General features: G+C 40.7%; 3 long non-coding RNA genes across 4 annotated transcripts; 2 read left to right on the top strand and 1 right to left on the bottom strand.

Annotated features, from left to right (window-relative positions):
• The first annotated feature begins 644 nt into the window (after nucleotides 1–644).
• Nucleotides 645–46583, top strand: LOC132767137 (uncharacterized). 2 transcript variants are annotated; one of them, XR_010909339.1, is made up of 3 exons: nucleotides 645–786; nucleotides 36432–36482; nucleotides 41730–46583. It is a non-coding gene; the product is annotated as an uncharacterized lncRNA (long non-coding RNA). The 2 variants fall into 2 exon arrangements; XR_009630605.2 differs by lacking the exon at nucleotides 645–786 and adding an exon at nucleotides 33027–33421.
• Nucleotides 46584–48365: 1782 nt separating this feature from the next.
• LOC137096144 (uncharacterized) lies at nucleotides 48366–113799 on the top strand. The gene is made up of 3 exons (XR_010909340.1): nucleotides 48366–51250; nucleotides 108989–109157; nucleotides 113422–113799. It is a non-coding gene; the product is annotated as an uncharacterized lncRNA (long non-coding RNA).
• LOC137096145 (uncharacterized) lies at nucleotides 81870–93693 on the bottom strand. Its single transcript, XR_010909341.1, has 3 exons — nucleotides 93661–93693; nucleotides 91544–91837; nucleotides 81870–81946 (listed from the first exon to the last, which is right to left on the bottom strand). It is a non-coding gene; the product is annotated as an uncharacterized lncRNA (long non-coding RNA).
• Nucleotides 113800–128146: the final 14347 nt, after the last annotated feature.

Below are 128146 nucleotides of genomic sequence, written 5' to 3' on the forward strand. Positions count from 1 at the left end.
ATTGTGAGAACCTCTTGGGATGCCTGCCATAGATGCAGGCGAAACGTCAGAAAAAAATGCTTCAGAAACATGGCCATACAGCCCGGAAAATGCCATGTTATAAAAGCATTCTCTCCTGACGTTTCGGCTGCATCGATGGCAGGCCTCCTCAGAGGTTCTCACAACCCTGAGGAGGCCTGCCATCGATGCAGGTGAAACGTCAGGAGAGAATGCTTCTGGAACATGGCCATACAGCTCAGAAAACTCACAACAACCTATTTATATTTGTATATATTGAGACCAACTTTGGGCTGAAACTGCTGTCCATTTCTCTCACGTTCATTGAGGAAAATTTCCAAAAATTGCCTGGATTGATCATATCCTGCTTCCCTCCACCCCAGCTATCAAAAAACATATGCTCACGTCCTGCAAATCAATGCTAAGGAGCCTTTTCGAGGCCGGATTTCGAGAACTCCGGAAAGGAAAGTTTATGAAATGCTCGGAAGCTTCGCCTGGCTTCGTCTTCCCTGCATGGCGCCATTTGGCCACTAGAGGTCACTGTCCCATCACAGTCTCCCGGCCCTGAGGCCCCCTTCCTCCCCTCCCTTCCCTCTTAACTCAAATTAGCACAGTATTAATTAACGCTGTAGTCTATCAAGCGACGTTCCTCGGCGCGCTGGAAAGGCCGGGTTTGTGTAGAACAAAGAGAGAGAAAAAAACCCACGCACACTTATTTCCCAATGCCACCAAACAAATCCTCCGGTCCTCCTTCACAAAACGAGAGAGCAACGCCTGAGAGTCACCAAGGTACAGTTCTATCCTTCTTGTTAACTTTGGGAGGGTTTTATTTCAGCTTGTGTATAGAAAGCAGGCGAGGGACTGGAGGGGGTGGGTATGTAAATAGAAGATACTAGTCAGCTTTGACCTTGTATTTTGTCATCCCCACCCCTTACAAAAAGAACTCACAAATTGACCAAGTTGGGGCACATTAAAGTAAGCGAGGTCTGAATTATACCCAAAATCAGGTGTGCTTCAAACATATAAAACACCAGATATGATCTAGCTAGGCCTCAGGTGGGCTTGATTCCCATTTGCTCATCTATGGAAGCCAGCAGGGCCTCCCTCCCTCCACATTTACATTTCGACTCTTGATCGCCTGTTTGTTTTAATCTGCCTATAAACAGAACTGGTCGGATTTAATTAGGGGTTGAAGCCTGTCACCATGTTTCTGCGCTCTCTCTTTTTCAAATGGGGTGGGGGTCGTCTTATACTGAGATGCAGGATTTCATTAAAACAGACGATATATAGCCCCCCCCCCCCCGCCTTTCTAGCAACATCCATTGAAGTCGTAGAATGGAGTAACTTCTCAAAATATGGTGTGACATTTTGAGCGACCAGCTCTGAATTACAGGAAGCTTAATGAAGTGCAAGGAGAGGTAGGGAGATGGGTATATTTAGTTATTTATGGGTGGGGATCCTTTCTTCTTACTGGGTGGAGGAATGACCATTTCTGAAGGGAAGGGGGTCGCCCTTTATCTGTCCTTTAAGACAGGGGTCAGCTGGAGGTCTTCTCCTTTGAAGGGGATGTTCTCTTCTGCTTCTCCCCTTGGCTCCAGATTCTGTCTGGTCTTAGAAGCTAAGCAGGGTCAGCCCTGGTTAGGCTCTGTCTGAGCCTGTTAGAACTCGACCATCACCTGAGGAGGGCCTTCTTTCTGTCCCAACACATTCTCAAGGTCATTTTGGGGAAAGAAGGGGAAAGGAGGCCTTTTTGGTGTCTGCTCCCAGACTCTGGAATCTCCTCCCCAGAGAGACCAGGGTGGCCCTGTCCCTGCTTGTAATATTTAAAATATTAAAACATTAATTTTAACATTAATATTAAAAGTATTGTTGAAGTATTATTAAAATATTATGTGTAAATATTAGTTTTACAAATATTATTATAATATTTTATTTTACAAAAGCATTATTCAAATATGTGATATTTAAAATATTAAAAGTAGATATTAATTTCTTATGTTCCATGATATGAAACATTTTTATGTTAATATTTTAATGCATTTGCACTGTTTTAATGGTTTTGTGTCCTGTGTACTGTTAGCTGCCTTTGAGTCCCTATAGCAGGAGAAAAGCAGGATCAAAATGAAGTAAATAAATAAATTACTGGGTGGGAGGCTGCCAGCGAATGTCCTGTAGGCCATCTTTGGGAGGGAGCAACTGGAAAGGTCACTTCCAGTTGCCTAAGAAACCCTAGGAAATGCATGGTTTAGGAGGTTTGAAGGCATACCAACGTACACACATCTATACCAAGTCAAAAAAGTGGTTCTGCTGTGCAAATGATGACATAGGAAATCCTGGATCCAGTTTGAGGCCCCGATGGTGATGTCTTACACAAACCACAGAGCACAAGGTCTGTCTTTCATGTGCTTTTGTAGGAAACTAGCTTCGACCTGCATTGAGCGGTCAGTGTAAACGGGCCCCTCTTGGCCGTGCTCCACGCGGATGCTCCTGTCCATCCGAAGGGCCTGGCTGGCGTGGCTTTCCCTGGGGCCCTTCTGTTTCCCAGGCAGGCGGCGGGGCGGCTATTAAGGGGGAATCCATCACAGCGCCGAGGCCTCGGCGGGCGGCGGGGCGGGGCGGCGGGGTCAATTGCCGGCCCTCCTCAGTTCATTGACCTTGACCTGCGGCTCGCAAGGAAAGGACCCGGAGGGAGAGCAACAGGACCAGGCCCAGAGGCCGCAGCCGGCAGCGGGAGGGCTCGGAGGAGCCCCTTCGGCCTCCTCCCATCTCTCCTCAAAAAGCCCAAGGTCAAAATGTCAAGCCAGTGGTCTCCCGCGCACGCTTGTGCTCTAATCTGGCTTTCAATACCGGTCTTGTCCGATTTGGGAAGCTAAAGGGAATTAAGCTGGGTGGATTCTGGGAGGGGGAACTAGAAGGCCCCTCCAGGAAGGAGGGAGGGAGGATCTGGAGACGACGAGTAACCCAATGATCTGCCTCTACACCAACCCTGGGCAAACTTGGGCCCTCCGGGTGATTTGGACTTCAACTCCCACATGTCCTAACAGCCTCAGGCCCCTTCCTTTTCCTCCTCACCCCCCTTCCTTTTTTCTTTTCCATTTTCTTTTCCGCTTAAGCGGCTGAGTGGGACTTGTCCTAAGGCTGTTAGGACTTGTGGGAGTTGAAGTCCAAAACACCCGGAGGGCCCAAGTTTGCCCAAGCCTGCGCTACACCGACCCAAATGGTCAGTGTAGATGAGCCCTGGGGAAGGAATCCTGCCTGGCTTCCCTCTACCATGACCATTTCATACACAAAAGTGTGCTAAACCGGTTTGAAAAGCAACAAAAGAATACCCTTAATGATCATCAATACTCTGCTTTGCCCATCACCATCTGGGCTTCAAGCTGGTTCAGGATTTCCTATGTAATCATCTGCACAAGACAATGGAAGGGGAGTAAGTAGTACTTCGCTGCAGCCTCCCCCCCCCCCCCCCCCCCCCATGATAATGACCTGAGGGATCATTGGTGCCTGAGGTCACCACAAACATGGATACTTTCCCCACTTGTTGAGTGCCATCAAATCGTTTCTGACCTATGGCGACCTTATCAGGGTGGCTGTAATGTTCACACCACGCTGGCTCTTAGCGCCCAGGGTTTGGATGACCTACAAGGTCTTACTTAGCTGACTGCCTAGAATGGTAGAATCATAGCGTTGGAAGAGATCACAGGGGCCATCCAGTCCAGCCCCTTACAATGCAGGAAAATATAATCAAAGCACTCTCTACAGATGACCATCCAGCCTCTACTTAAAGACCTCCAGAAAAGGATATTGGGGAGTCTTAGCTGGAGTGATGCAGCAGAAGCATGCTGGACCCATAACCCTTTGTTGCGGATTCTGAGCTGTTCGGCTCAAAAATGACTCTCAGTTGTGGTGATTCCACCATAAATATAGCAAAGTATCTGACCTAAACTTCATAACCAGAAGAAACTTACTTGTGGTGAAACTGGGATTAGCTTCTATTCACAGAATTGCAGAGTCAGAACTTTAGGTTCCAAAATATTTATTGAAGTAAAAGAAATACATTCTTGATAGAAAAGGTCTTGGAACTAACTAGCTTATTAAATGTCATCTTCTAAAGAGGTAAAAGGTAAAAAGTTTTTTTAAGGGTCATGCATGTCTTTTTTGCCTAGAGAGAGGCAAAATGCTTCCTCACTGTAAGGAAGAAAGGCAGAAGAGACAATGGAAGATGTCCACATGGCCAGCTCAGGGCAATAAAGTTACATCTGGTCCCCTGCATATGTCATCAGTCGGGGACCCCTCCCGCCAGCACCAATTGCTGCTGTGGGCCAGTGAAGAGAGAGGGGGCCAGGGGACAGTTCCACCTTGTCTCCTGTGTTATTCTTATAATATAATATAATATAATATAATATATTGTATGTATATATGTGTGTGTGTGATATTATAATGTAACGACTGAACGAATGAACAACAACAAATGCAATATAATACTAATAATAATAATATGATATTATAATTATATATTTATATTACATGTAATATTACTAATAATATTACAATATTGTACTATGTTAATAATATAATATATTGTATGTACATATACCTTGTAAGCCACTCTGAGTCCCCTTGGGGTGAGAAGGGCGGCATATAAATGTCATAAATAAATAAATACATAAAACTTAAAGAGGAAGTTCCCTCACAGAATTCCATTCCTATATCATCAAGGGGTGGGGGGAGTGACTAGCAGGAGGAATGAAGACAAAGCCCTTTTGGGAAACATGCATGGGAAAGTGGGGAAAGTAATCCCCCAGCTTAATCCTGTCTCTAGTCTAGCTACTCATTGAAGTCTGGAAACTTGATGACATAAGAGACTTGTGCAGTCCAGGGATGAGACCCAACAAAGGAGACACCACCACACTCCGAGGCAGAATATTCCACTGTCAGGAAGTTTTCCCCAGTGTTTAAGTGGAATCTCTGTTCTTGCCATTTGAATCCATTGCTCTTCTGGTCTCTAGAGCAGCAGAAAAGAGGCTCACCCCCTCCTCAATAGTCCACCCTTTCAAAGATTGCAAACATGGCTGTCATGTTCCCTCTCAGCCTTCTCTTCTCCAAGCTAAACATGACCGGGGCTGGTTTTCAGATCACCCTTCTCTGGACACTTTCCAGCTTGAACTGTGGTGCCCAGAGCTGGATACAGTATTCCAGGTGAGGTCTGACCAAAGTAGAATAGAGTGGGACTATGGCTTCCCTGGATCTAGACACTACAGCCGTATGAATACAAGCCCTGTTATCTTCTGGCCCTTTCTTTAGGAAGACAAAGCCAGAGGCTTGTGGTATCCTCCTCCATTGCACACGGGATGCGCGAGACTCCTTCGCCAGAAGAGAGGCCTTACCTTCACCTTAGGCATTCAGTGATCTGCGAAAATGGTGTGCTGGCAAGTATGGGAAGGAACTGCCACCCACTCCATTGTTTTTGCCCCCTGCTTTGGGGTTATCAGGCCAGCCAGAAACCACACACACACCCCAGTCCCGCCTTGACCCCCTCAAAGATATTGCACATCGAACATCTTTCTCTGGTGCTGGTTTGAGTCTGGCACCTCCAGAAAGAACTACCCTGTAGTTTGCCCAATGTCAGGATTGGAGCGGATCCACATCCCGATTGAAGATGTTTGTGGTCGTGGTGTGCCTTCAAGTCGCTTGCGATTCACACCCACTTTAAGGTGAGCCCATCATGGGATCCTTGGCAAGATTTATTCACGGAGTGGCCATTGCCTCCCTCTTTACTGAGGGCACATCGACACTGATCACTTACCTCGAAGGGGCTCCCGGATCAGCTCCATATGATCCGTGTAAAGCCGTTTGAGGGAGGAAACTAAATTGGAGTCCTAATTAGTTTGGCACTGCAGTTCTGCAGGCGTCCGTGTCCTTGGCGCTTCTTATCACACTAGAGAAAAAAATCCACTAAAAATCTGGTTCCTGCCTTCTGGAGAATTCTGGGGTTTGTAGTTTAGGGAGAAGGCTTTAACAACATCACTAAACTACAAACCCCAGAATTCTGCAGGAAGTTGTCAGCACTATTTGGCTGAAACCCTGGTAAAACTACAATCCCCACAATGCCATGGAATTAAGTGCATTCATTCTACAGTGTGGATACTCCTCCCATTGTCATCATTATAGGCTCAACATCCCACCTCTCCAAAGGAAAAAAAGGCGAGTTGAATCCTTCACACTGAAGGACTCCTGTCACACTGAAGGCCACGATTTATAAGACCTGGTCCGAAATAGTATTGGGTCACACTGAAGGACTCGTCACACTGAAGGTCACGATTTATAAGGCCTAATCCGAAATAGTGTTGGGGAGTCTGAGTTGTTAGGCTCAAAAACAACCCTCAGTTGGGGTGATTCTACCATAAATATAGCAGAGTACAGAAGTAAACTTCATAACCAGCAGAAACTTACATGTGGTGAGCTTCTATTCTTCAGAATGGCTTAGGATTGCAGAGTCAGAAGGTTCCAAAATATTTATTGAAGTAAAAGAAATACATTCTTGATAGAAAATGTCTTGGAACTAACTAGCTTAATAAAAGGTAAAAGGGTGAAAAGTCCATACAGCTATATTTTGCCTAGACAGAGGCAAAAGGTGCATCCTCCATAGGTAGAAAGAAAAGGCAGAAGAGAGCAATGGTGGAGACCACATGGTCAACCCAGGGCAATAAAACTTACAGAGGAAGTTCCCTCACAGAATTCCATTCCTGTGTCATGGGGGGGCAGGGCGTGGGCTCTTCCACACTGCTGAATAAAATCCCACATTATCTGCTTTGAACTGGAATATATGACAGTGTGGACTCAGATAACCCAGTTCAAAGTAGATATTGTGGAATTTTCTGCCTTGATATTCTTGGTTATATGGCTGTGTGGAAGGCTTCACAGGCTAGCAGGAAGTGGAGAGACAAAGCCCTTTTGGGAAACATGCAAGGTGGGGAAAGGAGTTCCTCAGCTTTGCTCTGTCTCCAGCCTAGCTACTCTTTGAGGACTGGAAACTTGATGACACAAGGAACTTGTGCAGTCTAGGGATGAAACCCAACAAATAAATACACACACAAATAGGTTTTAGAGTGTGTGTAGTGTAGTGCTTTGAGCTCTGGAGAACTGGCTTCACACCCCCTCTTACTACTGAGTGACCTTGTGCAAGTCACACTGTCTTAGCCTCAGAGGAAGGCCAAACCTCTTTGAGTAAATGTTGCCAAGAGAACCCTGTGGAAGTTTCACCTTGAGGTAGTCCATTGCTCAGAACGACTTGTGGGCAAACTTGGGCCCGCCAGGTGTTTTGAACTCCAACTCCATTCCTAACAGCCTTAAGCAGCTGGGGGGGAGGGGGGAGGAAAGGGCCTGAGGTTGTTAGGAATGGTGGGAGTTGGAGTTGAAAACACCTGGAGGGCCCAAGTTTGCCAATGCCTATTATAGGTATGCAATAAACCAGTCAGTCGCCCTGGATTCAATCTCGTTTCCAGGGGCTTGCCATGCCTGTGGAAGTCAGTGATGGGTTTTTAGGGACCTATTTGTAGTGGCCTCTTTCTTGCCTGAATCCCTTCTCAAACATTAGGCAGGGGGTGTAGCCTTCAGGCAATGGGAGCGAGGGAATAACAATGTTTACAGCCTTAAATAGTCAAAGGTACCCAGCTCCACACTATAAAAACATGTTCCCTCTGTATGTTCTTTGAAGAATGGTCCCGGTTTCGAGGAAAACAGAAAACCACAGTTATAAAAGACGTGGAGACTTGGGCGGGAGGAGATGAGGAGCAAGGTCACGTGGAAGTTTTGGGCAAATCAAAACGGAAGAAAGGGGATGGAAAGTTCTATCGGGATCCCTCTGTCCCTAGACATTTTCACTCCGAACATTCATTCTAAAGGGTTGTTGCGAGTTTTCCGAGCTGTATGGCCATGTTCCAGAAGCATTCTCTCCTGACGTTTCGCCTGCATCTATGGCAGGCATCTTCTGAGGTTGTGAGGTCACTCTCAAGTCTCGCCCTCTTGGCGAGGAGTGGGGGCTAGGACAGCAGCCTTGACATAAAAAAAAAAAAAACACCAACACGTCATAAACCATGGTTTTGTTTATTCATAAATTGTTCATCCATTACTCCCGATGCAAAAAAAAAATTCTGAAGGGATAAATGTGGAGAAAACACACCTTCTCAAGAACCTGGTGTTATAACAGGTCTTCCTTATCCGCTGGGGTTTAGTTCCAGGATCCTCGTGATTAACAAATTCAGTGGATTCCCAATTCCCATTGTAGAAAGAATGTCCTTTATCTAACATTGCAAAATCTCAGTTTCTGGATATGTTTTTAAAATTAAGCCGTGGATGGTGGAATCCGTGGATACGGAGGACCGGCTCTACAGGGATGTTTTTGAAAGGTTGCAGAATAAGGCCCCTTCCATACAGCTGGAAAAAAATCCCAAATTTTCTGTTTTGAATTGGAATATGTGACAGCGTGGATTCAGATAACCCAGTTCAAAGCAGATATTGGGGGATTTCTATCTTGATATTCTGGGTTATATGGCTGTGTGGAAGGGCCATAATAGAAATGGAGAAAGAGATACAGATTAACTGATCAACCCTCTCCTCCAGAGGGGGAAAAGGGGGAAAATTCAAAAAGTCTTCCACTCATCCCAATCTCCCAAAGCTGGTAATGCTCAGAAATCTTGTAATTCATATTGATAGGACACAGAGTCCAGCCGACCAGCTTTAAAGCCGCTCCAATTTTCATAGGAAATCAGCCCCATTGAAATCAAGTGGACTTGAAAACACGGCTTTTGCGCTTGATCGAGTCCTGTGTTGCTGCCGCTAAAAGGGGGAACCCTCCCAAGGAAATCCTGAAATATCAATCTATGAAGCTGCTACGGGCACCTTGCAAGGGAACCTTTCACGGAAGGAAGGAAGGAAGGAAGGAAGGAAGGGAAGGGGAGAAGGAGGGAGGGAGGGAAGGGTGAGAGGGAGGGAAGGAGAGAAGGCAGCGGGGAAGGAGGGAAGAAAGGAGAGAAAGAAGGGTGGAAGAAGGGAAGGAGGGAGGGAGGGAAGGAAGGAAGGAAGATGGGAAGGGGAAGGAAGAAGGAAGAGGGGAAGGAGGGAAGGAAGCGAGGAAGGAGGGAAGGAAGGAGAGAAGCAAGTGAGGAAGGAAGGAAGGAAGGAACGAAGGAAGGAAGGGGGGAGAGAGAAGGAAGCAGGTAGGGAGGGAAGGAAAGAGGGAAACAAATGAGGAAGGGAGGAAGGAAGGAAGAAAGGAAGGAAGGAAGGAAGGAAGAATGGAGGGAGGAAAGAGAGAAGGAAGGCGAGGGAGGGGAAGAAGAGAAGGAAGGGGGGAAGAGATAAAGAAGGAGGGGAGGGAGGGAGGAAGAGGGGAAGGGGAGGAGAAGGGAAAGAGAGAAGGAAGGGAGGGAGGAGAGAAGGAAGGGGGAAACAGAGGGAGGGGAAGGAGAGAAGGAAGGGGGAAAGAGAAAAAAGGAGGGGAGGGGGGAGGGAGGAAGAGGGGAAGGGGAAGGAAGGAGAAAAGGAGAAAAGGGAGGGAGGAAAGAAGGAAGGAAGGAACTTGTGTGTCATAGTAGTAGTGTCTTTGACACCTGGAATCTATAGGTAAGGCTCGCTCATTTCAGAGAGGTTACCCAAGATAACTTTCTGGAGTTTATAAAGCCAATTTTAACCTTCTATTTATTCATTGCCCTCATTTTGAAAACACTGCGTCCCTCTCTTGTTTTTTAAACAAAATATTATCCACAGTTTGTTTCATGGCGGACTCCTAAACATATAATTGGAAGCAGCGGGGCACAGAAGTTATGGAAGGGAGGTATTGTCTATGGAGTCCAGTGAGCAAACCACTTCTGAGTATTCCTTGCCTAAGAAAACCCTATGAAATCCATGGGAGAGCATGAAGGCATGTATACACACACACAGGTTCTAAGTAAGCCTGGATCTGCATTGCCATATAATGCAGTTTGACCTGCATTGAACTACATTATATGGCCCTACAATGAACATATAATGCAGTTCAAGCTGTATTATGTGGCAGTGTAGATCCAGCTCCAATTATGTAGTAAAATTAGCAAAACAAGAAACCTTCACTATCACTGAACTGCAATGAAGGTGTTGTCGAATTTCGTGGCCGCAATTACTGGGTTGCTGTGAGTTTTCCGGGCTGTATGGCCGTGTTCCAGAAGCATTCTCTCCTGACGTTTCGCCCACATCTTTGGTAGGCATCCTCAGAGGTTGAGATGTCTGTTGGAAACTAGGCAAGTGAGGTTTATATATCTGTGGAATGTAGTGAAGGTGTTTTTTTAACCCGTTCACCTAGAGGGTGGCTAACTCGTACTCAGTTTCCTCTTTCAGTGTGTCACAAGTCTGGTTAGCCTGGAAGTCGGACAAGTTTATTTAGAAGCGGGTTGAACTGATTTCAATCCGGAAGTATCTCTTCCTTGGCATCCCTGCTTAAATGACGTGAAGATATAGGTAAGTGTAGGTACAGGCCGCATTGTAGTAGGTCTGTTTAGGAGGAGCAATGTTGAGGATTCTCAGGGTGCTGTTGAAGATGGAGTTCAGCAAATGCCTCCAGCAATTCCAGCTATGCTTATGCAAAAGTAAATCCTGTTGAGTTCAATAGGCCTTGGTATGGGGTTAGAGGGAAAACAATCAAAGGCGGAAATCCTATAAAGCTCCACCTTATTTAGACTTTTCTGAGATGAGGGATGGTTGAACTCAATAGATCTTACTTATAAAGATCTTGAGAAGGTAATTTAGGATTGTGCCGGAAACCAGGAATAATGGGAGTCAGAAGTAATGGGATTTAGCCTGCTTGGGTTGCGTGGATGCTTCAAAAAGTTAAATGGCTGATTCTTAACACACACAAAAACCTCTTCTGTCTTCAGTAAACAGACATGTTGCTTGGAGTTATCATGTGAATCAGCTTGTTTTCCTACAGAATCACATCTAAGCTTCTGCCATTCCCTGTCCAATGGGGTGGTGTTTTGTTATTATATTTTCTGGCCACTACAAAAGTTGAGACTGGGAAAAAAACGTTTCAGAATGAGGACACTTGAAAAAAAAAAAGAAGAAGAAGAAGAATGCCATTGCGAAATATATCCTGAATGAAGTACCATGCAATTGATGGTCCACAGTATGAAGTCAGTTAATTTAGTCATTTGGCAATTTTATGGACAATAGAAATAAAAATTACTCTGCTAATTCCCGGGGTTTCAATAATAATAGGCTAAATTTTACATGTTTCAGATTAAGGCACATTATAAAACAATATGCAAAGGATTGTTCTCCAGGAGTTTTTTTTTCTTTTTTAGTCACAGCCTTAACTCTCAGAGTTGATTTTTTTTTGTTTTAATTTACTCAAAATCTGGCCCTTATCATGCAATTTAAATGATGTCCCAGTTTAGTTTGGGCATAAAAACTTTAAATTATGAAGACCATGTTTAAATGATCGTAATGGTAGATAATATATCATTAGATTTTTAAAAAATAATTAAGTACGCTTTGCATAAAGTCCAATCTGTTATAGCATCATAGTGAGCTCTAGCCAAGTCGTGCAGAAGAGGAGAAGCAGAAGGCAACACAACATCTATTGGAAGGAATAGGGTTACTACACAGTAACTTCTCCATTGGATTGTTGTAGGTTTTTCGGGCTGTATGGAAGCATTCTAGAAGCATTCTCTCCTGAAGTTTCGCCTACATCTATTGCAGGCATCCTCAGAGTAGATAAACATTAATAACCTAGCCTTACTCTTCAATGCAAAGTTTTTTTGTTTTACTCTCACTTCTTGTGCACTTCAGCTCTGACCCCTAGAAATAACATTCTCAGCCTCCCAACACTTGGGAAAGCTGGTTTGTTTTGAGTTTTCCGGGCTGTATGGCCATGTCCCAGAAGCATTCTCCCGACGTTTCGTCTGCATCTATGGCAGGCATCCTCAGAGCTTGTGAGATCCTCACAACCTCTGAGGATGGCTGCCATAGATGCAGACGAAACGTCAGGAGAGAATACCTCTAGAACATAGCCATATGGCCCGAAAAAACCTACAACAACCCAGGGATTCCGGCCATGAAAGCCTTCGACAATACAACTTCTCCATTGATCTTGCTTGAGTTGACTCAACACCAAACCAGGTGCTTCTCTCTTCACCCTTGAAGCCTTCTGAAATGAATGGGATTATAAACTTTTACGAGCTAAATTTAATGGAAGTTGTTCTTCAATTGAAAGCTTGTGCGAATATACGCAGAACTGTTTGGTCCAGAAACCTTGACTCTCAGATACTCCTGGAAATCCCAAAAACAGGACTGACCACTTCATCACACTGGAGAATGAATCCACTTTAAATCCGGTTTCTGCCTCCTGCAGAATTCTGTGGTTTGTAGTTTAATGAGGCTGTTAAAGGCTCCTCCCTAAACTACAAACCCCAGAATTCTGCAGGAGGCAGGAACCGGATTTAAAGTGGATTCATTCTCTAGCGCGATTGATAGGCGGAGGGACACAATAGTTATGAAAGTAGCCTGTGTTATTCCTGCAAGATTCAACTGCTTTCCAGACAAGATCGTGGTCAGCAATATCTGGCATTAAGAGCAGCAAGATGGATACCAACCAAGGTGATTTATCTCGAATAAAAAGAGGGCACGTGTTCATTTCGAGATGGGTGTCGGTGCATTTACCTTTCCGTCTTCCCAAGCCTTTCTGTTGGCAGGGTGCAGTTCTTCGCTTCTCAGGAAGTCCCTCTGACTGAATAGGATGTTGCTTCCTAGACAAGGCTGAAATCCTTCCTATAGCACAGAATCAAACATTAACAACCCAGAAAGATCTGATGAGGTGCCCATCGAGATGCTGGGGTGGCCACAGAAAGAGAACAGACCTGTCCCGAACCTGAGTAATGACTCGAAAGGAGGCCCCATGAAAAAGGAATCATTTCCATCCACATCCAGGACTAGAACTGTGGCCCCTTCCACACAACTGACCCCCCCCCCCAATTTTCTGCTTTGATCTGGGATATATGTCAGTGTGGACTCAGATATTCCGGTTCAAAGCAGATATTGTGGGATTTCTTCCTTGATGTTCTGGGTTATATGGCTGTGTGGATGGTCTCTGTGACGCCTCTCTCCAGACTCTACTTTCCCCTCCCCAATTTGCGGTCTAAACCCGATTATTTGGAAGGAGGAGTCCGCTGAAATCCCTCGATTTTTCTTCTCAGATTTAGAATCTGAGTCAATATGCCTCGGATTAGGGCGCTAATCGGATTAAGCGGAAAGGTTGGCTGGAAGGGGTTGTGGTAGATCGTGGGAGGACCCTCTGCGCTTCAATTGTGACTCTGCGCATTTGTATTCCCAAACCGCACGAAATGCACAGGCTCTTTCAGGGTGGCGCTTGTTTGAGGCATCCATTGAATCCCCTTTATCATGGCGGTAGATATAGGCGGGATCTACAGTGCCAGATAATGACATTTGGAACTGCATGATATAGTGAATGTATACCAGGTATGGGCAAACGTGGACCCTCCATGGACTTCAACTCCCACAATGGGTTGCTGTAGGTTTTTCGGGCGATATGGCCATGTTCCAGAAGCATTCTCTCCTGACGTTTCGCCTGCATCTATGGCAGGCATCCCCAGAGCTTGTGAGCCTGTAGGTTGTTAGAAATTATGGGAGTTAAAATCCAAAACACCTGGAGAGCCGAAGTTTGTTCGTGCCTGGTGTAGTCGATAATACATTATATGGCGGTATAGGTTCAGCATTAGCCTTTTGAGGACCTCAGCCTTTAAAATCCTGGGAATATCCTGGTTCAGGTCTTCAATTCATTTCAGATATCTCTAGGCAAACCAGCTGATTGTCGAAGGCTGTCATGGCTGGAATCACTGGGTTGCTGTGAGCTTTCTAGACTGTATGACCATGTTCCAGAAGTATTCTGTCCTGTCGTTTCACCCACATCTATGACAGGCATCCTCAGAGGTTGTGAGATGTGTTGGAAACAAGGCAGCGGGGTTTATGTATCTATGGAATGTCCAGGGTGGGAGAAAAAACTCTTGTCTGCTTGAGGCATGTGTGAATGATGCAATTGATCGCCTTGATTAGCACTGAATAGCCTTACAGCTTCAAGGCGTGGCTGCTTCCTGCCTGGGGGAATCCTTTGTTGGGAGGCGATTAGCTGGCCCCGATTGTTTCTTGTCTGGAATTCCCGGTTTTTTTAGTGTTGTTCTTTCTTTGCTGTCCTGATTTTAGAGTTTTTAAAATACTGGTAGCCACATTTTGTTCATTTTCATGGTTTCTTCCTTTCTGTTGAAATTGTCCACATGCTTGTGGATTTCAATGGCTTCTCTGTGTAGTTGTTAGAATGGACCAGCATTTCAAATAATATACTGTGTCCAAGTTGGTTAATTTTAATCGAGAAAACCATGAAAAATCTGGCTACCATTTAAAAAAAACAAACCTCTAAAATCAGGGCAGTAAATAAAGCACATCACTCAAAAACAGCAGAATTCCATACAAGAAACAATCAGGGCCAGCGAATGACCTCCCAACAAAGGATTCACCCAGGCATTAAGCAGCCAAACTTTGTAGCTAAAAGGCTATTGAATGCTAATCAAGGTGATGAATTGCAACATTCAGTCTTGTGTCAAACAGGCAAGAGTTCTTTCTCCCATCCTGGACATTCCACAGATAAATAAACCCCACTTGCCTAGTTTCCAATAAACTTCACAACCTCTGAAGATGCCTGCCATAGATGTGAGTGAAACGTCGGGAGAGAATGCTTCTCGAACATGGCCACACAGCCCGGAAAACTCACAGCAACCTAACACAACTGGCTTCGCTCGTTTAGACACTAACTGTGGACTGGATACCTCCCAAGCGGGGTTTATTTCAGAGGAAACAGGCATAGGAACAGATTCCCCTGGTTTTGCCTCAGGCCTACCTATCTAGGGGACATCATAGAGAGGTACCTTCTGCAGAATATCCCTTTCAGGGGAAAATCCTGTGCTTGGAGAAACGAAAGTGCCATTGTGTTCAGCAGTGGAACTTTCTGCCCCGGAGTGTGGTGGAAGCTTTTAAACAGAGGCCTTATGACCATCTGCCGGGATGCTTTGAATGCAATTTTCCTGTTTCTTGGCAGGGGGTTGGACTGGATGGCCCATGAGGTCTCTCCCAATGCTATGATTCTATGATTCTATGTGTTCAATGGGACCCATTCCCACGCTGAGTACAACAGAGCCATGGCTGGGTCTTCACTGGCATATAATGCAGTTTGAGCTGCATTATATGGCAGTGTCGAGCTCAAGGGAAAGAGCAGCATTGTTTCCATCTTGTGTTTTAATATAATTACAATAATAATAATAATAATAATAATAATAATAATAATAATAATGCACCCGTCCAAATCAGGATATGACCCCTTGGTTGGCTTTTTCACATTGAAAAATGACTCCTGATTCTCAGTTCTGCCCAAACTGGACTCTTCCCTCCCTAACATGGCCCAATCCTATGCGGGTTTCCTTTCAATGAAGTCCCCTTGAGCTCAATGGATGGATTCCTCAACCAAGGCGCCTGGCAGCCGGGGCACAATCTGGGCGTAAAACTCGCTGCATATAATACGATTTACTTCCCAGGTTTTTTGTTTAATTCCATACCACCAGGCTGCGCCTCTTTCCCTTTGAACTCAACGGAATTTAACATGTGATTAACTTCGTCTGGCTAATATATGCCGAGGCTGCTGGGGGATTATGAGAAAGCGCTATATAAATAATAGATTTAATAGATATAACAAATAATATCATATCGCTATTACTCGAGATCAAAAGCAACGGCTTCCAATTGTGTTTCGGACGGAAGTGCCAATCACACCTTTGTGATAAACGGTCTTTGTTAAATTATTCTGTTTTCCTAAGCCTACCCAGGGGGAAAACATTTTATTTCCCCGCGTTGGGGAAGTCTCTCTCTCCTTTCCTTCTTCGCAGGCTTCTCGGGCTCAGTAATCCCACCCTTTCCACGCAGAACTGTTGGTTTCAGCCAGTTTGACTTCCAAGCCTGGCTATGTTTAGGACTGGAGAGAAAGGCAGCCTGCTGCGAATTAGGTAGATTCATTAATTCATCCCTAGATCAACGAGAGATGACAAGGCGGCGATGCTAAGCACGTTCACGCCAAGCCAAATCCACCACCGAAACTCACCACCAGCTCGCTCTCTCTCCCACTCACACACACACACCACGTTCACGTGTAAATATGTTTAGGATGGGAACGCAAAGCGCATCGTCATCCCTGCCGTCACGAGCGCGTTCACATCTCTTTTTAGGTGCCCCTCCGGCGTGGAAACGCCACAGCTTACATAACTTCCACGCCAGCCACTATCTCGCTCCTGGTTCGCTTCAACATACCATCAATATGAAGCCCCCGGTGGCGCAATGGGTTAAACCCTTGTGCCGGTAGGACTGAAGACCGACAGGTCGGAGATTCGAATCTGGAGAGAGCGCGGATGAGCTCCTTCTGTCAGCTCCAGCTCCCCATGAGGGGACATGAGAGAAGCCTCTCACAAAGATGGTAAAAACATCAAAACATCCAGGCGTCCCCTGGGCAACGTCCTTGCAGACGGCCAATTCTCTCACACCAGGAGCGACTTGCAGGTTCTCAAGTCGCTCCTGACACGAAAAGCAAACAAACAAATCAACAATATATCAGTTTGCATATGAGAGAGGAAGGGAGGGGAGAGAGAGAGAAAGCAAAAAGGATTATCCCGATGCATCGGATCTTGTGTAAACTGCGGCCAGATTGTGGTACATGTCACAATTACACACACAAAAAGACAAGGGGGGTAATTTCTAAGGAGGTTTGAGCCACCCATTCCAAGGGCGAGTGTGCGCTCAGGTATTAGTATTATTATTTTAAATGCTGATTAATCTTCTGCGGAAACGTCGCCGCTCACTTGCAGCTCAGGCAGAAAATCAACCAAAGGCAATTAGCGTGTCTACACTACAGCAGCCGGCAAAAGCGGGTGTGCGCCTGCTTTCCCAAAGGCGCGTGTGAACGGAGAAGGCGAGGGAGGGCGTCCAAAGGCCTTCGTTCTGATCTGACCACCCAATGAACCCTCAGGAGTCACTGGGAAGGAAGCCTTGGTGGACAAGGGTCTCCTCGGATCTCATTTGGAATGGGAGCCATAAGAATGGCTCCAGGATTTCAGTCTTGAGGGAGTGAGGGGGAGATTTAGGCTCTCTCAGTAAGGCTTAGGCTCGCTCTTATTGGGGTGTAAGGTGGGCATGGAGAAAGGCTATGTAGGAAATGTAAGGCCGAGAAAGAAGATGGCAGCCAAGACCAGAAGCGCCTCAACCTCTTTCGAAGCGTCAAAAACGGAAGGGCTTGCGTGAGTCAGTTGCGTGAGTTCAGACCTACCACATATTTCCATGGAGTCTAGGATCGCGATAGAGGCGACGTTATGGTGTAGGAGACCCCCATCCTATCTTAGGGACACAATGGAAGTTGCATTGTGCATATAGACCCCAATCAATGGGAGCAAAGGGGAAGGAATGGGCTCCTTCGTCCTTCATGAGCGCCAGCGCCAAAGGCTTCCCTTTCGGAGGCCTAGTTCACGGAGCCTTTTGGCGGCTTTCCTTTGGCTTCCCCTCAGTTACTTTCGCCCTGACATTCCTGTCCGACGCGAGGGAGGACTGAAACTGGACTTTCCACAGATATATAAACCCAAATTTCCTAGTTTCCAACAGATCTCACAACCTCTGAGGATGCCTGCCATAGATGTGGGCGAAACGTCAGGAGAGAATGCTTCTGGAACATGGCCATACAGCCTGGGAAAGTCACAGCAACCCAGTGAAACCAGAAAGCCTTAGACGCGAACAAACTTCGAGGTTCAGTCGGCTTGAGAGGAAAACGAGGGAGCAAAGGACCGGCTGGACTAAAACGCGCCCTGAAAGGGTGAGTCCAGAGGGAACGAGACTAGTCTAACCACACTTGAGACTATTGTGACCCCACTTTCCCCCCGTTTCTGGCTACAATTAGGTAGTTTAGGTTCTGATCTTTGGACCCGCCGTCAGAATAATGGAAACCGCCCCACAACTCCGGAATGAGAGCGTGTGGACGTCCGAAGGGCTCGACGCTCCCTCGTTTCTGGAGAATGGAGTGTTGCCGCGCCACCAGATGAGCAGCAGGTTCATCTGAGGAGCGTTTGGTCTCTTGCCTCAAATTGGGCAGAAGGACGCTTTGGGCGGGAGGGGGGGGGGTGTGCGCGTGGGATCTGGAGGGAAAGAAGCACCGCCAACGGCGCCGAGGATTGACCTGAGGGGCCACGGGGAAACCTGCTCGGCTTGGCCCCGTCTACATGAACCATTTTACGCAGTTCGAAGCTAGCCAGACAATAGACGCCCACAAAAGCGCGCGAAGGAAAGCCCTTAACGGGCGTCCGTGCTTTGTGGTGCGTGTCATCCCCATCCGGGCCTCAAAAACGGTTCCAGGATTCCCCACTTTCTTCAGTAGCACTTTGAAACTGCATTAAATGCTCAATGTGGATGTCCCCTTTGTCTGCAAAAGAGATTTTCCAGTCCTTTGGGCCTTAAGGGAATGTGCGTGTGTGTTTTACATCTCCCTCACAAAGAAAAGTTTAAAAGGAGCCGTTCTAAAAGAGAGGGGGGATGTATGTATGTATGTATGTATGTGTGTGTGTGTGTGTGTGTATTCAGGGTTTGCATAAAGAGTGAGGCCGAGAAAAGAGACCCCGAGAAGTGAGAAGCGAGAAGCGGATGAGAGAAGGTTGGCAAGCAACCCTAGTTTTGAAGACCCCGATTCTAAAGACGCCTTTGACTCCAAAGCAAGCCTTCATGGCTGGCATAGTGGGTTAACCCTTGTGCCGGCAGGATTGTAGCGGTTTGAATCGGGAGAACGGGTTGAGCTCTCTCTGTCAGCTCCAGCTCCCCATGCGGGGACATAAGAGAAGCCTCCCACAAAGATGGCAAAAACATCAAAACATCCAGGCGTCCCCTGGGCAACGTCCTTGCAGACGGCCAATTCTCTCACTCTAGAAGCGACTTGCAGTTTCTCAAGTCGCTTCTGACACACACACACACACACACACACACACGAAATGGCTTCTTCTCCTTCGTCTGATCCACGAGGCGCTAGTCAACCAAACTGGAGTAGTATTATATGGTCTGTACATATGTGTGTGTGTAGAGCAGTGGCCCACTTTGGGAAGCGTCGGTTCAAACTCAAGGGGTGAAGAGCGAGGCCCGCTCTGGCCTGGAGAGCGCCCAAGCTTTCGCGCGCTTTTCTTTCCCCCCAACTGGGGCCAAACGAGGCGCGTCGAGGCCGGTTTCCCCTCTCCTTCTCAACCCTCCCCCCTTTTCCGCGAGCGTTATTTTATAGGGAAGGAGGGAAGGGGGGGAGGGAAGGAGGAAAGAGGAGGAGGGGTCCGTCACGTCGCAGCAGCAGCAGCAGCCCGCGGAGGGGCAGCCCCAGAGCCGCCTCCCCTCCGCTCCGCTCCCCTGCCTCCTTCGCCCACTCCCATTCCTCCTCCTCCTCCTCCCCCCGACTCCTCTCCCCAAACACCCAACGCGCGCGCACTGGGCTCTCTCTGAGGGAGGAAAACTCTCTCTCTCTCTCTCTGGCGCTGGAGCCGGGGGGATGGGAGGGGAGGAGAGGGAGGGGAGCGGCGGAGAGGAGGCGCCGGGAGGCGAGCAGCCCGAGAGGGAGCCGGGCAAACGGGGACCAGGCTCGGACCTGCCTGAGGTGAGTGAGGAGGGCGAGGAGAGGGGCCCCCGGAGAGGGGCCGGGAAGCGCCGAGGGAAGGGCTCTCTCCTTCTCCCGCCTCTTCCCTCCCGCTGCCTGAACTGACAGTAGACTCTCCGTTAACCGGCACTCAGGGGGGATTGGTAGGTGCCGGATAAAGATCGTTTCTGGTTGCTTGGGAGTAACTGTAAAAAACAGGCCTAATATTAGACTGTATGGACTTGATACTCTGTATGGACTTGATACTCATATCCGTACAGTAATTAGTAAGCAAATGAAGATAGACTTAACCTAATGCAACACCGCTTTACTGTATTATAAAAACAACTTTTTCAACATTTAAAATAGTATTTCTTTAAAATTTTTGGCGGTTGCTTAAGAGTTCGGTTAACTAAGAGTCGACTGTCTTTGCCCCCTCTTATTGTTGTGCTTTCTCCACTACCTCTGGGATTCTTAAACGGGCTGTAATGTCTTACAATGAAGGGGATGATGATGATGATGATGGCAATGGCGATGGTGATGGTCATGATACCACCACCACCACCAAGGTACAGAATTTTTTATTCCTTTTGGTTTGAACCAACCAACGAGCAACAACAAACAGATACAAAAGACAGGCAGCCCCCATTTGGGGCCGTGAGAACCACTTCTGCTCTCAAAGGCAGCACGTGTTTGGTGGCCAAGGGGGAAAAAATCCGGGGCGAAATTCGAGCGCTGTTTTGGTCGGCCAACATTATTTATTTCTTTTCTGCCTTTTTCTCCCGCCTTTTTTCCAATTTCGGGGGACTCAAAGAGGCCAGGCAGGGAAGGGTAAAGGGATATTGACCATGAGAAGGAAGAGGAGGATTGCTGCTCTTTAAAGGAGTGTTTCCTGAGACTTTACGCTGCTTTTGCTTTTTGGAGAGGTTGGCTGATCCACTTAGTAGGAAAGGAAACGCGGTGTCGCCTGTATTCGAACCAGAAAAGGGTCTTGATGTGTGTTGGGAAGTCTTTTTAGCTGCCTTGGAAGGATTCGCGTCTGGAGAAACCCCCATAGCAGATGAGGATCTGCAAGCCGACCCTCAAGCCACATATTGGCCTGTTGACGTTTGCGGGTCCCTAGCATGCTAAACCCGAACGGCTGGACGTCGCCAGTCTGGTTGAGAGGTCTATGAATCCCTTGGGAGAGAGATATTTTCGCCTTATCTACCGAAACGCTCCAGGTAATCATTAATGCACAATCTGTTTACATACTGAATACAGATTCCCTTCTGATTTTTAAGGAAAACCTGCTCAAGGTGACAGGCCAAAGATGTTTCCAACTCAAAAGCAAATCAGAAACTCGACTGCTTTCCCCACCAATGAAATGTGCGTTTAGATGAATGTGGTTGAGTCCGGGCACAGCCCTAAATATTCCAGATCATTGTATCATTGGTTTTATTGTATGGGCAGAATTTAGTTTGGAAAGTGTCTTATTTTCTTCGAGGGACTATGCTTGAAAGTTGCTTGAAAGGGAGGGGGGAGGGGAAGTCTTTTGAAAATGGCTGCAAAGTCGGCCACTCCCATGGAGTTATGCAATAGGCCCTTCTCTCCATGTAACGAGTCTCAGCAGGCAGAGCCCATATATAAGTCTACCCACTTGTCACTTCTTGAGTCATTGTTTTCTGTTTCTTTTCACTGGTTAATACTCAAAAGGGTAGGATAGAAAACGATAAGATCAAAAACAAAGCGGGGCGGGGGGGGGGGGGCTTCAAGGTGACCTGGTAGGGCATAAGGTTAGTTCGATTTGTGGTGCGAATTTCTCGCGGGGCTTCCTTGTTAGAGCTCCATTTCACAAATATAGAGTTTGCTAGGAACGTATTTGCTTATCCTGCAAACCTTTCAGGTGAGAGCTCCTGTGGCGAAGGCTGAATGAATCTTTACACGTGGAAAGTTTAAGGCGAATACCACATACACTTAACCTTGCAGCATGCCTAAAGCGCAATAAATACATAATGGGAGCGATGCTCTGATATTATCCTTGTTTAAAAACCAGGCGCAACCCGAACAGCTTTCTGCAGTTCCTAGAAGGTAGTAGAGAAGGCAGACTTATGTCCTATCCACAGCCCACCTCAAATGAAACCACTTTCCTCCTCACTACGGCTGCCATATGGCCACTGCAAGTCACAGATAAGTTGAGGATCAGGTTGAGCACAACCACAGCCTTTTATTCTCTTCAGCTAATATGCTGCTCAGCAAAAAAAAAAAAAAAAAAAAAAAAAAAAAAAAAAAAAAAAAATCTAAAATACCTAATTTCCACGACATCTCAATTTCAACCATGAACTACACTTCCTCTCATTAAATACATTGTGGACAAGATTTACCAACTGCTGCCATTCATTAGTTTTCCTTTTGCTTTCACTGTGATAGGAATTAAGCCACTGATTAAAAGATAACGTTATTGGCCTCTAATTCCTACTTCCTTACAAGTAAATACAATTTAAATCCTCCTGACAAATGCATTCAGGAGAAGGGTACCCATATGCCAGGCAAAAGGCCATATATTCCGTTCTTTCAGCCTGAGTGTGCCAGAGCCATTAGTTTGTCATTTGGAGAGCCTTTAAGATCCAGATTCACTACCTATATTATCTCCCGTTGGAATGAATCCTTCCTGCTGTAGTTCCAGCAAGCTGCAGTTCTTCTGTCCTTTCATTGGAAATCTAACGCACCAAAATCAATGCGCATACAAGTCAATCTGTTTCGAGATGGCCATAAACCAATAAGACGTGTCTATCTAGCATCCTGCTTTCCCCCAGAGTCTTGCATTTTGGAAAGATGTATGGATGGGCCAGGATGTCAGGTCATTAAATCGTCCCATTCTTCAAAAGTAACGGTAGAAAGGAAACTCGCCCCTGCCATCAGCATACTCACTCATATCACTCTCAAAACATACCTTCTCTATGTAGTGCAGGAGAAAAATCACGTCTAAATACACACCATATAACCCTATGGAAGATGTCAATGGGATCTAGCCCCACTTAAGAATGTATCCCACTGCAGGCTTAGAATAAGAAAGAACTAATCTGCATAAAAAGAAGCAAGCCAAACGGTCTTAATTTTCTCCTATCTCTGTAGAGAGAGAGATGAAAATGACTGATTTCCAAAAGAAAAGGGTATCTACTAGTGTGCATTTGCCCCCCCCCCACCTTCAAAGTCACTCCCTCCTTCCATTCCCCTCATTCCAAATCGCTTAATTAATTGATTTGTAAAATAAAAATAAGAGATGTTGTGGGTTTTCCGGGCTGTATGGCCATGTTCCAGAAGCGACCTTACAACCTCTGAGGATGCCTGCCATAGATGCAGGCGAAACGTCAGGAGAGAATGCTTCTGGAACGTGGGTGGCCATACAGCCCGGAAAACTCACAACAACCCAGTCATTACGGCCATGAATGCCTTCGTCAATACAAAGATAAGAGAGCCATGTTCTCTTCTAACCATAGATACTCAGCTACCTGCTGCAGGTCTCGTGTGTTGTGGTCCTCTTTGTCTGCCTAATTACTTCATTTGGGCTGCTTTTTCCTTGTCTCCAAACACAAGGATTCCCTTTTTTTAAAAAAAATTAAAGCTCAAGCTTTTGTTTCAGAGGGACAGAGTAAGAGAGATCCCACAAGGAAATCTCAACGTGGCTTACCCGGAAAGAGGTATTAATGCTACCTTGGGTGGGCTAATGAAACACTCCCCCTGCCTCCCTCAGTGAACTAGGAAGCCATCATTTAAAAAAAAATCTAGGGGAAAATATCTTTTTAAAGCTGGGGGGAAAGCTGGGGGGACATAGAGCAACGCCTCCCTCGTTCTCAGTTCCGAAAGCAGCAGGGAAGGCTCTACCTGGAGAAAGGGTGGACCAGGTTGCACGAAGAGAAAAGGGCGAGGCAGAAGCGCGCTGCGGGAGTTACTCCAAGCTCTGCCTCCTTGTCTGACGACGGTGTCCCTACTAAGAGAGAGAGAGAGAGAGACCCTCTGTTGGTCAATTAAGGATGTCTAACTGCTCTCTAATTTCGGATTTAACCTAACCCTTTGAGGGTATCGCAGAAAGAAGACATTCCATGGTCTAATCTGGTGTTGTTCTGTCTGTTTCCTTCGAAAAGACCACTTTAATTGTTTGAAAGAGACTTAGTACTTCTTGAGTAGTAGTATTGCCCTCTCTCCCAGCTCTGGAGGTAATTCGTGACTTTTTTAAAAAAAACTCTGGAGGTAAATTGTGACCTACAATTTCGGATTTACCTAACCCTTCGAGAGATTGTCACAGAAAGAAGACGTTCAGTGGTCTAGCCTGGTGTTTGTTGTTCTTCCTGTTTCCTTGAAAGAAAATCCCAGCCCATTTGTTTGAAAGAGACCAAGGCCATTGCTCTCTCCCAGCTTTGGGGAATCATGTGTGGTTTGGTCCATCTCTGCTTTCCTTTCTTGGTTGCTATGGGTATGCTTCAGGATTGAATTCTAGAGCCTGGCTGAAGGAGAAGTGCTGATTCTCCCTCCCCACCTCCTAGTTAGAGACATTGTATTAGGGAGTCTTAAGGCGCTGTTAACTATTGGGAAGCTTCCTTGATTCAGAGAGGGCCCACCTCTTCTGCCTCGGCAGAAACCCCTCCGATTGGCTTGGGCGGCCAGTAGGTGTCGCTGTCCCCACGCTGGCCAGAGCAGAGTGGTCAGGCGCCAGTCGGGGGCGAGGAAGGCTGTGCCAGGCCCCTTCCCTCCAGGGATCCATTAAGGCGGCAAATAGCCTCCTGGTGACAGACAGCATCGACTCACCTTTGGCACTTGACCGTCCTGACAGAATAGGGCGAGAAAGTTGTGTCCTTTTGCAAAGACATTTTCCGGAGGGTTTGTTATTCTGACTGAAACCCAATGTCGGGGAGTTGCCATCCTCTCCCTTCCCTCACCATATCTGGGTGGACCTTCTCCCCTAACCAGGTAGTTGGTAACAAAAACGAGGCCTAATCCGAAACCAAGGAAACAAGAGACCGCTTCAGAAAATAGCTTTAAAAATGCCAAATTATGGGAAGAGGAAAGAAAATATAGAACAATAATACCGCCAAGGGAATAGGATGAGGGAATACGTGGGTTGACGCCTCTCCTGCAAGGCTGAAGCTGCAGTCAGAAACACCAACTGGCTGCTCTACGCATGCGAGCCTAACCTTAAACGTTTTGATGAGCCTCAATGTTCTTGACTCACTGAAAACGCATTTCTAACAAAGAGCTGTGCCTGTTTCTGCCACCCCCTTCCTCCCATCCCCAACCTCTCCGGGAAACTAACGAGTTCTCAATTATCTGAAATCTAGATTCATTTCCAGCGCATTAAAAGAGAAAGAGAAGAAAAACCCTCTCTCCCATCTCCTCTTGCTTTCTGCCTTGAGATGTCATGCAGAAGATTATTAATAAACAGGAGGTTGGGCTGCTGGTTTTTTTTTTTTTAATCTTCGAAGCAGGAGCTCCATCCCTCATGAGGTGTTTTAATCGTGCCTTTTATACAAGGAAGGCTCGGTCTCAACTTATGAATTGGGGGGAAAAAGAGGGAGGGAAAGGAAGCGTGAGGGAAATCTTAAACTCAATTTGAGCTGATTGGCAGAATGCCGTTTGCATTCGGGATGGAGCTCACCTCAGTGAAAGTTGTTGCTCTTATAAATAAACCACCCTGTGGACTGAGAAGAAGGCGTTGTGGTTTTGAAAACGCAGTGCACCCACCCAGATCGATAGAATTCCTCTCGTTTTACTCATCTAAAGTAACTCGGTGGTATTGTTCGATGGCCGGAATCAATGGATTGTTGTGTGTTTTCCGGGCTGTATGGCCATGTTCCAGAAGCATTCTCTCCTGGCGTTTCGTCTCACAACCTCTGACGATGCCTGCCATAGATGCAGGCGAAACGTCAGGAGAGAATGCTTCTGGAACATGGCCATACAGCCCGATAAACTCACAACAACCCAGTCATACAACATCGCACCTTCCTATAATGAAGTTGTGCCTAGAGAGGTGGCATGGTATGTAACGTGCCAGTTTAAAGAAAGAGAGTGGCCTTTAAATATAAAGGCGAAGGATTTGCTTTATTTGTTTTTTTTAATTAGGCCTTGCTAATGGCATGATCTATAATGTGTCAGTTTTAAAGGAAGATGGCTGTCTTTAAATATAAAGGCGAAGGATTTGCTTTGGGTTTTTTGTTTGTTTGTTAGGAGGCCTTGTTAATAATTTCAAATGCGAGAGAGGATGTTGTGTTCTTACCCTTTGTCTAATTGTCCAAAAGTGTTCCTAGTTATAAGATATTTGCATTGCTTTGGGCTGTTACAAACGAGGCGGCCATGGCGTGACTTTTACAGGTGGATATTGCTATGGAGGGGTCTTTTGGGGGCCTGAGATGCAACCCGAGGTGAGAACAAGCAGACCCGAGGTGCATGGTGATAGTGGCAGTGGCTGAGGTGCTATTTGTTGATCTGGTTGTATTGTTCCTAGCCGTCTAAGTTAGCCCCCCTTTAGGAGGCATGTGGCTGAGGCCAGGCAGCTGTCCCTTGATCTATCTCCCCATGGCAGGACAAGCCGAGGTGCTGAGGGGTGGGGTGGATGGGTGGGGGCGAAGGAAAAAGGGGGAGAGAGAGAAAGAGAGAGAAAGAGAGAGAAAGAGAGAGAGAGGGCGGCGAGGGGAGGAGGGAGGGGCTGCCAGACGCAGGAGGGCCGAGGAAGTGGCCTTCACAGCGAGAGCAGCGTGCCCAGGAGTTGGGATCTGTGCGGATTGCTGGGTCCTTTCAAACACCGCCCGCTGGTGCTGTGATTCGCAGGGACTCGGCCTCTTTATGGTAATTTTAGCAGGTCAGGGGGCGGAGGTGTGTGTGTGTGCTTGCTTGCGCGCCCGGGTGTATGTGTGTGCGTGTGCGCGCGTTTGGAGATGGGGAAGGATGGGCTCACCACTGCCAAGCCAGCCGAGCTCGGACAGAGGCAGCGGGCGGCACTCCGCGCCTTTCTTTGCAACGCCAACATCTACCGAGACGTCGACTCGAGGGTAAGCAAGAAACCAGCGACTCAGGAGCGGGAGAAAGGGAGAGAGAGAGAGACAGAAAGAGAGAGAGAGCTGTGGTTAGCCATAGAAGCAAGAGCCTGTACGGACCTCGAGCATTATACAACACCTAGACCGGTGTGCGTTGAGGGAGGGGGCGCCAGGGACAAGGAGAAGGAGGGAGAAGGGTGTAGACGCCCGAAGAGCTGCCTGTGAGGACAGATCTGGTGCCGAACGCCCCCCTCCTCGCCTCCCACGTATGTGTATGTATGCCATGCATGCATGCATGCTCCGTGCGCGGTGCTCCCCTTCCGATCTGCGCCTGGCTGGCGAGCTACAGGCAGCTCAGATGGTTCACGTGGTTTAATTAGTCACTGGAGGAGGTTGGGATTGTCTCAATCAACGAGGTGTCCCCCGTGTGCCATGCAAATGCATGTGCGCGGCCAGCGCGGCCGGTGAGCCACCATTTGAGTGATATTGCATCCATTCATACACACACACACACACACGCATGCAAGCCAGCCAACCCCCACCTCCACACACACACACTCAAACACGCATTTCCTAAATGTATTGTTACTATAAATAGTAAGGGAAGAAGCAATCTAATGGAGGAAGAGTATCTCTTCTCCTTCTCTCTCCCCCCCCCCCCTTCCCGCTTTAATGTTTTACGTGTAGCCATCTGACCACTTTTTATTGGGTGACATATCATATGAGCACTTGGGTATAGGGCACGCCAAACTGGCGACTGAGGTAGGGCTGAACATACTGCCATAAAGACTGCTCAGAGAACTAAAGTGAGCAGGCAGGGAAATAGATGCTGCATAGCACCAAACGAAGCTGGCTCCCTCCAGCCTTTTCCCAAACCTATGCATGAGCGGCTTTCGGGAGAGTTAACTTTTACCCCTGCAGGTAAGTCATTCCTGATGTGGCTAATTACCTCTACGTGTCCTTCGGTTTCTTGAACCTTAGATAGATACTTCTGGGTGGAAACCTACGTGTATTGTTCCTTTTGAGTGTCTCTCCTGCATTATTTCAAGTGTATATAGATACGAAGACAGCGTGAGGACTAAAGGTCTGATTTGTAAACATAGTCGAGCTATTAAAAATAAATGCCCCTAAATAATCTAACCTTTGAAAAGACGTCTAGGCCTCTCTCTCGGCTTTCGAGTAAATAAAAGAAAAACGCTTCCACTTACAAGATCCTGATTTAAACATCGCATATATCAAATGCATTGTTGCTCAGGAAGAGTTATTTGGCTTAAAGCCGAGCAATTTTTTTTAAAAAAACATGGAATGAAATGAAAGGCATTAATAATGTACCAGCGGTTAAGACAGAATGTACAAAATGGTCGAAAATGTCTACCATACCGAAGGCTTCCCTTACCTCCGCCTGGGCTCATTTTAAAAGAGAATATTTAGAAAGGAAATCTCCCTAAAGCCAACGGAGAAATAAATGTGTATATAGGCAGCCTACACAGTGTTGGAAACGGCCCCTTATTATGCAAGCTTTGGTTTTGCTCCGCCCTCTGTTTAATTTCCCCCCCTTGCTTATGATGAGATTAATAACCAAACTTTTGCTTCTCCAATTGCTGCCTTTAATCTATCTGCATCACATGCACATTATATGCACGTATGCATGAGTGTGTGCATATGTATGTGTGTTTGTGTGAAACATACACACACGCACACATGAATGACAAGCAAACATGCATCCTTTCCTTTTAAGGCTCGCCAAATGGCTTCTGGCATCTGAAAACAGAGCTTAGGAACAAAACCAAAGAAATAGGGAACAAGCAAACAGCATATTAACAGCGACATAGGAGAATACAGGATTAGCAAATAATATATATTAAATGATTTATAATACATTAGATATTAGATATTTTATAATATTATATCAATATATATGTATAATATTATATATATATATATATATTAAAATATTATAAATATATATTATAAATATTATATATAATATTTATAATATATTAGGTATTAGATATTTTAAAATATATAATGCTTATAATACATTATAAATATCATACATATCATTATCATATAATACATAATATTACATATATTTTAAAATATCCAATATATAATATATATTATACATACAATATTTATAATATATTAGATATTAGATATTTTAAAATATATGTTTATAATATATTATAAATATATATATCATTACATATATAAAATATTATATATTTTAAATATATATAATATTTTTGAGAAAATAAAATGAACCGAGAGAAAATAAATCTAAAGACAAAGTAAATTTCCAGTAAATTGATTTTTTTTTTTTAAAAAAATGCAAATATACCTTTACATATGCATCAGTATTAAAAATAATGCACGCTGGAGCCAACCGGAGCAGCAGCAGGAGGAGGAGGAGGAAGAGAGGAGAATGGCGCAGCCTTGATTATGCATAAAGAGGGAGAGAGAGGGCGAAAGGGGGGGGGGAGGCGTCTGGCTGGAGCTGCCTCCGCGCAACCTGCCCTTCTTCCCGCGCCTCTCCGCAGGCCGAGCGCCCTCAGTCAGCGGCCGGAGCTGATCGGCAGGAATCTCTTCCCCCATGCTTAGCAGATCTTGCTCATTTGGGCTTTCGCTGGGGTTTCCCCCCTTGTTTCCCCCCCCCTCTCTTTGGTATATTTTAAAGGTTTGGTTTGATTCTGCTCTCCGCCCTCCCCCCTCCCTCCTCTTTTTTGTCCCCTTAATTAAAATCTTCTCTGAAAGAGAAGCGATCGCTCCGGGAATCTACAGTCTCTTCTTCAAGCAAGCTGGATTTGCATATTTTTTTAATGCCCTAATTTCCTTGATGTATGTAAATGTAGCCGGACGTACAGTAAGACTCGAGCTGACGTCAATGGACGTGACCTCGCTGCTAAACCTTGAACGTGAAGCTGCTGGGATGAGGGAAAGCGGAGGAGCGAGGGAGAGAGGGAGAGAGAAAGGAGGGAGGGAGGAAAGAAAAGAAGGAAGGAAGGAGGAGGAGAACAAGGAGCAGCTCCGAAGCTGGAGCCTTCTTCGGGAGGGGGGGGGGGGGGCAAAGAAAGCCGGCGGAGACAGCCAAGGAAGGGGGGGGGATGCCAGACGAAGCTACTAACAGCCAAGGAATTGTATTTGAGAAAGAAAGACAGACCGACAGACGCCGGACTCCAGCCCAGTGAAGGCAACAAACACCCCAAGGAGCCGCATACGCCTCTGAACCAGCCTGACCAGCTCTTTGATACAATACTTGCATAATAACACCCCTCCCCAATATGTATGTGATTGCCCTTGTTTTGTTCTTGCCGAGGGAAGGAAGTGCATGCATATCTTGCATGTATGTCTGTGTACATGCACACTCTTCCTTCTCTTGGCAAGAACAAAACAAGGGCAATATCTATCTACACATACATATTGGGGAGGGGTGTTACTATGCAACAAGGGCAACATTTGAGGAAAGGAACTTCCCCAGCATCTTCTTTTTCTCTCTCCCCCCCCCCCCCCACCTCTCTAAAGTGGGGGTGCCATGAAATAGGGCTCGGCGTCCTTTTCAGAAGGAAGAAGGAGGCCATGCATGTTGCCCACAAAACGCCAGCAGTATCCATGTGCCACCGACAGAGGAGAGAGCTGCTAGAGCGCAGGAAATGCCGATGGCCAGAGCCTACAAAGAGGAGAGGAAAGGGGGGGGGGGGGGGAGGGGGAGAGGGGGTAGGCGAGCAGAAGAGGCATCGGGGTGCAGGATGTCTGCGTGTCAGAAGGCAAGGCAAGGGAAAGAGGGCCTCGGGGAAGCAGCGGGGGCTGCATGCAGGCATGCACTAGGGTGCCATCGCCCTTGATTCAATCTCCAGCTTGGCCATCTCAACCTGGTCCTTACAGAGTTTCCTATGGAGTCAGGCCTGAAAGACAGCTTCTTTCGACTTTGTGCCGGTTAAGAGCCAGTGTAAATTTAGAGATAACCTAAGGCCTTTCCACACAGCCCTATATCCAGAATATCAAGGCATAAAATCCCACATTATCTGTGTGGACTCAGATATTCCAGTTCAAAGCAGATATTGTGGAATGTTCTGCCTTGATATTCTGGGATAGAGGGCTGTGTGGAAGGGCCCTTATTTGTACTGAATTGAGACGTCCACGGAAAGAAAAGACCTAAAGAGGTGGAGCAGAACGAGGAAGGAAAGAAGAGGATTTTTGTAGGAAGGGAATAGTCCTTCTCTTCAGTTACCATCTCTTCTTCCCCTCATTTTGTACAAACTTATTTCCTAACGCCTGACCTGAGAGCCCTCGAGGTATAGTTGGGTTTTGAAGGGCTTGACAGTACCCTTGGAGCCCACCCAAGCTATGAAGGGAATGAAAGGAATCTCCTTTGAGGATCACGTTGATTCCACTTCCCATCTTACCCTTTCACCACCCTTTCCCTGTGGCCCACGAGAATGGCACCTGTTTTGCCCCCGTCTCTTGCAAAGTGGGTGCAAACCTACTCCGGATATAAACGAGTCATTTCCTTCTTCCTTCCTTTTCCCTCCCTCTTAACCCAGCAACCGTTGCCAAACCTTGGGGCACCTTCCAAGTGAGAAGCTACTGGGAGTGTGTACCAGTTCTTGAGAGGAGAAGGACAAGGGACTTGGTCTTCTGCTTGTTATAGACAGGTGTGATGTGGTCTGTGCTTGAGAGTGTCCACACGTGCATATACAACATAGCGCCTTTGTCATCAACCGCTTTCTTAGTTTTCTGGCCGGGGAAGAAAACTGGCAGCCAGGATGGTTCTATTGGTTAGATGGCAATGGCAGCCACTGGCGAAATTGGCGGGAAAGTTGCTGCTCCTGCAGAGAGGCCTGTGCCCCCAAAGGGCGGCGTGCCTCCTCCCCTCTTTCCCTCATTATCGGCTTCCCTCCTCCCCCTCCCTCTGTGGCCCATATTTCTTTATGAGATGCTCATTTGAATCCCCCTTCCTCCTCCTCCTCAGGCTCCTCCCCTCCAGCCTCCCATCTCCCGCAGACACGCAACTCCCACCACAGGATCCGTGGACCTCTCAGGACACACCTACAGCCCACGCTCAGCTTCCCCCAGAGCACAGCCACGCTGGGGGGAAGTGTCCTCCCTCGCCAAGCCGAATGCCTTTCTTCCAAGGCCCTCAGTCCTCCTTGGAGCCCCCACCCCCTCGTGACACTGTCCCCACAATTTCATCTTCCTCTGTGGACCCACAGAACTCCACAAGGGACCATTACGTAGCGAGTAGGCTACTCTTCTCGCAATATCCTGTGTGTTCTCGTGTACTTCTGCCTTGTGCCAGAGCAGGAACAGGCGGGTATGTCCTATTCATTGCAAAACGCTTCGAGGTTGCTGGCACTGTACACGTGTACACTACCCATGGAATCTTCCTCGCGTTAAACACCCCGCGCTCTCTTCTGCAAAGCAAGCCTCGTTATAGCTCCTTCCTTCTTCCAGTTTTCTGAGAATTACTCGCCCTGCAAAACCCCTCCTGGGTCGAAAACGTCCCGCGCCATTTACTTTAACTTAAAAGCACGAAGCGAACACGCATCGAAGTGGAAGGAACAGAAAAGGCAAGGCAAGCCGTCAAGGAGAGCCCTGCCTTGCTGCTCAAAAGCAGTTCACGAGTTTACAAGCTTCCCCTCCCCCCCCCCCCCCCAAAAAAAGAAGAAGAAGCAAGGAACTCATTAAGAAGGGGAGGAGGAGGAGGATAAGCAGCCACAGTACAGAACCAGCAAACTTGGTTGTCTGAAAACAGATAAGAACAAAATAATAGAGGGAGATTTAGAAGCGTCCTTGTTCTTTGCAAGCAAACGTTTCTAAACAGCAAGAAAAAAAAACCCAAAGTAAGAGGCAGCCTCTTGAAGGATAGTCAGTCACTTTAGAAAAGAAGGAAGGAAGGAAAAAAGAAAGAAAGAAAAGGGAATCCATACAAAACGTCTCTTCTTGGAAGCATAGGGAAAATGTAGCCCCGTTTTGGCTAGACATTTCTAATTTGTTCCGTCTGTCAGAAGAGGACCGGGAGAGGGTTTGGTGCAAATTCATTATCTCTGGCAACGCATAACGTATATCAGGAACTGAAAAAGACCGTGGCAATGGGCGAACAATAGGGCTTCAGTTTGCGAGCAACAAAAGCGTTGGGGAAACTGGTTGACTTTCAGAGCACGTCCTCCTTCCCAGAGAGGGCTGGGCTAGACCTCGGCCGGCCCCCCTCTCCCTCCCTCCTTCCCTCCCCCTGCCCTCCCCGCCTCCCTCCCTCCCTCCTCCCGCCCCCCAAAAAACTTGCCGAGAGACTCACAGCGAAGACTTCACTTTCTAGCCGGGAGCTCTGCGCGCCCTGCATTTGGCCAGACCAGTGTGCGCGCCTTCGAAACGTCCTCTCGCTTTGCTTTTCTTTTAATTTTTTGTTGGAGGCAAGGATTCATTTTAGAATCAGTCCTGCGAGGACTCATCCATGGAACTAAAACGCCAGCCACTTCTCAAGAGAGAGCACGGCATGGATGATCCGAAGCATGGGAGACTTTGAGACTGCTTTTAAAAAAGCAGTGTTTTTAAAAGGACTTTTTTCCCCTCCCCACTAAGTTTGGTTTCCAGCCGAAGATCAGCTCTCTCTCTAGAGTCTTTTTCTCCCCTTCTCCCTTTCCCTCTCGCCCATCGCTCGCTCGCTCCTCGGAATGAGAAAGAAGTGGGAAAAGTAAGTATGTCTGTGGACTTTTTGGGATCAATACTTTTGTAAACCAGAGTAGAAAAGGAAGGCGGAGGCCGAGAAAGGATGGACTTGGTGAGAACTTTGTGCTAGTGCTGTTCTCGCAAGACGCGTTTCCCTCTGAACGTGAACTCCATCAGTGTCTGTGTCAGGTTCAGGGCAGGAGAGATTGAGAAGGGGGGGGGGGGGGGAGGAAGAAGGAGAAAGAGAAAATGCTTCCCACTGAACAGGTTGCATTGTTAGAACCTCCACTTTCTTCCAACGGAGGATGGAAAGGAAGGCCTCATTCAGAGGCGTGGGGCGCTTTATGAATTAACTCGAAATATTCTGATTGTTAGCAAAAGAGTTTGGATCTGTGTTGGGAAACTTGATGGCCGTGTAAAAGCTGCCTCGGGATTAATTGACATGCAGAGGGGCAGCAAAAGGAGGGAATCGTAGGACCCTTCCGCACAGCCATGTAACTCAGAATATCAAGGCAGAAAATCTCACAATATCTGCTTTGAACTGGGTTATCTGAGGCCACACTGCCATATATCCCAGTTCAAAGCAGAAAATGTGGGATTTTATTCGGCTGTGTGGAAGGCGTAAAGTTTGAGAAGAAAGTAACCGGCAACTAATAATAACAACACCTCCAAGAGTGCCCCGTGTATGCCTGTCTTTCCAAGAAGGGTGAGAGGGAGTTTCTTGTAATATTTTTCATATTGGCCTCGGGAATGTGATACCTGCTCTTGTATTAAAGGATGTATTTCTTGGTAGACGTTTTTAAGGCTGGAAAGGAGATTTGCTGCGGTTCCCACGGATTTCAATTGGAGACAGCAGCCCTTTCTGTCACTTCCAATGGGCAGTTCGACTGATGAAAACATGTGCAATTGTTCTTCGGTTTTAAAAATATTTCCTTTGCTGGGCTGGTTGAGACTCAGGGCCCTTCCAAACAGCCATATAACCCAGAATATCAAGGCGGAAATTCGGCAACTAATAATAACAACACTTCAAAGAGTGCCAGATATATGCCTGTCTTTCCAAGAAGGGTGGGGAGGGAGTTTCTCGCAATACCCAATTCTGATTTGAACTGGGTATTTATTTATTTATTTATTTATTTATAGTATAAGACGTGAACCAAGGGTACAGATGTATTGTATTTTAAAAACACAAAGTTGAAAAACTTGGCATTCTATTAAATGTCCTTTGACCAGTAGCTGGCCACTTGCAGTGCCTCTGGTGTTGCTGTAAGGAGGTCCTCCATTGTGCATGATGCAGGGCTCAAACTGTATTGTAATAGGTGGTTTGTCGTTTGATTTTCTCCAGATAACTTCAGATAACGAGTCTACACTGCCATATATCCCAGTTCGAAGCTGATAATGTGTGGTTTTATTCAGTTGTGTTTATTTTAAAGTGAAGTGCAGAGGAAGGTGCCTTTGCCACCTTGGTGCAGGTCGACCTGTTTACCTTGCCATTGTTTGCAGGGGTTGCTTTTGCAAACCGCTTGGAAGGTGTAGCATCCCATCATCTCCTGCTGAAAATAGTGGGCGGTGTTTCCCATTGAGCTTCTTCGTTCTGAAATGGGACTTTCAGGTTTCTGTTTCGAGGATGCTTGCGAGGCTCCTTCGAAAGCCCTGACACATAGGACAGTTTCGAAGAGCTCTGTGTGAACGTGAGTTAAGCCGATTGAACATTGGGATTTACCTCATGTTTTTAGTCGTTGTTAGATTTGGGTCAAACCCATCCCCCGTCCCTCCCTCCCTCCCTCCCCAACTGCGTTGTAAATCGGCCTAACCTGCCCTCTCCAAGGTGCTCAGTTTAACGTGGGGTTTGTCAAGGTCTCTGGGCCTTTCAGAAACCGAAGACTACTACCGCACAGGTTGCTGTGGAAGCCAAGCCACAAGGCCTGTGTAATTTCCCTCCACGTTGTCTCCTCCCACCTCGAATACTACTCATTATAAACGCACCCAGGTTGTGAGTTGCAGCAGGAAGCAAAGGCCAGGGTGATGCATTTATGCCAAGGGATTCATTTTTTTTTTCAAAAGCCACACAAGGTGGGAGTGATGGAGAAGGGTGAAATTAGAATCACTGTAGATCAATGAAATTAGAATATAGATAGATAGATAGAGTGAGAGAGAGAGAAACTATATATTATATTGTTATACAATATAATATAATATAAATATTATATAATATATAATATATGTGTTATATGGTTACTATATATTACATTGTATATATATGTATGTATATATATATCCTGTATATTGTTACAATTTAGTATTAAACCATGGGTATAGCAGGAGATAGTATTAAAAGTGCTACTGGTGGGGAGCTTCTGTTATAGTAAATCGGAGACAAAACTTGTCTTTTCAAAGACAAGGAGCGACTGAAGAGGGGAAGAGCTTTTTGCATATTTTCCAAGTGGAGGCTAGGTGGAGACTTCGACCTTCATTAAGGAGCCAGCAGGCCAATCTCCACGCCTCGGCCTTGCCAGCCTCCCAGCCAGCAACTCAGCCCAGTCTTGCAATACTCTCCGTTTGAAAATTCACTCTCCTCTTGCTCCCCTTCTGGGCATTATGCCTCGAGTTTACTCTCGAGGACTCTATTGACATTCCAAGAGAAACTGTTAACTCTTGAGATGACAGATGACCCACCTCCCGAATTTTTTGAATGCTGCAAGGTATTGGATCATTTTTTTTTTTTGGTCTAATTTTAGTTATCTAGCCATGAAACACAATTTATCGGAAACTTATGCAGGACTCCATGGAAATGAATGAGGGCAATGCTCATTCATTCCATTCATTTCCACTGAGAATTCACAGTTGAATTTCCTGGAGATGGAACCTCTAGGATTCAATTCACAACTATTTGTTGGTGCCAGTGCTATTGTTGTTGTTTTCTTATGAGTTTCTCTTGCTATTTGCTGCTTTAACATATGTATTTTCTCCCTCCAACAATGTGAATGGTTATTATTTTAATAATCACTCCCCTTCTCCTTTTGTGGTCTATTTTTCAGAGCCAGAAATCCAGAGGTCATCATTTGATGTGACAACCACAAACAAAAAAGGTAATTTTATATAAATATAACAGATAGAACCTAATATAGAAATTCGACCGCAGTTAACAGCTACGGAAACAAACCTAGCCCTATACTTATCTTTTGGAAGCGTTTTCAAAATGGCTATCTCTAGGAATATTGTATAATGTTTTCAGTCCTTTTCATGCCATGATCTGTCACAGGGGTGCTGAAAGAGGGACCTGTGCATTGTGTTGTCGAAGGCTTTCATGGCCGGTATCACTGGGTTGCTGTGAGTTTTCTGGGCCGTGTGGCCATGTTCCAGAAGCATTCTCTCCTGACGTTTCACCCACACCGATGGCAGACATTTCCACAACCCCCGAGGATGCCTGCCATAGATGTGAGTGAAACGTCAGAAGTCATGCCCGGAATCATTGGTTTGTTGTGAGTTTTCCGGGCTGTATGGCCATGTTCCAGAAGCATTCGCTCCTGACATTTCATCCACATCTATGGCAGACATTCCCACAACCTCTAAGGATGCCTGCCACAGATGTGGGTGAAATGTCAGGACAGAATGCTTCTGGAACATGGCCATACTGCCCGGAAAACTCACAGCAACCGACCTGTTTATTGCTTGTAGAAAAAAACAAAACAAAAACAAAAACAGAAGGCCAGAAGGCACAGAAAAAGCATGGCATTTTTATTTAAAAGACCTTCCCCCCAAAAAACAACCAAACAGAACAACTCTTTCTAGACTATTGAAATACATTTGCACAAGGATTGCCTTGGTTCTAGGACTAGATTGTGGTTTATGATACAGAAACCCCAGATTAGGGAAAGAAGAGGGAGAGATAACTGTAATATACTTCCCATGAGTTTGGGCAGGCTTCCTACCTAAATATAACCCTTGAACACTATTAGTGTTTAGGAAGCTGGAACAGCCCCCCCCCCCCCCCAAAGGTATAGCTAACAAGATTTAAACACCTTTCACACAGTTGAATGAAATTTCATATCTGCTTTGAACTGGAATGTATGGCAGTGTGGACTGGGATAACCCAGTTCAAAGCAGATATTGTGGGATTTTATTCCTTGATATTCTAGATAATATAGCTGTGTGGAAGGGCCCGAAGTTCCCCTGTGTTCCGAGGTAAACAGGGCTTGTTTATGTCAAAGCAATCCTTTGTAGAATGCCTGCCTTTACATCACAACCATCTGGAGGCACATAAAGAGATTTTAAAAACAAACATGGCAATCACATCCACATCTAGGGGCCATTAGTGGATGTTTATTAGAGGGTGGAAAAAGGCATGCATAGGATTCAGGATGTTTCAACAGTACATATTGCTTTAAGAAAGGGATTCTATTATTCTCAGTGAAAGAAGGTCAGTCTATATGTAGCAGGCATCGGCAAATTTAGGCCTTCCGGGTGTTTGGGACTTCAACTCCCACAATTCCTTACAGCCTCAGTCCTCTAAGCGGCTGAGGAGGAATAAAAAGGGGCCTGAGGCTGTTAGGAATTATGGGAGTTGAAGTCCCAAACACATGAAAGGCCGAACTCGGCAAATACCTGGATCCTATCATCTATATATGTAAGTATGTATCTTCCTATCTAGGTTACGTTTACTAGTAGGATCTACCTTGAGGAGGGAAAAACACCCACCAACATCAAGGTAGTGTGAGGAGCAATTGTTCTTGGGAAGCTGTACCTACATTATGAAAGGCCTTACAGCACATTGTTTTTATTTAACTAAATGCCAAAGCACAAATGGGGAAGCACAAGGGACGTGTTAGACTGAGGAAGCAATGATGTTTAGGGAGATGCCTTGTGCTTCCTACTCTAATACCTCGACTGAAAGCATTCCTAAGTAAAAAAACAAAACAAAAAATACCCCTCTGGAATCAATTGGCTGTCTTCTGTGGGCATTTGAATGGGATCATGCCCATGGTCCGTGGGCAGGTGTGGTGCTTCCAGAGCCCTGCAAAACCAAGGGAGAAGCTGAGGTAGAATCAGCAAGGTCATAAACGTGACACTAGTTGTTTTCACGTCACGAGGCTTAGAGGATATCGATCCATAGAATGGCACAGGTGTCCCCAGCCGTTGCTTGAACTGCAGTGTGAGGGAAGTTATCTCTCCAAGAGGTTTGATTTGCAAAACAGAGAAGATTTGGCCTTGAAGATCCAATCCACTTGCAGGATGCACCAGGCAGATAGTCTCCAAAGCCCTATTGATGTCAATAGAACAGAAAAGCAACCAACTCAAGAGCCATAATTATTTTGAATAAGTGCAAATATATGTACACATGTGTTTGTATGCCAATATGTATGCTCTTTTATATAGGACTATGGTAATCTAGAGATGTACATATCTAGCCACATGTTCTCTGAATGTTCTTGTCCCTGATTTTAATGCATCAGCTCACAAGCCTGGTCTGTGTAATACATGCCCCATCACTCGCACTGCTGCCTCTAGCTATTGCAAAAATAGCCAGAGTTGGGAGGGGGAAGCTTTGTTTCTCAGGATCTGGCAATTCAGAGCAGCTCATTAGAGTCCTATATGCTATCAACATGGTCATATGTCCTTATACATATTGTTGCTCGGCTCACCAAAGCCACTGTAGTTGTGCTGCCTTAGATGACCAAAAACAAACAAACAAGCAAGCAAGCAAACAGCAGCCTCTCTGCTCATAGGAATTTTCTCCATTTTGTTTGGCATATGGAAAAATACAGGCATGGCCATAGCATGTAGTGTTATATAACATGGCACTGATGTCATAAGTCAGGTTCAGCTCAGACGATGGCATTTTATGATGAGCATAATTAACAATATTAAAAGGGCATTCAATTAAAATCAGCTATGGTGTGATTACATTGTCAGTTGTGAAGGTATTATTTGGAACATTTATAGGTAAGGTCAAAGTAGATAGCATTTTAATCCATTCATGGAAAGCATTGTCTTGTCAGTCTTTCTTTTTACAGTTCTTTCAGCTATATGCCTGCCAATGTCAATTTTTTTGCCAGCAATTAAATTGGGAGCTATTTTTCTACCCTATACATGCCTCTCTCCCTATATTTCAGCCTTGATTGGGAATATCTTGCAATCTTGTGAGGACTGTAGGCAGATGCCTTTTTTCCCATGTATGCATCATGTAAACACTTGAAGATGGTGGTGATGACTGGTTGTGATACATAGCTCAATGGTAGATAGATACCTATGTACTAATGCAGCCAATATTTGTCCACCTGCAAGGGGAAAATGCTAAGCTATGCAGATATAAAGCAGGGCAGGAAATGTGCCTGTTTAGATCCACTCTGCAATATGGGCTCTAAACCACATTGCCTTATTGGACTGTATGTGTGGTGTGCTTTGTTTTATTTCACTCCTAAAAGGAGTGGCAACAGCAGGGCTTCTGATGCCTTTACGAGGGTAGGGATAGGCTCTCCTGGATTTTAAAATATGCCTCTTTTATTAACTGCACCTTGAACGAGCCCGTGAAGTGCATTTATTAATTTGAATAGTAAACACCTCGGATCTCTACCATAAGATTCATTAGCGCCCATATAATCAAGAGAGGCCTTAATGTTTGCACTTTACACTGGGGAAAAATACTACTCCCAAACACGCTGCTAAATAATTCACAGGGTAATGTCCCTCCCTCCCCCCCCCTTTTTTTCTTTCTTTTTGGAGGCTAAGGGGAAAGGAAAAAGCGAGGGCTGAGGCTGCAGAGAAAGAAGGGGCTTGAACCATCGAGGAGGCAACCCTTCCTTGACCAGCTTCTTGAGCTGGGAGGCATGGCTCGCTTTTAGCCTCGGCAGGAAGTTTGACAACCAACCCAGTGGGCACCTGGGCTTTATCTAAACACCCAGAGAAGCAATGAATGGGCTCACGGGCGCTCGGGGCCTCCTCTCTCCGTAGGCAGGCAGGCAGGCAGGCAGGCAGGGAAAGAAAGAAAGAAAGAAAGAAAGAAAGAAAGAGAGCCGCATGTTTCCCCGCGTTTGTATTATAAGGGTAAGGGGAGAGTAAGAAGAGACAAGTGGATAGGGCTAAAGAGATAGAGGAGAAAGGTAGGAAACAGCTAGAAAAAGAAAGTGTTTTGCAGCTTTCCCAGTGAACAAAACTGCGTTGCACCATCGCTATGGTGGAAGCGAGCACTGGCACAGAAAGTGGGGAAGGTGAGGGGGGGGGGGGGGCTTATAATCTTCACCAGTTGGCAGGAGGGAGAACAGTGAAGACATTTAGGAAGGGAGGGAGGGAGGAAGGAAGGAAGGAAGGAAGGAAGGAGGAAGGAAGGAAGGAAGGTGGAAGGAAGGAAGAGTGAAGGAAGGAAGGAAGGAAAGAAGGAAAGAAGAGGGAAGGAAGGAAAGAAGAGGAGAAGGAAGGAGGAAGAAAGAGGGAAGGAAGGAAGGGGAGAGGAAAGAAGGAGGAAGGAAAAAAGGAAAGAAGGAAGGAAGGAAGGAAGGAAGGAAGGGGGAAGGAAGAAAGGAGGTGGTGGTGATGGAGGAGGGAGCGAATTATCAATGCAATTACACCTCAAGCAAGCCTCGTCGCTGCGTAATAATACCCAGGCAGCCTTGGGTCTCCTTGGCCTTCCCAGTCCCAGGAAGCAAGGCCCTGCTCGATGCAAGAGCGAGGATGGGGAGCGCCTCTTTCCAGCACACATCCCCGACCATAAGCGCCCCCCCCCCCTCTTGCCGAGGCTGCTGTCAGGAGAGAAACGCAGGCAAAGACGCCTTGCCTCGCCTCCCCCCCGCCACCGCATACACACACACTCACCAACCAGCCCCCCCCCCATCCAAAACGCTTTTATCTGCCCTTAGAGAGAGATTCCTTCCATTCTTTTGGATAGCAGAGCGATCTGCGTTCGCAAGGTAAAAGGCCGCGGGTGGAGATATAGAGATATAGATAGCTAGGTCTACCGATTCAGCCCTTGCTCCCCGCCCCCCCTCCTTCCCCTTCTTCTTCTTCTTCCTCCTCCTCCCGGGAGCGCTGGAGAAGGCGAGGGTGCCTTTGGTGGCGGGGAGAGGCCAGCCAGACAGTTCGCCCGCCCGCCCTGGGTCCCCAGCTGCTTGGCCTGGCTTGGCTGCCGCCGAGGGCGCGGAGGGGCCAGACTGCCCCTCGCTCATGCATATCAATAGAAACGAGGTGCACTTGAGCTCGCTCGTGACATCATCATTACCTTGGCTCCCCCCCCCCCCCCCCCCCGCGGTCTGGCACCTCTGACCTTGCCCGGCTGCTCCTCCACATTTTTGGGTTGTTGTTTTGGGTGTCTTTTTTTATAGTCCGTTTTCTCTTTCTTTCAGACTGGGGGCGGCAGCAGCAGCAGCAGCAGCGTTAACAGCAGCAGCAGCAAGCCAAGCCAGCCTAGACCTGCAGCTCGGGAAAGCCTGCGATTCGAAGAAGGCACACCGAGGAGAGGACCTGCCAGGCTGCTTCCTCCCTTCTCCAGCGCTAGCAACCCACCCCCAAATCCGCAAGATAGATGCTGCCACCATTTGGTTAAAATAAGAATTATTATTAATTATTTTTTTTAAAAAAATGCGCTCTGATGTCTAGTCCAAAAGGATGAGAAGGGAAGAGCTGGATCTTCGCATCTCCAGGGCTGGCTAGCGAGGCCACCACTTTCCTGTGAGTTCCTCTGGAATGGGATTCCCCTCCCTCTTTCCCTCTCCTCCTCCTCCTCCTCTTCTTCTTCTTCGCTGTTGGCTTTACATCTTAGAGGTGAAAGACTCTTTCCTTCAGCACGACGCATTTCCCAATGCAAAAGAGAGGCCTGTGGAAGGATGGATGGATGCTTCACAGCTTGATACACCTCAATAGCTGGTTTTATTTCCTGATATGAACAGATGAACAATTGGTCCATTGCTGCTAGACATCCCTTGCTTGAAAGGAGAGAGGGGCAAAGAGAGAGAGAGAGAGAGAGAGAGGGAAAAGTTCGGAGTAAAACTTTGAAGGCAACCGATCTGCTTGGGATGTGTTTCAGAAGCACACACCAATACCGTGGCGTTGCAAGGATGCCCCTTTTAAGACCCGCCTGGTGCCCTCGAAGGAAAAAGTACCTTTGCAGAAGCAACCTGGATTCTAGCAAGGAGGGGGCCCGAAGAAGTCACCCCCCAACCCATCCGATTTCACACGAAGGAAGCGAGTTGTTATCTTTGGTTATCTAGCTGTATGAGTGTGTTGGTCTTCATAAAGCTAGATAACCGAAAGTAAAAACTCCTTCAAGATCTTCAGTGCTGCACAAAGAAGAGAGAGAGAAAGAGAGGCTCCCAGCAAAGGACAATACCGAGCCAGACGGGGCAGGAATGCGCCCTCCATGAATGGCCCCTTCCTGCAGCTCAAGGAAAGAGAGAGAGAGAGAGAGAGAAAGGAGGAAACTGAATGACATACGGGTGCCAAATATGTGGGTATGCATATATAAGCGTGCATATATAGATAACCAGGCACAGGATGATGATGATGATGAAGAATAAGCCCTGCGCGGCAAAGAGAGGATGTGGTGCTCATGGTAAACAAATGCATGTGCAAGTTTTATTGCTGTTCTGCCGGGAGGGGGTGGGAAGTGAATGCTTTGCCTTGTGATGTTGTTGCTCAGAGCAATCTACACACAGCTGTTCAGAAGTAAGTTCTTGTGAGTTCAGGGAGACTTACTCCTAAGGAGCTGTGTCCTGGATGGAAGCCTTGGATGGACATTTTAGACACTGCTTACATTCCCCTCTGCCCTTTGGAAGCTTGAATTGAACCATTTAAGGTGTGTCTCTCTGTGTGTGTATCTTTCGGCAACAGAATGTGATGAACTCTTGTCTGGGAAGGGCCTTTCAAAGTATTGTCATGGCCGGAATCGCTGGATTGTTGTGAGTTTTCTGGGTTGTATGGCTATGTTCCAGAAGCATTCTCTCCTGACGTTTCGCCTGCATCCCCAAAGGCTGTGAGACTCCACAACCTCTGAGGATACTGTTCCAGAAGCATTCTCTCATGACGTTTCGCCTGCATCTATGGCAGGCATCCTCAGAGGCCCCACAACCTCTGAGGATACTGTTCCAGAAGCATTCTCTCCTGACGTTTCTCTTGCATCTATGGCAGGCATCCCCAGAGGTTATGAGGTTTGTTGGAAACAAGGAAAATGCTTCCAACAAACCTCAAAACTCTGAGGATTTCCTAGTTTCCAACAGACCTCACAACTCTGAGGATGCCTGTCATAGATGCAGGCAAAACGTCAGGAGAGAATGCTTCTGGAACATGGCCATACACCCCTGAAAATTCACAACAAAGCAGCCTTTCCAAGTGTTGGGAGGCTGAGAATGTTATTTCCAGGGGTCAGAGGTAAAGTGCACAAGAAGTGAGAGTAAAACAAAACAAAACAAAACAAACTTTGCATTGAAGAGTAAGGCTAGGTTATTGTTTATCTACTGAAGGTTTGGTGAATTTTCATAACATGGGGACGGGGAGGGGGAGGTGATGAGTGATGGAAAAAAAAGTGGAGAGAGAGAGAGAGAGAGAGAAGGGGGGAGGAAAGGAAACCCGTTTTCTATTCAAAATGCAAGCATAGATGCTTCTCTGTTCCGAGAGGGTTTCCTTGAGGAAGCTACTGAAGCAGAAAGACGTGATGGAGACGAGCGGGCCTCCCCCCTCCCTTGTCAAAATGTTAGAAAAGCAGCCTGTGTCTTCTTCGGCGGGGCTAGCATTGGAAATGAAAGTGACATTTCCTTCCAAACCCACGTGCGCGCCTCCTCGCTCCTTGTGTTTTCAGGATGATCAGATCTATCCAGGAAACTGCTCTGGCATCCCAAACAGAAATAATTAGGACGTATAGAGAGGGAGACCTGGCCGGGGAGAGAAAGGGAGAGGGGAAGGGGAGGGGAGGGGTGGGCCCGTCGGAGGGGTCTGGTCTTGCCTAATTGATTCCGTTAAACGGAATGCCTGAGATGTGAACGGCTGGACGCTCCCATTCCCACGCTCGGGGCAAGTGGCGATGCGATGGCCCGGCAGCCTATGACAGACAGCCCTGTTGGGGGTTGCCCTCGGAGAAGGGGAAGGGGGGCAGCCTCAAGTGCGCCACACCAGGCTCATCTCCATCCCTTAAGAAAGTGCAGGCATTTCCCACCCACAGCCATCTGCAGGCTTCCAAGTGGGCATCCCAACTGTTCCTGGAGCTGCAGACTGTCTGCTTCTGTTCATTCTGTCACCACCGTTCCAGCAACTCATAATCATGATAATAATAAAAAAAGGTTTCTTTACTGCTGGGGACAGCCCAGCTCACAAAAGAGAAAAAGGCAAAGAACTGGCTATGCCTGTCTGAGACAAATGGCTCAGGCCTGGCATACATAACAGACATGCACACAATGTTTATAGAGAAGCTGCCATTGTCATTGTTCAGGTTGGGTAGTGTACTTTGTGGGCCCTTCCACACAGCCCTATATCCCAGAATATCAAGGCAGAAAATCCCACATTATCTGCTTTGAATTGGGTTATCTGACTCCACACTCAGATAATGTGGGATTTTCTGCCTTGACATTCTGGAATATAGGGTTGTGTGGAAGGGCCCTGAGTGTGGATTCAGATAACCCAGTTCAAAGCAGATATTGTGGAATTTTCTGCTTTGATATTCTGGGATATAAGGCTGCGTGGAAGGGCCCTGACTGTGTATGTGCAACGTAAAATGTAAAGGAGCTGGATTTGAAAATGCACTTTTTGGCTCCTTCCACACAGCTGAATAAAATCCCACATTTTCTGCTTTGAACTGGGATATATGGCAGTGTGGACGTAGATAACCCAGAGCCCTTTCGCACAGCCCTCTGTCCCAGAATATCAAGGCAGAAAATCCCACATTATCTGAGTGTGGACTCAGATAACCTAGTTCAAAGCTGATATTGTGAGATTTCCTGCGTAGATATTCTGGGTTACATGGCTGTGTGGAAGGGCCCCAAATCCTAAGGATGTTTTTGCCCCATACCACAAAAATAAGAACACAAACAGTTCCACTTCTCCCTGATACATGTTAGTACCCCACTAATAGGAAGCACTCAAAAGGGACATGCATTTAGTTCAGTAAGATATGTTCCTGAATTCCCATAATAATGTTATCCCAGTATATTGACTTGATTTAAGATCTCCCAGGACCCTTCCACACAGCCTTATATCCCAGAATATCAAGGCAGAAAATCTCACAATATCAGCATTGAACTGGGTTATCTGAGTCCACATTCAGATAATGTATGATTTTCTGCCTTGATATTCTGGGGGCCCTTCCACAGCCCTATATCCCAGAATAACAAGGCATAAAATCCCATATTATCTGAATGTGGACTCAGATAACTCAGTTTAAAGCAGATATTTTGGGATTTTCTTCCTTGGTATTCTGGGATATAGGACTGTGTGGAAGGACCCCCAGTGAACTGTTTGCTAACATGGAAATATATATCAAATATATTTCCTTTGTGTTTGTGTGTGTCTGAGAGAGAAAGAGATAAATAAGTTGCCAGGAATGGAGTGCACTTTCCATTTCTTAAAAAATAAATAAATAAAACCCTAATCTATGATGGGTTGCAAGTAAGGTAACCAAGTAAGGCCTGCAGACAGAAAGGATTTTGCAGGAGTCTAACTTCCTAGAGTTTGCTCTGAATTTGGCTTGATTTGTGGGAATACTCTGTTGACTAAAGAAAGGGCTGGATTTTCCACTGCTGTGCACGTGCCAGGGTTTACTACTGTAGTGGCCAATGAACAGTCCCCTTGTTTATTTCCTTTAGAAGTTCTGTTTGTGAGCCCAACCTTTCATTGTTAAGGGCCTTCTGCTTTTGCTTTACTGCATGTCCAGTGGTGCTGTTTACCTAGAGCCATTGTCTACTACAATTAACATTTACATTACAAAGTGCATGGGTTTTCTTTCTCAAAGAGGTTCAATTAAGGCAATAAGCTGTTTTCTGGGGGTGTTCTTTTGTTTAGTGCACAACAGTCAATAGAGTGGACTTGCTTTTACTTTGCCAAATGAACTCTTGCTTATATTTTGATCTCTTCTGTACATTTATGAAGGAAAGCGCTTGAGGATTTCCCCCCCTTTCTGATATTATACTTCTGTGTTAGCCATTGTCACTTCAGAATTGTTTTGTACCATGCTAATGTTACATGAGTATCAATCAATAAAATGCATTTCAATGTTATTTTATTATTATTTATTTATCTTTCACCGATTTGACACAAATTAGGTTTTTTCTTTCCTTTTTAAGTTTTATCCCATGTCCTTTCAACATCTAAAGATTGTGAGGTCATTTTAAATATAATAGATTTCATTAAATTTGTGTTTGAAAATCTTTCCACCAAGACAAAAAAAGTTTGGGATAGTAATACTAATAAGGTGCTATATCTTTAGAGCTTGAAATAGCCTGCCAACACAAAGCTGGGTCAAAGAAGTATAAATATAATCTGAGTAGCCCTTTGAGGGCTAGCTTTAGCATTGGGAGACCCCCAGATCAAGTTTATTTAGCATACCATTGCATTGTAAAACAGTTGGAGTGAAGTTGCAGGGTTGCGTGAGTATGCATGTTAACTAGTGGGAACCAAGTCCCATTCCTTTTGAAAGGGGAGCAGCAGATTGCTGTGCAAGGCCAATGTTAAAAAGGCAGCTGAATTTAACACCATCTGGAAGAAAAGATCCCTTCACGACTTTCTCACACCGTCAGACAAAACTAGTGTCTCTTGTTCTGAGCCCTTGTCTATGCGGCCATACAATACTGAGTCATTATACTTTTGCTGAGAGAAAATTTGAGAACACAATATGGGGAACCAGTGAATGACCAAGTTTCATTGTGCCCGCTTAAGTCGATTGAAACCTACGTCTAGAGCCATGAATGGCGGCATTGTTTTCCTCACTGGGGCTATGCTAAATGTCAGCACAGTGTAAAGAAAAACTTGAAGTCTGCAAATAACTTACCAGATCTCAATTATAATATTTTCCCACACTAGAACTAATATCATTGCTAGGCCGCACAATGCACAACATAACAAAAAAAGCAACTAAAAAGTGTTCATTTAAAAGTTATTCCAGGCTAGCAAACTGCCCCCCTCTCCACCCCTCAGTTTAGGAGTTTGAATGGCTGAGGTATGGCTGTGGGTAATCCTCTCTAGAGAAGTTCAAGTTGCAAAACTGCTTCTCCAGGCACCCAGGAAAGAAACAACATCAATAATTTGTTTTCTGAAGAAAACATTTCAACTGACTAGTGTCACAGCCATGTCACCCTAGCAAGTTCGCAATGCTTAATTCTTCTCTTTACTACTTTTTAGTGCTGCTGCCCTGTGAATTTCAATGAGTTTGAGCTTGACAAAACACCACAGTGAGAGAGGGCTTTCAGGGGGCTCAGGAGAATGGTGGGGCCTGTCCATACAGAATTAGGTGCGACAATAGTGCTTCACAATGAATTACTTGGCTTTTAAAAAATTGGTGATGATAACTTATAAAAGATCTGAGCAGTTCTGCCTTGGATTTAGTATCCTCAGAATCAAGTGACAGAACAAGAAGCAGATATTAAAAAGGAGTAGCAGTTTTAAAAAAAGTTAGCAGTTTTTGATGTTTGTTGTCGTCTGTTATGTTGCATTTAACTCCTATTCTGATTGTCTATTATTGTCCACTCGGTGTCCTTATATTTCTTTGTTGTCTTAACAAGAAAGTCAAAGTCAACAATCAGCATTTTTGCTGCATATCCCAGCTGTCATCTCTTTGAGTAATAATGGAATAGGAAACAAAGTGAACAATAGAATATTTTAGAAACCCATTGTGTGTGTATTTTTGTTGTGGTGGTAGTTATGTTGTTTTCAGTTTTTTGACAAGACAAAAAAAGTTTCATCACACTAAAGAAAAAATGCACTTAAAATCTGGTTTCTGTCTCCTGCAGAATTCTGGGGTTTGTAGTTTAGTGAGGCTGTTAAAGGCTCCTCCCCAAACTACATACGCCAAAATTCTGCAAGAGGCATACACTGGATTTTAAGTGGATTTTTTCTCTAGTGTGACAAGGCCCATAAGAATGACCGGTTAAAACTTAATATTACACTGGTTATTTTTGGTCTTACAGCGTAATCCTATACATTCTTACCAGGGAGTAAGTCCAACTGAATGCAGTGTAACTTACTTCCAAATAGATATGTATAGGATTATTCTGTTGAAAAATAAATTTTGGTTATTTGGACGAGGATTTTAAAAAACAAACAAATTAAATTCTAAAACCTGCCAGGTACATTGGACTACCAAAAGCACATGATGTTCACAAGGCAACACTGCCACAACTAATTATTGGCATCTGTGCATTTTGGTTCCCAAAACAAACATCTCATAAACTCCTTAATGTTATTGTGATGCTGTATCAGTGCTCCTCTGTCAATGTAGTGGTGGAATTACAAGGATGTCATGTCTGTTGTGAAAGTCTGCTCCTCATTTAATTAAAATGGATTGTGAAGGAAGTAGCAAACTGAAAGTAAGAACACTAGTCAGAAAAATAGTCTAGTCATACTTCAAAAATGTGTAAACAAACAGATTTTGGATTATTCAAATTGACATGGAGTACATTTTATAACATGGACATATATGCCATCCTTTGTTTATCCACCTCCTCCCTTCTCATTAGTGTTAGCAGAGTACTGTGAAATTTTGAAATCTTATTACACTTCAGTTTTTCAGGCGAGTGAAATATATGGAGGAGACTTTTGTCAATAGATTTTGCCAAAATTGTGGTTTAATCAATAGTACAGATGTTGCTTCCAGTAGCAATTATTTTACAGTCTGGGGTTGGGGACTTAGTAGCACCAAGAGGTTCTTGGATTGAGATAGATATGCAACACAATCCTATCTTTGCTTACTCAGAACTAAATTTTAGTCAAATAGAGGTTACGCATGGAAAAGGGCCTTTCTATTAATTTTATGAGCATTATTAGAATTAGTCAAGCTTAGGTTGAAGTTAAATACCCAGGTGAATTGGCAATGTGTTCCATACTGAAAAACCAACCCTCCTTCCTTCCTTCCTTCCTTCCTTCCTTCCTTCCTTCCTTCCTTCCTTCTTTCCAACCAACATTTAAATTGGATGGGCCTTCCTTAACTCAAAGCTTTTAGTGAATTCAGGTTTGGTTAGCTGCAGGCCTTATACAGAGATCCACAGCATAGACCCAGGACCCTGGGAAAACACAGCAAAAACCTGTGGGTAGATGCATGGCCTTTCTGCTCCTCTGGATAGCTAAAAGGCAGGAGTGTTTCAGAGAGGAGCAGACCCTTGCTGTGGCTGTTGCTGCTGCTGAGTCTGACTCCATGCTGGTTGTTCGCTAGCACAGTGCAATGTGATCTTACTGCAGCCCTTTATGAGGAAGGCCGAAGACCATTCAGAGCAGAACAGACACAGGCAGCTGGCCTGCTGGATTCCTGCCGCTTGGTTGTTTAATACCCGGAGGCTACAGGACAAGGAAAGGAGTGGGGAGGCACCTGGAAAGAGGTTCAGAGTGCAGCACAAAAGAGGGGGCAGAAAAAAAGGAGAGAGAAGCATTTATTTTCATTTAGGAGTTGAGAATATGGGTGCCTCTGCACTGTAGAATGAATACAGTTTGACACCACTTTAACTGCCATGGCTCAATTCTATAGTGTGGTGAAGCACCAGCACTCCTTGGCAGAGAAGGCTAAAGACCTTTTACAAACAAAAACTCCCATGATGTCACAGCACTGGCATTTCAAGAGGTGTCAAGCTGCATTTATTCTACAGTGTGGAGAAACCCTATGAGCAGGACAGCCAGGATGCTTAATGTGCACAAAACATGTCTTTCTCCAGTAGGTTCAGGAGAAAGTACTCTCTGAGTGCATCAATGCAGTTTGACTGCCACAGCTCTATGGAATGAAGGGAGTTGTAGCTGTATCAAAGAGTGCTGGTGCATCACCAAACTACAACCCCCAGGATGCCATAGCAGGGCACCATGGCAATTAAAATGGATGGCAAACTGTATTAATTCTGTAGTGACTTGGGGGTTCATCCACACTGTAGAATTCATGCAATTTGTTCTTGGAGACTAGGGCTCAGAACAAGGGCTTCAAGTTACAGGAAATGAGATCCCACCTGCACAGGAGGAAGAACTTCCTAACTATGAGAGATGTTCAGTAGTGGAACTCTCTGCCCCAGAGTGTGGTGATGGCTCCTTCTTTGGAAGCTTTTAAACAGAGGCTGGATGGTCATCTGTCTGGGTTGCTTTGAATGCAATTTTTCTGCTTCTTGGCGGGGGGTTGGACTGTATGGCAAACGAGGTATCTTCCAACTCTATGATTCCACGACTCTATGACTTTAATTGCCATGGCCCGAGGCTAGGAAACCTGGAATGTGTAGCTTGGTGAGACACCTCACTCTTTGGTAGAAGACCTTCAGCTCCCAGGATTCCATAGCATGGAATCATGGCAGTTCAAAGAGATGCTAAATTGCATTGGTCCTGTAGTGTAGATGCCCCTCTTGACTTAGGAATGGGAGGTCTCGCCCAGGCAAGGGCCTGAGGAAAGAGGCAGCCGCTTTTTGCTGCAATTGCTGCTGCTTTAAGGATCTCCGTAGCAATGGCAGCAACCGGGCCGCTGGGCAGTACCAGGCTGCTGTGTGACAAGCACCAGTTGCCTCCCAGGCGCGAGCTGTGATTGGTGTTTCCCGGGAGACGGGATGGCTGAGCTCCTAGGCTGGCGGGCGCGCGCGCTCTTTCCCTCCCTCCTTCCTTCCTTCCTTCCTTCCTTCCTTCCCTCCCTCCTCCTCCTCCTGCTCTTCCTGATGAAGATCCTGCCTCCTTTAGGGCAGCGCAGCATCTCCCCTGTCCTCTGCCTTGTCAGGTTAGTCATGTCAAAGTCCTCCCCACCCTCTCCTCTCTGCCCTCAGGTTGCTGGCCATCTTTCCCCCCCTCCCACCAGTCACTTCCCTTTACAAAGGTTCCTGGTTTTCAAGGAATAAAATCCTTTTTTTATCCTGGGTTTCTACATATGATTAGCATTCTTAAGGGAAGAGCCAGAAGAAATCCCACCCACCTGCATTGCCTATGGCTAGCTCACAAAAGCTGGGCTCAGGGGCCAGTGAGAGGATCCCTAGAATAAATTCCTGATAGTTGCTGCTCTCCTGCTTTGGGCTTGTGACTCAGGGTGCATCTACACTATAGAATGAATGCAGTTTGACACTGGTTTAACTTCCATGGCTCAATGTGATGGAATCTTGGGAGTTGGGGTTTGGTGAGGCACCAGCACCTCTTTGGCAGAGAAGTCTAAAGACCCAGAGAAGACTATAGCACCATAGTTCCATAGTATTGATTCATGCCAGTTAAAGTGGTGTCAAACGGTATCCATTCTGCAATCTGGACATACTACCCCATGATTCCATAGTATTGTTTCATGCCAGTTAAATTGGTGTCAAACTGTGTTCATTCTGCAATCTGGACATACAACCCCATGATTCCATAATATTGATTCATGCCAGTTAAAGTGGTGTCAATCTGTAGTCATTCTGCAATCTGAACATACAACCCCATGATTCCATAGTATTGATTCATCCAGTTAAAGTGGTGTCAAACTGTATCCATTCTGAAATCCGGATATACCACCCCATGATTCCATAGTATTGTTTCATGCCAGTTAAATTGATGTCAAACTGTGTTCATTCTGCAATCTGGACATACAACCCCATGATTCCATAGTATTCATTCATGCAAGTTAAAGTGTTGCCAAACTGCATTCATTCTGCAATGAGAACATACTACCCCATGATTCCATAGTATTGATTCGTGCCAGTTAAATTGGTGTCAATCTGTATTCATTCTGCAATGTGGACATACCCATAAACTTTATAAAAACCAGCTTCCAGTACATGAGGAAAATAACACCCCTCCCCTTGCCACACACACATTTCTTGGATTCTGGTGCCTCTTTTTTGATGGCATCAAGGCAACCAGGTTCCCCTACTGTAGGGTTCTTGCTACTGGCCTGTACAGTTGGAGACTCTGTACAGGCCAGTTGGTAGCTGATCTGTTTTGACTGCAACGATGAGGCTTCTTAATGTAGGACTTGGTGGGTGAACTGTATTTACGTACTGTATAGCCAGCTATGAATCAAGCTAATATCCAGATATTCCTCATCTTTCTATAACAAAAAGTAGCAACACCAATAATAAGACCAGGTCCTTCTTCAAACACAGATGAGAGATTGTGTAAATTGACATGGAGTCAGTCTGGGCATCCTATTGGAATATTTGAATATAAATATAACATTTAGTTTGGAGACAGGAATTTTGGTTCTCTACTTATATTTTCTAAAACATAAGCCTTTATTCCCTGACATAACTCTCCGAACATTAACCTCTGATGCATTCTTAATTTAAAAAGCCAAAATGCCAGTGCCCCCCTTCCCCCAACACACACACACTCCAAATGAAGTTTTTGGTACCTAGGAGTAGACCTCTTGCTCAGCAATTTGTCATTTAAAATGTTCCATGGAGGCTGCAACACCTGACTCATTATTTCTCTCTCCCACCCCTTCTCTCCTGCCATTATAAAATTACTTCAAATGAGGCTAGATATATCCTTGTTGCTAGGTACAGTATAACTTCTCCAGAGATTTTTTTCTTAAAAAAATAAATCTGTGTCCTAAGTACTTACTAAAGCCAGTTAATAACATCATGCATGGACATTTAAACTTGTTGTAAGTTCCAGAGAGGATTAGAGAGAAATCATGCTGTGCGCAACTAATGATACCATCTTAACTCTTCAACTGGGAGTTAAATCCACCCACCTCAGTGTGGCATGGAGTTTGCTTTCTCCCATGCCAATAGTATGAAAAAGAAGGGAGGGGAGGAAGAGAAATTGGCTTGCTTAAAAAAAACCACAAGTAGTGTAAGAAGCCAAATATATATTTACTCTTGAGCGATGTTGGTTTTAATACAGCTGGTGGATTGAAGTCTTGTGTGGCTGTTGTCTCACATAAGACTAAAGCCCCTTCCACACAGCTGAATAAAATCCCACATTTTCTGGTTTGAACTGGGATATATAGCAGTGTGGACTCAGATAACCCAGTTCAAAGCAGATATTGTGGGGTTTTATGCCCTGATATTCTGGGTTATATGGCTGTGTGGAAGGGCACTTAGGCTCCTGAACTAGTCAGGTTAAGGATTGTGCTAACACTTTTATTATAACACTAAAACAAATGTTGAATGTCCTATCTATTGTTTAGGAGATGTTAAACTTCTTATTCTAGTGACAGTGGATGAGCTCTAACTTAGAAAGTAGCCTTAGTTAATAGGCTTTGTTATAAGCTGAAAGGAAAGACAGAATTGGGTGTGGGTGAAGTCAATGGATTGAAATAACCAACCATTGTAGAATATGGAGGCCTTATAGTTCTTTAAGGATATACAAGTTTTGAAAGGCTGCTCCATTTCTACAATGCACTAGGATGAGCTTGGATTTGTTGCATTATGAAATTAGACATTGTAGGGATGTTACTTCTTTTATTTTTAGCTTTTGTTTTAAAAACAGCAACACTGCATGCTTGCTAGTGTCCAGCTCCACTGTGCAGTGCTATTCACTATTCATTTTAAATTTAGTAGTTAGCTGCATGTGAAATGTTGAGAGAATTCTGCCTGCAAAATTTCTTGTCATTGTTGTATGCCTGCAAGTCATTTCCAACTTATTATGACCCTAAGGTGAACCTGTCACAGTGTTTCCTTAGCAAGATTTGTTCAGACGGGTTGGTGTTGCCTTCCTCTGAGGCTAGGAGAGTGTGACTTGCCTAAGGTCACCCAATGGATTTCCATGGCTGAGTGGGAATGCAAGCTCAGGCCTCCAGAGTCCTAATCCCTACACCATGTTGGTTTTCCCTTTGTAAAGCAGGAAATTGTAATAGATATTGTTCTGTGTTAGGCATTAAGCCAACCATTGTCACATCCATTCATTCAAAGTGCAGGGTACATACAAGTATATGAAGATCTACCCAATATATACATTCACGAGCCTTTGTTGTTTCTTATGCTGAGGACAACAGTTCATACTTTTCTCATGTTTTCTGTTTTGTGATTATTTTTATACCCATACTGATGACATATATTCACAATGGCTGGCGTTTACGTAACAGACTTATTTTTATTCTTGTGTAATATATGTGTATGTGAGAAAAGGGAAGGATGTATCAATATGTTCAAAAAGTGTGTTAACCAATAGATATATTGCTAAAATGAGAGGCTTAAGGTGCTAGGAAGCAAGCAACTGAAAGGCATCATCAGTTTACTTCAACTTACATTTCTTATTTAATATTTGGGCATGATGTACATATCATGAGTCATACTGTAAACAAATTGTTAATAAGTAACAAAGTCAGTGTTCTTGGTTTTCTAAGATTATATTTGCTGTGAGGTAAGATTATAGCTCTAGAAACATTTGCTAGATGCATATGTATGTATATGTGCCTTGAAGTCTCCTTACCATGATCCTATAAATTTCACATTTTTTAAAGCATGGAATGCTCAGTGATGGGTTTGCTAGTTCCGTCCTCTGCCAAATGACCTGCAATTCCTGGTATTTTCTTTTTGCATATTTGGATAGAAGTTTTACCAGGCTCACCCTGCTTCACTTCCAGGAACAGAATCTAGTGCCTTTAAGGGTATTAAGGGCTTCACTAGAATAGATCCACACAGTCGATGGAATTTACATAAATCATTATTTATCATTTTATAACTGGATTTAGATTAGGGTATGATTTGTTTCCAGGCATGTCAGATTAGCATGTTGAGAATGCAGTCCTGATCACACTGACTTAAGCAACAAAATTTTAATTGGTCTCCATTTTTTCAGACTGAAATTCCCTCCCTCCTAAGGATTTTATCTCAGCATTACCTGGAGATTTGTTTAATTGAGTATAAGAGATCTACTTTGTGTAGTTTATAGTTGGATTGTCTGTGTTGTTCCTGGATGGAATATGTACTTAATGGCCAAAGGTTAGAGAATGGATCATATGAGGTGTGGTGGGGGTTATTTATGAAGCATTTGTCAAAGTGACCCACTGAAGAGCATTGCCATATTGAACATATGGCACCAGATAGATGGAAAGAGAGTGGTAGTAAATGTATTAGTAAAACCACTTCAGACTGTTTTGAAACAAACTCTTGTGTGCTACATTGGGCCTTTTGCATAGATTGTTTTTTTTAAGAAAACAAATATAAATGATGAGGAAGGTATTATGTGAATTTTTAAATATGATTTTTAAAATGTGAGCCAACATGGTGGACATATTTGAGTGTTGGACTAGGACTCTGAGAATCCAGAATCTAAATCCTCACTTGGGCATGAATGCCCATCAAGTTTCCTTTGGTCAATCACATTTTGTCAGTCAGTCAACCTAAGTTCAACTTTCCACTTTTACAGGGGTTCTGCACTCCTATCTCCAAGGAATGTGGAGGACTGACTGTACTGTTGTGATGAGAGTAATAGTCAGATGATTTGCTATAATTCAAATCTAAGAGTATTAACTAGTCTTGAATGAGTTGGAGACCATGATATGATAGCACATGCCTGTATAAATTCATAACTGTCAGGAACATTCTTCAAAAACAATGGGAGATACACACACACATTGTTTATAGCAACAGCAATGAAAGGTGGTTCCAAGATTGTTACCATCTTGGAAGGTAACAATTTTGTATTACTAAACAGCACACTTCTATGGATGTGTGTCCCATTATGTTAAGTATAACCTCCATCCAGAGAAGTGTGCAACCTAACACTTCTTTCTTTTCCACTTAAGAAACTAATAACTTCTAGATAAAATGGACCTAGAATTATATCCAGCAAAATTATTAAATAAAAAATATTTCTTTGCTCATTATAGATAAGTGTGGCATAACTTATCTGTCTGACCTGAAATAATTTATTGTAGAATATGGATATTACTTTGATTGCTTCAAATTAAAGTTATAGTGCAAAACTGACAACTATTTTGATGTAAACATTGCATATCAGTTGACATGCCATCCTAAGCATGATATGGGAAAATAAAACGCATTTCAATGATTTCAATGAGATGAATTTATAAATGCATCATGTGTACATGGGCATACATGAACTATCCCCTCTAAAAGCCATATATTTTGAAATCTACCTGATGCTATTGATAGCACTGCACCCAGTGAGACTTAAAAGTGTTTAGCTGGATCATGTTCAATATGTGTGGTTCTAATTTTTTTTTAATTAATTTCATAAATGAACTAAGTTGAACCATAAATGAACCATAAGAGTTTTGTTGTTGCAGAAATATGAATATTAATTTTCTTAAAACAACAACTTCATGCTCGTTAGCAATGAAAACACAACATCCTTGGTGAAAAAAAAATCCTAGATTTGAAAATTATTCCACATATAATAGAAATGAATAAATAAGATCTTCTTTTGGAAATTTTTATAAGATGGCAAAATGAATAGAAGATGAATTAACACATTTCCAACTACATGGGTGGCTTTATCTTTGCATTCTCTTTGGCCTTTAGGTATGCTGATTCATTTAAAAGATGGTGTATCTCAGTAGAACCAAAGCTGACTTAAATTCCAAAGGTGTGGCTTGACTAGTATGCAACTAGAAATATTTCTATATTTGCTTAATGCATTTGTGTATTAGACTTGTCCCAATTATTTGGAGGGGGCAAAAGTGAAATGATTTTTGGAATACGTTGTTCATTGGCTACACCTTAGGTTTGCTCTCCTAGAAGCCCTATTCTTCAGCCAGATTGCTGTCTAATAACTTGCTTCTGGTATATCATTAAGAAATGGAAAACAATACAACCACCTTCATCGTTTAAAAAATGATTAATCAAACCCAAGTGATATTAGAGATTCCTATATATTATGTGTGCTTTTGTTATATTATTATGTCACACTAATTCTTAAATCATTTGCACCCACATAGCTGCCTTTCTGATATTTCTCTAGTCCACTGGATTTTGAACTGTGATTATGCAAATTTTTTAACTGATAAATAAATTACTAAATTGTAGTTGAAATACCACTCAAATTCTTAGGACTGTTGCATCAAAATAATATATTATGCATTGCTTAATTATTCATAAGGACTAATTTAAAATAACTGTAGGGCAAAGCATACATTTATTTTTAAATTCCCCCTCCTTTCTTCCCCTCATAACAGGTACCAATATGTTTTGGATGGCAAAATGGAGGGGAGGGAGAAGGGGATGGAAAGAAGGAAGCCTTCATTATTAAATGTGACCCAGTTGTTTGGCCTAATAATGTTGTCAAGATGCCATAGTCTTCCTACTATCCTCATATGCTTAAAAGACAGAGTAGCTTATAATGCATGAATATTAGGTGGACACAATTAATAGAGAGTGGAAAAGAGGAGTATTCTCACATCATGATCACTTATTTAACTGGCATTTGAGAGTAGCAAAAAAGTAGCATGGATTTAGTCTTAAGAACCTTATAATATACATTATAAAATAATGTATATTATATAATCATGTTTGTACATTCAAAATTAATTTACAATTCCTCAGTTTTTGCTGAGATTGGTGAACAGCATTTAAAAAAACAAAGCAAAAATTACTCTGTTTTTTTTTTTTGGATAACTTTAATATATTCTAATGGTTGCGAATATTCAGGGAAGTATCAAGCAATCTTATTGTAGGAAGCAGCCCAACAGTTTACCCCCTTCTGTTTTTTTTTATTTTTGACCCCACCCTGCGAAAGCTGTTAATGAAATACCGCAGATTGATTGCAGAGAACCTGCAAGGGCATATTTACTGTACTATATATAGTAAAGCCCATTTGGTACATTAGCATTTTGCCGTTTTATGCAAATGTAGTGAGAAATGACTCATGTATATGATTTAATATGCATCAGCCGCAACTTGGAACGTCCTCATATGAAGAAATTAAAAATTCATTATGGAACGAGACCGGTGTTGCTACATGGTTAAAACGTTATTAAAGCATATTTCAGTGTTTTGCTTACACTAGTGTTCTCATCATGGTGCCACCATTTCATGACAAAGACTGCAGAAGAGAAAACATTCAACTTAAAATGTCTGCTGGCACACATCACTGGATTTGTGTGTCACTAAACAATGAACGAGCATAGTCTTGAATACCAACTATTTAATTAGCACTTTTGCCAGCCATGCATAAAAAAAGCTCATTTACATGCATCATGCTTAACGATTATTCCTATAAAAAGCTACTTTTTTAAAAAAAAATCCTGGCATGCTGATGTAGCACCGCGTCAAAATAAGGCACACATACAATACGTCCTTTATTTTAAAACCTTTGGTTTTACAGATTTGATGGAAGCGTACAAAAATCATGATATTTCCATTGGCGATGTTGCTTAATTATTTAATTTAACCAGCCGTAAGCCGTAAAAGCCTGGATCCAACTAATAATTAAGATCTTCAAAGGGCAACGGAAATTCTATAGCGGTCAACAGTTTAATTAAAGACTGTTTTAACAGGTCTGTTGGATGTACAGTTATATTTAATGACAAGCCCTGTCTTGCAATCAGTGTTTTGGAAAGATATGGATTTCTTATTGTAAACACTATTAGATAATGCCACTGCAATGTGTAAATTAGTCTAATAAAAATATTGCTTGAGATGGGAGTGGACCTTGCATGTTCACATCCCTTTTTAATACTGAATTATTCTGCCTAGGCTCTTTCTTCTGCTACATTCAGCAAGGGAGGAAGGTTCAAGTTAACTTGCCTAGTGCTATCCACAAATGCTTGTAGATTAATATAGAGATCTGTGATACACAACAAAAGAAGGAGACCATAAATATAGCAGCTGTTTTAGGAAATATATAATTTGGCATGTTGACCCTGGCAAAATGGATTGCAATTGCAAACTATCAGTTTTGCAAATATAATCTATAGGAATCTACAGTATCCATAGGAATGCAAGCAAAACAAATGGGTAAAGAATATTGTATGTCTTCTTGCTGACAAATAATGTTCTGCAGCATATTTCATTTGTACTAGTGATTCTTGTTATCTAAGCCTGAATTTAATTTTAAATGTACTCAGTCTTCTTCACAGAAGAAAGGAAAACTTCCCTTTTCCTATAGCATGCATTTATATTGGACCTAAATTATACACAATAAAATCACAATGGCAGAAATATGACCGTATTAACCATTCAGACTTCCATACTCAACCAAGACAATATTTTGACATGTTTTGTATTTGATTAAGTTTTAAATGCCCAGTTCTGTAATTAAACATTGGTTAATTCAATGCAATGTGAAGAATTTATAGGTATTTGCAATTAATGTAACCTTAAATATATGGCTTTCCTTTAATAATGTACTGGTATTTCTTCTATTCTAAGATGCCATAGATTGTAAGATGCACACTAATTCCAATATTACCATCAGAAACACACACACACACACACACACACACACAAGCACCCGTGATTCTAAGATGCATCCTGTTTTTTAAAATGTTTATATGGGGAAAAGTGTCTTAGAATGGAAGAAATACAATAATTAAGTAATGTATCACAACCTTTTCACAAAAGCATTGTCTTGCTGATTCATTGCAACAGATCAAGTGGATTTTTAATAAGTGTTATGAGCAAATAGTAACCTTTTCAATATATCTAAATTTGGATCTAGTCAGTAAATATAGTAAGAATAATGGTTAAATATACACATGGGGAGAACTTTATTTATTTATTATTTACTTTTATCCCACTTATCTCCCACAGATGGAACTCAAATCAGCGAACGAATAAAAAAGAATAACTACATAGTACAGAAAACCACCATCCCACCCAACCAACTTATAAACAATAAATCCAGACATTGCATAAACCACAAGTTATGTTTATTTATAAATATAAATAAAGATAAAAATAATCACATATATCATTACTGAGATCATGCATCTCAGGCCACTGAGGTTGTTCTAACAAGTTAACACATGAAACATTAAACTAAACGGCTCAGATCTCCAAGTCTTTGGCCATGTGAATCTTGTCTGGCCAAGATAGTTGTTATTGTGTATTATTGAGAAAAGCCTGCTTCCATAAAAAGATTTTCACCTGGGAGTGGAAGGACAATAACAAGGGAGCTAAATGTACCTCTTTGGGGAGGGAGTTCCAGAGCCATGGGGCCACCACTGAAAAGGCCTCTCTCTCATTCCCACTGATCGTACTTGTGATGTTGGCGGGACTGAGAGGAGGGGCTCTTCTGATGATATCAGGGCTGATGTGGGCTGATAGGCCTTAGACTTCAACTTTGAGGGCTCAGATAGCTAAATTATAATAAATTCACTGACATTTTTTTTCTAGTAGACCTCTAAGGATTTCTTTACACAAGGTATTTTCTATACATGGATATACAGTACATTCATAGAAGAAGAACCTTTGTATACTGTCATATGTGATATTCTCTAATCTATAGCACATATTTTAACTGCAGTCTTAATCTTTATATATGACCAGTATCCCATATTTGCAATGCTTGGGACCAGAGTGTTTCAGATTTAGGAGTTTTTAAAATTTCGATTACTTTTATTTGCTTGCATGTACATAATGAGATGTTTTGGAGATGGAACCCATATCTAAACATGCAATTCATTTATGTTTCATATATACCTTTTACACATAGCCTGATAGTAATTGCATGCAAGATTTTAAATAATTTTGAGTATGAGACCACCTTTGTATATTTTGAACCTTTAAAAAGCAAGTTTCACTATCTCAGCCATCAATGTGGACAGTTTTGGATTTTGAAGTACTTTGGACATTTCAGATAAGGGATGCTTAACCTGAATTCCTCTCAAAACAGAAAGTGATGTGTTCTTCAGACAGGATGGTATACAGGCATAAAAGAAATACTGTTAAAGACTAAGTGGACTCATGCCCCATGTTGGTCTCAATCTGTACAGATCTTTATTAAAATTATATGACATAATACATAGTTTCAGATACATTATGTAGCCTACTGAAATAAAAGTTGGTGGGTAGAGAACTGGGTATAGATATGTAAAGTGAATATAATAGTGATGCAACCTATGGCACAATATGTGCTGTTTTGTAAGCTGCCCCTTTTTGGGAGATGGTGGCACGATATAAATAAATAAATAAATATTATTATTTCACAGTAATGCTGTAGGGTAACAATGGAAGAAGTAAAAATGATTGCAAAGACTGTCTAAATGATAAAAAGATGACTTTGAAAATACAGGCAACAGAACAAAATGAAACATACACACACATATAGTAAACACAGATGTGTGTATGTACAGTATGCATGTGTGCATATATATCCAATATATATAATTTTGTTCTGTTGCCTATAGTTGTTTTATCTAAACTCCATCAGAGGATAATGGCATTGTGTGTGTATATGTGTGTAATGCCATTATCCCCTGATAGTGTTTGGATGAAACAACTTAGCTACAAATTGATTTCAAGAGAGACTTACAACCAGAACTGGGTAGTACAGAATAATAATAATAATAATAATAATAATAATAATAATAATAATAATAATAATACCTTTATTTATAGACTGCCTTCTCTCCCTGAGGGGACTCAGAGCATTGCAAATTCATGTATCTATGCTGTTACCAATGCTTAGGTCTATAGAGTGTATGGTCATGATCACTTAATTTAGGTTCCAATCTTTAGCTTGGAAGCATAGCCAGTGGAAAAGATTGAAACTAGCTTCCAGATCCATGTTTTAGGAGCTAAATGCTTGAAGAACTCTCTGATCCTTTGAATATCACTTAGAGAAAAATATCTTAGGGCTGCTAGAGGTTATTTCTAAGTGACTGTGCTTAGGATGACAGCTGTAGGTCACATTCACTGGTGATGCCAAGAGGGTGATTTTTGGTATCCCCCATTTTTACAAGTCACAGAGAAGAACTACACAGACTTTAAAATAACATGATTTAAATCCAGTTTTCTTCTGCTTTCAGTACCACTTCAGCAATTCTCAGAACTGACAGGTGGGGAACTAACAGATGTTCTCAGTGGTCCCTTATGAATATTGCTTTTACTTAACTGATAAACAAATGGAGTGGATGTGAATGTGTTAACTCTTAGTTTGTTCAGGGCACTGATCTTGGCCTTATTCGTGGAAGCACAAAACTTCCATTAATGGTTGGTGATGCCCAAAGCTTGCCTTTGAAAGCGGCATTTGGCCTTAAATGGGAAAAGGTGTGATTTTGATTGGTGCAAGGGGGAATACCTTGCAGCAGCGGATGAGGCCGAGCTGAGCACTGGAAAACACCGGCAGACTGTAACACCCCAGATCTCCTAATGACAAAGTACGTCATTGAAATGGTGTCTCAAAGGAAAGCTCTCTTCTCTTTCCTGCATCATTAAAATCTAGAACCATCAAAGAATCGAACAGAAAATAATCTACGAAATAATCCTGTATGGAGCGAGATGGAGCAGATCACTTGCTTTGATGCCTTAAAAGGGGAAAAAAAAAAACACACACACACACACACACAAATGGATCTTTGACTTAAAATGCAATACACTTTGAATTAGCTTTTCAGGAAAAAAAAGCCTGAATATTTTAAGAGCATCCTGCAGCGCTAATTTGCATAGTGGTTTACAGAAACAGCACTAATGAATGCCTAGCATGGCAGTATTCCTGCCCAGGTACCACCATGGGAGTAATGGAAATACAAACATAGGTTTGAAGTATAAATTTAAAAATCAGAAATGAAAATGGCTGGTTTAAGATGCACAGGCTTATGCTGTACATCCCAAGGGTGTAATTATATTTGACACAGGTACATTATTCCCCTTTATTTGACAGAGACAGATAAGAATTGTCTATCCCATTTCCACCAGATCCTACAAAGCTGTGCATTAGAACTTCCCCCTCCCCCCCCCACCTCAAGAAAACATGAACTCTAAATATAGCGTAAGGAAGTCATATGAATACATCAAATACATTTACCAAATATATACTTTGCTGGAGCAATAGATTTCCCCCCCTCCAATTTCTATGGAAGAACACAACATAATTGCACAGCATTGGAGAGAAGAGACAAAGACCTGGATGGGTGTAATTGACCAAGCAGTGTTTTCTTACACCTCCTTTACTTTAATGGTTTTCCACAGAAACTACAATCCCTTGATAACTAGAAATAGCATGTTTAGTGTATGGGTGCACTGATTTAGAAATGAAGAAATCAGAAATTATTAATTATGATATATTTGAAAATGTTCTAAAAGCCGGTCTAGTATAGCAAATGGGAGCTGGAAAATGAGGGTTCAGATTCACACTCAGCCATGACATTCACTTAGGGCAAGATCTCTCTGCTCGATCTTCCTCACACTGTTATTAAAAGGATAACATGAGATAATTCTGTGGTGAGTTGCTCTTAGCTCTTGAGAAGAAGGGCTAGATACTAATGTGATGCATCATAAAGCATACAAAGGCTGCAAGCTTGGTTGCAGTTACTTGTGCACAAATCCCATTGCATTCAATGTGAATTATATATGGAAAGAGGGAACTGATCAGCTTCATGTGGCATCATTGACAAGGAGAGATGGGAACTGGTGCCTTCTTCAGGCACCTTCTTTTTGGTGGTTGTTCATTAGTTCTAGCAGTGTGTACATGTCTGTTTGAGTCTCAAGTGGGTTAAAAGTAGGTTATTGTTGTTGTTGTTTTGTTATTATTATTGTGTTGTTGAAGACTTTCATAGCTGGAATCACTCGGTCGTTGTAGGTTTTCTGGGCTGTATGGCCATGTCTCCTTTTTCACCCACATTCTCAGAGGTTGTGAGGTGTTGGAAACTAGGCAAATGAGGTTTATATATCTGTGGAATAATAATAATAATAATAATAATAATAATAATAATAATAATAATAGTGGTGGTGCAGTGGGTTAAACCCTTGTGCCGGCAGGACTGAAGGCCAACAGGTCAGAGGTGTGAATCTGGGGAGAGCGGGTTGAGCTCCCCATGTCAGTTTCATCTCCCTATGCGGGGACATGAGAGAAGTCTCCCACAAGGATGGTAAAACACCAAAAACATCTGGGTGTCCCCTGGGCAACTTGCAGATGGCAAATTCTCTCACACCAGAAGCGATATGCAGCTTCTTAAGCCACCCCTGACACACACAAAATATTGGGTTGTGCTTTAGCCAGCAAGATATCTCATGGAAGTGGAAGTGCAACCAAAGTGTTAGCACTAGATCATATTTTCGTGGAAGCATTGATCATAGTACTGGAGTTAAAGGGTGTTTCTCACATTGCTGCTTGATCAAAGATAAAGGGAAGATATGATCATTCTTTCCAGTATTGCAGCTTTAAAGCACTTACTGTGAAGCTAGAATGACTTTATAATTTTCCTGCTTCCTTTCCTATTCATGTTATGTATGGATATTATGTTCTAATATCAAAAAGAAGCATTTTTTATTTTAGAGAAATTTGTAGAATAGATTGTTAATTGCTTGTGGAATTAAAATTCACATAAAACAGCATCCTTTTAAGAAAAATAGCTGGGACCTCTGTGTTGTCGCTTAGTACTGTCATTTCACTGTTCATAATACATTAATAGTGTAAAAGGATTAAAAAATAGATTTTGAAGGCGAATACTCCATGCAGCATTCAAAAAATACTAATGGATTGGTCTTTAAAATGTGTATGATCTTTTGCCTCTCTCTTATTCTTTTCAGCCTGCGTAATAGGTTGCAGATAAATGGCATATACCAAAGTGTCTCACTGGATACACATTTACATTTGGCAATTTGGATTCAGCCGTTGCTGAAGCCTATATTATGACCTATAAAACAAAGCAAGCAAAGAAAGGCAAGAGAGGTGTCTCTTTATCTTCTCCGATATAGGCTGGGTCTGTGGACCAACAGAACACTTCACTTTAAAAACATAGCCACATGTTATAGCCAGATGGCTTTTGTGGACAGTCAAATTTACTGGGCAGTCAAATTCTCAAGCAAACTCTGCAAGTGATGTTCCCCAAGGAGGGAAGGGGTAATGTTGTTTTACAAATGAATAAAGCTTATAATGCATCTTTCCTTTCCTATTCTGACACTTTGTCCTGGGAGATAAAACTGATTCTGCAAATGGTATACACAATGCTTTCGAGAGGAAGAAGCATACATTCCAAACCTTTTATGTCTGAACAATGGTTTGGAAATCTGTACATTTTAGATTATTGCAAATGTTACAGTTGCTATTGTTGCCATAACAACGATGATTCAAGAACAGTGGGGATAAGCAGCTGTGTCCCTCCAAAGACACACCCTGTTCGGCATCTTACATGTCTATATTCCAGGGTCTCATTTGCATTTTCTTTGCACATTCTCTAATTGTTGCATCATCTTGGCAGACCAAAGGTTCTGGAGAACTTACAAACTTGAACTCTTTTATGGAATTTTGGTTGGTTGTAAAAAATATAAGAAATTGCTCAACTGTGAATTTTTCCCTTTTTTTCTTTAGTTTTAATTCTCAAGTTAGCAAGAGCTAAGCAGGGCTATGGAGGACTTCCATTCTTAGGGTCAAGCATAAGGTGAAGATGACTTGTAATGGCATGTAACAGTAACTACAGTAGAGTCTTGCTTATCCAACTTAAATGGGTCAGCAGGTTGGATAAGCGAAAATGTTGGCTAATATGGAGGGATTAAGGAAAAGCCTATTACACGTCAAATTATGGTATGATGTTACAAATTAAGCACCAAAACATTATGTTTTACAACAAATAGACAGAAAAAGCAGTTCAATACATGGTAACGTTATGTAGTAATTACTGTATTTATGAATTTAGCACCAAAGCATCACAATTTATTAAAACAGATGGGGATCCGGGCAGGAGGCAGACTGTGTTGGTTAATACAGAATGTTGGATGAGTGAAGGTTGGATAAGTGAGACTCTACTGTATTCTTAAGTTAAGCCATGCTTCTCAGAGAGAGTTAGAATAATAGAATCATAGAGTTGGAAGAGAGCTCGTGGGCCATGCAGTCCAACACACTGCCAAGAAGCAGAAAAATTTCATTCAAAGCACTTCCGACAGATGGCCATCCAGCCTCTGCTTTAAAACCTCCAAAGAAGGAGCCTCCACCACACTTCAGGGCAGAGAGTTCCACTGCTGAATGGCTCTCACAGTCAGGAAGTTCTTCCTAATGTTCAGGTGGAAGTTGCTTCCTTGTATTTCTGATCTTTTCATCTTATTTACTACTATTTACCTTTTCATCTTCTGCTAGATTGAGTCTCTATCTACAAAAACAGAGATGCATTTATTTGCCATTGTCAAGATTAAGCTCAGGATGTTGGCATCTCAGCAAATTTTTATCATTTGCTTTTTTTTAAATATGGTGACGTCTCTATATTCTCTTCCTATGAATAGTGGCTCACTGCCCACAAAACAGCCAAGTCAACTTCTTCATAGTCATTTCTACAACTTTCTCTCATTATGGCATCTTCCAACATATCCAGGGCTCACCTATACTAGCTGGTTAATACATGGCCAGTCTAGAGCAGATATGCCGCAGAGATAGCCACACATACATCCCCCAAATCATGCTGGCAGTGTATTGGGACTGTATCTGCCCCGCTGGACTGTCAGCATATTGGTCATGTTGTTGTCAGTGTCAGCTGAGGCACCCACAACAAAAAGAAATCCCCTCCTCGTCTGTTGTGCAGGCTAGGATTTATATAGGGCACCCATGGCAGTGATGGCCCATGTGGGCAATAGAGTATATATATCATATGCATGCAAAATGTATATATATCATATGCATGCAAAATGTTCTTTGTCCCTAAAGTTTACAAAAAAGAGCCATAAAGCAGTGTCATATATTTTTAATCGATTTTTAAACAGAAACACCAAGGTATTGATTTTTGTCTCATAGTGAATTATCCTAACACTATATTTTAGAAGGACCAAACCTTTCAAAGGACATTATGTGTATGTAGCCATAGGTATATACAAAGTTGTCCTATAGCAAAGGTCTAGCAGAACTTATTAAATATGGCCCAAGAACATTGACTTAAAATGCAGTGTGATCTATATTAAAGAATGAATCTTCCCAAGAAGACATACTGTACACACCTGGGAGTCCTGAAAATATAGGCATCAGTACATACACTGCAAGATTAGATAGAATATGCTGCTCAGAAAAAAAGGCAGGATGTCAAATAAGATATTTTGACTGTTGGGCCTTCTTTAGGCTACGACCTAAAACTCACATGTTCTGTTTTTTCTTCAGCCTACAGAAGGACTAAAACACAACATTTTGCCTTTAACTCTCTTCTGTATTCTAGTATATATTTTAAGGACTAGAAGGGTGTTGCTGGGGCAAAAGAAATGAGGCCCTGAAAGATCAGAAGAAATGTCATTATTATTTTCACCTAAGGAAGCTCCCAGAACCTCACATATAGAGTTATCTAAAATTAGTATTCTGCCTAGTGATTCCATAAGTAAGCGGCATTCTTCAAAAAATGTACATTCTGTAAATACCACTGATACTATATACTGTATTGATTTGTTATAGTTTCCTCTGTATCCTTTAATGGTAAGTAGTGTAGGGCCACTCTAAAGTTTTGATTTCATTTGTATGCAAGTATAGCTTTCTATAGTAAAGATTTTCTTTCTTTTGAATGAGATAATGATTTTCCTGGCATTTTGTTTTCTTTAGCAATATATAAATAGGTCATAATAGAAAAAGCATGCACACTGGTGTAAGCAGGCAGCAAATCTGTAGTTCTTGCATCATATTGCTAAAGAGAATTTTTGCAACTCGAAGCTGGAGCCAACTTCCCTTGTTCTAACTACAAACTGCTTTGAATTCTCTCCACCTATACTCAGTTGGCTGTTATTTTCCAATGGCTACAGCCTTCCAGGAGCACAAAGGAATCCTTTGACAAATTCTTGAACTCTATCAGATAACTCATTGATGCAGATAAGATATACACACTATAACTAAGACAGCTCACATTGAACATTGGCATTTTCCTCATTATTTTAAAATCTCACTTTGATGTCTGTGAATCATTATCATGAATATAGCAGTTAAAATGAATTTGGAAATATTTTAATGACAAAAGATTTAATTGTGGAATACTTCTGTTTTGTTAAGAAGAGCATCTTCAGACCCTAATCAATGTAAAATACAAACAGGTTACTTTGAGTCCTATAAAGTGGACTTTATAGGATTTCCATTTTTTAATACACTAGTGGGCAAAATGCACCCTACAAGCAGCATGTGGCTCCCATGGCTTCCCAAATCACCATGTCCTAAGTACCCCCTTGGTAGGTATGGGAGCATTTTTGCAACTTTGGGCGTATCTATCTACCTTATAGAATTAATGCAGTGTGACACTACCATGACTCAATGCTAGGTAATCATGGGAGGTGCAGTTTGGTGGGGCACCAGCACATTTTGGAAGAGAAGGTGAAAAACCTTGTCAAACCTCAGCTCCCACAATTTCATAATATTTGACCCATGGCAGTTAATGGTGTCAAATTGAACTAATCCTACAGTGTAGACCAGAGGTGTCAAAATTGTGGCTCTCCAGATATTTGTGACCCCAACTCCCAGAAACCCTAGCCAGCTTGTCCAATGATAAGAAATTCTGGGAGCTGAAATCCAAGACACCTGGAGTGCCACAAGTTTGACATTACTGGTGTAGACATACCTTTGGTGTTCACTGGACCAAATAAGTGTTGCATGGAAGTTTAGCCTGATATAAAAGTGAATGCCAAGGCAGGAATGCTTGGTGCAAGGTAAGGGTAAAGGTAAAGATGGATGGTGATGTTCATCTCCATTTCTAAGCAGAAGAGCTGACATTGTCCGTATATACCTCCTATGTCATGTGGCCGGCAACCTTCCTACAGAAGCAGTACCAATTGATCTACTCACATTTGCATGTTTTTGAACTGCTAGGTTGGCAGAAGCTGGGGCTAACAACGGAAGCTCACCCCATCTACGGATTCAAACTGCCAATTTTCCAATCAGCAAGTTCTGCAACTTAGTGGTTTAATCTGCTGCACCACCATGGCTTGGTGCAAAGTACCCTATAAATATTTGTGGCCATCTCTGAACATGGAGGCGCAGATTATTCTACTTTCTGGGAATTTCTAGTTAGAAATATCTTTACACCAGGCATCCATATTTTATGGCACTGATGTTGTTTTTGTGGTAATTCTTCAATATCTTCTCAAGGACACATCACAGCCTCTTCTATCCAGTGAAGCCAGCAAAATCAAGTATGGCCTCCAGGAACCAGTGTTTTAATTCATAGGAAATCTAGGCCATTTTTCATGTTCACAACACTCCAGAATGTAATAAAATGAGTCCAATTGAATGATCACAGAGATCCGGGTGGATACAGAAAATACATTTAGACAACCAAGAGTGCTCAAACATGTTTCTGTACCTCTCACTTGCACCAGAACCAACTTGCAGTTTCTCAAGTCACTCCTGATATGAAAAGAAAAACTTTCTTAGGGGCTGTCTGCAATTTATTGCAAATTGCTTTGTAAACTGTTTTAAAAAGAAGATTTGACTGTTGAAGAGGCAGCAGGGAAAAAAGGATATATCAGTATACATAGATCTCAATTATATGGATGGTTTTTTTGTATGTATCAAGTGCTTTCTCAGGACAATCACAAGAAGAAAGGCATTTCAATCCTTCAAATAGCAGAGACCTATATGGATGCTTTTATATACAAAAGTATAATGTGTAGAAAAGCACATAAAAAGAGCCATGATAGATCACACCAAAGGCCTATCATCTAGTCCAGTCATGACTACTGGCTTTCATATTGGCAGGGTAGTGAATCTGCTTCAGGTATTAGACAAACAATACAAGAGAGCCTCCCCACAAATAGATCCAGTACCTTGGATAGTTCCTTGATGTTTGGATTAAATGCCAGAATAGATTCATCTCTCACATGAGAGCCTTCAATTGATTGTTTCCAATAAATCAATTAACTCAATGGCCAACTAGTGGTTCATAAGAAAACCATAAAAGCACAGGAGTGAAAATTCAGCCCTTGTTTTTAATTCTGCAGCATATAACTTCAAGCTCATATTATTGGGAGGTGGTAAAATTTCTATGAATTGTATTTTGTTCTCTGTTTCCAAAATCCCCCATGACCATAAACTAGTTGTTTGGATGTTGTCAATAGTGGCTCACAATTTAAAAGAACAATAACATGAAATATCTACAACCATATTAAAATAGAATTACATAACAGTTCAACCATCTTATTCCCTGGGAAATACGTTCTAAAACCCCTTGTAGATACCAGAAACTATTGATAATAGCAAACCCTTTATTTTAATGATACCAGGGCTGTAAGCATACCATACAATTGAGCTGGAGGATACAGAGTGCCCCACAAACATGTCCAGATGATTTTTTTGTAATGCAGGTAAGTGAAACCTTGGATATTGAAACCATAGATAAGATTGTATAGCATTTACAGTATTAAAACCATCCATACCCAAGTTAAAGAATAAAAAAGAGCATCCACCATTATGTTATTTTAAAATAACATAATGGTTTTAAAGCCCTGTATGAATAAAAGTTTTTAGCGTACCAAAAGTATTTTAGCCTCCCTTCATCTTGAAGGATAAGATGAAAGGAATTCCAGAGTATATTGTTTTCTATTGTTTCATCACCCTATGGGGAGCTCCCAGGGTGCAATGGGTTAAACCTTTGTGCCAGCACAACTGCTGACTGGAAGGTCGGCAGTTTGAATCCAGGGAGTGGGGTGAGCTCCCGTCTGTCAGCTCCAGCTTCTAATGCAGGGACATGAGAAAAGCCTCCCACAGGATGGTAAAACATCTGGGCATCCCCTGGGCAATATTCTTGCAGACGCCCAATTCTCTCACACCAGAAGTGACTTGCAGTTTCTCAAGTCGCTCCTGAAACAAAAAAATATCACCTTATGAAACAAGTAATTGCTGTATTCAGTACAAAAGCATTTATTTATATGCAAAAAGCATATTCTCTAACCGGTTTTTAAATCATTCAATATAAAATTCTTTTGTATTGCACTGAATAAAAATACTGTTTGACTAGCCCAAAAAGCTGTTTTTCTTGTCATATGAAGTTGAACAATATTTCTTGTCTTAAGGATGTCTTTGTAGCAAATGTCTTTGTGGGGAAGTTAACTTATATTCCAGGCTCACTATATATGAATCTGTCACTTTTTTCCCAGAAACCAGGGAAGAAGCCGTTTCTGTGTTTGAGACTTTCATACATTACACTCTGAATGTCACAATCTGTGTGTGCCTAAGGCCATATCTGTCAATAGCAACCCCATTTTTAGCAGAACATTTTAGTACGTATGTCACCAGAAGAGGGTCTATATGAAGAGCTCAGTAATATGAAGAGGAAGAAATCATATGAGCTATATAAGACAAATGAAATGAATTATTTTAATTATTATAGCCTTCCAAAGTCCACCATATCTACGTATAACACAGCATTTGAAAATATGTTGTTGTCGCCATCACTGTTTAAATATACCAGCCTAACTAAACTCATATCTAAACTGCGTTGCCAGTTTTATTTTTCCCCATAAAGCTCTATCCTGGTACATCTTCTAGTGACATATTTTAAAATTTTCTTGCCAGGTAAGAGTAAAAATAATAATAAGAAGAAATGATATATTACCTTGCACCCTCTCCGAATGTATGCCTTTTTCGTTAGGGAGAAGACTGTTCCAGATGGCAACAGAGTAATGGGAAAAGGAGCAGTATAACAATGTTATGTTCTTTTAGTTCCATCCTTGGAATCTTTAATGTGAAAATAGTTGAGATCTCTTTCCAGATATCAAGTGGCCACCTAATAACATACCGGAGAACTGTGGCTGCTCAGTGATCTTGAACAATCTATAAGATACTCGCAACATATAGTTCTTAAGAAAAAGGCTTCACAGCTAAGTATTTCTCTTTTTTGTTTAAATGGGTTGTTTGGCATGTTTTTTTTTCCTTTGTCATTCAGTCCCTCAGAGTGTTGATCTACCTGTAAAGTGACTCCAAGATTGCTGTTACATCTGTTCTGAATCTGTGTTCAGTTTTACTTAGTACCTTCTCAAGGGGATCGTAAAGGCTGCTGGTAGCCTTCTAAAAGCCCATTTGAAAGCTTGGTATCTTCTCTAACTTCTTAAAGAAAGGCTGCTGTTGCATAGTGTGAACTGCAACCTAGTGGTTTGAGATGTCATTGGTCTCTACCACGAGGTCTCTCTTGCTATTCAAAGCTAGTACAAGGCATTTTCCTGAAAATGAACAGACACATTTTTTGTGTGAATACATCTTATGCATGTGTTCAGTCAGGCTTATTTCGGACTGCCATGGGACAGCATGTTAATACATTTTTCCTTCTTTCAGCTTCCATTGCTTATTCCCAAACTGTTTCTCTCAAGCAACACAAAAAGCTTTTGATTTCTTGTTATAAAATTCTTAGGGTTTAATACAGCATTCTTTAGTCCAATATCTATCTATCTATCTATCTATCTATCTATCTATCTATCTATCTATCTTATGACATGATGGAATAGTATTTTTTTTTCAAAAGAGCAGCTATTTTTCATCTTTAAATGAGGAATAAACATATTTTCAATGTTTACTCTCTTAATTTCCTTACAACCATGGTCAATTGCTGGATAATAGGTCAGCTTTTATATAAATGTTATTTATTCAGTTGGTCAAATTTAGTTAGGAATATCAAATGGATTTTGCCAATGGGTTATTGTAATGAATTGATTTTTTTTTACAATAACTGAAGTAGAACTACTTAATGCAATCAGTAATAATTTCTTTTGCAGCACAACATTTGCAGTTTCTTTATACCTATTATTATTATTATTATTATTATTATTATTATTATTATTATTTACCTATTTACTTTATTTATACCCCACCTTTCTCAGCTTACAAACTCCAGCAAAAATTAAATGCTGCCTCATAAAACAACCACAAAACATGCCATATCAAACTATAAAATGGTTAAAACATATAAACAATTAACACACACAAAAACAATAAAACAAATTAAAAATGTAACAGATTAGAAACATAACAAAGTGCCAAGTCTTGGTTTCCATATTTATTGACTTTTTCATGGTCAAGCTGTTGAGGTCGATTCTATGTATCCTATTCTCCAAACACCTGGGTAGAGAGCCAGGTCCTTAGTCTTTTCCTGAAGATGGGGGCAGCCAGATGCCACTAGGGATGGAGTTCTACAACTGAGGGGCCACCACTGAGAGGGCCCCTTCTCTTGTCCCCACCAGTAACACTTGCGAGGGGGTGGGGTGGGACCAAGAGCAGAGCCTCCCAAGAAGATCTTAAAGCTCTAGCTGGTGTTTGGACAGGTAAGTTGGATCAGAACCTATTAAGTACACCATAGGCTACAACCTTGTAGTATTTTGAGATATATATATATATATATATACACACTGCATGTTAGTTTCTTTAGAATAATAAGACAGTACAATTGGCTGTTTGTATTCACAAATTCTTTATGGATTCAGTCATTCATGGCTTGATAATATTTTTTAAAAATCCAAAAAGCAAACTTTGATTTTGCCATTTTATATAAGGGGCACCACTTTAGTATCCAATATTTTTGCTATCCATGGGAATCCTGGAACCAAATCCTAGCAGATAATAATGCCTTACTGTAAATTATTTGGATCTAACTGTTTTGGAAAGTGATAATGTTACTGAAACTAATTACTTTTTAAAAAGTCTTCTTCAGTGCTCTGACCTCAAACCTCAGCCAGGAGAGGCAGAAGCGTGTATGTATATGTACTAAAGAAAGTGGCCCTCAACACACTCATGCTAAAGTTTTTTTTAATTAAGATTCCAAAAATAAATAACACCTTGAATTTTATTTGGATATATATATGCTTTCCTATTAATGCTATTTCTACACATTTGAAGTAATGTGCCTTGATAGAGTAGCTCCATGAAGTGCCACATTAGAACATGAAGCATTTTACAGGACACAAAGTATAGCATTATATATTCCACCTTAACTTCTATGGCAACATCTTATGGCAGCCTGGGCTTTGTATTTTGGTGAGGCATTAGAATTCTGAATGATGCTCCCTAAACTGCAAATTCAAGGATTCCATTGGACGTTGCCATGGTAGTTAAAGTAGACTCATAATGCTATAATTGTGTAGTATGAAAGGGCCCCAGTTGAGGTTTCTGAATGTTGCCTTAGAGTCAGTCTCATGTAGCATATATTGTAACCATAACATTTGTGAGATAATAAGGCACACTTGAGATGTTTCTAAAGTTCATAAAAACGCTCCTCCTTAACGCTGTAAACCAAAAAAACTATGGTGTAAGCAGAGTCAGCTCTAGAAACATTCTCAAGCTGGGAGCAGGTGGAACGTAGCAAATATTCTTCCTACTGGCCAATGGTCCTCAAGTCCACAGCTCTCCCATCCCATTGGTTTGAGGAATTGTTCTCTCCCATCCAGCTATTTACAGTTCAGACAATTTCCACAGTCACCATAAAGTCCAATGGGATCCAAGTGAAAAATGGAATGTATTTTCAAAATATAGACCGTAAGACTATTTATGGACTCACTATCATTGTCTTCTAAGCCCATACATTATATATGGCACATCTCAATGTATAGTCCCATCTCAAACATTTTTACAGCTGAATGTAAGTCTAGCCAGTCTACCCATTAGTTTTGAAACAGATGCTCATATTTCCCCTTCTACTTTGTCCTTCCTCCTTTCATTGTACTGAGTCCAAGACACTTCTTTTGTCTACATCTTCAATTGCCTAATCTTGTCTGCTTCCCGATCCCGCTAGTCCAGATTAATTTAATAAAAGAAGCAAATATAGGATGACATAAATCTGTGAAAATCAGACCATCCTATCCATCTGCAGGGGTAGGAGTGAATGCATATTGCTGGATGCATTATTTAAAGGCTTTTCCAATTGTGACAAGACTGACAAAAGCAGCATTATGGCATATTTTATGTATTCTTAACCATGATAGAAGCCATAAAAGGTGAACCAAATTTACAGTCTTGAATATCATAAATCATCGGATGGATCATTCCAATATCTGAAGACATATCCAGCAATATGTGGTTTTCAAACTTCTGGACACTTTAGAAATGGCCTCCATTATCTAACACCTTAATAAATGGAGAGCAGCATACATAATGTTGTACTTCTCCTCTTTCTCCTCTTAAACTATAGAGATCTAGTTCCATTCAGTTACACCACACAATTATATTTTGTCGTGCATTGGTCATTCATTCATGCTATACTGTCCCAACTAGACCTGATCCACTGAATCTATAGAACTTACTGAACTCACTTAAATCTCAACATAGTAATTCCCATTGATATAATGGGTCCCATCTGAATGGGCACAGAAGTTTTGTTTTGGTCTATTGAGTTCCTAGTACTGCTATTTGTTATGCATAAATAGTTAGACTTTACTTCAGTTTAGATTAATGGTATTTAATCTTTGGCCAGAGATAACTGTATATTTCCTCCATGTCAAATAGATATGATTTGAACTTCCAATACTATTCTAAAAGAGGAAGGCAGCAACACAGCTTAGTGGCTGTATTTTTAAGGTTAAGTAGGGTAACTAATGGGAAAGCGAGTAGAGACCTCTGAGCTTGTCCACCCTGACTCTGTTTGAGGTTAATAGGGATGCTTTCGATTCTAAGATATCCAAAAGTGAGAAATGCAAAACAATATTTATTTATTTATAATATTTATATCCTGCTTTTCTCAGCCCTGGGGAAGACTCAAAGTGGTTTACAAAAATAATGGCAAAATTCAATGCCTTACAAAAATAAACCAAATCATAAATTAACAACATATAACTAAGCACAATTTCATTAATTATAATAATTATAATATTTATTAGCAGGAAAGTCAGGAAAATCTCTAAGAAATGGAACAATAGGATGAAGTATTACTAAAATCTATATATGGAGGTAAGACATACAAAATTGCTAATTGTTAAAACTTTTCATAATACACTTATCTATAAAGCATATCACAATTAAGAACACATAAAAGAGTGAAAGACCTTTTGAACTTAATTGACAGTAACTTTCCCATAGTGAAACAGCCCTTTCCTCCCAGTGCATAACTCTCAAATGTCTTTCTTTCTTCAAAACAACTTCTTTCAGAAGACGTGAAAGAAAAATAAGTACAATTCACAAGTTTAGTGTCACCCCCAGCCTGTCAACATGCCACCATGGGTACGGGTACCAGAATTCAAATCCACTTAGTTTCATTTAGTATGCTATATGGGTATATTTCTTCACACCCATAACAGCCCTTTCATTACTGTTTTCATGTGTTACGTTGTGCAAATGCTTTGATATCTCACCTTCTGGAGTTAAAACTGATGGTATGCAAAGCAAGGGTTAGATTCCCCCACCCTCTAATTCTGTTAGCAGAAATGGAGACAATTACAGTCTTTACACTGACTATGATGGGAATGCAAAATCTCAACCAGTCATTTCACCTCATAAACCTGAAATAGAAATTTGCAACATATATTCAGAGAATCAGTCTTGAGACAGGGCTTTTTCAGATAGTCAGTAATGGTATCTGTGTGGGTGTATAATAAGAAGACTGATGTAGCATTTTATTTCTGAAGGTCTTTAAAGATCCTGTGATCATACAGTTGTATCTCCCTAGATCAGGCATCCTCAAACTGTAGCCCTCCTGCTGTTTGGGCCTTCAACTCCCAGAAGCCCTAATGAGCTTGTTCAATTGTCAGGAATTCTGGGAGTTAAAGGCCCAAACAGCTGGAGGGCCACAGTTTGAGGATGCCTGCCCTAGAGGGTCTCTGAGGAGTAGACAACTATTTGCTACCAGATGCACCTTGACAAAAACACAATGTAGCCCTCATCACTGCTTAAGCTGGACAGGGCTTGTTGGAATTCAAGTTCCACAACATCTAGAGGGCACAGATGTTGTGGTCTCATGTTTGCTTCAGACCCCCTCCCCTGTAAGGAGTCCAGATCTATAGTAGAAGTGTTCTTTCCAGACTTCAGTTTGTCACAAAAAGAACTTCTGGTTACTCTGGAGCTTCAACAAATGTCCAGAGTGACTACCAGTGTTTGATATGTGGAGCAATCCAGTGTCCACATGTCAAAAAGACCCACTGTTGTTTCGCTGGCCAGAAACAGCTCCCCAGGAAACCCTTTTGGTAATCACAGGGCTAGATGCCTGTTGTGACCTTAGCAGAAGCTGTGTCAACAGAAAGTCTATTCTGGGGAGCTGTTTCTAGTTGGTGAAACAGCAGCAGTGGTGACAGCAACCCCTGGGAGTACCAGGCACTGGTGCCAATGAGTTGATGGCCTCCTGGCCATGAGAGCTACAAATTGGTTTTGGGGCACTTCCACATCAATATGTGTGCATGCCTCATGGTGTATGTGTGGCATATTGCCATGGTGTAGATGCAGCTTACACTGAATAATAATAATAATAATAATAATAATAATAATTATTATTATTATTATTATAAACTCCTAGATATCTCTATGGCCATGTCTACACCAGGCTGGTTACTCTGGGATATTTCTTCCCCGGAACTGCCCCAGATCTGGCAGGTACTTACTGAATTCAGAGCTTTCCCCCTGATTGCCCTGTCACTTTGTCCCTGTGTCTTCACTCTCCACAGAAGTCCCTATGAGTACCCAGCTATAAGTTGTCATGCCTGCCATTGTCCAAATTGGGTGTCTGCAAATCTAGCAAGGTAGGGATAGAGGGACTCCCTCTTTCTTGTGAGTTACTCGGGTGCCCCATTCTAACATCAGTAGATATGACGACTAGATGCTTTAAGGGAGATCCATGATTGGTGGGAGCAATCAGGAGATCCCCTTTAATAGATTTATAGTTGCAGGAGCCATGGGCCATCTAGTCCAATCCCCTGCCATGCAGGAGAAACACATTCAAAATACCCCTGACAGATGACCATCCAGGCTCTGTTTGAAGGCTTCAAAGGAAGGAACTTCCACCACATCCCAAGGTAAAGAGTTTCACTGCTAAACAGCTCATACAGTCAGGAAGTTCTTCCTAATGTTCAGGTGAAATCTCCTTCTCTGTAATTTGAAACCACTGCTCCGAGTCCTAATCTCCAGGGCAGCAGAAAACAAGTTTGCTCTCTCTTCCTTGTGACATCCTTTCACATATTTATACATGACTATCATGTCTCCTCTCAACTTTCTTTTCTGCAGGCTAAACATACCCAGCTCTTTAAGATGCTCCTCATAGGGCATGGTCTCTGGACTTTTGATTCCCATTCAGGGTGAGAAGGGCGGGTATAAATAGAGTAAATAAATTAGGGTCATGGGGAACTTTATAGAAGGCCTTACTGAAATCAAGATATGCTACATCCACATTTGCTGCATCTACCAAGCTTGTAACTCTACCAAAAAAAGTGATAATATTAGAATGGTATGACTTGTTTTTTAGAAATCCACATTGACTTTTAGTGATCACAGCATTCCTTTCTATGGGCCCTTCCAGACAGGTCCAAAATGTGAGGCCTGTCTTGCTTTTACCTGAGGTGTCTAAACGATGCCTCAGATAGAAGTGAATTAATGTGGAAAAAACTGGGTTTTCCCAGTTTACTTCGCATTAATTGAACACCTGGAAAAATCCAGACCTTAAGCTAAAATCTGGATCTATTCAGGTGTGGGCCCTCTGGGGTTTGCTTCCCAGGACCACTTCTGTAGTCCTAGGGGTCAATCCCACAGCCATCCTGGTTCTTCAGGTTCCTTGAGCCTGAAGGAGAGGGAGGGCACCCACCCCTCTCCCCACACCTTCCCCACTTCTCCTAGCCCCCCCATTTTTCTCCAAATAACTTATTGGAGGGGCGTGCTGGCAGCTCAGAACTTCTGTACAGTATTCCGGATGCTTGAAAATGACACTTAAGGAGGTGGGGGGAGGGACGGCGGAGAGAAAGCCCCTCTGGTAAGTGTGTGTGTGTGTGTGTGGCCGGGGGGGGGGGGGTAAATGGGGGGCTGTGGGCTGGCTGGTTGTCAGGGTCAACCAAACGTTGACCTGTGATAGCATCTAGCCATCCCCTGAGGGAAAGCCCAGGGTTGTAGGAGAGGATGATTGAAACCTGGAAGTAGGTTATTTTAACCCGCTTTCTCCCAGGTTTCTCCCTTGGTAGAAGGGGCCCTATGTGTTTGCAGACTGCCTCCTTAATGATCTGTTCCAGCCTGGTATTGATGTCAGGCTGATTAGACAGTAATTGTTTGGGTCATACTTTTTTCCCTTCTTGAAGACTTCTTGCACTGATTCTGCTGTCCAACACTGGTCCATCTGTCCAGAAAGTCTGAGGATACTCAAGAATTTTCTGCAAACTCAGGAAAGTCCCCCAATTTTGCAAAAATTAAACCAAATTCAGCATAAGGGCAGAAAACCTAGTTAACCGCTAGAAGTCCCCATGTATTGTCAGACACCGCTCTGAGTCCCCTTCGGGGTGAGAAGGGCACCATATAAATGTTGCAATTAAATAAATAAATAAAAAATAAATATTGTGCAGATAACCAGCACTGAATTTGAGCCCAGGGTTTTTGTTGTTGTTGTTCATGTAGGCCCCATCTACACTGCCATATAATCAAGTTTTAGAATGCAGATTAACTGCATTGAACTGGATTATATGGCAGTGTAGACTCATATAATTCAGTTCAATGTGGTTCAATCTGCATTACATATCTCTACACTGGCCATTATAATGCAGTTCAAATGAAGTAACATGACCTCTTGATTTCTTATTTTCTATGTGGAAGGATTTTTATGTGTGATGGTGAACTCAAACTGTGAACCCTAAAGCCCACAGACATAGGCTTATGTGTTTACTTGAAATTTATTCCAGCCTGTTGTTGAAGTTCTCAGGTGAATGTACATAACAAAAATGAAACATACAATATGATTTAAAGATACAATACATTAAATACAAGCAATATACAAGCAGCTGCAAGATATGATAATAAGTATCAAAGGCAGAATGTTTGAGAATTTAAAAATATAAACCCATGGAAGCAAAACAGCAATAGCCATGTTGGCTATTGCAAAATATCCAAAATCCATTTTGTAATAATACTTTAAAAAGAAAAGAACAGAAGCTTTCAAGATCTTCAACTTTCTTCATGAGGTTTCAACAAAAAAGCAAGAAAGGCAAAAAGGAGGAAGACTGGATGTCAATGTCTACACATCTTGAGATATAATGGAGAAACCGTCTGCAGAGTCTGAAGTGAGGCTTAGGTGATACAAGTTTATTAGGTTTCACCTGGAATAGCTTGTAGGCATGTTGAGAAAAGAAGTGTATTGCAATACATACAACTATAAAACAGAACTGGAAGTAAAACATTGCGTAAGCTGAAAGGCTCGAGATAATAAAAAGGACTTTATGTGGATTTGAAAAGTCAACAAAATCACCACTAAGTTGATATCTCTAGTAAGGGCATTACACAATGGCAGTGGGGGGGGGGGGGGGGCTTCCATTGCCTCACAAAAAGATACAGGGTCACTCAGAGAAGGGTTGTCAGGGATAATTGTGGAGAATGGATAGGAATACATGGAAAGAAGCAGTGCTTTAGAAATTCCTGTCACTAGCCATGAAGTAGTTTACAGGTTACTAAAGTCAGAAGTTTGAAATGAATCCAGGTGTGGACCAGGAACCAGTGAATTTGATACAATTCTGGTGTGATATATTCCAAATATCTGCTTCCAGCCAGTACATTGGTATCATTTATTTTGCTACATGAACATTCTGAACTATCTTTAAAATTTGTCCCATGTTCAATGAATGCATTGAACCACTTACCAGAACATAGACTGAAACCATGCTGTCAACACCCAAGTCTGATAGTAGCTGGTATACCTAGTTATCTTGGTCAATGGTAGAAAGCACACTTGCAAATTATTTTATAAGTGTGCTTTTACAATTTCATCTTATTGGCCCACATCTATTTCATTAATGTGCCCAGATATTGGTTCAGCACTTTATCTGGATCTAATGACACACAAAATCAAAATGTTATTGATGTTTCTTTTCAAATCATTTTTGTGTAGATCAGTAGTTTCTCATATATTAGAAGTTCTTAATCTGTAGCCCATGGACCCCCAAAGAAGCCATAAATTAGCTTCCGTGGGTCCATATGTAAAAAGGGGGCATTTCTCCTAATAGGGCTCCATCCAGCAATGTTTGAGACATCATGTTCTATGGCCTACTTCAGAGCAAGCCAAAATTTCAAGCAACACCAAATTGTAAAAAAGAGAGGAGACAGAGCAAAAGGCAGTCCCGCATCAAGCAGGCATTGAAAAAAGAAGACTGTGTGGGTTTTTGTTTTTGTTTGATGCTGGCCCCTTTTAAATAACCAGTTTTACTTGGCACTAGCTGTTTTTGCTCTTGTGGCAAAATAGCAGTAGGCACAAGAACACAGAAACAGGGGCTTGATGAAGGCCATGGGCTGCTGTCGGGAAAGTGCAGGCTTGAGAGGAGCTAAAGTGCTGCAGGGGTCTTTCTCACTGTGGAATAGAGAAATGAGACATGCCGTTATCTCTTGAATTCACTGTTGAGAGGCCTTTCTTTCGCCTGCACAGACTGCTCCTCTTTTTGACTTTCTGCCAAGCCTAATGATCACAGTTTTGTTTTGTTTGTTAATATTGCTCTTTCATTTTCCAGTCATTAAAAAGATATTTAAAATTAGCATACTTGTTTTTAATTTGATAGAAAATGGGCTTCACAGTTTGAGGGTCCTCCTGGATATGTCATTGCAATAGCATATTCATTTTTTAAAACAGTGGTCAAGACTGTGTTTTACCAGTTTAATTAACTGATATGCTTTGACTGCGGCATTGTTTTGTCCATGCCTTAGTGACACCAGTGGTACATCTGCACTGTAGAATTAATACAGTTTGACATGTCTCAGTGTTATGGAATCATGGGAGTTGTAGTTTTACAAGGTCTTTAGCCTTCTCAGCCAGAGTGCTTGTGCCTCACCAAACTGCAAATCCCAGCATTCCTAAGCATTGAGTCATGGTAGTTAAACTAGTCAAACTGCATTAATTCTACAGTATAGATGCACTCTTTTAATCAGTTTATTTTTAAGCTAAACAAAAGGTGCTGGTCTTGATTTGTAAAACAACAACAACAACAACAACAACAACAACAACAACAACAACTTTATTTTAACCTGCTCGATCTCCCGGAGGGAACTCAGGGTTGCTTCCAGTAAAAAACACAGTGTCAAACATTCAATGCCAAAATCCAAGAACAACATATAGCAAATCAATAGAAGTAATATAACAACATAAATTAACATAGCATTGAACAACCCACACTTTGCAACATAATAAGTGCTTAAAAGCACTTAAAAAATTCAATTAAAATGATTATTAGAGCTGAGGTGATATAAGTTAATTAGGCAAAGGTAGGTATTCAGCACTTCAGCAGGGATATATATTGAGGTGTAATCAGTCCTCCTCTCCATAAGCTAGAGTATATAGATGAGTTTTCAGGAGCTTTTTAAAGGAGGGGAGAGAGGGCGCCATTTTTAATTCTTTAGGGATGGAGTTCCAGAGGTGGGGAGTGATCACGGAGAAGGCCCTCTCTCTTGTTCCCACCAACCATGCATGAGATGGGGGTGGGACCAAGAGCAGGACCTCCTCCACTGACTGCAGTGCTTGTGGTGGTCTGTATACAGAGATGTGGTTTTCAAATAATCACATCATGAATCATTTAAGGCTATATAGGTAATAACCAGCACTTTGTATTTAGCCCAGAAACAGACTGACAGCCAGTGGAACTGCCGTAACAGTGGAGTTAAACAGATAACACAGACAATTGGGAAGTTATTTTTTTTACTGCAGCTCCAAGAGTTCTTTAACTAGCATAATGGGTATAATATAGAGCAAAATCAGAAGGGTACTACTGTATAAATATACACTAATTCTATGGATCCTAAATTCACATTAAAACTATTGAATTACAGCTACATATGGCTTCAATATTTTTTGCTGTTTTAAATAATTTAGTTTGGAATTGTTGTTTTCAACTCAAACAAAACATTCTTAATTTATATAGTCAAACAATATGCCCTTATTTTCACCATAGTATTCTGGATACTGGTGAATTCACCTCATATTTTTTAATCACTACTGACAATAGGAGACATCTCTCTTTTACCACAGGATGGTCATATTAACATTCTTGTGTGTGTGTGTGTGTGTATCTCAATCATACATACACACATAAATGGGTGGAACTCCCCCTCCTCTTCCTCTTATTTCTTACGACTTTATTTCTTATCTGTTATTTCCTTCTTGTTTACTTCTTATAATTATTTACTCCTTTCTCTCATCCACCATCTTCTTTTCCTCTTTCCTCTTCCTCTTTCCTCTTCCTTCCTCCTCTCTTCCCGATCCTTCCACCCCTTCTTCGTTCCTTATTATGTCTTTTTATATATTCTCACTTGATATCTTGGGCACTGTTAATGTGTCCCTTTCTTTATGTCCTTGTCTTTGTCCTTTGTCTTTCAATTCTTATTACCCCGTGGGGAGCTCGCCCTTTCTTAGTTAAGGTTTCTTACCTTCTTTCACCACTGTGCCTTTCTTTCTTCCTCCAGTCTAGAAGAGACTTCTTTTCCACACTTCCGATACTTTCTTTCGATCTTAGTCTCTTTTCTTCATCCTTTTTTCTTTTTCTTAGAGTTCTGTATGCACGTCCGGAGATATACGGGGGTGCCTTACCCCGTGAGCTACTGCGGCGGCCCGCCTTACCTCGGGGATCTGTTTGCCGGGACCTTTAGGTGCCCCCCCTTGAGGGGGGAGCCCCTTTTAGGTCCGTCGGCCGAAGCCCCTTGCGGTTACGCAGTTTCCCCCACCTCGATCCGTGGGGGAAAGGGAGCCTTAGCTCTACCCAGCCGCCTACAGAGCTGACACCTCTCTGCCGAGATCTAAGGCGTCTGTCTCTCCGCCATCACGGCATACCGAAAAAGGGTAAGAAAATATTAAATAAATACCTATATTAGACTGAACAAAGATTAAGGGCTAGACAGAGGAGGACAGCAAGGAGGGAATGGAGAGGGAATAGAGCGATAGGAATATAAATAAGCCTGAACACATCAACAACGGATAATTAAAAAGTATATATTGCTCCACTCCCTACCTAACCCCCAACCCGTTCCCATACAGATACTCCTAAGAATCTCACACACAAGGCTTACTAATTATAGAGAAGAGGGAAAAAAGAAAAGGAAAAAAGACGTAAACCTACATAGAGACAGAACAAAGCTGACTGTAGAAGATAGGCAGAAGGAATAAAGAATCTCAGAAGAGAAAAGAAGACAATAGAAAGGTAGTATAGATAAAGATGTCTACACCGAAAAGCAAAGGGGAGAAAGAGAAAGAGAAGGAGAAAGAGAAAGAGATGAGAGAAATGAAGGGAATACCCAGGAAGAATTCACTGACAGAAGATATAATCCCAAAAGAGATGAGCATAAAAGAAATGATGAAAAAGATATTAGCAGAGATACAAACGATGCAAGAAAAGCAAGACAAGATGCAGGAGAAACAGGATGCGTATCAGAGTGTTGCACAAGAACAGATGGCCGGCCTGAAAGAAGAATTAGGAGCCATGAAAGGAAACATAGCTTCCATTCAGAAAGAATTAAAAGAATTAAAAAAAGAAAAACAAGAGCTGAAGAAAGAACAGGATGAAATATCTGTGAAAGTAAAAACCATGGACCTAAAAAGCTACAGACTAGAAGAAAGACAGGAAGCCATGGAAGCAAAGAATATGGAGTATCAACTCAGATTAAGAAATATAGTGGAAGAGACAAAAGAGAATATACAGGAGAAAGTTACAGAAATCCTGACAGAAATGCTAAACTGGACAGAACAAGAAGTGATAAATCATACAGATAGGATTTATCGGGTAAATACGATTTATGCAAAAAAGAACAGAACCGCGAGGGATGTGATCGTGAACTTTACGAAGAAAACGGTTCGTGACGAAGTGTTAAGAATAAATAGCAACAAAAATGTGTTTTACAAAGGAAAAAAAGTAGCAATCCTGAGAGAATACCCAAAAGCGACGCTGAATAAAAGAAGAAAGTACAACTTTCTTACGGAAGAACTAAAGAAACAAAACATCAGATTTCGCTGGGAGAAAGGAGATGGCCTGATGGCAACGTATAAAGATCAAAGATTTTGGATTCTAAATGAGGAATGTGCTAAAGATTTCTACGATAAGATAAAAAGAGAATCAGAGAAAGGAAAAGGAAGGAGAAGACAAGGCAGAAACTCCCCGAAAAGGCAGAATGATCAAGACAGTGCAAGAGGACAAACAAAATGGATGATAAGAACAACAACAGAAGAAAGCATAAAAGGAGATAGACCAAAAGGACCAGAAGAAACAAGATATGATGAAGACGAACAAACTGAGGAAGAAGGAGAGGAATACAGAGAATCGGAGAGAGAGGAGGAAGTGGAGGAGGAAGATACACCAAAAGAAGAATGCATGGACAATTAAAAATTTATTCAAATAATATTAACGGGATTAATTCACCGAATAAGAGAAATAAAATATTCAACAGATTAAAAAAAGAAAAGTATCAAATTATTGCTCTCCAAGAAACCCACATAACACACAAACATGTAGCTCACTTAGTTAATAAAAAATTGGGCAGAGTCTTCTACGCCTCAGCAAGCGAAAAAAAAAGAGGGGTGGCAACATATGTAGACACAAATATTCCGGCAACCCTAGCCTTCAAAGACGATGAGGGAAGGTTTGTGGGAGTCAATATTACGATTCAAGGGAAAACTCTACTAGTCTGCAATATTTATGCACCCAACGGCTCTAAAACAGTATTCGCAGAAAAACTGAAAAAACAAGTAGACACCCAACTATTCGATCAACTGTTAATATTGGGGGACTTTAATGGGGTATGTGAGAGTAAATTAGACAGAAGTAAAAATACAAAGAAGAAGGGAAACAGAATATCAATCAGTGGAAACCTACCGAAATCAATTCTAAAATGGAAAATTGAGTATGAACTACAAGATATCTGGAGAGCAAAACATGAAAAAGAAATAGACTATACCTTCTATTCAGACCGTTTTAGAAGCTGGTCCAGAATAGACATGATGTGGATATCAAAGTCATTAACAATAAAAGTAAAGGAAATACAGATACTTCCAAGGATAGAATCAGACCATTGTCCCCTAGTAATGAAATTACAGTTAACTAAACCGACCAGAAGGTGGAGACTAGACGAAAATCTGTTGAAAAAAGAAGAGGATATAGAAAACAACAGGAAAAAACTAAAAGAATATTTTGAGCTAAACGATAAAGAAGAAACTCATTTGTATGATATCTGGGAGGCGAGTAAAGCAGTTATGCGGGGTAATCTGATTCAACAAAAAGCAAGAAAGGACAGAATGAAAAGACAAGAGTGGGAAACAATTATGGAAGAAATTAAGCAGGAGGAAGAAAATTTAAAGAAGAACCCAAGGAATAATAAAAGCCTAAATAAACTAAAGATACTACATAAACAAAGAGAACACATCGAAGTAGAAGAGAGAGCAAAAGAATTAAAATATCTAAAACAAAACCACTTCATGAACGCAAATAAGCCAGGGAAGTGGCTGGCTAGGAAATTGAGAAGAAAAAGAGAAGCAACATTTATAACAAAACTAAAAGAAGAAGACAAAATGTACACCCAAGAAGAAGAAATAAGAAGACAATTTAGAGTATACTTCCAAAACCTATATAAAGAGGATGAGATAGACAAAGAAAAAATTGTAAAATACCTAGGAGAAAGAAAAGTAAAAAGGATATCAGAAGAGGAAAGGGAAGATTTGAATAAAGAATTTGAAGATCTGGAAATTAAAGAAGCAATCAAAAATTTAAAGACGGAAAAAGCCCCTGGCCCTGACGGCTTTTCTGCCACCTATTACAAAACATATCAAAAAGAACTAATACCCTATTTGAAAAAAATCATGAACACAATTAGAGAAACTAAGACCATCCCAAATTCATGGAAACAAGCACACATTTCGGTTATACATAAAGAAAACACTGACCCAGAAAAAATTAAAAATTACAGGCCCATATCACTCTTAAACATAGATTATAAAATATTTAGCTTCATAATTGCGGAGAGACTTAAGAAATTGCTTACGAAAAGAATCAAAGAAGAACAATCCGGTTTCCTCCCAGGAAGGCAACAGAGAGAAAATGTCAGAATAATACTAGATTTGATTGAACACTACGATATCAACAACCAAAAAAAAGTAATGCTGCTGGCCCTAGACGCGGAGAAAGCCTTCGATAGGGTAAACTGGGATTTCTTTAAGGCACTCCTACAAGAAATGGATATAGGATATTTTTTTCAAAATATAATAAATGCAATATATCAGAAACAAGAGGCCAAAATCTGGATAAACGGACAGGAAACGGAGAAAATAGAAATTGAGAAAGGGACAAGACAGGGATGTCCCTTATCCCCGTTGATATTCATCCTGTCATTAGAAGTTCTCCTAGATAAAATTAGAGACGACAAGGAATTGGAAGGTGCAAAAATTCAAGGTCAGGAATTCAAATTAAGGGCTTATGCGGATGATATCATCTGTATAATAGAAAAACCGGAGAAAAAATTGGGAAAATGGATACAAACAATAAATGAATTCGGAGAGGTGGCGGGATTTAAGTTAAATTTGGAAAAAACAAAAGCATTGACGAAAAACATCACACAAAAAGAAATGAAAAAACTGGAAGTCATATGGGGTATCCAGACAGTAACGAAACTGAAATATTTAGGAATAATATTAACGGCTAAAAATTCACAATTATTACAGAACAATTACACAGAAGGATGGAAAAAAATGAAAAAAGAAATAGAAAGTTGGAAAAACATGAATTTATCGCTATTAGGAAGAATAGCCAGTATAAAAATGAAAATATTGCCAAAATTTATCTTCCTTTTCCAGAATTTGCCAATAATTAGAAATCAAAATCTTTTAATAGAGTGGAACAAAGAAATAATGAAATTTATTTGGCAAGGCAAAAAAGCAAGAATTAATAAAAAAAATATGATTGAAGATACAAAAAAAGGAGGATTTGCCGTCCCTGATCTAAGGATTTACCATGAAGCTAGTGCACTTATGTGGGTCAAAGACTGGACGGAACTGAAGAAAGAAAAATTGCTTACCTTGGAAGGAATGGAACTACGAACTGGATGGCATCACTATTTGTGGTATGGAGACCCAAAAAAGGAAAAAAAATTCGGGAACCATTTTATTAGATCCGCAATTATGAGAAGCTGGCAAAAATATAAATTGAGATTATGCGAAAAAACCCCATTATGGATCTCACCGTTGGAGGCCAATCACAGAAGAGAAATGGGATGGAACAGCTGGCCGACTTATAAAGTATTATTAAAAAAAGGACAAGGAGAGATGGTACTAAAGACCCAACAAGAAATGAATGTGATAGATAAAAAAATATCATGGTTCCAATACAGACAAATAAATGAATGCTTCAAGAAGGACAGAATACTAGGCTTCCAGGAAGAAGAGTCCTTTTGGGATAAGATATTAAATACCAAGAGAAAGATAATTACTAAAATATATAAGAAACTTAGAGAATGGGATTTAGAAAAAGATGGAGAGAAAAAATATATGAAAAGATGGAACGAAAATCTGGGAAAAACAATTAGGAAAGAAGAGTGGGAAAAGATATGGAAAACGAAGATTAGATACACTTACGCTATAGATCTGAAAGAAAACTGGCTAAAAGTGGCACATAGATGGTATCTGACCCCCAAAAAACTAAGCAACTCAAACAAAAATTTAAGCAGTAAGTGTTGGAAATGTGGGAGGACAGACGGCACATATTATCATATGTGGTGGTCTTGCCCGAAGGCGCAAATTTATTGGAGAAAAATTCACAAAACAACACAAGAAATGTTAAACATAAAACTACAATTTAATCCAGAAATATTCCTATTAGGAATAACTGAAGAGAAAATAGAAAGAAATACAGATAAACTCCTCTTCTTAATGAATACAGCAGCAAGAATGTGCTATGCAAAGATGTGGAAGAAAGAAGAAACCCCAGAGGTGAAAGATTGGTTTGAAAAAGTACTAGATATCAAAAATATGGACAGATTAACATACCTGATAACTAAAAGTAAAGGAACCCCGATAAAAGAAACTGATTGGACAAGAGTGCTAAATTATACAGTCCAAATGAGTAAGAATATAGGTCAATAAATAGAAGAGAGAATGATAAGGGATTATGAAACAAAGAAGAAAGAAGGAAAAGGAACACCCACACGGAAGATACGAAGGAAGTCAACGAGAGAGACGTTTCCATCTGTCTCCAATCTCATTTTAACTACTATTTCTCTTTCTTGCTATCTTCTCCCCTCTCCTTTTCCCCCCCTCGTCTCCTTACCTACCCTTTAATTTTTTTTTTTTCTCTCCTGTTTCTATTCTATTCTTCACCCCTCCACCTATTACCCTCACTGTCTTCCTTTCACTCTAATACACTCACCTTTCTCTACACAAACTATCTATTTTGATTTGTAACGTAAAGAAAATTTCTTAATAAAGAATATTTAAAAAAAAAATAAATGGGTGGAACTCCCTTTTCTATAGAGAAACACAATGATCTTTGTATGACATAAATTAGCGAAAGACTCCAGAACTTTGAAATTCCATGTTCATATAGATAGGAGTCTAAGTCTGGAATCATAATTTCTGGATCTTGGTCACATAAGGAATCCGAAGTGGTGTAGAAAACTTCAAGACTGTAGCGATCTTCCAAAAGATTTCTGGGCTACTGAATGAAAGACATTGCCCACACTCTAAATTGTCCCAAAATTTGGGGGGGGGGGGGGGGGGAATTCATGGGATGTGTGTGTGTATGTTAGAGAGAGAGAGAGAGAGAGAGAGAGAGAGAGAGAGAGAGAGAGATATGTAAAGAACTCTTGCTTTCTGGGGTCTTCTTTCCTTGCTGTTAACCTCATAACCATTGACCACATAAACAAATATGATACTGAAGTGAGACAAGATGCTGTCATTTTGAGATAAGTGATTGGGTAAACATCTCTGAGTTATCTATGGGCAGTATTTCATAAGCTGTGAAGTCTGGGAGAAAATAATTTCCTGAAGATGAATTGCAACCTTTATCAATTGTTCTTGCAAGTGGGCTATCTGGGTGGAATAGACTGAGGAATGTGATTCAAAACTTTTGCACTTGTATATTATCGTTAACAATTTTGATTATTGAAATGGCAGTACAAAATAAAAATCAAGGGAATATGCATAATGTTACAGGTTTATCTATCTTTCTGGATACTATTTATTTAGTTTTACATTCTGAATCTAATGACTATCCTGTCTGTTAAATCATTCAAAACAGCTTCCATCAGTTTAACTACAGAAGATCCTTCTGAAGGAACAGCGGGGAACTGGTCTGTGTTGCCTATTGATTTTAATCCCATTATAGCAAGTTGCTATAGCATCATCAGACTGGAGTTGTGCTGACATACTTTGGTACATAGGTGGCCGATACATTATGACATATCCAACAGGACACTGTAGTGGTCCCATTGTTTCATACTATCAGCACTGCATATTTTGACATTTAGCTAACCAAGCAATCTATGTATAGCTATATCTCCATTAACAAAGTATGGTAGAAGAATTCCTGGGCTTTTCTTCTTTAACAGAAATTTGGATACCAGACATATAAATGAGATGGAAATAATTGGGATAGATTCCTACACCACAAAAAAGAAGAGCGGTTCAACATGTTTCAGTGATGTTTTGATTTAAAGCTAAACAGTGTACATGTGTGAAATGAAAAAAAGGTCAGGTAAGCCATATACAAATAAAGAAAAATATTCTGGATTTTCTAGAGAGCACTTGAACACTTCTACTTCTCTTATTATTTTCATTTTAATGGTAAAATGAATAGATGCATGCTTAAAAAATGTCAGGGTAGCTGGAGAAGCCAGCTAAACTGTTTCCCCTTCTTTCTATTGTGTTTCATTCAAATGTGCAGCAAATTATTTGGGAAGCAGCTGTTTACCTTGCTTGTTGTATATTACTTACATAGGTGATCCCTTGTAGCTCAAAGATGATGGCCTTCCAGATGTAGTGTCTTGGCGATGAGTCCATAGGTGACTGTGGAGCCCTATTCTTGATCTACATGTTCTCCCACAGTGAGATGGAAGGTGGTTCTGGTCAGGCTTGACTTGATGTGCTTTCCTCTTGGCACGTTTCTCCCTTTCACCCTCTATTTGTGCCTCTTCGAATTCTGCAGCACTGCTGCTCACACCTGACCTCCAATTAGAGTGCTGAAAGGCCAGGGTTCATCGCACTGCCTCCGAAAAATCCTGCAAATCTCTTGGGAAGACAGGTGGGCAAATGTCAGCATGCTGGAAGAAGCAAAGACTACCATCATTGAAGCTATGCTCCTCCACCATCAACTGCGCTGGACTGGCCACGTTGTCCAAATACCCAATCACCATCTCCCAAAGCAGTTATTCTACTCTGAACTCAAGAATGGAAAACGGAATGTTGGTGGACAGGAAAAGAGGTTTAAGGATGGGATTAAAGCCAACCTCAAAAACTGTGGCATAGAACTGGGAAGCCCTGGCCATGTTATATTCGAGGGGTATTTTTTAAGTAAAGTCCATTTTGTTGTAGACACTAGTAGTTCACGCGCATACTGCAACGAGCGCATGCGTCGTGTACCGGCATGCCTCAGGAACAACTGTGCTCAGTTTCCGCTCTGTAGTTAACCTGTACGGTTCTGTTCTGTGCTTTAAAAATGTTTAAGACTATCAACTCACCTGCCACATGTGAGGTTCGCTCAGTGATACGGTTTTTGTCAGCAAGGAACCTGCCTGCTGCAGAAATTCATCGACAGATTTGTGAAGTGTATGGTGATACTGTTATGAGTGAAAGCAAAGTGCATAAGTGGGTACGACAATTCAAAGATGGCCATGACAACGTCCATGAGGAGGACCGCTTTGGTTGCTCTTCTTTGATTACAGACGATTTGGTTATCGTAGCAGGCGGCAAGTTTTTATGAAGAGGGTATTTTAAAATTGGTTCAGAGGTATGATAAGTGTTTGAACAAACTTGGCAACTATGTTGAAAAATAGAGTGAAGTATGTACTTTCTGAAAATTAATTTACTTTTTTGAAATAAACTTTTGTTGTGTACTTATGTTTCAACGGACCTTATTTAAAAAATAACCCTCGTATAATCACACATAGCTACAGTAGGATCATCTACAGCAAAATCCCATTTTTCACAGGTCTAGCTTTATTGCATTGTTTATTGTTGCTTTAATCTAACACTATAAGCCTGTCTTTTTCCAGCCCCTCTTCGCCATTCTTTTAATGCCAGTGCTGGAAAATCAAACAAACAACCTTCCAGACAAAAAGAAGACAAGACAAGAAGGCTTCTGAGCTGGCCTACTACAAAAAGACTTTGTAAAAAAGTGCATTAACTGCATTGAACTGGATTATATGAGTCTACGCTACCATTTCATGCAGTCCAGTGCAGTTAAACTGCATTCTGAGACCCCATCTAAACAGTCATATAATGTGGGATAGGAAATGGATTAGCCTGAGGCATCCAGATGCTGCTGCAGTGTAATCTTTTTCAACCTGGAATAAACCTGATTGTCCCGGTTAGTACTGGTTTAAAAGATACCTGCAAAGGTACAGATCTTACTAAAAAGCTGGACCTTTGCAGGTATGTAGGCATTGGGAACTGTGTCCTGGTACTGCCATTCATAATCCCAGTGGGCAGTTCCTATAGCCAGTTTTCCCTGTCCTTAAAAACAAAGGAAAACCCTTCACAGGAGCCACAAGGCTTGATTTACCTTCCTGGGGACTGGAAAATGAAACCAAAGAGCTTTGGCGGGGGCAGAGGAGAATTCCCAGTTAAAAAGGTGGGATTTGGCCCACTGTGTGGCTTAGAAATGTGAGGAAAACCAGCATTTTAAATGCCGGTTTTCTTCACATTTGGGTCAGTATTGAAGAGCCTTAAAACAGCATTGTATGACAGTGTGGATGGGGTATGTCTGTACCTGACTAAATATTTCTTCACATTGTAGATGTTTCTAATATGGAGCTAGAACAGGTTCACAAACATTTATTTAGGGCATTATTTTATATTTATTGAAGTACGAGTTAGCCACAACTTCATATTACCTTTTACCAGGTATGCAGAGAACTTTGGGTCACACTTCTTATATTGAAAGCCGAGAACTGAAAACGCTGAAAATTGGGTTTGTCTGGATTCTGGTCCATTGCGCTTGGAATACTATATTATTGGCGGAAGACTGCTGATCTAAACATCTGCTGATGCGGAGAGAGGGTGGTCTATAGAAATAATAATAATAATAATAATAATAATAATAATAATAATAATAATAGATCCCACAGCCTTATAATTCTACAAAATCTTGCTTCTTGTGAATAGAAAGGAGACCATAAATCAGGTATTCATATTGCATAAAGTTTTGAGGGCTTATTAAATAAATTTGTTTCTGAATCTTCATTGAATGTTTAATATGGACCAAATCAGGAAGAGGATGGCATCCTGCATGTTTACTAATATTGAAAAAGACACAATTTCTATTTTGACTCAGTTTGTTGAAAAGAAAATAAGTATGTACAACCTTGCAAAAGTGAACAAAAATTTTCTGAATCTTTAACAGGTTACACCCTGGTTTGACACCCTAAGAGGCCATGTCTAGATCTAAGGTTCCAGTCCTCCAAATCTTATGGCTTGTGGTCATCTTGAGTTGGCGACACCATTGAAGATGTCTGAAATGCACAGAACAAAAGAATGGCAGTTCCACATGATAGTCTTTGAGAGCTGTAGGGATGCATCACATGAAGAATTGTGACATTTCACTACAGCTTAAAGATTTTGTGAACTTTTCCATGGTTACTATCTGCAGCTGACAAATATTCAGCCATAATTCTGAGAATTTCCCTAAGGAATCTGCAATTCTTCATTGGGAATGCTAATTAATCATTGAGTAAAATGTAATGTATGTACACTGCACACATTCTATGAAACTGTGGTATATATTAAAAGTTATTATGTTTATTTCAAAGCAACTCCAACTGAGTTCAGTAGAACATCCTCTCAGGTAAATATACATAGGTTTGTACTCTTGGCATGAAATAAGAATTAACGATCCAGCTGTATGCTGATCTAGCTTAGTGAGCCTGATAAACTCCATCTTGACAATAGCTGACATCTTCACATGACCTGTATTGTTTTGCTGAGCCCTGTTATTTGTGCTATGCTAGAAATGCTGCAAGTGCATTATTACATGCCCAGGGCTACAGCAAGAAGTTATGGTTACATACAGTGCCTGAGAACATCCTCATAAACAACAAACAATCTCTGAGTACATTCAGTGCTGGTTACAAAGAACTCAGGTAACAATTACTAAATATGCATTAGGTATTTCTCATGCATACTTTGTTTCTGTCTGCATAATTATGAAATTTTATAAAATACTGAAAAATTGTCTAATTGTGTTTTAATAATGTGTGCATGTTTTATATTTCTTATTTGTGGCATTGAATATTTGCCATTATTTATTTATTTACGCTATTTATAGCACACCTGTCTCAGCCATATGGTGTCTCAAGGCGGGGTTTTGTCTTTTGTAAGCCACCCTGAGTCCCTCTGTGGAGAGAGGGTGGGTTAGAAATAATAATAATAATAATAATAATAATAATAATAATAATAATAATTGATGCCTGAGATAAATGTTATCTGTCTTCCTGGAGTGTGAATAGGTTGGATTGAAACCAGTGCTGGGACTTGGCAGGTCCTTTGGCCAAAGCTATTGTTTGTTGGTTTGCCTTCTGTGATGAATTCCCTACCTGTTAGGCTAGGAAACGCTCTGAAAAGTAGGTCCAGGAAGTTCAGCAGTCATTTTAGAAGGGTGCCTGGGGGCATCCATTTTAGAATCTCATTTCCTGGAGGGGGCGGTGCTTAGGAGCAACTTGGAGGGAAATGAGGGGAGTTTGTAATTGGCTGGGAGAGAGTGAGCGGAGCTTAACTTGAGAAAAGAAGAAAAATTGTCTTTAAGGGTGCATTTTAAAAACCTGACAGCTTAGTTAGGATCTGTGTATCAAAGAAGAAGGAGTTTGGGTTGGATGTGAAGGAGAGAGGAGCGAGGGACTAAAGAGAAGAGTTAGGGAATCCAGAAATTAGCCAGTTAGTCAGCAGAGTTAGTTAGTGAGAAGATTTGTAGCCATTGGGAAGGATAGCTGGTGGAGTGGAGAGACAGATCCAGAAAGAAAGGACTGTCTGTGTGGAATTTTTAGAAATACTAGACAGAGAAGAATCCTGTCAGTAGTTTTCTGGAGGGAGAGAGGAGAGTCATTGAAACTAAGTGCTGAACTGTTTATTTAAAGAAACCAGATACTTTTATTCAATATTTGCAACTGCTAAGCTTAAAGCCTGTATTGTTCAAGTTCTTTCAAATAAACAACGTTGTTCTTTGTTCACAATCACTGCCTCACGTGTGCTTCTGTGGGAGAAGTTCCAAAGCAATTATAGAAATCAAAGTTAAATGGTGGCAGCGTATGTTTAAAAGGAATCTCTTTAGTGTTACTTCAGAATACAGAGCCTAAGTGTGAATCCAGCACATTCTAGCCTAAAGATACCTCAAGTCAAGCCAAGGGCTAAACATTTCTATTAAGTGTGGTGGTAGCCAGTGTTCTTTTTAAAAGGGTTTTGGCCAGAAGATCGTTCCAGCTTTTACAGCTTTTGATTTTAATTAAATAAGCCACATTCCATTACAAGTGGTGGCACAGCATTGGGATTTGTTACTCAAATAATCCCTAGTCTTTACATTTTTGGTGTCAGTTTGTGGGTTTGCTATTTAAAATCCCATAGTCCTTACACTTTCCTATTCAGTTTCAGTCCTTATTCAAGCTTTGTGTTCCATCTTGGAGAATGTATGAGAGCTGATATTTCAGCCCTGCAGTCCTGGGACCACTTACCTGGAAGTCATCCTCAATGAGCTCAATGGAAACAACTTCTGAGTAGGCATGTATGGGATGTTAAAGCAGGAAATGTATTTCATACTTACACATAAAATTTAAAAAATATGTTTTCTACACTCACTCCCCAAGATATCAAAGATGTAACAGAGAGAGTTTTTTTTTTCTTTTCAAAATGATGTTATAAGTGTTTAAAAATAATTTGGTATTAAAGAGCAGAAGGTGACCAGCAAGTTGTTTTCTTAGGAGGGATGACTGAAATGGCTGCTTGGAATGATTCTTAAAATAATCTCAGCATGAGGCCTTCTCTGCCAATCTAAGGTAATTCTGCTGAAAGGCAAGAAATCCAAAGTGATGTATGTCCAGCTGGTAGTGTGTTGACAGTGTCAGGCCTGGCAAATGTCCATCTGCCTGAAGCCAAAAGAACAGAGAGGATGGATAAACCCACAGACTCCATCACTACAAGGCACAATAAATGCGAACTTATTTTTCATGGGATTTTCAGTCCATGGACTAGATGCAGTATATAAAGTCTCACCATGTCTTCCAATAATGTCTAGAGGTCATTGGCAATCAAAGTGTGCCATTAGTCTTGTTAAACCCTATCTGGTATGAGAGACTGGGCCAGTTTACCATGCAGAGGAGAAGAAAATGCAATCATATAATAAATCACATTTTAAGTTTGAAAAGGAGAACAAATTCTAATATTAATTGCTCATTCTCTTATTTGAAAATGAGACTAACATGCAAGAGTTAACAAAAAGATAATTATAGTACTTTCGGTTGCCATCATGGATGAAAGATTTAATCTTTTTGACCATCACACTGGTAAATGCCAAAGTGTATATCGATTACAGTTTACAGAACTACATTTGTGTAGTACTGCATTAGAATCTGGTCCACTGAGACCGTTCTCGTGACTCAGAGAAGTGCAATTTCACAACATACAGTATATGTTGATATCTTAACTGTTTCCATTAAAATGTGCTTTAAATATATATTTTAAGATAGCTTTAACCATACCATAGCTGCAAATGCAGTGAGGTCTGAGGTTTATCTTCCTCCATCTGAGTCTGCTTCCTTCAGGTTACATAAATTATGTATACTCCCTTCACTTCATATAACAACCTGCTCCCTGAAAGATATTAATTATTATGTAATAACTTCCACTAATTGTTTCTCCCCTTTGAGTATTTCAAAAAATATTGGTTGCATTGACAATAGTGTGAGGAAGTAAAAGATAATTAATGGTTGTTAACTTGTCAGTGATGCAAAATGTAACACTTGGTTTCTACTTACAATTCTATAGAAAGAAAGTCAGAAATTGTTTCTCTCTTTTTTTTTTTTTGGTCATTTTGTAAAGGAAAATATGTAATTGACAATGGTATTGAATAAATAATATTCATCAGATAATTTATAAATATAGCCTCAACAAGGTTGCTGTGTTTCTGGGGAAATAATAGATTAAACACATTATATGTCTTGGTGTAATCAATGTGTACTATCTTCTTCAATGTTAATGAGAAATTTGTAGTGACAGGACCAAAAGGTGGGGCTTCTCTCTCTCTCTGTATGTGTCTGTGCTTTCTGTAACAGAAAATGGAAGAAAAGACAGGCATGAAATAAGGAGAAATCAGGACTCTTAATTACAATAGCAGCCCTTCTCCTCAATAGTCTCACTTTAGATTTCTGTGAAAATGTTTTCCATTTTATATTGATGCATAGGAGAAAAGATTACATGAACTCATGTTTTGTGTAATTCCACACAAAGCTCTCTTAGGGTTACAGCTTTAATCTCTCTTAATTTCTCTGGATGAGAAAATTGTGGTAAAGTGTCTTGGCTTAGGTACAATGGTATTTTAGCCATTCAATAACCTACCTCACATAGCCACAAAATCAAATGTCCCTATAATATTTTGTTAAATGAATGGTTTCACATCTAAGGCCCCTTTTACACTGCCATATTAAAATCCAGATTATCTGCTTTGAATTAGATTATATTATAGTGTAGAGTCATACAATCCAGGTCAAAGCAGTGGATTGTCTGCTTTGGTAACCTGGATTATATGGCAATTTAGAAGGGGCCTAAGCCGTGTAGAGATCCAGATAAGTTTGTTTAGATTCAGGATTTTATCCCACACAGTTAGCAAACCAGCAATGAAGCAGGAGCATTATCTATCACACAACACTATGTGCATCCTACAACTGGTCTGCCTTCACTCCATGATTAGCCTGTCCTCCACTGTTGATGAGCAAAACCACACAATAGCTGCCAACCTCACAATGTTCCCATCATGTTCCTTGTGAGATGGACCCAATCTGAAGTAATGTTATGGGTTGGATTCTCCTCCTTTCCCACTCTCCGTCCTCCCCCATCCCTCAGTCAGTAATTTTACATTTTTCAGTAGTAGTAGTTGTTTTTTTTTTTTAAAAAATACCATAGTTGCAACTGTAAAATTGCTTTGAAAATAACAATTATAAAAAATTACAGAGCAGAAGAAGTATGGGAAAATGAGGTTATAAGGGTATGCAGAAGTATCTGTGCAGGACCATGGACTGACAAATCTGTGCAGTTGTGCTAATGGAGAGAGGTTTGGTAATTCAGGCATGTAGCCATTATTGCTGATTGCACAACCGTTGTGGACAGTGGCTTCATGTGATAAAGTCCCGAGTCTCTTGGTATTATATATACTGCTTATTTTATATGGATAGGAAGGAGTGTTTTACTTCAAAATTGCTATAAATTCAAGATATATGAGGATTATCCAGAAAGTAAGGTTACAAGGCATGTAGCTCGCATGGGGAATTTTTGCAGGAGAAGTCGGTATTACAGCCATGTAGCAGGAACCCAGTAGAAGCACAGATGACACCCAACTCCACTACTCATTTCCACCAGACTCCAAGGAAGCCCCGAGGATACTGGACTAGTGTCTGGCTGCTGTGATGATCTGGATGAGGAGGGACAAGCTGAGGATCAATCCTGACAAGACAGAGGTCCTCCGGGTCAGGCGCCCGTCTGATTGGGGAATTGGGTGGCAACCTGTGCTGGACGGGGTTGCACTCCCCCTGAAGTCACAGGTCCGCAGTTTGGGGGTTCTCCTGGACTCAGCGCTGTTGCTTGATGCGCAGGTGTCGGTGGTGGCCAGGAGAATCTTTGCACAATTAAAACTTGTGCACCAACTGCGACCATATCTCGTGAAGTCTGACTTGACAATGGTGGTCCATGCCTTAGTTACCTCTAGACTGGACTATTGCAATGCTCTCTACGTGGGGCTACCTTGAAGATGGCCCGGAAATTACAACGGTCGGCAGCCAGATTAATAACTGGGCAACTTACAGGGAGAGGTCAACCCTCCTGTTTAAGGAGCTCCATTGGCTGCCGTTCATCTTCCAGTCCCAATACAAGGTTCAGGTACTTACCTATAAAGCCCTAAACGGTTTGGGACCCGTCTACCTTCGTGACCATATCTCTCTCCATGAACCAGGCCGTACCCTTTGATCTTCCGGCGAGGCCCTCCTTTCGCCCCTGCCAGTCTCTCAGACTCACCTTGTGGGTATAAGGGAGAGAGCCTTCTCCTCTGTGACCCCCCGACTCTGGAATTCACTGCCTGGAGAGATTAGGAAAGCCCCTGCTCTGGAAACTTTAAAAAAGAGTCTTTAAGACCTGGCTCTGCTGTCGCACTTTCGAAGTGTAGCCACATAATTTTATGCTAGTGTTCCTCCAATGTTCTTATCCCAGGAGTCCCGTTCCCCCCCCCCCCCCACGAAGGTTGGCTTATTTTCCTATTTCTCTATGAGTTCTCCCTTACATTTAGTTCACCCCCCTTATCTCACCCGGAGCCCGCCCTTTGTTTGTCTGCCATTATACTTAGTTCCTATGTTTTGTGTATATTGTTTTATATGCTTTGATGTTTTATATTTTACTGTTATGTTGTTTATTTGATTGTAATTTGTATTGTTATACTGTAAATTTTGTTCGGGTTTGGCCCCTTGTAAGCCGCTCCGAGTCCCCTTTGGGGAGATGGTGGTGGGGTGCAAATAAAGCTTATTATTATTATTATTATTATTATTATTATTATTATTATTAGCGAACAAGCAGTGCCAGTCATCAGTAGCTCATTAACTGCCATTGTGATGAAGATTAGAGATTAGCATCTTTATCTTGTTTCCCTTCTGTCTGTCTCCTTTATGACAATGCACATCAACACACCACTCATGCAACACAAGAGTTGTTGACTTAATTTGGTTGGGATGTGATTATGTGGAAAAAATAATGTAATACCTATGCTATAATCCATGTAAGTTTTATTAAATTATATACATTCTTTGTATTTTTTAAAAAAAATCTTGTAACTTTACTTTCAGGATATCCTCCCGCCCTCTATATAAAACCTCAAATGTGTTTTTATGAGGATTGATTATATGGTTGATTATTAATGGCTCCATTACATTTTAAACATGGCATAGAGAGTCCTCACTTAATGTATAGGAAATTGTATGAAGTCTGTCTATCTGTCTTTTTCACCATCCATTTGCCTAATAATACGATCCAGAACATGCTTAAACATGTATACCCCTGAGAGGCTACAATGGGTTTCCAAGCCATTTTGAAGAGTGTTCTTCTCATGTGGTCTCCTTCATGCAGCATACTTATATTGGGAAGAAACAAAGTTCTGTGACAATTGACTTTGTACGGAAGGAGAAACATCTCAGCCCAAAGATCAAATTAATTTGCGTAGAAGTTTCTCTGGATCAGATTCCAGAGAATGTTTCTTTGGGGCCAAGGCAGAAAGGAAGGATCAAAAATAGCACAATGTTTTAGTTTATAGTTTTATTCCTAGTGACAATGTCTTATGAAAGGCATTAAAACTATCATTATCCCAAATAAGATAAACTCTGACTTAAACAACAATGCTGACACACAAAAATGGCCTGAGCATTCCCAAGTGAATATGTGTCTACATGGTATGATTGATTTGATAAATGAAAGCTTTTATATCTCTAAATACCAAAGAAATACTTATCTTTCCATCATACAAACCACAATTTCTTATCTTATTATTCACACATTGGGAGTATCTTTATATGTTTGAAAATGTATGTATCAGCATTGTGGGCTCTGTGTAAGTATGACTATTTAAACAGATGGAGAGATGTTATGTAGAAATAAAGACAAGGTTGTTTTCTGATGCTCCAGATGTTAGAACATGATTCAATGGATTTAAATTACCAAAATCAGATCACACCTAATTAGGAGGAAATTCCTGAGTAACTTTCCTGAAATTCTGGAAATGTAAGCTTGGTGTACCTCTTTTATATAGATCTAAAGAACTCTCCTGTAAGTAGTTATATTCCAAAATTAATAGTATGGCTCTTTTTGGTTCTTTCATGATGTTTGCATGAAAACATCATGAAAGCTGGCTAAAGAGCAACAGAGAACAAAGAAGAACAAATGCCAAGACACCAAGGAATGTGATAACAAAAGGCAAATTCATGAGACAAATACTCAAGCAGCTGAGTTTAAAACTCATGTGTGCTGGATCGAAAGAATGAAACCATGACAAAGCTATATAACGACCACCTACGAAATGTCATTACCTTGAATCTCAGCCATTATCTCTCTTGGGTGTAACATACTTGCATGCTTTGTATCTTCATAAAATGACACCCAATGTAATCAAAAATGCACACAGCTCAAGAATGGTGCATCCTAAAAGAAGTTCTATCTTTGTAGAAAAGGTGCATTAGAACACAGGATTGTTGGACACTTTCATGGAAGACTTTTGTCAAACACCACAAAGATTAAGGTAAGGATATCAAAGCTGGGGATGATATCCTCACCTTGGTTTTTGTGAATTTCTTTGGGTTATCTTCTTCTTATCCTTCTCTCTGGTTTGTTTCACTCAGACTGGAAATGTAAGCTTGGTGTACCACTTTTATCCCATTTTAAACTTCTGGACTGTTTTGATTCACATTAGTTGCATTTCACACAGAGTTATTTAGAAACCCGATGTCTCACTGGTTCATTATCAACAGCATCAGAGCTTTGGAAATCTTCAGCTTGTCAATACAACTTTTGGGTGACTAGAAGTGATTAAACAGCTTCCTTTCATGTTGGGAGGGGTTTTGGACTATTCTGGGTTGAGAAGCCCCTATTCCCCCAACAGCATTCCGCAACTCCATAAAGCACAGAGTCAACATTTAAGGTATTTTTTGGCCTGACTGTGACCATATGAACAAGGATTTCTTTGTGCTGAATATTTTTGCGAGGTCAGTGGGTGTTCCTACAGTATCATAGGACCCCTCAAAAGTCTGCACATGATGCACACACTTCATGATTCCCACCCATTGTTAATATGAACAAAGAGTTGAAGGTGGTGCTTTCAGCGACTCAAAAACCTCTGCTGTAAGTGGACCATAGAGTCATGCTGTCAGACCTAGATTCCTGGAGAAGTATTTTCTTATTTTTTTTAAAAAAAAAATGTAATTCAATTCACTTTTGCCTAACTTTTGTGGTGGTCCTATGTGCCTAATTTGAGCAAACATGGAATGCTGACTATCCAGCTCACTTGCCCACATTCATATATTACCTGAGGCTCACATTTCTGTTTTTATGAAGGACCAACACCCCAAATGTGGGATTTGTTGACATCTTGTTCAGTCTATATAAAATCAACTGCTTTCCTGTCCCTTATAATAAGGGACACTTGCTAGACCTATAAGACTTTTGAAGTCTAAAATAAGGGACATCCTAAACCATAATGCAGTATCCTGGCTGTTTTATCATATTTTGGCTTTATCCCCTTGACAGACACAGGATTATTTTACCAGACCTCACAAGGAAGAAAAAAAATGCAGAAAATCTAGATAATGAATTAATGGAACAGTATATAAATATTTATTTCAGAAGCTAATTCTTTTTCTTATTTTATATTTCTTAGTTTATTAATTACTTTATTAATTACTTCAACAAATACATACTTCCAAAATATGGTGGTCTCCTTGCTAACACAGTGCTTTGTAGTACACAAATTCATTAAAAACCCACCAGCATAACACACACAATGGGTGTCCAACAGCAGTTACTACTAACTCAGCTTCATGCTTGAAAAGAAAATATTGGCACTTGCGAAGAGCACAGTAGCACATTAATCTGCCTTTACATGCCTTAGCTGAAAGCTTCAGGCTTCCATGTCCAAGATGTAAAGCTCCTTCATTTGGTCTGATTCAGGTCTTATTGAAAATCTCACACAGAGATCTATAATAACAGAAGAAGAAGAAGAAAAACAAAATGAAAACCATCTAAGGGTGCTTTCCTACTAACATCAAGTGGTAGATCCTTCCATTTATATCAAATTGTATTACTTTTTTTAAAAAAGTTCAATATGTTCAGGATCATGGCCACTTTATTATTTATTGTCTTCTTACTTTTGATACTAGATATTCTTCCCCCTTTCAACTGTTCATGAAACATTATTCTCACCTAGTCAATCCCGTATCGCCTTCCTCATTTAGTTCTGTTTGGGTTTTACTACAGAAGCACTTTCCTCTCGAATTGCTATATCTTGTTCACAAGGTGAATTGACATGAGACAATTTGCAGAGAAGCTGTCCAGAAATTACTCATTAACACCTATGCCAGGTAAATGGAAAACAATAAATTGAACTTGGTATAGGATGTGGTAGAAAGTTTTTTTGATTGGAATCAAGTACAACACAACTATCCAGATTTTCCTTCTCTATCAATTCCTGAGTCCAGTTCAAATTATTGGTTTTGACCAAGAAGCCCTTCAAAGTTTTGAACTTTCATATCTATAAGGCTACCTCTTCTTATATGGATCTATCCTAACCCTAAGATTAGGAATGAACACCCCTGGAGCAATTTTTTGTCCCTAGGATCCACTGAGAGACAGAACAGAATTATACATATAACTTTATAAACTCCTTGTTTAGTATTTGGGTGACAAATAAGGCTCAGAGACTCCTGTACATGTTTAAGAAACAGGAATGACTAAAGTTTAATTATATTTGTTGGGAAGGTAGTGCTTTGGGGCAATGTTTTAATTTATATTCCAATCTTATTCTCTTTTTTTACATTAAAACTGTTTGAACCCCACTTTTCTATTTTTGCAACTTGCTTTCATGTAACTGTGATGTTTTTTTCTCAGTTATATTTATTTATCTGCAATTGGATTTTATGATTAGGATTGTCATCTGCATTTCTCCTACAGATTTGGTATGGTCTGCATGTTGCTTGGTTTTTAGCATGTATTTTAATCTTGTTTTTATGAATCTTATTTTAGTTCTCCAAATGTATGTCACCTCACGAGGTTGTTGGTTGACTAAGGAATGAATTAATGCTATTAAATTCTGTGTTAAGCTTTTGTTTTAATTCCATTTCCAGCTATCAGCACAAAAGCAATGCATAAATCATGCTAGAGGGCTCCAGTGCAAAAGAAGAAAATCTAGCATGTTGCTATGTCCTACACTAATGTGCTATCACAAGCCAATGTAATATTGATCTCACAGGAATATTACTCCTGGGACTTTCCTGATGATATGCCAACTGCACCCCTTTCAAGATTTGGAGGACCTAAAGATGGCAATGCATGTGCTGCTAAAACATATAAACATTGTAAAGATTCTATAAATACACATATTAAAAGTATATTTCTATACAAGCTACATATTAAAATACATGGAACAGAGAATTAAACACAGGACATGAATTGAAAATTCATGATTAAAACTGACTGGGTAGGCCTGTCAGAAGATATAGGCCTTCAGATGGTTTTTAAATTATGGCAGCTCATTTAGCTATCCGAGTTCTTCCAGTAGGTTGTCTCAATGATAGGCAGCAGTTGAGTTCTGGCAGGCTGGAGTAGCTGTCCCCCAGAGGAACTAAATGTGCAGGGCATATTGTACAGGAGAAGGCGATCCTGTAGGTAACGAGGACCCAAACCATGTAGGGCTTTAAAGGTCAAAACCAACACCTTGTACTTTACCCAGAAACGAATTGGCAGCCAGTGGAGTAACTTTAGTATAGGTGTAATATGCTTACTCCTGTATGTTCCTATAACTAGTCTGGCTGACAGATTTTGAACCAGCTGGAGTTTCTGAACTAGGTACAAAGGTAGCCCAATGTAAAGCGCATTGCAGAAGTCCAACCTTGAAGTTACGGGCCAAAAGGATGTTCAGCTGTTGGTGTCCTCAGGAGTAAAAGGAAAATCTGAAGCTGTAGAATATATATTATAAGAGCATGGAATGTTTGGAAGCATGACTCAGGGGAATTGGAAGCATGAATAAGGGGACATATTACAACATAGAAAAGGGGCTTATGAACCTTTCAATTTGTGCGATGGACAGAAACGGGACATTTGGGAATTTACATAGTGTTTTACTTAAGAGCTGAGTCTACACTGGATTCAGGGAAGGAAGAGGCACTAGGAATCCCTAACAAGACAGTAATACTTTATAAATTCAAAGGCAGTAGAAAGAAGAGGACAACCACATTCCAGATGGATCAATTCAATAAAGGGAGGCGTGGCCCCAAGTCTGCAGAATCTGAGCAGCAACGCTGTTGAGTATAAAGTGGTTTAAAATTCATTCACTTATAGGGTGGTTATAAATTGAAGCCAACTTGACAACAGTTAATACAAAGTCCACTTAACTCAGGACCCTTCCACATAGCTGAATAAAACCCCACATTTTCTGCTTTGAACTAGAATATGTGGCAGTGTGGACTCAGATAATCCAGTTCAAAGCAGATATTGTGGGATTTTCTACTTTGATAATCTGTGTTATATGTCTGTGGGGAAGGGCCCTCAATGGGATTTACTACAAAGAAAACATGTACAAGTGTAATAACTTGAAAGACTAATATAATGATTATGACATACAAATACTAGTCTATATATTTATCCCCTTTAGATCATAATATTTCTAAAAAAAAATAGTGATTTTAGATGAACATGTACATCTAAATGTTAGTTCTTCAATATCCTGAAATGTATCAAGGAATTTCGTTTTTCTAGACATTCCAGTTTGGACTGAAGTCCAGTATGAAGCTTCAACTTGACTAATTGGTTATATTACTATATATATCATATGTTAAATGTGGAAATAACAAATTGCAAATGGAATAATATAGATAAAAAGGTTGCAACAACTAAGAAGATGTGAGAATCAGTTAGGAATTATTTAAAGAATGTGCTAAGATGTGGGGTAGAAAAATTAAGACTGAGATTGTTATTTCAAATGTAACTTCTGTAGTTTGATGTATAAGTTGCATTTACAAGGAGGGGAGGGTGGGAGTGGGAAAAAACCCAATAAAACAACAATTAAAAGATTTTTAAAAACTGTTGCGTCTGAACATCTAAATGGAATCTGTACCTAGAACTTTGGCACATGACAGGTCAGATTCTTTAGAAAGCTTAGTTAGAACATGATGCCTAAAACTCTGCAACCATTTTTTTCTATAACTTTGGAGGCCAAGCGCAGAAAGCACAAGTACATTTGCCAGCTATATCATAGTACAATTTTGGGAACACCTAAACTTGTTATCTGCAGTGTTGAAAATTTCAACACTGTGTTTTAAAGTTAAACCTGCATAGGAAAATGTATTTTTTGAAATTAAAAAGTGCATTTAAGTGAAAGTGAAAACTGTAATTGGATGTTTCAACAACAGTTCTTGAATATGTGTGTGAGTAAGAATAACTGAATATACTGCTGAAGAAGATCTTCTATACCTGAGATCTTCTGATATAGGGTATAGTATAAATATTTTAAAATGACAACATTTTATTTTAAAGAGGAATGTGTTTTTGTCTTTATAGTTGCACTTTGATGCCTATGGGCAGCATGGGGTAAATCTCATAAATCTGGAGAATGGCTGAATAAAAGATCTAGTGGTCATGGGGTGGATGTTTGCTCAGAGCCTTGCATGACTCCTTGCACTATAATGCTCAGAAAAAGGAGACTGTATTATGCAAAACCGAAAATGAATGTGGCATAGCTGTATAGACACAGGAGGAACCGTGCTTATTTATTTACTATATGCAAGCTACAGAATTCTTGACTCAGAATTTTGATTTGCTTGTTTTTTAAAAGAAAAGGAAAAAAATTAAAAAGTACAATGGATTATTATTATTTTACTGACACAAAAACACAGTATGTCACAGCAAACGAGATCTATATGCTTGATTTCTTATCACAAAATCACAAGCTGAACACTTCCCAAGCGTCTCGGACTATGTGATGTATTTTTGAATGATGCACACAGATCCAAGTAAGGTGGCCTTTTGCAGTTGACAGATCATATTATTATTATTATTATTATTATTATTATTATTATTATTATTGAATATACCTAATTACCATTGATATTCCTCTGCCTGCCTAGCAGTTCAAAAACATGCAAATGTGAGTAGATTAATAGGTACCGCTTTGGCGGGGAAGGTAACAGTGCTTCATGCAGTCATGCGGCCACATGAACTTGGAGGTGTCTACAGACAATGCCGACTTTTTGGCTTAGAAATGGAGATGAGCACCAAACCCCAGAGTCGGACATGACTGGATTTAATCTCAGGGGAAAACCTTTACCTACCATTGATATTTACATTAGATATACACTTATGTTTGTGTCATTGCCAGTATTAAAATTGCATGAGAAATAGTGCTTTTCTTGAACATTTACTTTGTTCAACTACTGCAAAAGAAACACACACACACACACACACTTTCAACTATCCTTGGACATAAAAAAATATGATATAATATAATACCAGTCATCTTCATAATACCAGTCAATCTTCATAATACATCAACTTATTATTTAAAAAAATATGGATAAAGTTATATATTATTGGTAAATGAAATCTGGACTGAACACCTGAATATACACATGCTCTTAATATAAATAAAAAACATAAATCCATAGTCAAATAGTTATTGCATTCTAATTATGATGTGCAATGCAAGAGAGGGGAGGTTAGAGTTGCTGGCCATTTAGTGCCCTTGATTCTGTTTCATCATACAAAAGGCCATCTAGTACATAATCTGTTTCCAGCATTGGCAAATCAGACACTTCTGGACATCTACAATCTGAACATACACTATAGCTCCCATATCCAGAGGACCTCTGTTCAAGGACTTCTATGGATACTTGAAACTGTGGATAATAAATGAAATCCGTATTTTGACTATACTTGGGAAAGAATTAACTTATCAAATCCTGAACGAGAACTCTATCAAATATCGAGCATCCAGGATACCATAGTGATATTGTACCCAGTTTGTGCGTACCCAAGTGTTTGTGTACAATTCCCAAAATTCTTTAATATTGCCCAAGCGGTAGCATCAAACACATCAGGGCATCCAGGTTTGTAGACTACTTCCTTGCCAGACTAGAATGGTACATATAAAGGGCTGGTTGGTATTGCTAGAATTGACATTGTGAATAACAAGTTTGGGCACTATGTGAATAATCTTTATTCACTATGTAGATCCATGTGCACAGCTTCAGGTGCTGATCTAAGAGTCCAGTAAGCAGAATCAATTTGAGTACAGCAATTTCCTATCCAGAAGGGGCCTTCACATTCAGCTCTGCTTGGATGAAGGGAAACATCTGCACCAGATGTTTTAGAATCTACGTAATGTAGCCGTGCTTCAGAGGTAAGCATGCTTAAAGCCATTGATTTTAATGGGTTTATATATACCTGAAACATTGGATTTTTTCCTGTTCATTTGTTGACATGCTTTGTTGAAATATAGATATTGATAAATAGATATTGGTAGCACATAATGATATTGGTGGTAAGGCATTCCATTACGTTCAGCAAAACCACAAAACTGACTTGAAAGGTAAAGGAAACTAGAGGAAAATGGGGAATTCCATCAACTGATCCTCAGAGTGCAAAACTGGTCAGGAAAATGGTGATTTGTGGTCTTTACTTATTCCTAAGAAAGATATAAGAAGAGGCTTTAAAAATAATTTCTGAATATCATATTCATATTTTGCATTATTAGAATTATTAATGTGATTAAAATTTTAAAGGATCTCTGCTCCATATCCAAACAATTTTAATTACAGACAGAACAAGTTGAAATGCAGAAAATATTCTCAAAATTCATTTAAAATTCAAATTAATGAATTTTTTAAAAAATGAAATAAATCTGAGATCAACAGCTATGACTGTGCAAGGAAAAAAGCTGGTAGAATTGGAAGTGGAATGATGATGAACAACTTCATTTCTTGTGATTGGCCTTAGTCTTGCCTATCCTCATTGGTATTACATTGAATTTGCGAGTGAGACCAGTGATATAATGGGATCACTGGACTGGAGAGGCAGAAATTTATGATTAGCATAGATAATGTTAATCATAATCCATTGGCATGGATGAGGCTGATAATTACCTGCTACTCCTTCAAGCACCTTTTCTGGTCCCTCTCAGCTTAGCTGCAGTGCTTAAAGTCAAAGGATAGAAAATGAGTTTGCCATAATTTATCCCTTTTGTAACCCAAAATATTTTGAAAGGTTGCTTGGTCATGAATGAGCAATTAAGATCTCTGCTTGGTCTGTTGTACACTACCATAACTGTCTGTATTGGAGCTGTCCTTGGGAAGTGGCTGTGGAAACTGTCATGATGAGTGCTCCTATTTCAAATCTTTCCATTACATCAGTGTCTAAGATCAGGCTCTGGAGATTCTTATTTTCTCTTTAAATATAGTAGGTTAGGTTTTAATAAAATAAATATTTCTGGCAGGGTTAATTTATATCTGGCTCAACTTCCTTTACAACCTCTCCCTTGAAAGCCTAAAGCTCACTTGCCTTGGTTACAGGACCTTCAAGGTCCTCTCTTCAGAATATATCTCTTTCCACATCAGGATCTACATACACTGTTGGTGTCTTTTACACTTTAATATTTTAAACAACTCAGAGACTTCAAATTAAGATATAAATAGATTCCGTCTGTGGCTCTATGCACACTGCATACTTTGTGCATTGTAAATTACTGTTTCATCAAGATCCCAACAGGTCTAATAGATTTGTCTGCCTGACATTAGTGCGCTATTAACTACGTGCTACCTACGTATTACAAATATACTTGTTCTGTAGGCTTTAAAGATATCAGCACATAAATCCTATTGGGTGCAATCCAAATTTTGCTAAGTGCATCTGTCTCCAATCAACATCCATTGAATGTACCTGCTTAATTGGGCCCCCAAATCCCATTGATGTCAACAGGACTTAAAACAGACCTAATTTTCCCTGGATTGTACCAAGAATACATTAAGGTTTAATTTTTTTTCCTGGAAAGTGCTAAACTTTTGCATTTCAAATTATGTCTATTACCCTAAGCATTTGGAGAAGATGCATCTGCCCAGCCTCATTAAGATTGCTAAAAATAAAAATGTATGCTTTATACTCGGTAGACGTACATTTAAAAAAAAACAGAAGGGAAATCTCCATCCTTCAGTGTATCACTTGCTTTTCCAATAGGCTGCAGCCTGTATAAATAGAACAAAGCCTATCTGCATAATAGCCACACACAAGTAAAAATCAGCAAAATTACAGTGGGGGAAGGGAAGATGTAAAATATGGTAGTATAATGACTAGGGCATACAAAAATTTAAATGTTTAATGCCGCCACACTCTGACATTCTCTCCTCTCCTCCCTCTTGTTCTTTTTTTTTTTTTTTTTTTTGCTATCCCTTTGAACATACTGAGATTCTTAGAAGGACAGAAAGGAAGCATTTCTTCTTTGGATGCAAAAAGGGTCTGCGTATGTGTGTGTGCGTGCGTGCAAGCACACGCATACAGTATGCAAATTTATATTGTGCATATCTCTCTATTGCTGAATAGAGATAGATGTGATAATTAGCAGCTTGGGAAAGCAGGGAGAATTCCCTGCCTCTTCTGTTTATTCTGCCTTTATTTATTTATTTATTTGACTGAATGCCAGCTTCCCATTTCCCAGTCATGATGGAAGCATAGAGCACAATAGAACCCGTATAAAAATACAAATTACAAAATGTGCACACAGACTCCTCTGCTACCTTTCCTGACTGTTCTTAAATGAATATCTGCTAAAAATAGGCACCATTATAATTGGCATGATACATGCTTTGAAAAAGAGATAGAGAGGAGAAAACATACAATCATGAAAAGCTGAGTTCTTTAGCTCCTCCTCCTGTTTAACACATATTTAGCACCAAGTGCATTCTATACTGTAAATGAATACACACACAACACAACACATTGTTATAAATGTCATTTCTTAACCTCTCCATCTCGAATATTTAGCCGGTTGTGTCATCTGTGTAAATGTTTTATTTGTCCAAACTGTATGACTGCTTTGTGGCTTTGCATCAAAAAGGATGCCTGTGTTATATGCATAAATTGAACTGCTTTTCCAAATTAGTGCTACTGGGTCAAATAAATTAATGCACAGCCTAGACAAAATGCCTCATTAATATACAAATGTAAACTGCAAGGAGGAGAAAAAAAAAGAACAGTTAGCAAGATGTATATTAGGACTGCGGTTTGATTGCAAGACATTTAGTACTTTGCAGAACCTTTGGTATTGTAAGTCATATTAAAGATCACTGTTCGTGTAGAAAGCCACTAATACACACATATTTGTAATATCAAGCCCTTAGCCTGTAAATATTAAGCAGATAAATCACTGGTGAAATTTATGAAACCCCCAGAAATCTGACAGTGAAACCACTATGCAAATACCCATTTCATGCTTGTAAAGTTGACTGAAAAGCTCTCTGAAAATTAACTGAGTATGAATGGTTTCTTTTGAACTGATAAACCCTTTCTTCAGTGGATACCAAAAGAAATGCTGAAATGAATGTCTTTCTTCAGCGTGTTAACCCTTTTGTGAAATATTGAAATGTTGTTAGTGTGTGAGTATTGAGCTTAATCAACAAAATTGACAGGATTTATGAACTTTCTCTTTTTTCACGTATTTGCATACACCCAAGCATACACATGTACATAAATCCATTTTATTACAGCCATTTTATACAAACTGAACCTTAAGTAGCTGAAGTGCTAAAAAAGCCAATCAAAATACTCTTCATATATCTGCGGGTCCATAAACCTCTTAAAAATTGTGCCTTCTAAAAAAGGAAGGAAGGAAGAAAGAAAAGAGGGGTTAAAAAAGAAGAAGAAAAGGAAACTCTGATAAATGATGAGAATGTATACAATACTGCGGAATATTTGCCAGTTATATGTTTTATTCTCATTTGAAATTTCCACGAGAACATGGGAATGGCAGTAATATAAACTGGAGTAACAGTTGAAGGGGGGGGGGGGGGGCAGGAGTAGAACACAGGGACTTGTAAATAAATCCATGAATATCAAGAAGCAGAGATGCTAAGATTATGCATTTTACCACTACACTTCTGTGCTTGTAACCCATAAGGCCAGACATTTGTAAGATGCAGAATGCCGAGCTGCCAGAGAGAGATTGGGAGGGAGGAGGGTGGAGGGAGGTAGGGACAGCCAGACACAATGAAGCATAATAGCATTCCTGCATGTCTAATAGCTTAAATATGCTATGCCTCACAATATCCACACATCGCCAGTAATGTCAAAGACTCAGTTAATATTTCATCAATAGTTTACTTTTGAATTAAATACTTTTTACAAAAAGGGAGATTAGTAGCTTCAAGTGAGAGAAAGGCAATGATTAGAATGAACATTATTCCTCAAGTATACAAAGCGTGGTTCTGTGTCTCATACATCATGCCAGTCATAAATGCTGGCTTTTTTTTATTATGTCTATTTAGTGATGCCACTGTGTCTCAGATACTAATGCAAAGAGTTTCAGCGTTATATGAAAATGTCTGGGACATATATATATATATATATATATATATATATATATATATAAAGCTATTACCTGCCATGTTTCTTTTCAGATATTGCTTGAACATATGGGTGTTTCTATGGAAGTGGAAGGTGAGAAATGTGTTTGTTTGCCAGTATGTTGACTGGATGCAGAATCTGTCTTTTTCACAAAGAATGACCGGATTGTCTCAACAAAGAAGATGAAGGCAGTTATGTTGGGTACAATAGAGCAACTACCTCCCATATCTCGGCAACCTACAAATATATGTACTGTGAGGTCCTAAGTGGCTTTGTTTTCAACGTCTTTTGTAAGGTTTTGGAGGGTTCCCACCCCCCTTTCCCCGTACATCAAACGTCAAATTAATTTACTGGGTGCTATTACTGATATGTTTCCTTGGGTTGTGGTTTTCTGCGAAAGGCAGGCAGCTGAGACCAAGTCTTAGGATGGAGAGGGGGAAGGGCTGAGGGAGACCTGGCTGCAGAGGAGCGTCTAGTGTGCCAGCGTCTGCAAGCAGGCAGCCTCTGTGTTGACAGTGGGCCTTCATTTGCATCTTGAAGAATATCCAGGATTAAATGGAACTTATTTTCATACAGGATTTAGATCTGACATTTATTATTCGCTTTGCAGACCTCTTGAAGCAAAGTTTGTTTTCCACTCAGAGATGGATTTTTTTGAAGATAAATAAAGGTTGGCTTAGCAGTAGTCGTAAATAAATATCTCCTTGGTAATTCTTAGGAATCTGTTTTATCCGATCGCAAGACAGATATTTTCGACTAAATTATTACATTTCGCTCCTTAGCACCCAAAAGAAAACTATCCACCACTTTTAGTCTCTTGTCATTTGTAATATGCAGCCATTTAATGTGGGGAGCCTGTTTCCTAGAAATCAAAACTGCAAAGGGAGTGCCTTTTTTTTCAAACAGCCAATTAAATCCAAATTTTTAAAAACAGGAATGATAGATTAGACACATGTTTCATTTTACACACAATTTGTGTGGTTCTCAAAGGTTTCGTATGCTTGTATCAAATTCCCCTCTAATGGAACAATTAGTATATTTTTCTGCACCAGCCTATGGATTCTTGAATTTGACCCTTCCACACTGAATGTGTGACACACTTCTAGTTTATTTTCATAGCCTTTAATATTGAAGGTGTTTTTAGTAGTTTTAACATGGTAGTGTAATTCTTTTACACTACCATTTAACATGGTAGTGTAAAATTCTTGCCATGCATAGAATGCCCTGTTGGATCTTCAGCATCATAAAATGTATTTCTGTGATCAACCCACTATATCATGTTCTTGAAGGCCTGCCTGGCTCCTTTTGTTTCCAATGGTTGCTTCCAATGGTTACCTTTCTAGTCAAGCTTTCTAATGTTTCTTATCTATTTGTACAGTTTTAAGGAATAAACTGTGCATATGTGTTTGTATGCATACAGACACAGATGTGTGCATGTAGGCATGCTTGTGCATTTGAGATAATGTTCTCCTAAATACATAGTTCATAGTTCAGAGAAGTTCTATATACAAATAAGCATACTGTTTCATGGTCCACATCTTTCACATAATGTATTAGATTTCTTTTTTAAAAGTACTACACTTAATGCTATGTATTGAAGTGCATAGTCATTTTGGCTTCTGTTTGTTTTGTTTTTTGTTTTGTGTCTTTCAGTATAATATGTAGCACAGGATAATAATAAGGTTCACCTTTCAGGTACCACTAGATGTGGCTGTATGTTTGAATGTGTGGTCTAAATACTATTGACAGGTAAGGAAAGGAAAATATGCTTTTAATGTTTATTGGCATGCTCGGCAGATAGAAAACCAGACTAGCACTTTGGCTAATCTTAGATGAGGCGAAATACAAAATGGCATGACCTCTGCTTGGGTTGTGTGTCTTCAAGTCATTTTCAATGCATGGCTACTGTCAGATGATACTATCCTGGGGTTTTCTTGGCCACATTTATTTAGAAGTGGTTTGCCATTGCCTCCTCTGAGTTTGAGAGAATGTGACCTGATTAAGTTTCACCAGTGTGTTTCCTTGGCCAAATGAGATTCAGATCCTGGTCCCCCAGAATCCATGTCCAGCATTCAAAGCTGTACAACATGCCAGTTCTCCCATTGCATGCTAAGAAAGTGACTAGAATGCCATCTGAATACTAGCAATGAAATAACTGCCTCCACCACATCTGAGGGCAGTAAACCACTTTTGGAGAAGAGAAGCTATAGGGCACACAGTTCTGACATCCACTGAAGGGGAATGGCCAGGATGCTCACAGGAAATAACCGGAGAACTGCCATTGCTATCTCTTATCGTGTGCCATATAAGGTGGTTTTCCCATTCTGATGAATGGTAGGACTGACCCTTTTTACCTTTAGATTCCTTGGGGAAATTGTGGATGAAGCTGCCAAAGAAGCTACAAACAGGTTTCTTAAGATTATTTTGTTTAGGTTCTCAACTGAAATGTACTAGATAATAAGAGTATACTAGCGAATATAGTACTATATAATATAGTTAGATTATTCTAACTGATATCTCAAGTATGTTGTTCACTTTTTAAAAGTGTCATGCCTATGTTTATCCATTTGGTATCTGCCTTATTAGTGTTTTAAATGGAAACAGATTTTTTTATGGATTGGAAGAAATTTCATGGAGACATCGTGGATATCAACCAGTCAGCAGCATGGGCAGCTGGCCTTCTTCTTCTGAAACCTTGGTCAACCATGGCATGACATTCTGCAATACTTGCTGAATTGAACACTATTTGTGTCTTAATATTTGCACTAAAATGTGCGACGGAAGGCCAGAAAGTTATTTTTGTTCTTTACAATATGTTCTGTCTACTTGATCTTTATGAAGCAAATTGCATTTATGGGGAGGAAAATTAAATTTGGATCCAATAAAGTCAGAGTGCTTCACAATTAGCCCATGCTCCAAAAATGTTGTGTCTGTCTCCACTTTTTTTTTTTTTTTTACATTTCATATACAGGATGAGTATCCTGTATCCAAAATGCTTGGGACCAGAAGTGTTTTGCATTTTTTTGGATTCTGGAATATATATGATAATATCTTATAGATGGGATCCAAGTCAAAACGTAACATTAATTTATGTTTCATATACTCCTTATATGCATAGCCCAAAGGTATTTCTATACACAATTAAAAAAATATTTTTGTACAAATTTTGTGAACACCGAACCATCAGAAATCAAAGGTGTCACATTCTCAGTCACTTAAGTGGTCTGTCCTCAAAGTAGTGAGAATTATGTTTTTGTGCAGTGTAGAAGGGCCAGGAAAGTGGAGGTTGAGGCAGAGGCATAATTTGACCTTCCTTGGTTGTGTCCACACCTTTGTAGCAGTTGGCACACTAGCAAATGGTGTGGTAGTTTTTGTGTCTTGTATTGGGTGAAAATACAGAAGAGTCTGGAGCAACATTCTTCAATGACTGAGAACAATGTGGCTCATATGTAGGCTGTTCTAAATACTTCCCCTGGTGTGGCTCTGTGTGATCCCCCCTGCCCAGCTCAAAACTTGTCTCAAAGGGCATCATTTTGGGGCAGTTGAAAACATCCAGGCAGCTGTGATGAGGGTTTTGAACAACATAACAAGTGAAGACTTCCTCTACTGCTATGAAGAGTGGCAGCAATACTGGAATCACTGTATTTGATCACAAGGAGCCTAATATGAAGGGATGAACTGTAACTGCATGTATATTCAGTAAGAATTAATCATTCTCATTAATGTTGCTATGGACCACATACAAAACAGAAGTAAACCTTAGATATATTTAGGTGAGAGTATCATGTAAACAACATATATGAGTATAGCATTTAGGAACAATTTACCCTCAAATCTTACAAAATCTTATATCACTGATGATACCAATACTGTTTTTCTGTTTCTCTAGATGAAGTAGGTTAATCTCTAACCTAGATATTTTACTCTATCATGCAGTATTTTGAAATATCAGATATGGTGTGGTTTATTCTTTCTGAAAAGATATAGAATATGTACAATATAGGTGCTAAATTGTTAACAATTCATGTTTTGCCTGTAAAATATTCCCTATTCACTCCCTTGGGAAGTCTGGGAAAGATATTTGAAGCCTTGGATATATATTGTCTGTACGTTTTGATTCCATGGAGCTAGAGAGACCAAAAGACTAGCTGGGCAGAACTGGGCAATGCCCCAAGCTTCTAGATGGGACCATATTCTAAGTGACCATATTCATCTGGCAAATCAGTCCCTGGTCCTAGAAGGCTGCACTACAATAAATGGGTTAGTTTTTAATGAGTCACAGCTGTTTTGGCTGTTGCCTTTCCACATCTTCCTTAATTAATATAGCATGTTAATTGTGCACTGAATTATTTCACAGGACTTCACAGGTTTTAATCAGGACTCTAAAAACAGAAGTGAGGAACATTTCAGCAATACCAGAAGTGCGAAACACCAGAACAATAGACTTCTCAAGTCCAGTTTGATTCAGTGCAATTAAAATGTAATATATGACTTGATTCACTGCTTGGGTTTGTGCAATCAAAGTGTAGCTGTGTATGTTCCCTTCAGGGACTGACTTCTAACTCAACAACACATTGCATGGCACCATTGCTCTATAATACTGTAGCATACACACATGATTAGGAAAATAAGGAAGAGACAACAACTCCAGATCACGATTTTCATAAGCAAACTACACACCAAGTCACAAAACCCCACACTTTTTATATATGTCACATTTTACCAAATAATTAAGCATCTTCCAATGTTGTCTTAGAGGACAGGCTAGAAGAATTGTGTACTTTAGATATCAATTTTTCTCTGTTACAGCTAGAACATTTATAAGCAAAACTGATGAATCATTGACTAAGAACTGAATCAAAACATATACAAATCAGGTTGATTTAGACTATTATGCTCATGTGTCATACTTTACAGAGGATAACTATTTGCTTGAAGGCCTGCCCAACTTCAAGTCAGGGTTAAAGATAAAGAGGCCAAAGAAGAAGAAATGGACCATAATATCCGGTTAGTGAAGTGAGCTGATCACAAGCTTTCCATATTATAATGATATACAATTTTTCTGTTATATATTACTATTTCATTTGATACACCCATTGTAGATCTATCAGATGGGGTATTTGCCCCACCAAGCTATATAATTCAACTGAAAATTAAAGATTTTTAAAAATTCAAAAATTAACACTCAGTTATATATTTCTGTAATGATAACGCAGATAGATATGATTTAAAATGCTAGCAACTGATTCAGTAAGTTAGTAGTGAGGAAGAAATATGAAAACTAGGATGTAAAGATTAATACTAAAAAAAAAACCCCAGTTTGATGGGATCCATACTCTGATACTATCAATTTAACAGAGTGGTAGGGAAATCTCCACCAACCCTAACTGGGCTGCCAGTACACAACTTGCTGGTTTTAAAAACAGTAATAAGCCTGCTTGGAATCAACCTTTCATGTCGCCTTCAAGCATGACTATTAAAACCCTAGATTCCAAAAGAACAGTAGATATCTCTAATTCAAGACTTTTCATATCAAACATTTGAATCTTTAGTGACTTTTCTACCCTCCTGCTAAAGACAGACGGCTGGGAAGAAAAAAGAACCCCACTAAAGTGGGTTGATAAGAATGCACTCCTGACATGCTGTTCTTTTGCATTAACCTCCCAAATGGGGTTCTAAATAGGCTCCTGTACCCTTATTTATGTGTCAACATTTGCTGAAGTTCCTTCTTCTGCACAGCTGTTTAGTGTCCCTTCTCTTACCTGGCAACTTACAGCCCAAACTTAGATATAACAGTTTTAATTTAATATATACACACAAATGGGTGTTTCAATTATATTTCCACCTCCCTTCAAAAATATGCTACAGGTTCAATTTCTTAGAAAGATCAGTGTAAGTAAAATTGTTATATATGGATCAAACCCAAAATAAAAAATTCTACGTAGATTAGTCCCACCCTTAAAAAAAATGTTGGCAATAGTAGACTAAAACACAGTGAATAGAGCAGTGCTTCTCAACCTAGGGTCCCCAGATGTTTTTGGCCTACAACGCCCAGAAATCCCAGCCAGTTTACCAGCTGTTAGGATTTCTGGGAATTGTAGGCCAAAAACATCTGGGAACCTCAGGTTGAGAACCACTGGAATAGAGGATTGGGTTATCAAGATTGTAGAATTTGCTCAATTTGCCAAACTGGTGTGGACTTTAAGGGATAAATCATTTGATTTTTTTTTTTAAAAAAAAGGAATGGAAAACATTTATGATTTTCTTGAACAATACAATAGCTCATGATGTTATAATTTGCAGTTTTGACTATTAGTATCTCTAGTATCTCAACCCCCTCTTTCAGCAGCTCCACTGGCTGCCAGTTTGTTTCTGGGCACAATTCAAAGTACTATTTATGACCTTTAAAGCTCTAGATGGCACAGGTCCAGGCCAGTTGTCTGAGCGCATCCCCTTGTATGAACCTGCCCAGGCCCTGAGATATTCAGGAAAGGCCCTTCTCTTGGTCCCACCTCCATCTCAAGCTTGGTTGGTGGGAATGAGAGAGCGGGCCTTCCTTCTCAGTGGCTGCCCTCTGGAACTCTGGAACTCCCTGCTCAAGGAGTCAGAATGGCCCCCGCCCTGCTGTCCTTCTAGTGGCAAGCTAAAATGTTTTTATTTAAGCAGGCTTTTGAAGATGAAGGTGTTTAAGATTGATTCAAGGGGTACTGTGGTTTTTAACTTGGAATATGTTTTAATGGATTTTACAGTGTTTTTTTAAAAATACTGTTTATATTTAATTTTGTTTTAATGTTTGCATAATTGTATATTTTAAATTGTATGCTAATACTTTTGTGTCAAGGTGCTTTGAGTCTCCTTCAAGAGAGATAAAGCAGAGTAGGAATATAAATAATAATAATAACAATAATAATAATAATAACAACAATACTAATAATAGTAAGTTGACTTGTAAGATATGTAATGATGGAATATTATCTATTTAGCTAATCAATTTTTCCTCAATAAAGTATTTGTGGAAGAAGTATTTGTGGAATTTTTCTCAATGCAGTATTTGTTTTGTTGTTTTGTTTGTGATTAGTTAAGCTGTGTTGATATATTGGCTAAATAGTTTTGTGTAGTTTTCACCTTATATTGGTATATTTTGTGTGTGTATATATACACATAGATAGATAAGATTTTTTATTATTTCTTCTTTTTCTCATTATTTTTCTTTATTTGTGTTGTTTTTACAATAGGTGACATTTATGTATGAATGTACCCAGCTCCTGTGGCCAAGCCTTAGAAGAGTTTTGCATTTCTTCTTTTTTAAAAAAGTTTTTAAAAATTGATGAGATGATAAATTGGGGATAAACTAATTTCTGTATACTGTATACATATGATTAAATAACATTAAAATGCCCCTGAAGCATATGAGGAAAGGGAAAACTGACAACTCAGACTTTGTTTGTATGATTTTGAATGCTTTATCACTTTCACTTGTGCAGTCAGGAAAAAGTCAATCAGATAATAGTGAGTAGTCATGGGCTGTTGGAAAGAATCAGAGATATTAAACTAGAATCCATTTGTGGACAAAGCCACAAATTGCTTAGTCATGAATTTGTATTTGGTGTGTTCGAAACACCAGAACACCTCTGTGCCATGAGTTTCCTAGTCAAGTCTAAGAATAACAACAACAGGAGGCCCTGAGCAGAGAAAGAGCTTGATAACATGAACAGGTTCAGACTGGAAGGCTTGGAAGCTGGACAGAGGTACTTTCAGGAGTTGAGGTAGTGGGGCTTTGGGGATTAAAACTGAGATGTTGCCTGTGTTTTCTTCATTCGTAACTTTTCTGTATAGTAGCATTAAATATATTTCCAAGATTTCCTTGTGAGTGAAGTTGATTGCTACCAAGGTTCTCCAATCACCACATAAGGACAGTTATAACTTCTATTCCTCTTTCCCTAATTAGGGAAATATACAAATCCTGTATAGACCCATGAGAGTCCACATGGTGTAGAGCTGAGAGCACTGGATAGAGCTCTGGAGACCAGGGCTCAAATTCCCATTACTCCGTGGAGTCATCATCCAAAGCTCAAACCACATTGGCTATGGCCAAGAACCTTGACCATTTCTTTTAATATGCTGCATCATCTTAGTATTCAGTATAGGATTGCATAATGTAACTCTCGTAGTGGATGTTTACACCACAGTGAAGTGATGTAGGATCTTGACCATTGGATATGGAATATGGAGGAGCTATTAATTCCATACACAAAAATAAACAGAACAGTTGCTTGCATTTATATGTGCATATGTCCATATACAACACACACATCAATCAACAGGACAAAGCTAAATAATAACTAACAACTAGATAAGAGTAGATACTGACCTGTGGGATCAAATCAATGCAAATGGTCTCTTAATTGCATCCACAGAATTTTTCATCATCTTTCCAATCAACAACAACAAGACAAATCTATTTTGGAAAGTTCAGTAGAAACTACATTATCTCATTGTTGCAGGTCTAAATTTTTTTTGTATTTTTAATCCATACTTAAATTGTCAGACTATGAATGCTAAATCATTCTGTTATAGTACTACTGAGAATTTCAATAGAATTGGATAGATCAGACTCAGCTTAAATAGCTACCCCTAGAGTGACCATTTTTCTCCTGTAACCTGAGGAGACATAAAGCAAAATACTGAGAGAGAAAGAGAAACATAAAGGTAGTAAATCCATCCTTCTTAAACCATGACAGGCTGTGAAATCACAAAAGAATAATCAAATTTAATAAATGAAGCTTTAAACAGTGATATGCTAGTAAAGACTTTGTTGGAAGTTTTTAGAAAAAATCAAATTCTTTCTACTTTGCAGTGTTCTTAGAGAGCAAGAAAATATTAAAAACATACTAAAGGACTAAAACTGATAAGATATTTGTCACTCTTGTTTAAACTGATGTATGCTCATGTCCTATAAATGTCACATTGGATAACCCTGAAAAATTACCATAGATCTCCATAATTACGCATATTCATGATGCTGTTTTGCATAGGACTACTAGCTGCCTGCTCCTAGAGGAGGGAGGGGGAAAGGGAGGGAGAAGAACTAAATGATATGACAGACTGAAATTATTACCAGCATCCAGGAAAAAGACACAGCAACTGTTCAAATTTGCTAGGTTTATCAGATAAAAAGAAAAGCTCCAGTAGTAATTATATAAATGGAAGTTGTCTGCTAACTATTTTGTCATAATACGTTAACAAAGATAAAATTCTAAGGAGTGTCAGTGAAAGTTTAAATGTGCTTTTCTATTACTGAAGTCTAAAGAGTATTTCCTTCTCAATACTATCTGCGAAATAGCATTTTCAGCATGAGGCCCATACCATGAGTTCTTACATGGTACAAACAAGCTGAGTGCAATTACATTAGGTAAACTGTTGTTTTTGTGATGAATATGCAACCTGCCCTAATTATTCAGTAAACTGCCGAAAGCCTTTGGACACAATCCACCAGGAAGTTCATTCTGAGAGAGCCCCATTCAAGTGAATGGCAGCTGCCCCAAAGCCCTTGCTGAAAACCTGTGCAGCTCCAATTAACTTCAATGGGGCTGGGTGCCGAAGAAGCTCCTAGTGGATTGTGCCCCACGAGTGATAGAAATGTTGTCCTGTTTGTGGCTCAATAGCTTTTTGTGCGGAACCAGAGAGCAGAGTTAATCAGGGGCTTGAGAAGTAATTATCAGAAGAGTTTGGGGAGGACAAATGCTTGGGTAAACAGCGATTGTTCTTTCCACAAAATTCCGAATGGAAACAACAATGCCAGCATTGTCCTCCACTTCTCATTAAGGGCATTCAAAGATGGAGCCGAGCACTCTGAAGCGGATGGGAAACTGACAGAGAAACTGTACTCGGAGCGAATCTCTCATGATCCCACTACAACAGGCTCTGGCTTTTGGCATCAGCCGTGCCAGCTGCATTGGGAGAAGCCAAGCCTGTCATACCATCTTCTCATCAAATCCTCAATATACAGGGGCAAAAGCATAGTTAGAGCTTAATGAAGAAACAAATACAAAAGGGAAGATTAGGCCTTGTTAACACTTGCATTCATTTGTCCTTATAAAAACCCGCACCGAAGGGTTTTCCTTGGGAGAGCTGGTGCTTGCTTTTCTTCTAAAAGATGAGCAATACTGATGAGGCCTTGTTTTCATCAATACTCTGTATTTTCCCCTCTTTTCATTTTTCCCCCTCTGCAATCGTCCCATACATGTTAGGCAGTAAATTGGTCTGCCAAAAAAAACCCCCCCACAAAAAACCCAACACTTGGAGCCCGTCTTCCGGGGACAACGGTCACCATCCAATAGATAAATGAAACTTGTAAAGAGACATCAAAAATAACAACAAAAATGTTTCCATCTTGATGGTTTGTTTGTCTGCTTTGTTAATGGGATAATGAATGGGACAGCCATGAGGGACTTTGTCAGTTAGGGGAAAAAAAAATCTTTACTGATAAGGAGGTAAAGAAGGAAATTAGGCAATGATGCAGAAAAGTAGGTGCTCGCTGATGTAGTTGTGGACAGGAGAGTCACCTGTAAGAAGACAGCTGGAGGGGAGCAGGAATCAACACTGAACTGAAAACTGGCCTAAGATATTTTGATGCCAAAGCCAGAATATTGCCTTCACTCTCACATTTTATGTACAGAAAATAACATTACAGGTAGCTGAACCATGCTTTAAAGGGGGCAACAGGACAGTTCACTTCAGGGGAAGAAAACTCAATTGATGCATGAAGGACAGACTTTCTTTCTCTCTCTCTCTCTCTCTCTCTCTCTCTCTCTCTCTCTCACACACACACACACACACACACACACCTTTTCTCCAGCCCTGGCACTCAAGACAATCTTTAAAGATTTAATTAGATGTGAACAGCAATTCTAATATCAGATTATAATCAATCTATCATTTGAATTAAAAGCAATTTAACAGACATACCCTTTAAAAAGCAAGAAATTGCAACATAAACCGTCATTTCCCAAAGGCCTATCAAAACAAACAAAAAAGTCTTTGTCAGCTACTGGAAGGCAACATATTTATTTAAAATAGTCTTGTACCTCTCTTCAATATATGCCATAACACCAAAATACTGAAGTAAAACACGGTTTCATAAAACAGACATTTATATCTGACTTAACAATAAACTAAGTTGCAACTAGAGCTTTAAAAATGTTAATTTTTTGGATAACACCAGATTCTTAAAATCTCAATGTCCTGTGACTTTGGTAGTGTGTATTTTGGGAAGTTTTCATCCAAAAAAGTAACTTGCCCAAGATGAGGCTATGATGCCCAGGGAAATGGAAACAGTTTCATAGGAAACGAATCCAGTGCATTACAACCTGCTGAAGGAAACAACTTGAATGAAACAAACAGTTGTGGGGAAACGCTGTGCAACTTTTTCTCCATTCATGCTTTCTTTGACTCAAACAACCCCAATAGCTGTGTAACTATGAATTGATTAAAGAGGTTTAATTGATTTATCACCTGATTTTTAACAAAATCCCTCCTGGATTAATTAGTTTGTATATTACCATTTATTGAAGCTTTATCTCATATATATATCTCCTTCCACAACCTTATATGAAGATGACCGGAATTCTACTTGGGAATCATACAATCATGAGGGATTGAAGGAGTGGGAAATTGGGGAGATTGTTCTTAAGAAGAATTCTGTTCTGCAGATGCAATTTACTTTCAATCCTCAAATGTCTTGCACTGCACTGCAATGTTAAACTTCCACTGAGCATTTAAAAATAGGGTTCACAGGCAAAGAAAAAGGGGAAGCAAAGTTACACAACAAATAGAAGTCTCCAAGCTGTGAATGATTCCCAATGCTTCATTCTCTGTTTGAAATACAGCTCATAAAACTATAGCATATGGTGAACCACTGAAGCTAAATGGTGGAAGTTTAAGATAAAATCAACTGCTTCTACACACAATACTTAGTAGCATATGGAGTTTGCATTAAAAGATGCTAAATTTGATGGCTTTAAAAGGTGACCAAGCAAAATGACATAGGACTAGGCTATTAGATGCCACTAGCAATGGCAGATATATATTGGTCTGATGCAGACCTTTCTTACAACCTTTTGAAGGCACAGTGTGTACTCTATCACTAAGCTGTAGCCCTTCTATTGTTTGGCTGGAACACTTTTCAGTATTTTCAATGTTGGAAGTTAGACTGATGAATGTTGCACCTTAGCAACAAGTGCAAATGCCCCACCAAACCCACTTTAGAAGCTATGTCTCACTGTAGTACAACTCACTGACATGAGAAGATTGCACTTCAGTTGCTAGCACCCAAGAATTTCTTCATTTGGTCTGACTGTGTTTGATTCTAAGATGGGTCCAGGGGTCAAATCAGCAGATAGGTCATAGCTATGCCATAACAGCTCCATCTCCTATGCAGAATTGCAGCCATTGTTTAAATAGTGAAAGTGTAATGGAGTCTAAGGGAAGGCTGAACAAAGGTAGATGTTTTTGAACTGTGGTGCTGGAGGAAAGTTCTGAGAGTGCCTTGGACAGCGAGAAGATCCAATCAGTCCATACTTCAAGAAATAAAGCCTGACTGCTCATTGGAGGGAAGAATAGTAGAGGCCAAGATGAAGTACTTTGGCCACATCATGAGAAGAAAGGAAATCTTAGAGAAGACAATGATGCTGGGGAAAATGGAAGGAAAAAGGAAGAGGGGCCGACCAAGGGCAAGATGGATGGATGGTATCCTTGAAGTGACTGGATTGACCTTGAAGGAGCTGGGGGTGGTGACAACCGACAGGGAGCTCTGGCATGGACTGGTCCATGAAGTCACAAAGAGTCGGAAGCGACTGAATGAATGAACAACAACAAAATGGATTTTATGCAATTTGGATAATAAAATGTTATTAAAAGTTGGCATATAACTAAACTGATGCTGATGATGAAAACGGTTTAAACATTTTTCATGACTAACATTGTAATTTGCTGGAGGTCTGTTAGCTCATGTTTCAGGTGACAATAATAGATCCAGATGATTGTTAGTTCATGCTCCTACCCTCTGAGTACCACAGCTTTATGTGTGCTACTTATCATTTTAATTAGAGACATATTTTCATAATTTCCAAGGGATATTACATAGAGACTGCAACCGATAATTGTTGTTTAGCTGAAGTAATTCCACAATGTGTTTAAGAGGACCATTGAAGCATCTCATAATTAATATACAGTTTGAGTATCCCTTATTCAAAATACTTTGGATGCAAGGTATTTATAATTTTGGATTTTTTTTTGGATTATGGAATATTTGTATTTTCATATAACTAATGAGGTATCTTAGAGATGAGACCCAAGTTTAAATACAACTTACATTGATGTTTCATATGTGAGTTATAGATATTGTCTGAAGTTGATTTTGTACTATTTTTAAATAATTTTGTGCATGAAACACACTAGAGAAAAAATCCAGTTAAAACCAGGCTTCTGCCTCCTGCAGAATTCTGGAATTTGTAGTTTAGGGAGCCTTTAACAGCCTCACTAAACTACAAACCCCGGAATTCTGCAGGAGGCAAAAACCTCATTTTAAGTGGATTTTTTCTCTAGTGTGATGAAGTGGAAAGTTGGTGTACGTTAAACTACCAGAAGGCAAAGGTGCCACTAGCTTAGCCACCCATGTGGACTGTTTTGGATTTTGCAATATTTCAGATTTTGGAATGCCAAGTAAGGGATGCTCAATCCAAGGTTGTCATTTATTTATGTGTATGGCTATGTACATATATATGCATATATGTATGTGTACATTTTTGTAATGCTCATATTTTTGTGAGAAGGAGATGAAAAAGAAAATTTCTTGTGGCTTCTTGCAGTCATTTTAATAATGCTCTCTGTAGCTAGTAAAGCATCCATCTATGTGTTAATGAACATATTGAAAAAGAGGGCAGCTTGTTCTAGCATATAAGTATTGATCCATGCTCCTTCATTGCACTAAACTTTTAAAGTAAACCAAGTTCAAATGACTTGCCCATAGTTTTGCCAATGTTTTGCCAATGTTTAAAACTGGTATTTTGGTGCACATTTTTATTATCCATTTCATTTTGTCCAGCTCAGATATCTAATAAACTGTAATAATGGGCTACTTTTTCACTTCTTCTTTTCTTTTTTTTTTTTTAAAAAGTGTGTATGTGCGTACATGCCTTTGATTTGGTGTATCTGGATCAGAAGTCCATTTTCAGTTTGGACGGGGATCTTGGCTTTCTTTTTGCATTGCTCCTCTGAATCCTACAATGTTGGAACAAAATTGACTCCAGAGCCAATTTCTCTTGGCGAAACGTCAAAAGAAAATGCTGCTAGGATACAGCCATACAGCCCAGAAACCACACAGCACTCCAATGTTATAGTGCTCTCTCTAGAACACCTTTTGCATCTGAAAAATCCAAGCCCCATCTCTCCCCTCCTCTCTTGCCTGGACATTTTAAAATATAATGTTGTAACTGGTGAAACTGCATTATGTCACTTAATGGCAAAATTGGCTCTGTATATGAAACAAGGACTCTCTAGAATTATGTTTGCATGTTTTTATCACACATAAAATGTGCCAGAATACTTTTGAAATTTTTTTTATTATATTATAAGCCAGTCAAAATACAGCTTGTGTATGCAGCAGAAACCAGGTGAATCTCTTCTTTTCAATTCAGTGCCAGCTTTGCATATGTCAGTTCGTAAGTCCATTCAGCCCTATGTTTTGTATGACTTTGTATTTTTTTTTTTAAAAAAAAG

Source organism: Anolis sagrei, chromosome 2 (assembly GCF_037176765.1).
Source record: "Anolis sagrei isolate rAnoSag1 chromosome 2, rAnoSag1.mat, whole genome shotgun sequence".
Classification (NCBI taxonomy): Eukaryota; Metazoa; Chordata; class Lepidosauria; order Squamata; family Dactyloidae; genus Anolis; species Anolis sagrei.